The sequence below is a fragment of the Phyllobates terribilis genome, unplaced genomic scaffold (assembly GCF_046119375.1).
Source record: "Phyllobates terribilis strain yellow unplaced genomic scaffold, ASM4611937v1 Scaffold_1__5_contigs__length_1240528914, whole genome shotgun sequence".
In the NCBI taxonomy this organism is placed as follows: Eukaryota; Metazoa; Chordata; class Amphibia; order Anura; family Dendrobatidae; genus Phyllobates; species Phyllobates terribilis.
The window spans coordinates 813780969-813925147 of NW_027362761.1; the positions used below are offsets into that span (position 1 = coordinate 813780969).

The 144179-nt window shown below is 44.9% G+C and overlaps 1 protein-coding gene across 1 annotated transcript; it reads right to left on the reverse strand.

The window, feature by feature from the left end:
- Nucleotides 1-10741: 10741 nt before the first annotated feature.
- Nucleotides 10742-90048, reverse strand: LOC141171528 (N-acylethanolamine-hydrolyzing acid amidase-like). Its single transcript, XM_073655216.1, has 11 exons — nucleotides 89779-90048; nucleotides 86969-87133; nucleotides 82577-82703; nucleotides 63599-63689; nucleotides 50904-50980; nucleotides 46911-47083; nucleotides 45654-45716; nucleotides 40170-40236; nucleotides 35373-35401; nucleotides 28486-28565; nucleotides 10742-10979 (listed from the first exon to the last, which is right to left on the reverse strand). The coding sequence occupies exons 1-11, from the start codon at nucleotides 90000-90002 to the stop codon at nucleotides 10972-10974; spliced, it is 1104 nt and encodes a 367-aa protein (XP_073511317.1). The 5' UTR covers nucleotides 90003-90048; the 3' UTR covers nucleotides 10742-10971.
- Nucleotides 90049-144179: the final 54131 nt, after the last annotated feature.

Consider the following 144179-nt stretch of genomic DNA (forward strand, 5'->3'; position numbering starts at 1 on the left):
CAAGGATGGAGCGAGACTGCCATCTTCTGGCCAGAGACAGTCAAGCGGAACCAAAATATACAAAGGAAGTTGCAGGGAGGGCAGATTCAGAGGCTGGACCCGATCAGGTGACTTCCAGGAAGGAGTTCAGAGAGATAAGAGGCCAGCGCGCCAAACCTGAGGGGTCTTTGGCGCCAAGCAGCAGAGAGGAGCAGACGTGCTCCCTGCGTCCTGAGAAACCCCGCGTGACAGGCCAAATCCAGAGGCCTGAGAGGTGCTCCAGCCGGGCACCGGTAAAAGAGCTCCGGATCCCTCACAGTTGTGACTCGAGTGCTGTGCCTGCTGAGGATACTAGGAACCTGATCGCGTTGCTGAGTGAGTTCGCGGAACCCGACGTCGGCCGCCGACAGACGAGGCCTGGACCCCCCTATCCAAGGCTCGAGAGACTGCCCCCAACAGCCAAGCAGAGAGGAGCTGCATACGTGAGCAGGGCCGTCACTTCCACTGCTCACCCACGGTACCGGGGACAATTGGGTTTAAGTACTCAGGTTGGGAGGGAGATGGTTGGGGCTAAAGTAGCACAACAGGATTTAATTGAATTCATCCGGAAAGAGACTCACGGCCTAGCGGGAATAACCGGTGACCCCTGCTAGGGCCAAATTCACGGTTAAAGAACTTGTGTGGTGCTTCTCATGCTTGAGGGCATCACCTTACTTTAAGAGACTGCGCCTTATTTTAAGAGACTGCGCCTAACTTTGAGAAATTTCGTATTTTTCTGATATTTCAAACCACTGTTCATTACCCTTGTTGCTAATCCCTTGTTTCAGTATACCTGTTGTATAAAACTGTTTACAAACATCTCTGACTGTTCTCGCCTTGTGTCTCTGTGTGTTGCATTCCGGTACCTGCATTACATTACAACAAGACAACGACCCTAAACACACCAGTAAACGAGCAAAATCTTGGTTCCAGTCCAACAAAATTGAGATTATGGAGTGGCCAGCCCAATCCCCGGACCTTAATCCTATAGAACACTTGTGGGATGACATCAAAAATGCAGAAACAACACGACAATGGTAGTCTCACTATTAGGTAATGTGTACACGTTGACACAGTGGCATAAATAGAGTCCGATAGGCCCCAGAGCAAAATTTGGACCTGGGCCCCCACCTGCATGTTGGACAGATGTATGGGCCCTCGAAGTATTCTAGATCCTATAATGAAATGTGTGTTTGCGCCCCATGTAATAATGTGCTGTTATGTTCTGCAACTAAGAACTCAGGAATAGGAGGGAAAAGCTGTCCCTGCACTGAGACTCAGCTTAAACCCTACTCTGGGGTTGGTGCCCTATTCCTTGTGAATAGCCCCACCGACGATCCTGCACTGAACTCAAGAGAAGACCTGAAGGAAGGGGAAAGGGTGTCCCTAAAAGATCTAAGGACTGGGAGCAAAAACAGGTGACCTTCTAAAAGAAAAGTTAATTGCAGAAACGAAGATTAAAGGAAACAAAACTGGTGGAACAAGAAGTCCCAGGATATCAATTGTCCTAAGCACAAAGAACTAACAAGGCAACTTAGCCAGAGCACAAGCATAACAACACTGATGTCAAGTATAGATTGGGAAGAGAAAGAAGGAAAAGATGTGAATGGAAAGTAAAATATAATGTTTATTGAAAATTGATATTAAAATAGTTAAATTTGTGCAAAACGTGCATTAATAAATGCATACAGGGTTACCATCTATCAAATGGCGACCCACAAAACCCGGTCCGTAGTTAGGTGGAAAAATATTACTAGAAATGTCTAACCCAGTCCCTTATTTATTGGGTTATGGCTGTATATTGTACACCTAAATTAGCCCAATGAAAATTAATTACCAGTTATCTATTGAACAATTGACATAGATTGCTCATGTAAATGTGAGCTGTATTCTGCACCCAATATCCAGTTCATATAGTCTGACACTGCCTGTTGTGATATTCAATTATGGATCATGCTTTATTATATGTATAAGTGTGCTCATGATCCTATCTAAGGTGTTGGGCTCTGTAAATGCCGGTAAATGCTTAGACAGTTTACACCTTAAAGCCATAGACCGCACATGAATAGCTGGGCTGATAGCTGCACGTGCTTGCTCATAAATCTCCGGAGTGGCTCACATATGAGATAGCGAGGTCAGCATGCTGTATTTTGCCAGAACCAAAGGACAATCGATCACTGTACAATACTGCAATGATCATAGGTAAACTAAATTTTGCAGTCTCTATGGTGCCGCACACATATGATTGCGTTCAAAGTGCTAACCAATCTAGAATCACAGAGCACCTGATCTTTGCACATGTGCTGTACAGATCACAGGCTAGCCAGAGGACCTTAAGTCAAAATTGCTCAAAATGTTACACTGTTATTCATTGGTATAATCAATTTCCCTATCCACCTCTACTATCAGAACACGGGACTCAGTCCCTGATGCGCGTTTCGCCGGCTTTTTCTAAGGGCAAGGTCGGCCCCTTGTCCTGGATATTTATACAATCCATCAGGATTGACAAGTGGATCAACCAATCAAATTATCACCATAAGAAAGATCCGATTTCTGATGAATTTCAGCATTAGATCGGAGATGCTACATACCAGACATATATTACTAAGTCTTATATGTCCATAGATTAATTATATGCCAATATTATACCACATTTCTGATTAGTTTCAGCATCAGATCAAAGATACTACATATCAAGCATCTATCACCAATACTATTTATCCATAAGTTGATTACAATCTATAATCAATTGAATATATATAATGTCACTCATGGCCACATCATGCTTACTCCACATCATACTGTATGTATTCTTACATGTCATATAGAGGGAAGAAAGGGATTTTGTATTAATCAAATTGTCTACAATGGTCATATCCCAAATATAGGCAATTGTCAGATGTGAAGTTTATTCCACTCAATATAGATAGATGGAGAGATTCATCAAGAGAAAGCAAGTGTAACGAATAGTTTAAACCAGGTTCTTCATAATTATACTCTAATGATAGACCCACTATTATGCAGTATTTCATCATCTATTTATCATTCTGTTCCATTTCATCCGTAAGAAGAGGGTTTACCAAATCGTATCAGGATTAGTCCACCCTCTCCAATGTTCACACCATTTATCCCTTTAACCCAGTATTGGCGTATCAAATTGCCAGGGGGTGGTTTTGAAAGTCCGTCACCTGATTCTTCCAGGGATTCAAGAAGGAAATAATATCCACAAGGTAAAGGATTTCAGGTGTACTTGTTCTTATTCAGGTGTTATAAGATTTCACAACCAACATCCAAAATTGAAGTTTTCATTCATCCCATATAGACTTACCGAATTACACGTAAAATAGATAACTGGTAATTAATTTTCATTGGACTAATTTAGGTGTACAATATACAGCCATAACCCAATAAATAAGGGACTGGGTTAGACATTTCTAGTAATATTTTTCCACCTTACTATGGACCGGGTTTTGTGGGTCACCATTTGATAGATGGTGACCCTGTATGCATTTATTAATGCACGTTTTGCACAAATTGAACTATTTTAATATCAATTTTCAATAAACGTTATATTTTACTTTCCATTCACATCTTTTCCTCCTTTCTCTTCCCAATCTATACTCGATATACAGTACAGACCAAAAGTTTGGACACACCTTCTCATTTAAAGATTTTTCTGTATTTTCATGACTATGAAAATTGTACATTCACACTGAAGGCATCAAAACTATGAATTAACACATGTGGAATTACATACTTAACAAAAAAGTGTGAAACAACTGAAAATATGTCTTATATTCAAGGTTCTTCAAAGTAGCCACCTTTTGCTTTGATGACTGCTTTGCACACTCTTGGCATTCTCTTGATGAGCTTCAAGAGGTAGTCACCGGAAATGGTTTTCACTTCACAGGTGTGCCCTTTCAGGTTTAATAAGTGGGATTTCTTGCCTTATAAATGGGGTTGGGACCATCAGTTGAGTTGTGCAGAAGTCAGGTGGATACACAGCTGATAGTCCTACTGAATAGACTGTTAGAATTTGTATTATGGCAAGAAAAAAGCAGCTAAGTAAAGAAAAATGAGTGGCCATCATTACTTTAAGAAATGAAGGTCAGTCAGTCCGAAAAATTAGGCAAACTTTGAAAGTGTCCCCAAGTGCAGTTGCAAAAACCATCAAGCGCTACAAAGAAACTGGCTCACATGAGGACCGCCCCTGGAAAGAGAGACCAAGAGTCACCTCTGCTTCTGAGGATAAGTTTATCCGAGTCACCAGCCTCAGAAATCGCAGGTTAACAGCAGCTCAGATTAGAGACCAGGTCAATGCCACACAGAGTTCTAGCAGTAGACACATCTCTACAACAACTGTTAAGAGGAGACTTTGTGCAGTAGGCCTTCATGGTAAAATAGCTGCTAGGAAACCACTGCTAAGGACAGGCAACAAGCAGAAGAGACTTGTTTGGGCTAAAGAACACAAGGAATGGACATTAGACCAGTGGAAATCTGTGTGCTTTGGTCTGATGCGTCCAAATTTGAGATCTTTGGTTCCAACAACCGTGTCTTTGTGCGACGCAGAAAAGGTGAACGGATGAACTCTACATGCCTGGTTCCCACCGTGAAGCATGGAGGAGGAGGTGTGATGTTGTGGGGGTGCTTTGCTGGTGACACTGTTGGGGATTTATTCAAAATTGAAGGCATACTGAACCAGCATGGCTACCACAGCATCTTGCAGCGGCATGCTATTCCATCCGGTTTGCGTTTAGTTGGGCCATCATTTATTTTTCAACAGGACAATGACCCCAAACACACCTCCAGGCTGTGTAAGGGCTATTTGACCAAGAAGGAAAGTGATGGGGTGCTACGCCAGATGACCTGGCCTCCACAGTCACCAGACCTGAACCCAATCGAGATGGTTTGGGGTGAGCTGGACCGCAGAGTGAAGGCAAAAGGGCCAACAAGTGCTAAGCATCTCTGGGAACTCCTTCAAGATTTTTGGAAGACCATTTCCAGTGACTACCTCTTAAAGCTCATCAAGAGAATGCCAAGAGTGTGCAAAGCAGTCATCAAAGCGAAAGGTGGCTACTTTGAAGAACCTAGAATATAAGACATATTTTCTGTTGTTTCACACTTTTTTGTTAAGTATAAGCCAGTGGATCTTTAGATTGGGGGTATTAACCCCAAATGGTCTTAACGAACAACAAAATTACTGCTGTTTCATTTAATTAATAGGGTTGCACTATAATCAGATGTCCATGGTTTTGCCTATTTTGGTTATTGGCTATCATGTATAAGTATTGTATATCTTATCATATGTTTATCATTAGTATCATTACTACTCGAATACTATATATTGACTCCTCCAAATTTATAACTCTTGTCCATGTGTACTATGCTCTCTTGAGTGTGTTCTCTCATACTTACCATCATATATTGAGCTTGGTGAGATTATTATAACTTCTAGCCTGATATGATATTTGAACCAGCCTATGGAGTTCATACGCTTATCATATTCCAGACTATACCGGGCTGCATAGGTTACTCTGAGTGAATAAAATGCGCTGTAACCTATTTGTCTCCTTAATGGAGGCAGGATAGGGGCACGTGCTCTGCTTCGTAATTGATCGTGGCTAAATTCAACATGTATATTTATGAAGGGGCGGTACTGTACTTGCCTCACTCGCACCCGCACTGTGTATTCTATTTTTATGTTTACCTGCAGGGATGCGATGTTAGGGGCTGTATTGCTCCGTTACCAACCAACAAAAAGGCCCCCACGCATGCTCAGTCAGTATCCATGGCCTCTAGTGGATGTTACCAACCAACAAAATGGCCCCCACGCATGCTCAGTCAGTATCCACGGCCTCTAATGGATGTTACCAACCAACAAAATGGCCCCCACACATGCTCAGTCAGTATCCATGGCCTCTAGTGGATGTTACCAACCAACAAAATGGCCCCCACTCATGCTCAGTAAGTATCCAAGGCCTCTAATGGATGTTACCAACCAACAAAATGGCCCCCACACATGCTCAGTCAGTATCCATGGCCTCTAGTGGATGTTACCAACCAACAAAATGGCCCCCACGCATGCTCAGTCAGTATCCATGGCCTCTAGTGGATGTTACCAACCAACAAAATGGCCCCCACGCATGCTCAGTCAGTATCCATGGCCTCTAGTAGATGTTACCAACCAACAAAATGGCCCCCACACATGCTCAGTCAGTATCCATGGCCTCTAGTGGATGTTTCTGACTGAGCATGTTCAGTACAGCCTCTGGAGACAAGCTGGTACACATGGACAATAGCTCAGTACCTCTGTGAACAGGGAAGTGAGCTTAGTTGAATCACACATGATGTGATATATAAGAGAGGAGCAGTAAGGCTGCGTTCACACATTGCGTATTTCCCTATGTTTTTTTACGCTGCGTATTTTCCTGCTTTTTTTACCTGCGTTTTTTTAAGCAGGTAAAAAAAGCACCTCCATTCACACACTGCGTAAAAAAGCGCAGCAAAAAACGCAGTGTGAAAATGAAGGGTGACATGTGTAATGTCTGTGTCTGTATGTCGTGTGTGTACTGTCTGTGTCCATGTGTCCTGTGTGTCTATGTGTCGTGTGTGTGTCCCTAGCAGTGTATTGTACAGACTATGGATACTCACCTACCCGATGGATGAGAGACGCGTCTGTTCCGTCCCGCGCTTGCAGCATCTGCCGTGAAGCGATCAGACTGTCAGCTGACCGGCTTGTAATCAGCTGACCGGCCGGTTACAAGCCGGTTAGCTAACAGCTGATCGGCTCACCGGCAGATGCTGGAAGCGCAGGATTGGAGCGGACCGGACCGGACGCCTCTCCCCTGACATCGGGTAGGTGAGTATCCATCCTGCGCCTCCGTAAAAAAGCGATGGAATTACGCAGTGTGTGAACACCGCTGCGTAATTCCATCGCTTATAATGGGCACAATAGAGAGAAAGCGCAGGACGCAGCAGCGTAAAGAATTGACATGCCAATTCTTTACGCAGCTGCGCTTTCCCGCTGCGTAAAATTACACAGTGTCTGAACGGCAAAGTGAATTTCCCATTCACTTTGCCGGCAGACACAAAGCACATTGCGTATTTTCAAAAAGCGCGCGCAAAAAAGTGCTCGAAAATACGCAATGTGTGAACGCAGCCTTACACGATTTAGACTGCATTTTATCAGCAGGACATCGTATCAGTGTTTATCATGCTGAAGCAAACACTTTTCTCCTGATGAACCTTTGACTGAACGGGGAAAGGCGTTGAGAAAATATAGAGAGAATTTAAACATCCCTGATCTGACTAAACACTTGGAAGCCTTTACCTGATGGGGAAACAGAGATCCACGTCATTAAGAGAAGTTGTTTCCTCATCTATTGTTTTTTGGATTTAAATCATGTCATGAACTAATGAATAGTGATTTGAATACCGGGAAGGTCTATGTATGGTCTTGGCTCATTGTGAAGGCTACATAGGTATTGCTGTGGGGAATATTACTGCAGGGGGTTAATTATCCCTGATAAAATGCTGCTATAAGGGAATTTGCAATGCACTTTATTGTCAGGCCCCCAAATTGGGGAGGCCTGTGAGGCCCTATATGCTGTGTCCTGGAGATATATCCTTTAAAATACCAATTAAGATTATTAGTTCCTCTGAGTGAGGTGGATGTATCAACTTAAATAGGGGATCTATGGTGCCCCATTGTTATTATAGAGTGTCTTTTTCTATGCTTTGAGGACAAAAGTGTACTATTCCCTTTATGTATTGTGCTATGGTGATCCTGTCTGGATACGTCCAATCTTCTGTTATTAGATGTTCCTGGGTTGTATTAATGGATTTTCAAGACACCCTCACAGAGTAAATAATAGATTGGGGTGATTTATATAAATAGGTTCGGATCACATGCCTATATTTTAGGTCTTTTTCTTGTTACTAAGTATTTGTTGTGAGACTCTTAATAGTTTTAAACGCCAATATTAAAGGTTATTTTTTAATGGGTATTTATTGTAAAAAGGAACCTAGAATATAAGACATATTTTCAGTTGTTTCACACTGTTTGGTTAAGTATATATTTCCTGTAGCATCGGCGTCTCTGCCCCCTGCTAGGCAGAGACGCCGTCCCTCTCACCTTCCCGCTCCTGGCGCGGCGTCCTCCAGCACTCCTCTCCCCGCTGCTGCCGGCGCGCGCTCCTTCCCCGGCACTGTGCTTAGGGCGCGCGCGCGCTCCCCCTCTCTTAAAGGGACCGCGCGCGCCGTCCTAAGGAGTCCCCGGCCAATAGCCGGATGACCTCCCATATATAAGGCACCTCCTCCAAAATGGAGGTGCCCGAGCAAAGTTGTTGCACAGTTACTTATCTCTGCTTCAGCCCTCAGGTTCCGCTGCTAGCCTGACTCCTCGTCCTGCCTGCCAGCCTGTTATCTGCCCGTTACCGGCCGAGCCTGCTAGCCTGCTCACCAGGAGCGCTCACCTGTCACCTGCCTGTTACCTGCCTTGTCTGACAGTCCGCTCACCTGGGAGCGCTCACCTGTTACCGGTCTGTTACCTGCCTGGCCTGTGAGCCCGCTCACCTGGGAGCACCCGTCTGTTACCTGCTTGCCTACCTTGAGGCTCCGCTGTCACTTGCTGTGACCACCTGCCTGGTAAACCTAGAGACTACTACTTGCTCTGCTGTCACGTACCGTGATCACCTGCCAGCTAACCAGAGACTTCTGCCTGCTTGCTGTGTCCATCCGTTATACCGGTCAGTCCCAGCCATCTGACCCGTGGGAGCCACCTGCTCTCTTACAAGGTCATCCCCAGAGTAGCACCTGGTCTCTCTGCCTGGATCCTCCCTGGTCACGGAGTCGTTAGCCGCCGTCCGATCAGGGTCGGTTCGGGTTGATACTTAGTCACGCCCCTCTGGGTCCCTCCTTGCACCACGGCACAGAGGTTCCACCACCCGGACCCATAACTTTTCCACATGTGTTAATTCATAGTTTTGATGCCTTCAGTGTGAATGCACAATTTTCATAGTCATGAAAATACAAAAAAATCTTTAAATGAGAAGGTGTGTCCAAACTTTTGGTCTGTACTGTAATTATGGAGGTGTACACCAGTGAATGGTAGTCTAGTGAGATATGGTCCTCTTTTCTTTAACAACACTGATGTCCAGCGAGGAATGGGAGACAGGTGCTGAGTAATAAAGAGTGAGGAGATCACATGACCAAGACACCCAGCACCAGAGGCAAAGACTAGAAGCCAGTAAACCACAAAAAGATGGCCGAAAAGTAAAACAACATAGATTCTAACATGTGCCCCATCCTGGCTGTTTCCTGTAATAATCACCTCATCGAGGCCCCCATCCGATAATAATGTCTCATCCTAGGCCCCTTCCTGATATAATGTCCCCCATCCTAGCGGTTATAATATTCCCTGTCCTGATCCTCTTCTTGTTATAATGTCCCCCTTCCTGGGACCCTTTCTGGTATAATGACACCCATCCTGGATGACATACTGATATAATGCCCCCCATCCTGGGCACCTTCTCTGTATAATGCCCTCTATCCTAGGCCCCTGCCTTTTACAATGCGCCCCTTACTTGCTTAATTGCTCCCCCATTTTGGGCCCCTTCCTTGTATAATGACCCCCATCCTGGGCCACTTCCTTGTATAATCCTCCCCATCCTGGGTCCCTTCCTCATATAATGCTCCCTATCCTGGGCTCCTTCTTTGTATAATGCTCCCCATCCTGTCCCGCTTCCTTGAATAATGCTCCCTATCCTGTCCCCTTCCTTGTATAATGCTCCCCATCCCATGTCCTGGTATAATGTTCTGCTACTCTTTTCCAATACATTCACTGCCATGCGCCATTAGTGGCCTCTGATAGGCTGGCGGCGTGTATTGCAGTGCAGGGTCCCAGCGGTTCCCTGTGCAGCAATACACTTAAGTTGAATGTGCATCCTCGGATGCATATTCAGCTGAAATAGCCACTGGCGTCGGCGGGCCCCCCTCCCTCATGGGCCTGGTCACGGTTGCACCCTCTGCGACTGCGATCATTACACCACTGACGTTGAATATATGTACCAGATTTTCCTGCAGCACAAACCAGAGTGTTGGCAGGAAAAACACTGTGTAAAATATTTGCGTTTTGATATGTTTTTACTTGCGTTTTTTTCTCATTTATTTGAATGGGTGAAAAATGGTGCAAAAATGCTGAAAGAATTGACGTGCTGCAGATTTGAAAAAATTCTTTGCAAATCTGGAAGGAAAAAGTGAGCAGCATGTTCATGAAATTTCAGAAATCTCACTTTATTGGTACTGTAAAACGCTGTATTTTTTCGTGCAGCAAAAGCGCAGCGTTTAAACAAAGCGGCATCTATAAACAGTTTAATGAAGTTGGCCAAATTTGAATGGGCACAAAATTCAACTTGACAGATCAGAAGTCTAAAGAGTTGAGAATCTTCTGTAAAGTGTCGTGGTGGTACTCTATAGATCACCCTTCCTCCTTTCTTACATGTGGCCATTTGACCTTGTGCTTTTTTTAGATTGCATCACTATAAGTTTTGTAAAAAAAAAAAAAAAAAATTTCAGAAAACAATTTTCCAGATGGTTTAAGATCATGGAAGTTTAAGATACTGTGCTGGAGGTGAGGATGTCAGACTTTCAATGTTTATATTTAGTAGGCTTTGGTAAAATATGCTTTATAATGTAGTAGTTTTACAATAAAACTTCATACAGAAAAATGTAAAGTGGCTGGTTTATTTGCAAAGTATAACATTATTTGTTATGGATAGCATTTTATACAGCATAATTATAATATGTAAAATTGTAAGGATGATTAACATTCCGTAGCCACCTTGGTATACCAAAGCCTATTTGATTAAAGAAGTACTAGAAAATTAATTAAAGGTATAATAAATCCATTCCATCATAGTTCTTCCAAGCCAGATAAGGAGGTGTAATGCCTTTTCACCAACCTGCAAAAAAAGCCATAAATCATGATTCAAAATTAAATAATTGTTCAGAATTCTGCTGCTTGCTTCTAGAAAGTGATAGTAGGTTAAGCACTGGAAAGATGCCCAAATGGAGAAACTCAGAGTCAGGTAGATGACCTCGCCACAAGTTTTTTATGTGCATTGTAACAAGCGTCCATTTTGTCAGTATAAGAAAAGCTTTCTTGCTATTGTATATCTCCACGGAGCTTCATCATTGGGATGACATGTCCACATCTGGCCGTATTGCGGAGGCCCTGCACGCTCCGTGCGTGCGTCCCAATGCGTTTCATCAAAACAGAATCCTCAGGGGATCTATGGCACATGCGGGGTTCATCATAATAGTGCAGAGTAAAATAGGGCAACTCCTAAGTTCTTCCTGTTTAGCAGAGACAGGAAGCACCTATTGGCTAAGATCTTATATAGTGGACAAATAGTAAACATCTGAAAGCAATCTAGACTTAATTGGCCAGTCATATCAATAGAAGCCACATAACATATGAGAACTCACATTTACTTCCATTGGAACGCACATCAGCAGGTTCGTAGGTGTGTGGAACGCATCGCTCTTCACCATACACCTACTTCTACTTTCGGTGTTTTTGCCCTCATGTGACGTCAACGCCGGTCTTTGGAAACAAGCTAGCCCACATGTGTGTGGAACTCATCGCGCTCCACCATACACCTACTTCCGGTACTTGGCCCGCAGACTGACTTTACATGCGGTCGTTGGAACACAAATGGCGTCATTTCCGGTGTCTGAACCGCATATCAGCTCTAATTAAAGATTTCTTGTGTTGGCACATCTCACAAATAGACTAAACAGTATTTAAGGCACAAAACCCACGAGTATACCTATGAGATACAGGGTATCTAAAGATGTTCCGAGAATTGACCTTTGGAGAATAATCCTTATTTAGTAATTTAAAGGTACCGAGACATAATTTGCAATGTATACAGAAATCAACCCTAATTACCAATTTAAAGATGCAGTGGCATCAAAAACTCCAATATAGCCAAATATAAATGTAAAATTAAATACGTTAAATACGGAGATTAAAGATACCCTAATAGAAGATATTTGTGGCAATACAAAAGGTAGAGCAGAACCATAAGAAGTTGCATTACCAAAGTATAAAAAAATATAATTTTATTAATACATCATGATAAAAATTATTTAAAATACATACAGAGGGGAAAAGACTATACACAAAGGGAATTTCACAGTGAAACATATAGAGTGGGTATAATTTAATTACAATGTTAATTTCCCCAAGCGAAATTACAGATCTGTATAAAGATATACTGTAGCAACCAGGGCAATAAATATACACATGAAAAGAAGTTCGGCAATCCAAGTGGACTTGTATGTTATAAATATTAAAGAACCTCAGCAAATGTAAAAAACAGACATACCACAAGCAGGGGATAACAAAATACAAACACCCCAGGACTCCAACGTACGTTTCGCCAGGTGGATTTCTCAAGGTGCATATGTTATATCTCTCTGGAGCCTGTCTACACTGTGACCCCGGCTGTACCAATTTTAACAATATTATCACCCCCGACCTGTAATATGTTATATCGCCCCAGAGCCTATGTACACTGTGACCCCGGCTGTACCGATATAACGTTATCTCCCCACCCAACCTTTTTTGGCATGTGTCCAGTTTTCCGTGTGTGAATACAGCCTTATCCCTTTTTAATAAACTATTTTAATAAACTGTTGATATTTTGTCCTTGTGGACAATTTTCCTTGTGGGCAATTTTCCTGTGGGCATTCGTGGCTGTGGGCTTTTTTCTGTGGGCATTTTTCTGGTGAGCATTTTTCTTTTGGGCACTTTTCTGGTCACCATTATTGCATACACTAGTTATCTGTTTGCCATATCATCTGTTGCAAAATATCTTTATTTTTATAAGCGTGGCAAAGATTTTTAATAGTGATGAGCGAGCATGCTCGCTACTGCTCGGTGCTCGTTCGAGCCTCTTACTACTCAAGATGCTCGGCGCTCGCCGAGTATTTCCGGGTTGCTCGGCGGGAGCTCGGGTCCCCTCCCTGCAAGTTTGGTGCTCTTTAGATCGCCAATCAACATGCAGGGATTGCCTGCCATGCACTGTGATGCCGTAGCCATGTTGGTTGTGGCATTACAGTGATTGGCTGGCCGCATAGCGTCATCAGGTCTATATCAGACCTGGCGCTGCCATGTTCGTCACAGTCACTCCGGAATTAGACAGTGTAGGGATAGGTGCTGCTGCGTCAGGGAGAGATTTGCTTGTGTATTAGGTAGTGTAGGGAGAAAAACCATACATTACACATATCCATCTTAACAAACAGTCCTTTTGAGGACTAACTAATCCATCTGCAGAGATATCAGGCAGGCAATGTATATAGGCAGGCAGTGTATACAGCAGACTGCAGTGCACATAACACAAGAGACTCCATTCCAGTTCTGTTGGCTGCTGCTGTTAGATATTTCTATACAAAGGCTCAGGTCTCAGGGGCCAGGAATACTTTTCTTTAGATCTTAATCCTCATTATTTGCTTAAAAAGCAATCCAAAGAACACAGTTTTTCTGCGCCATTTGCTTGTTGGCACTGCAGAATACAGCCAGGTCCTTTCCATATTACAGCGTAGAAATCCAGCTATTTAAAACTGTGTTTTCTCCGTCAAACGGATCACATATACGTTGTCAGAAAATACTGCCATTTCTGGCCTCCATTAAAAATTTCCTTTAGTGTGTCAGTGAAGCAATTCACAGAAGTTTGCTGTGTTTCATGCACTATAGACGGTACTACCTGCACAGCTGTCATACCGTCTGTTCAGCCTGGATGGCCAGAGGACAGAGAGGAGGAGGAGGAGAGCATGGTCAGTCATCCTCTTGGTGAGGACACGGAAGTCTTGCCTGTTAGTAGTCTGGCACGCATGGCTGAGTTTATGTTACGCTGCCTTTCCCATGACCCTCTCGTTCTCAAAATTTTGGGTGACAGTCATTACTGGTTGGTGACACTTCTAGACCCACGCTACAAGGAGAACTTTATATCTCTTATTCCTAAGGCGGACAGGTCTACATAAATGGGGCTGTACCAGAAGGCCCTTGTTCCGGAACTATTAAAAAAATTCCCATCTGAAAACGCTGGCGGCAGAGGGCACACTTCGTTGGACAACCAAGGAGTATAGGCGAGAGAGACACAACTCCAATCCAGCAGAGGCAGGGGAACACTGTTAAAGTTCTGGGAGAGTTTTCTCAGACCCTCCCATCGCACAGGCCCTGAGGCGCGGGGTACTCTCACAAGGAGTGTAAAGTTTTGGAAGATGCTGAGGGAGTACCTTGCCGACCGTACCAACGTCCTCCGTGATTCCTCTGTGCCTTATAATTATTGGGTATCCAAGCTGTACACGTGGAATGAACTGGCTTTCTATGCCTTGGAGGTCCTGGCCTGCCCTGCCGCCAGCGTTTTATCAGAGCGGGTTTTTAGTGCCGCTGGTGGAATTATAACTGATAAGCGCATCCGCCTGTCAACTGAAAATGCTGACAGGCTGAGTCTTATAAAAATGAACAAGGGATGGATTGGGCAAGACTTCTCAACACCACCGAATGATAGCAGCGTAACATAAACTCAAATCCAGTGTCTTTTCTTGGGTGGTGTATTCCCATGCACCTTTTCACACCCAGACATGGGTATACGCTTCCTGATTTTGGCTATTTGTTATTGTCCTCCTCCATCTCCTCATCCTCTACCACTATATCACCTGGGTGACCGTGGTCCGTGATGCAACACCCACATAATTTTTTAAAGGGTGTTTATGATGCCCGTAAAAAATTTTTTTTATACAGTATGTTCATGTATACCCCCCAGGGGTAAATGTTTGTCAGCCCATACACTTAGTGCATGGGCGTTACAAGTATAGGAGGCCCGCTCCTTTGTAATGGGAACATTTTTTTATGAGGCCCTCCTCCACGTCTCTTCCAAGGGGCACTGAAGTGCCTCCAAATTTTTGGCAGCCCTTGCATTCACTGCATAGGCCAACATTATGGGAGACTATCTCCTTTCTAATGGGAATTTGTCGTTACTGTGGCCCTGCTCTATGTGTCTTTAAATTCTTAATGGGGTTTTTCCTAAAATTGGTCAGCCGTTGGACTCACTGCATACCCTATAACTGTATAGCAGACTCTGTCCTTTCTAATGGGAATTTGTCGTTACTGTGGCCCTGCTCTATGTGTCTTTAAATTCTTAGTGGGGTTTTTCCTAAAATTGGTCAGCCTTTGGACTCACTGCATACCCTATAACTGTATAGCAGACTCTCTCCTTTCTAACGGGAATTTGTCGTTACTGTGGCCCTGCTCTATGTGTCTTAAAATTCTTAGTGGTGTTTTTCCTAAAATTGGTCAGCCGTTGGACTCACTGCATACCCTATAACTGTATAGCAGACTCTCTCCTTTCTAAAGGGAATTTGTCTCGTTACTCTGGCCCTGCTCTATGTGTCTTTAAATTCTTAGTGGGGTTTTTCCTAAAATTGGTCAGCCGTTGGACTCACTGCATAACCTATAACTGTATAGCAGACTCTGTCCTTTCTAATGGGAATTTGTCGTTACTGTGGCCCTGCTCTATGTGTCTTTAAATTCTTAGTAGGGCTTTTCCTAAAATTGTTTAGCCGTTGGACTCACTGCATACCCTATAACTGTATAGCAGACCCTCTCCTTTCTAATGGGAACATGTTGTACTTGTTACTGTGGCCCTGCTCTGTGTGTCTTTAAATTCTTAGTGGGGTTTTTCGTAAAATTGGTCAGCCTTTGGACTCACTGCATACCCTATAACTGTATAGCAGACTCTCTCCTTTCTAATGGGAATTTGTCATTACTGTGGCCCTGCTCTATGTGTCTTAAAATTCTTAGTGGTGTTTTTCCTAAAATTGGTCAGCCGTTGGACTCACTGCATACCCTATAACTGTATAGCAGACTCTCTCCTTTCTAAAGGGAATTTGTCTCGTTACTCTGGCCCTGCTCTATGTGTCTTTAAATTCTTAGTGGGGTTTTTCCTAAAATTGGTCAGCCGTTGGACTCACTGCATAACCTATAACTGTATAGCAGACTCTGTCCTTTCTAATGGGAATTTGTCGTTACTGTGGCCCTGCTCTATGTGTCTTTAAATTCTTAGTGGGGCTTTTCCTAAAATTGTTTAGCCATTGGACTCACTGCATACCCTATAACTGTATAGCAGACCCTCTCCTTTCTAATGGGAACATGTTGTACTTGTTACTGTGGCCCTGCTCTGTGTGTCTTTAAATTCTTAGTGGGGTTTTTCCTAAAATTGGTCAGCCTTTGGACTCGCTGCATACCCTATAACTGTATAGTAGACTCTCTCCTTTCTTATGGGAATTTGTCGTTACTGTGGCCCTGCTCTGTGTCTTTAAATTCTTAGTGGCATTTTTCCTAAAATTGGTCAGCCTTTGGACTCACTGCATACCCTATAACTATACAGCAGACTCTCTCCTTTCTAATGGGAATTTGTCGTTACTGTGGCCTGCTCTATGTGTCTTTAAATTCTTAGTTGTGTTTTTCCTAAAATTGGTCAGCCGTTGGACTCACTGCATACCCTATAACTGTATAGCAGACTCTCTCCTTTCTAATGGGAATTTGTCGTTACTGTGGCCCTGCTCTATGTGTCTTAAAATTCTTAGTGGTGTTTTTCCTAAAATTGGTAAGCCGTTGGACTCACTGCATACCCTATAACTTTATAGCAGACTCTGTCCTTTCTAAAGGGAATTTGTCTCGTTACTCTGGCCCTGCTCTATGTGTCTTTAAATTCTTAGTGGGGTTTTTCCTAAAATTGGTCAGCCGTTGGACTCACTGCATACCCTATAACTGTATAGCAGACTCTGTCCTTTTTAATGGGAACATGTTGTACTTGTTACTGTGGCCCTGCTCTGTGTCTTTAAATTCTTAGTGGGGTTTTTCCTAAAATTGGACAGCCTTTGGACTCACTGCATACCCTATAATTGTATAGTAGACTCTCTCCTTTCTTATGAGAATTTGTCGTTACTGTGGCCCTGCTCTGTGTCTTTAAATTCTTAGTGGCATTTTTCCTAAAATTGGTCAGCCTTTGGACTCACTGCATACCCTATAACTATACAGCAGACTCTCTCCTTTCTAATGGGAATTTGTCGTTACTGTGGCCCTGCTCTATGTGTCTTTAAATTCTTAGTGGTGTTTTTCCTAAAATTGGTCAGCCGTTGGACTCACTGCATACCCTATAACTGTATAGCAGACTCTCTCCTTTCTAATGGGAATTTGTCGTTACTGTGGCCCTGCTCTATGTGTCTTAAAATTCTTAGTGGTGTTTTTCCTAAAATTGGTCAGCCGTTGGACTCACTGCATACCCTATAACTTTATAGCAGACTCTCTCCTTTCTAAAGGGAATTTGTCTCGTTACTCTGGCCCTGCTCTATGTGTCTTTAAATTCTTAGTGGGGTTTTTCCTAAAATTGGTCAGCCGTTGGACTCACTGCATACCCTATAACTGTATAGCAGACTCTGTCCTTTCTAATGGGAATTTGTCGTTACTGTGGCCCTGCTCTATGTGTCTTTAAATTCTTAGTGGGGCTTTTCCTAAAATTGTTTAGCCATTGAACTCACTGCATACCCTATAACTGTATAGCAGACCCTCTCCTTTCTAATGGGAACATGTTGTACTTGTTACTGTGGCCCTGCTCTGTGTGTCTTTAAATTCTTAGTGGGGTTTTTCCTAAAATTGGTCAGCCTTTGGACTCACTGCATACCCTATAACTGTATAGTAGACTCTCACCTTTCTTATGGGAATTTGTCATTACTGTGGCCCTGCTCTGTGTCTTTAAATTCTTAGTGGCATTTTTCCTAAAATTGGTCAGCCTTTGGACTCACTGCATAACCTATAACTATACAGCAGACTCTCTCCTTTCTAATGGGAAATTGTCGTTACTGTGGCCTGCTCTATGTGTCTTAAAATTCTTAGTGGTGTTTTTCCTAAAATTGGTCAGTCGTTGGGCTCACTGCATACCCTATAACTGTATAGCAGACTCTCTCCTTTCTAAAGGGAATTTGTCTCGTTACTGTGGCCCTGCTCTATGTGTCTTTAAATTCTTAGTGGGGTTTTTCCTAAAATTGGTCAGCCGTTGGACTCACTGCATACCCTATAACTGTATAGTAGACTCTCTCCTTTCTTATGGGAATTTGTTGTTACTGTGGCCCTGCTCTGTGTCTTTAAATTCTTAGTGGCATTTTTCCTAAAACTGGTCAGCCTTTGGACTCACTGCATACCCTATAACTGTATAGCAGACTCTGTCCTTTCTAATGGGAATTTGTCGTTACTGTGGCCCTGCTCTATGTGTCTTTAAATTCTTAGTGGGGCTTTTCCTAAAATTGTTTAGCCGTTGGACTCACTGCATACCCTATAACTGTATAGCAGACTCTCTCCTTTCTAATGGGAATTTGTCGTTACTGTGGCCCTGCTCTATGTGTCTTAAAATTCTTAGTGGTGTTTTTCCTAAAATTGGTCAGCCGTTGGACTCACTGCATACCCTATAACTGTATAGCAGACTCTCTCCTTTCTAAAGGGAATTTGTCTCGTTACTCTGGCCCTGCTCTATGTGTCTTTAAATTCTTAGTGGGGTTTTTCCCAAATTTTGGCAGCCCTTGCAGTCACAGCATGGGCATTACCACTATAGGAGACACGCTCCTTTATAATGGGAACATTTTTTAACTGAGACCCTCCTCTATGTCTCTTCAAAGGCCTATTGGGTTGCGTTCAGATTTTTGGCAGCTCTTGCAGTCACTGGATACGCAATAACAGTATAGGAGACCCACTTGTTAATAATGGAAACAACAAAGCATAGCCGGCTGATGGCTCTCTAACAATAGCGAGGGCCGACTGCTGGCCTTTTAAGAATAGTAAGGGCCGTCTGATGGCCCTATAAAAATAGGCTTTATGACTTTCAGAGTCCCTCCATCATAAATAAAACAAGATGTGTCTGATGATGTGTCACACACCACATTGCCAGATCCGGTTGTAAAATGTTAAAATGACATTTCCCGGTGAATGCATTTGTCTTAAAAAATAACGTATAAAAACTAAAAACAATAGGATCTTTCTTTAGTATAAAAAAACAGCGTCACCAATTTAACCTCAATGTAATCACATTGTTCAGCTCCTGCACCTCCTCCTCCATCTCCGAAATGACCACATCAGTCACAAGCTGACAGCACTCCAGCACTGCCTTGGCTAAGCACCAACAGGCTGTGCTGAAGATAACATGCTTAATGCTTAATTGACAAACCGCCCAGCGCTGCAGAGTTGTTGAAAGCTGTAACACAGCAGCCTGATCTGTGGCTCTCACCGCTGAACATACAACCAGGCATGGTCGTGTGTGACAATGGGCGGAACCTGGTGACGGAGGAATGACACCCAGAGTAGATACGGTTTCCCTCTATGCCAGTCCTTTTACCGAGCTAAATACAACTCTCATCAAAAAAAAGCTGTGGACTGGCTCCGTACCGTCCCTGGCCACATTCACCTGTCCATGTGTTTGTGGGTAGGCGGTCCTTCCCAGTAAGTGCACTGCGGAGGGCACGGGTTCTGTTGTGGGACCCGTGCTTGTGGAAGGCGGAGACGATAACGGGAAAAATAATGGCAGATGGGGACCGAGTATGGATACCCGGCCGCAGCCGGCATGAGGTTGTGAAAAGCTTCCGTCTCCACGAGCCTAAAAGGCCATATTTCAAGTGCAAGCAGCTGCCCAGAAATCTGGCAGTTTAGTGTTGAGGCCTGTGGGTGGGTTGGGTGGCTGACTGCGCACTTGCGCTTGCATTCCAAGTAACAGAAAACTAAGCAGATGGTGGCCTCTATCATTATCATGGCCTCGCCTCGGCACTATGAACTCTCCTGAAGGAGATGGCAGGGCCCACCGGAGGAGTCTCCGGTTCTCTGGTGGGCCCGTCCAACCCTGCTGAAAAGCAACCCTGGCTAAGAAAAGTGTGGGGGAAAGTTCCCGGACACTCTATGGCTGCTTTTTTAATGTGGATCGGACATGCTTATGCATGTTATTTCTTAAACCGCATTGCAGATCAGGCCATTGTCCAACTCTGTATTCATGAAATTAAATGCGCAAAGAAAGATGTTTGTGTGTCAAAGCACCACAGACAAGTGCGAGTTGATGTTGGACAGGCTGCCATTGCTTCTGCAACAAGCTGCATTAGAGTACTTCCTGGGAGAAATGACACCCAGGGTAGATGCGGTTTCCCTCTATGCCAGTCCTTTCACCGAGCTAAATACAACTCTCATCAAAAAAAGCTGTGGACTGGCTCCGTACTATCCCTGGCCACATTCACCTGTTCACGTGTTTGTGGTTAGGCGGTCCTTCCCAGTAAGTGCACTGGGGAGGGCACGGGTAATGTTGTGGGACCCGTGCTTGTGGAAGGCGGAGATGATACCAGGAGAAATAGTGGCGACTGGGGACCAAGTATGAACACCCGGCCGCCGCCGGCATGAGGTTATGAAAAGCTTCCGCCTCCACGAGCCTAAAAAGCCACATTTCAAGTGAAAGCTGCTTTAGAGGACTTCCTGGGAGAAATGGCAGCTGGGTAGATATGGTTTCCTAAGTCCTTTCACAAAGCTAAAGAATATGGCTGTGGTGAAATACAACTGAGCAAAAAAAGCTGTGGACTGGCTCCGTACCGTCCCTGGCCACGTTCACCTGTTCATGTGTTTGTGGTTAGGCGGTTCTTCCCAGTAAGTGCACTGGGGAGGGCATGGGTAATGTTGTGGGACCCGTGCTTGTGGAAGGTGGAGACGACACCGGGAGAAACAGTGGTGGCTGGGGACCGAGTATGGACACCCGGCCGCCGCCGGCATGAGGTTATGAAAAGCTTCCGCCTCCACGAGCCTAAAAGGCCACATTTCAAGTGCAAGCAGCTGTAAAAAAATTGGCAGTATAGTATTGCAGCCTGTGGGTGGGTGGCTGGCTGGCTGCATACTTGCGCTTGCATTCCAAGGAATGGGGTAGGGACAACTGAACGCTGCAATGGGACAAGGACGTGGACGGTGATTGTTGCAAGTCTGCAACGACAGGTGCATGGTGGGAGGCATCTTCGCATGCGCCAAGGATCACTTATGATGGGCACACTTTTAGGCAGTGACCTGGGAGTCAGAAATGCTTCCAGAGGTCTTCCCCATGCTGTACCCATGTCTTTTCAGCACTGTATGCATGTGTCTGATGATGTGTCACACACCACATGGCCATATAAGGTTGTAAAATGTTAAAATGACATTTCCCAGTGAATGCATTTGTCACGGTTGAAAGCAATGCAAAGTGAAAAATGCATCAAAAACGCTACGTGTGAACATAGCCCAAGGTGTGGAGGAGTATTTTTGTTTTTGGTTATTTATTTTGCCTTATATACAAGTCATTACCCTGGAAATGATGTTCCTTAACATATTTCCTAGGAAAATCCATTTTGGTTTCGTTTTTGTATGCTTTATTGTGAGTCCGTAAAAGTGACGTAATACTCTGACAACGTTGTTGACAGCAGTGATCTTGGAGTCAGAGATGCTTCCAGGGGTCTTCCCCATGCTGTTCCCATGTCATTTGAGCACTGTTCCCATCGATTTGGGCAATTTTTAGGCTCTCTGCAGACCGCCAGGGGGAGCCGCCTGAAAAATTCTCGAGTTTCCCATAGACTTACACTGGGTTCGTTGCTCGGGTCGAGCACCCGAGTATTCCAATTTGCTCGACCCGAGCAATGAGTACCCGAGCAATTTAGTGCTCGCTCATCACTAATTTTTAACTACCGTAATTAGACTAAAGGTTAAATTTTATAATTATTTTCTCATATCCCCTTCTGTACTGTTTACCTAAGATAAGTAAGAACAGATTTTGTAAGATTATACACATAAATTTTGCGATATCGGTATTAAATTGCAGTTCTGACTAGCAGGCACTTACAGCATCTTCTTTGTGGACCAGAAGTTGCTTTTTCAATGTAAGCCTATGAGAGCCTTGATGTGTCTCATCAGACTTGGATTGAGAAAGTAATTTATAGTCCTCACAGAAGACGTTAGTCTGTACTGCAGAGGAGAACTGGAACAACACTATAAACAGGAGAAGACTGTGACCAGTATTTTAATTCATATACTGTACACATAATAAGAAGGGCTAAAAGATATTAAAAAATGCCACTGGGCTACTTTAACAATCATTTAATTGCAGGAACACAACTTTGGACTGTGATCAATACTTTTCTTCCACTGATGCAAGCCCAGTCTCTGCCTATCTCTGACAGAATGGGACTCATATAGTCTCTCTTCTGGGGCATCAGACACAACATTGGACATCAAAAGGGATTTTCCACTTTTAGAAGAGTGGACCCCAACTGATTCCTGTTATGTAAAATAACAAAGACAGATTTTGCTCACCCTCCCATGCTTAAGTGCCGGCTCCACACCGCTGCCCTGTTGTCTGTGTTTTAGCTGCAGTGGTGATGTAATGTCGACAGTGCACATCAGTGCTGCAGTCAATCAATGAGCTCCACAGCTCAAGGCAATAGAGTTGTTTCAGATGATTGGGACCGTTGCAGAACTTTCCCACCACCAATCTGCAAAGTGTGAACATGTTCAAAGGCAACAAAGAAAATCAGCTATGTAGTGTAACATTGGGAAGCCTAACAGTATGTCATATACACTTTCACTGTCCTTGACCAGCCACAGAAATACACATACATTCACAAGTCAACACAAACACAATAGTGTATTTCTCTTGGCTTAACAAATCTAGACGTCTGGCTGATTAAGATAAGAAGTTTCGTCACATTGCTCCCCCATCTTAATTAGCCAGATATGATAGAATCCCAATCATCCTTCTCCACTTATTGGGGACAGTCCATCAACATGTCTTTAAGCACAGACACGAATGCAACAGGTCTCACCTTCATGAGAACAAAACGTGGCATCATCCAGTTTCCTCAGAGCATATTCCATGTCTTCCTTGCAATTAAACTCCACACATAATTGACAAGAACAGACTCGTATTCATTTCGTCAACACATGCTGTACTGTGGTTCCTGAATTAAATCCGATGAGTGTCGGTGGCCTATTACTCAATCTGTTGAAGCCAGCACAGCTCCTTTAGTTGCAGTTTCTTGTTGCTGCTGTATATCCTCCACGGCCCTCCTCCCAAAGCTGGGCTGGTGGGATTGGACATGGTAGCATCCAAAACCCACTGTGCATACCTCACCGATAGTCTGCTGGGTCTGTCTATATGCCTCACGGGTTGTGGAGCCCTTTAGACGGTGTGTGCTAACACCAGTCCCCTTGCAGCTCCCCCAGATCTACTGGGCTGAGTACTATGCCTCTGTTGCCACCAAAATGTGATACTACTCAGACAACACAGGGTGAGAGTAAAACAGTGTGGCAATACTTTATTGAAGCACAAAGCGGACAATAAACACATAGAACAGTCCCAGCAAATACCCAAGATGGTATAACATTACACAATCTCTCCGTTCCGCTGGCCTGCCTGGGAATAGAACAGCTGTGACTTTGGGACTTCCAGAGCCAACTACCTCAGCCAGTGGCGCCCCCGCTTTTGGCGGGCCCCCACAGAGAGGAGGTAGAGGCAAGCTTAGGAAGCTGACAGTCCATTGAGGTACAAGGACAGTAGACCTGAAGGTCCCACCATGACCACTTCGAGAGTTTCCATGGGGCCAGATGACCGGCTGGTCCCAATCTGGTTTCTCCGAATGTCTCCATGGGTTCCAGGCGACTGGGGGGTCCCACCTGGCAACCCCAAACAACATATCCATGGGGCCAGGTGACTTCATTGTCTCAACCTGGTATCCCCAAATGTATCCATGGGATCTCTGATGGTCAGTGGAGCAGATCTGTATCTTCCCAGTCAGGGCCGTATACCCTTAGGCCGGAATCATGTAGAATCCAAATGTGTGTCTCTCTGGATCGAGCCATGCTACAAGCTACTCTCCTGAAGTGTCGCTCTGATCTTTGATTCTCCTTGTAAAGTCTGCCTGCCACAGACGCCTTGTTCCTTAAATAGTTTACATTTGTTCTTTCAAGTGCACATCCACAGGACAAGGATTAGCGAGGGAATTATTCCACAGGTCTCAGGTCTCAATGTTTGTGCATTTAATCAATTTACATAGTTGGTATTGCAGGGGGGACTCTTTAAATCAACATCTAGCTGGCTTTAGTACAAAATGCAATTAGCATAGTAGCAAACATCTTTGTTTCACCTGGAGTCATTGTTCTTGACTAGCCACAGAAATACTCATACATTCACAAGTCAACATAAACACAATAGTGTATTTCAGTTGGCTTAACAAATCTAGACATCTGACTGATTAAGATAAGAAGCTGTTTCATCACACTGGCCAAGACTGGCGTGAAAATGTCAAAAGTCACCATATTTATGCTCAACTGTGAAGTTGCCCAAAAACATTGCAACTTATTAAGATGATTTATGCCAGAGTTTTGACGTAAATACCTTAAAGAATTGTCCCCATATATTGAAAAAAGTATTAAAAACAAAGAAGCTTTATTTAAAGAATGACATACCAAAAGCAGACCAATAACGGAGCTTAAATAATCTGCTAAAAACAGATTTAAAAAAACGCATTGAAAATGCAATGTAAAAAAAAAAACATGAGTAACCTAATTTACCTGATAGGTGCAGAAAATCTGCAACATCAAAAATGAATCGCGGGAATGTAGCCTATACTTTACTATATAACAATTCAATTTTCCTAACCCCTTAACGGTAGCTCCCTCTGCCTTCAGATCGGCGCCCCCGCGACTTCATCGCGGGGGCCCGACTGTTGCCATGGTGACCTGGGGTCATCATGACGACCCCCAGGTCACCAAGCTACGGAAAACTCCTGAGACCAATGCACAGCATGGTCTCAGGAGCTTTCACTATAGGTATAATGTACTGCAATGCTAGTGCATTGCAGCACATTATACCTATGGAAAAAGTGAAAAAAGTGAAAGTCCCATAGAGGGACTAAGTAAAAAAGTTTAAAAAAGTAAAAAAAAAAGTACACATATTTGGTATTGCCACATTCAGAATGACCCGATCTATAAACGTGTCACACTAGTTAACCCCTTCAGTGAACAGCGTAAAAAAAAAGCACATGAGAAACTATGCCTTTTCACCATTCCGCTGGAAAAAAGTGGAATAAAACGCGATCAAAAAGACAGATGTAAATAAAAATGGTACTGCTGAAAACGTCATCTTGTCTCGCAAAAATCAAGCCGCCATACATCCATCCACCATCCTCCATCAGCCGAAAAATTAAAAAGTTACAGCTCTTAGCATACAGTGATGCAAAGATAATTATTTTTTCTATAAAAGTGTTTATTATGTAAAAGCTCAAAAACATAACAAAAATTACATAAATGTGGTACCGTTGTAAACGTACTGATCCGAAGAATAAAGCTGCCTTATCAATTTTACCACACAAGTAACAAAAAAAAATCCTGAATTGTTGGTTTTTATTCATTCTGCCTCCCAAAATCAGAATAGAAAGTGATCAAAAAAACATTAGTTTTTGCAAAAAAAGCATCTTTTAGTGTGTGACAGCTGTCAATCATAAGAACCCAATATGAATCTGGTATCGCTGTAATCGCACCGACCTGAAGAATAAAGTCGTCTAATCACTTATACTGCACGAGGAACGGCGTAAAAGATAAATAAAACCAATTCTTCACCTGCTGCTGATTTGTTCATTCTGCCTCCCAAAGATCGCAGTAAGGCTTGGCTCACATTTATCCTGTGCTCTGCGCTGAGTGCCTGCGCTGGGGTTTCTGTGTAAATCTCTGAAATACGTGATTCAGACAGAAACCCTGGGGGGAAGATACCCTGTAGTGAGGCAGATGGAGGCACTGTGGATGCCGTCTGACCTATGATCCGACGGTGTCCATCTTTTTAGGCGTAGATAAAAGCGCAGTTGGCCACAGTTTTGTGCACCTCTGAAAAGAAGGACAATGCTGAACAGAAGCCAGACGGAGTCCAGAGTAACTCTGCTGCCTCATTATAGTGAATGGATCCCTCGGGAGTTTCATCTGAATCACGTCACTTGGAGATTTAGATGAAAACCCCAAAGTAAGTGCTCAGCATAGAGCGCCGAATAAATGTGATCCCAAATGTTATCTAAAATGTTCCCAATAAAAGCTTCACATAAAAGCCCCCACTCAGGTCAGTCATGTGTTAATGGAAATATAGGGGGGCTTTCACGTTACTGGTAGTACAAAGGCTCTGGAAAAGCGAAATGGATCCTCACGCCCCAAAAGAAATTCAGCAAATTCTGCGCTCCCAAACCCAAATTCCCCCTCCCTTCTGAGCACCACAGTGTGCCTAAACAACATTTAGCGTCCACATGTTTTGGAAGGGGTATCATTTCCAAAATGAGGTCACTTGAGGGGGGGTTCTGCTCTTCTAGCACTTAGGAGCTCTGTATATGGAGTCCGCAAACTATTCTAGGAAAATCTGCACTCCAGGAGGCAAATAGCGCTCTGTCCCTCCCGAGTCTCACCGTATGGCTAAGCAGTACTGTACAGCCAGATATGAGGTATTGCCACATTCAGCAGAAATTGTGGGATAAATTTTGGTGCAATTTTTATCCATTATCCCAGTATGAAAATGTAAAATCTGGGGCTAAAACAAAATTTATGCGGTAAAAATGTAATTATTTTTTCCTCACTGCCCAATGGTGTAAAATTCTGTGACACACCCTTGGTGTTAGTATAATCACTGCACCACTAGATGAGTTCATTGAGAGGTGTAGTTTGTAAAATGGGGTCACTTATGGGGAATTCTGCTGTTATGGCACCTCAGAGGCTCTTCCAGTGGTTCATGCCACCTGCAAACCACAACAGTAAAATCTGCACTATAATATGGTGCTCCTTCCATTCTGACCTTTGCACTGTGCCTCAAAAGTAGCTCCCAATTACATGTAGGGTATTGGAGTACTCAGGAGAAATCGCACAGCAAAATGAGAGGTCCATTTTCTCCTGTTACCCTTGTGAAACCCTTGTGTGTACCCTTTTGTGATTTTTTTTATTTTCATGGCTCTACGTTATAAACTTCTGTGAAGCACCTGGGGGTTCAAAGTGCTCACCACACATCTAGATAAGTTCATTGAGGGATCTAGTTTTCAAGATGGTGCCACTTGTGGGGGGTTTCTGCTGTTTAGGAACATCAGGGGCTCTCCAAATGCGACATGGCGTCCGCTAATTATTCCAGCAAATTTTGAATTCAAAAAGTCAAATGGCGCTCTTTCCCTTCCGAACCCTGCCGTGCACCCAAACAGTGGTTTTCATACACATATAGAGTATCGGTGTGCTCAGGATAAATTGTACAACAACTTTTGGGGTCCATTTTCTCCTGTTGCCCTTGTGAGAATAAAAAAATTGGGGCTAAATTAAATTTTTTGTGAAAAAAAGTTAAATGCTAATTTTTTTCTTCCTCACTGCGTCAGTTCCTGTGAAGCACCTGAAGGGTTAATAAACTTCTTGAATGTGGTTTTGAGCACCTTGAGGGGTGCAGTTTTTGGAATGGTGTCACTTTTGGGTATTTTCTGTCATATAGACCCCTCAAAGTCACTTCAAATGTGATGTGGCCCCTAAAAAAAATGGTTTTGTAAATTTTGTTGGAAAAATGAGAAATCGCTGGTCAACTTTTAACCCTTATAACTTCCTAGCAATTTTTTTTTCCAAAATTGTGCTGATATAAAGTAGACATGTGGGAAATGTTATTTATTAAGTATTTTGTGTGACATGTCTCTCTGATTTCAGGGCATAACAATTCTAAGTTTGAAAATTGCAAAATTTTCAAAATTTTTGCCAAATTTCCGTTTTTTATTTACAAATAAACGCAAGTGATATCGAAGAAATTTTTCCACTATCATGAAGTACAATATGTCACGAAAAAACAGTCTCAGAATCAGGGGGATCCGTTGCAACGGTCCAGAGTTAGTACCTCATAAAGTGACAGTGGTCAGAATTGAAAAAATTGGCCCGGTCTTTAACCTACAAAGTGGCTCGGGCCTTAAGGGGTTAATGGTAAGGGGTTGCAACTATCCTCTTTCCATACTGACCACAGTCAGATAGTTTATATATTTTTCTCTACTAGGTGACACTATACACTTGCTGAGGGAAGAGCAGATAGAGGAAACAACACAGGCTTAAAATTTCACAGCAGCCCTGGTGAGTCAGTGCTAGTATGTGGTCTGACAAACAGCTCCTCACAGAGAACTCTGATGCTGGCCCGTGTCAGGATCCTGTGTGCTTCACAACCATATGTGTCCAGGATAGGTCAGATTGTCAGTTCAGGACTGAATGTATTGTAGATATGGTCCAGTGCAATCTACTGTACATTTTATGCATATATGTCACATGTTAAAAATAGAAAAATGAATTCATTTGCATTTATTTATACAAATCAGTTTATTTACCTTGCTTGTCTAAGACCCTAATTATGGAAACATAGACTTCAGGAGAAGCAGCACTCATCTTTGTGGTATGAACTGTCCCTCTGAAGTGAAAGAAAATATACCATTAAAAAAACAAATTGTATAGTTCAAATAGACAATCTTACTGCAATTCTATATTCCAGCTCTAAGTCTCTGCCTTTGGCCATGGCCCCACTATCAGTATTTGGTCAGTATTCGGTCAGTATTTTTTCTCAGGAGTGGGAGCCAAAACCAGGAGTGGGTGATAAATGCAGAATTGGTGTCTTGTTTCTATTATACCTTTTCTCCGATTGTTCCTCACCTGGTTTTGGCTCCCACTCCTGAGAAAAAATACTGACCTAATACTGACCAAATACTGATAGTGGGGCCGTGGCATTTTCCCCGGTCTCCATTGTTTGGCTGCAGAGGTAAACTGATAACTGAAACTGATAGTGTCTCTGTTAGGGCTCATACCCATATGTGAGAAAAAAAATATCCCGATATCTGAACCGAAAAAAAGGACGAGTGCCATGCGATTTTTATGCGAGTACTATGCAATTTTCTCACCTAGCATCCGTATGACATCCGTATGCAATGCAATTTTAACATGGGAATTGTCTAGGTCATTTACACATAGTTTTCTATGGAAATATTCACTACATATAAAAATATGTATATATATATATATATATATATATATATATATATATATATATATATATACAGTACAGACCAAAAGTTTGGACACACCTTCTCATTTAAAGATTTTTCTGTATTTTCATGACTATGAAAATTGTACATTCACACTGAAGGCATCAAAACTATGAATTGACACATGTGGAATTATATACTTAACAAAAAAGTGTGAAACAACTGAAAATATGTCTTATATTCTAGGTTCTTCAAAGTAGCCACCTTTTGCTTTGATGACTGCTTTGCACACTCTTGGCATTCTCTTGATGAGCTTCAAGAGGTAGTCACCGGAAATGGTTTTCACTTCATAGGTATGCCCTGTCTGGTTTAATAAATGGGATTTCTTGCCTTATGAATGGGGTTGGGACCATCAGTTGTGTTGTGCAGAAGTCTGGTGGATACACAGCTGATAGTCCTACTGAATAGACTGTTAGAATTTGTATTATGGCAAGAAAAAAGCAGCTAAGTAAAGAAAAACGAGTGGCCATCATTACTTTAAGAAATGAAGGTCAGTCAGTGCGAAAAATTGGAAAAACTTTGAAAGTGTCCCCAAATGCAGTTGCAAAAACCATCAAGCGCTACAAAGAAATTGGCTCACATGAGGACCGCCCCAGGAAAGGAAGACCAAGAGTCACCTCTGCTTCTGTGGATAAGTTTATCCGAGTCACCAGCCTCAGAAATCGCGGGTTAACAGCAGCTCATATTAGAGACCAGGTCAATGCCACACAGAGTTCTAGCAGCAGACACATCTCTACAACAACTGTTAAGAGGAGACTTTGTGCAGCAGGCCTTCATGGTAAAATAGCTGCTAGGAAACCACTGCTAAGGACAGGCAACAAGCAGAAGAGACTTGTTTGGGCTAATGAACACAAGGAATGGACATTAGACCAATGGAAATCTGTGCTTTGGTGTGATGAGTCCAAATTTGAGATCTTTGGTTCCAACCACCGTGTCTTTGTGCGACGCAGAAAAGGTGAACGGATGGACTCTACATGCCTGGTTCCCACCGTGAAGCATGGAGGAGGAGGTGTGATGGTGTGGGGATGCTTTGCTGGTGACACTGTTGGGGATTTAGTCAAAATTGAAAGCATACTGAACCAGCATGGCTACCACAGCATGTTGCAGCGGCATGCTATTCCATCCGGTTTGCGTTTAGTTGGACCATCATTTATTTTTCAACAGGACAATGACCCCAAACACACCTCCAGGCTGTGTAAGGGCTATTTGACCAAGAAGGAGAGTGATGGGGTGCTACGCCAGATGACCTGGCCTCCACAGTCACCAGACCTGAACCCAATCGAGATGGTTTGGGGTGAGCTGGACCGCAGACTGAAGGCAAAAGGGCCAACAAGTGCTAAACAGCTCTGGGAACTCCTTCAAGATTGTTGGAAGACCATTTCCGGTAACTACCTCTTGAAACTCATCAAGAGAATGCCAAGAGTGTGCAAAGCAGTCATCAAAGCAAAAGGTGGCTACTTTGAAGAGCCTAGAATATAAGACATATTTTCAGTTGTTTCACACTTTTTTGTTAAGTATATAATTCCAAAAAAAAGTTAATTCATAGCTTTGATGCCTTCAGTGTGAATGTACAATTTTCATAGTCATGAAAATACAGAAAAATCTTTAAATGAGAAGGTGTGTCCAAACTTTTGGTCTGTACTGTATATATATAGATATATACAGATTGATAGTTACATACACAAATTCAGATATATATATATATATATATATATAAATATATATATATATATATTATATATATATATATATATATATATATATATATATATATATATATATATATATACAGAATTAAAGAACATTTGGCAGCACTACCAAAAGAAACTGGGTGCAATAAAACCTGTTGAGGTGATGTCCAAACCCTCCACAAATAGAAAATTTAAAAAAAACAGGCAGCACTCCAAAACTTAAAGTGAAAAAAACGTGGCATTACTGATCTATTAGCACCAACGTTTCAGCAGATTTCTCTGCCTTTCTCAAGCCAAGCTGCCGAAACGTTGCTGCTAATAGATCAGTAAAGCCACTTTTTTTTCACTTTAAGTTATGGAGTGCTGCCTGTTTTTTTTAATTCTCTCTCTCTCTCTCTCTCTATATATATTTATATATATATACACACAGTGGGTACGGAAAGTATTCAGACCTCTCAAAATTTTTCACTCTTTGTTTCATTGCAGCCATTTGGTAAATTCTACAAAGTTCTTTTTTTTCTCATTAAAGTACACTCTGCACCCCATCTTGACTGACAAAAAAAAAAGAAATGGAGAAATTTTTGCAAATTTATTAAAAAAGAAAAACTGAAATATCATATAAGTAGGGTTTAATTTAGAACTATTAAAGGAGTCTGTGTGGTTATTTCAAATAAAATATTTCATTCTGGGTATGGGTGTTTTTATTTAACATTTCACTTTCACTATGGGGTTAGTAAAGGGGGCGTCTTATAGACGCCTCTCTATTACTAACCTGGGCTTGATGTCAGCTGGCATTATAAGCTGACATCAACCCCCAACCCTATAACCTCACTTGCCAACACCACAGGGCAATGGCCAGAGCGGAGGCTAAGTGCCAGAATTGGAGCATCTTATGGAAGCGCCATTTCTGGGGCAGCTGAGGGCTGGTGTTTGTAGTCTGGGAGGGGGGCAATTCATTGCCCCTTCCTAGGCTATTAATATCAGCCCCCAGCTTTATGCCTAGCCTTTGCTGGCTGACAAAATAGGGGGACCCCAAGTCAATTTTTTTTGTATACATCTGGGGGCTGATATTAGTAGCCTGGGAAGCTCCACGGGTATTACCCACTTCCCAGGCTAAAAACATCTGCCCCAGCTGTCTGCTTAACCTTTGCTAGAGAATAAAATTACGGGGAATCCCACGCCATTTTTGAAAAAAATTCTTTAGTGTAATAATAAATGACAAGTACAGTAACCAAATCAGTCAATGTACTAAATATATATGTCACTGACATCTTTATAACTATTCTATGTGTGTATATCAATTCTCTCTATTCTAAATTGTCGGGTACTGCTGTGTTTTTACTGTACGCGGCTGATGAATTGTCGGGTTTCAGAGAGATGGGTGCGTGAAAATCGGACGGCACTCGCATGGTCCGAGTGCCATGCGATTTTTTTTCACGCACCCATTGACTTGCATTGGCGAGTCTCGTCTGAGATACGCGGCAATACGCAGCATGCTGCAATTTTTTTATCAGTTCGATTTCAGCTGAGAAAAAAAATTGCAGATGAGATATCACTCATAGATTAACATAGGTTCGAGTGCAATCCGATATTTTATTGGATTTCACTCGCCTGTTTTCCTTGCATATGAGTATGAGCCCTTAGGGATAACATCATCCTGCTTTGACTTGAGGTGACTGATGTCCCATAACGCCCTATGCTTTTTTTCTCCACTAATATATTGGCAGGAGCCAAAAGAGGCCAATGGTGGCTTGCATTTCATAATAATACTTCCTGACTGCTGGTGCCCATGGTGGTAATGATGCTTCTGTTACTGCTAGGGGTGCCCATATTATTAGCCGTGGTATGTTTTTTTTCTTTTACACTACCCTGTTTCTTGCTACTTTTTAATTCACCATACATTTTGTACAACACTATAATTAACTTTTTACAATCTTTTCAGTCCCAATTATTCAACTCTTACATGCAAAATGTAGCAGCAGGCTGCAGTAGAGTTGTGGCATGAATGGTTCCCAAATTGGACTAGTAAAAAAGTGTGCCCAATCAGAAATGCACAGTTAAATGTATACATTTTTTAAAATTATTTATCTGTTTTTTTCAACAATATTCAACCCCTTTCTGAAAAATGATAAAATAAGAAATGCTAGGAAGGTGCGCAATCAAAAATCCAGCACCTACATTAGGGCACTCTATTGATGTGGCATGTATGGATATAAAATTTGATTAGTATAACAAATGTGCTAAATTTTTTGTGAGACATACTTTGTGAGATTCGCAATTATATGTATGATTTTAGGGAATTTTCTTTTGTATTTTTTAAAAAACAATTATTACACACTTTACAAAAAAGTACTGCATAAAAAATGAAAATCTCAATACGGTCTCTTGTAACAAGCAGGCACATTATTTGACACTGGTTTCGGGTTTTTTTTCTGTAAAACTATTGTGTTGTCTTGCCTCTGCTTTTTAGTGCATTAAGAAGGAAGAAACAAATGTGTAATTGTATATAAAATCAGCAAGACAAATGCTATGATATGGTGTTGCCTGTATCTGCTGTTGCTAGTGTGGCGCCCCTGAGGGTTCAGTCGCCACAGAGGTACTGCACCTCACCCTGAGGTGTGGTGTCTCCCTTCTCCCAGGTAAGGTGGGAGTGCTGCACGGAACCCCAAACACCTGCATCCAACACTACACTGCTCCAGGCAAGCAGGAGGGGCAAGACGCAATGTATATTTCTGCTGAGCCCTGACCCTGGCTGGAGTGGAGGGAACCCAAAGGTAGGGGGAACCAGTAGTGGGTGTGGGTGGAGGAAGTAGATAGAGGAAGCACTTTTCATAGGAGTATAAATAGGGAAGCCATCTTAGGGTGGCAGTTCAGAATGTAGGCTAGTTCTAGGGAGCAGTTCAGAAGAACAGCTCGGGACAGTTCAGAAGAACAGTCCGGGAGCAGAGTCTCATTAGGAGATCTGCTCCACCAGTAGGGCCAGGTCAGAAGGCCCCGGAGGGGAGCAGGGAGTAGGCTCCGGTTTACAGAAAGGATCCCAGGGGGTACGACGCGTGCAGGATGGCACCCGTACGCCCTGCATCTGTCAGAAGACAGAGGGATCGCTGCGGCATTCTAATCCCCAGGAGGGTCAAGTAGGTCCCGGATCCGACGTACAGGAAGGACTACAGAGCACCCGCGCGGGATTGAGAGTGGGCAGCACAGAGCAGGAGGGAGAAGGACCAGAGTAAAGACGGTCAAAATAGGAACACGAGAAAGTGGGGTTCTGCCAGGTATTCCCGAGTTGCCTGAGGAAGGATTGAACCTCTGCCCGGTGAACGCAGAGCGACGCGGGAGGCCTTTACCTGTATAGTGCACCTGTGAAGTGTCTAAAGAACTGTGAGTAAAATCCTGGATGACTGCACTGCACTGCCTCTGTCCATTCTTCATCCGCGCTATCATTCCCCCTGCACTACAACGCCCAGCGCAACCCACTCTCCCTCTTCACTGCCCTGAGGCCTGCTCCACCTGTGGGGAGCCGTCCCATCACAAGCTGCCCTAACATCTGCCTCAGAGGACTGTTGCAGCGCTGGTGATCCTCACCAGACACCACAGGTGGCGTCACGAATAATCCCAAAAATCCCATATAAAAATATCCCCTTTTTCACTGACCGCCATGGGTCACGGACCGGGCCAGCCACCGTGATATCCCCCAGCAGCGACAAGAGGCCCGACTGCCGAGTACCCCATGGCCCTGGGGGCGCGTCACTAGCACCTCTCCTATCTGTCCCTCCCCTGTCAATTTAATCTCTGTATAATTTGCAGACTAGTACTCTCATCTTCTTCATTACTGCCGTTATTCAATATATTACTGCCTGGAATATTTTCCAATGCTTCATGGGTTTCTCTTCATTTTTTTTTGAGCTTTGAGCTCTGAAGAAATCTCACTATCCTAAAATCACCCTAAAATAGCTGCTGTGTTAACTTCTTAGACTTTTTTTTAACACTGTAGAAACTGACATGTGGTGCGATTTTAAAATCTGCAACATGTCAATTCCTTCTGTGGTAAATATACAGTATGTTTTACTTACACATTATCCTTAAAATGTGTTTTTAGTGCATTTCTGCAGCAGAAAAACAATAAAAACGCATATAAACCACACATGACTTTATCAATAAAGTGTTATCAAATTTAAGTAATAGGAAGTTTCAAAAACAAATCAATTTTACTTAAAACATGATCTACCAAAAAGGCACAAAATCTGCAGTTGAAAAAACACACCATAAAAACATAAGTAAAATAACGCACTAAAATACGCAATGAAAAAACATAAGAGACATAATTTAGCTAATTGGTACAGAAATGCTGCAGAATATTAGGAAATTAGCTTGAAGATTTTTTTGAGACAGCAGACATTGGACATTATACCAATACAAAATGCATCACATAGAATTTACAATATACTGAGGAGAATTGAGTAATCAATATATTTGAGGTTCCTTCCTTACCGATTAAAAACTGGATGATTTGATAAAACCTTCAAAGGTAAAGAGAAATTTAATCTTAGTTTTACAGTAGATGAGGATGTATGGAATCGGTACAAAATCCAGTCATAATTAACAGGAACAGTTTTACTAGGATTAAAGGGAACCTGACAGATCCCCTATGACCCTCACACCGCCAACATGTGTTTATTCTTATGTTAACACCCTGGCTAATAAGCCCTTTGTACAGTAAAAATGAATGTAAAAATCTGCTTCCAATATGATAATTAGTTTCAGACTAGTTGAGGGGATATTGTTTCCCAAAACTTGTGTTCCTTGTAACCATATCACCGTGTCCCTGATGACATGATGTGCAAGAACTGTCAGTCTGCGAGTCTCACGCATGCGTGCGTCTTTCATCATTTCATCTTTGTGCGCAGTGAAGCCGGGTGAACACTCCCTGGCTTCATGGGGGACCTATCAGGTTTCCTTTAATTAAAAACTTATCATCTTGTCATCTTTTAGGACAAATAATGGCATTTACAGTACAATGCCAAAACCAAATCAATTTGTCTTTGGACAGCCTGAAAAAAGCAGGTGTACAGTCATGGACAAAAGTTTTGAGAATGACACCAAAATTATATTTTCACATGATCTGCTGGCCTCTGGTTTTTATTAGTGTTTGTCTGATGTTTATATCACATACAGAAATATAATTGCAATCATATTATGAGTACCAATAGGTTATATTGACAGTTAGAATGAGTTAATGCAGCAAGTCAATATTTGCAGTGTTGCCCCTTCTTCTTCAAGACCTCTGTAATTCTCCCTGGCATGCTCTCAATCAACTTTTGGACCAAATCCTGACTGATAGCAGTCCATTCTTGCATAATCAATGCTTGCATTTTGCCAGAATTTGTTGGTTTTTGTTTGTCCACCCGTCTCTTGATGAGTGACCACAAGTTCTCAATGGGATTAAGATCTGGGGAGTTTCCAGGCCATGGACCCAAAATCTCTATATTTTGTTCCTGAGCCATTTAGTTATCACCTTTGCTTTATGGCAAGGTGCTCCATCATGCTGGAAAAGGCATTGTTGGGCGCCAAACTGCTCTTGGACGGTTGGGAGAAGTTGCTATTGGAGGACATTCTGGTACCATTCTTTATTCATGGCTGTGTTTTTAGGCAAGACTGTGAGTGAGCCGATTCCCTTGGCTGAGAAGCAACCCCACACATGAATGGTTTCAGGATGCTTTACAGTTGGCATGAGACAAGACTGGTGGTAGCGCTCACCTCTTCTTCTCCGAATAAGCTGTTTTCCAGATGTCCCAAACAATCGAAAAGGGGATTCATCAGAGAAAATGACTTTGCCCCAGTCCTCAGCAGTCCACTCCCTGTACCTTTTGCAGAATATCAGTCGGTCCCTGATGTTTTTTCTGGAGAGAAGTGGCTTCTTTGCTGCCCTCCTTGAAACCAGCCCTTGCTCAAAGAGTCTCCGCCTCACAGTGCGTGCAGAAGCACTCACACCAGCCTGCTGCCATTCCTGAGCAAGCTCGGCACTGCTGGTAGTCCGATCCCGCAGCTGAAACAGTTTTAAGATACGGTCCTGGCGCTTGCTGGTCTTTCTTGGGCGCCCTGGAGCCTTTTTGACAACAATGGAAGCTCTCTCCTTGAAGTTCTTGATGATGCGATAGATTGTTGACTGAGGTGCAATCTTTGTAGCTGCGATACTCTTCCCTGTTAGGCCATTTTTGTGCAGTGCAATGATGGCTGCACGTGTTTCTTTAGAGATAACCATGGTTAACTGAAGAGAAACAATGATACCAAGAACCAGCCTCCTTTTAAAGTGTCCAGTGATGTCATTCTTACTTAATCATGACTGATTGATCGCCTGCCCTGTCCTCATCAACACCCACACCTGTGTTAATGGATCAATCACTAAAACGATGTTAGCTGCTCCTTTTAAGGCAGGACTGCAATGATGTTGAAATGTGTTTTGGGGGTTAAAGTTCATTTTCTGGGCAAATATTGACTTTGCAAGTACAGTAATTGCTGTTAAGCTGATCACTCTTTGACATTCAGGAGTATATGCAAATTGCCATTACAAAAAATGAAGCAGTAAACTTTGGAAAAATTACTATTTGTCTCATTCTCAATACTTTTGGCCATGACTGTAAGCTATCTTCACACATTGCATCCTGTAAAAAAATGGAATGAAACAGATACAGTGGGGAGAATAAGTATTTGATACACTGCAGATTTTGCACGTTTTCCCACTTAAAAAGAACGGAGAGGTCTGTAATTTTTATTGTAGGTACACTTCAACTGTGAGAGACAGAATCTTAAAAAAATCCAGAAAATCACATTGTATGATTTTTACATAACTAATTTGCATTTTATTGCATGAAAGAAGTATTTGATACAATAGAAAAACAGAACTTAATATTTGGTACAGAAACCTTTGTTTGCAATTACAGAGGTCAGAAATTTCCTGTAGCTCTTGACCAAGTTTGCAGCCACTACAGCAGGGATTTTGGCCCACTCCTCCATACAGATCTTCTCCAGATCTTTCAGGTTTCAGGACTGTTGCTCGGCAACATTAAGTTTCAGCTCCCTCCAAAAATTTTCTATTGGGTTTAAGTCTGGAGACTGGCTATGCCACTCTAGGACCTTGAAATGCTTCTTACGGAGCCCCTCCTTAGTTGGCCTGGCTGTGTGTTTTGGGTCATTGTCATGCTGGAAGACCCAACCACAACCCATCTTCAATGTTCTTACTGAGGGAACGAGGTTGTTGGCAAAATTCTCGCAATACATGACTCCATCCATCCTCCATTCAATACGGTCCAGTCGTCCTGTCCCCTTTGCAGAAAATCACCCTCAAAGTATGATTATTCCAGCACCATTCTTCATGGTTGGGACGCTGTTCTTGGGGTTGTACTCGTTCTTCTTCCTCCAAACTCGGCAAGTGGAGTTGATAACTAAAAGTTCTATTTTGGTCTCATCTGACCACACGACCTTCTCCTATACCTCCTCTAGATTTTCCAGATGGTCATTGGCGAACTTCAAACAGGCCTAGACATGTGCTGGCGTGAGCAGGGGGACTTTGCTTGCCCTGCAGGATTTTAATCCATGGTGGCGTAGTGTGTTACTAACAGTAATGTTTGAGACTTTGGTACCAGCTCTCTTCAGGTTATTGACCAGGTCCTCCCATATAGTTCTGGGCTGATTCCTGACCTTTCTCAGAATCATCCTTACCCCACGAGGTGAGTACTTGCATGGAGCCCCTGGCCAAAGAAGACTGACAGTCATTTTGTGTTTCTTCCATTTTCTAATAATTGTGCCAACAATTGTTGCCTCACCAAGCAGCTTGCCTATTGTCCTGTAGCCTATCTCAGCCTTGTGCAGGTCTACAATTTGTGTCCCTGGTGTCATTAGACAGCTCTTTGGTCTTGGCCATGATGGAGAGGTTGAAGTGTGATTGATTGAGTGTGTGGACACGTGTCTTTTTTATACAGGTAACTTGTTCAAACAGGTGCAAATAATACAGGTAATGAGTGCAGAGAAGGAGGGCTTCTCAAAGTAAACCAAAAAGGTCTGTGAGAGACAGAATTCTTGTTGGTTGGTAGGTGATCAAATACTTATGTCATGCAATAAAATGCAAATTAATTCTGTAAAAATCATACAATGTGATTTTCTGGTTTTTATTTTGAGATTCTGTCTCTCACAGTTGAAGTATACCTACGATAAAAATTACAGACCTCTCCAGTTTTTGTAGTTGGGAAAACTTGCAAAATCGGCAGTGTATCAAATACTTATTTTCCCCACTGTATGTGCACAAAAGTATCTCAAATTATTATCCATTTGACATTACATTCTATGTAAATACAAACATATCCACTTTTAAAAATCTTCTTTACAGTACAAATGGATGTCAAGTACACCAAAAAAATGTGGTGTGAATCAGGCCAAATTGCAGTCCATTGCAGGCCGACGCAAACAAATTGTCATACATTTGCATTTGTTTTTTAAATCCATTTTTTTTCATGTTTGGCTTTTGCTTATCAGAAATCTAGTCACATGATCTCCTGACACTCCCCCACTATGTGATTTAAAAAAAACATCCGTTTTTTTTTTTTTAAACAACCTGTCAGCACATTTTGTAAAGTAAAGTAAAGACATGGCTGTAATGGTGCTATAATACAGAATAAATTGATACATTTTATGAAGAAATCTGATTTGTTCTTCTTTAATCACCATTTGAATTTGCTAATTAGATTTTGGTGCGCAAGGGCCGGACTGTGCACAGGGTTATTCCTCCCTGTGTGTGATCCTACGGCCCCGCTGCCTGCCTCAAGTATATGAATGACAGGTTGCTGATTAGATTTCAAACAGAGGAAGCATGTTATTTGCAGACCGGAGGCGGGTGGAGGGGCCGGGAAATCACTGACAGGGAGGAGAAGACCCAGTGTACAGTCATTTCCCTGTGCAACAAAATCTAATTAGCAGAAAACTTCAAATGGTGATTAAAGAAGAACAACAAATCGGTTTTCTTTACCAAAGGTATCAAATTAATCTGAATTGCAGCGCCATTACAGCCAAGTCTTTACTTCATATTACTAAATCGTGCTGACAGGTTCTCTTTAAGTAAATGGATAATTTTTTTTTAGAATATGTAAATGTAAAGCTCTTAACAATGTCAAAAAAGTGGTGTAAAACAGGCCTGTGCCCCAATTTTTTTGTCCATATAATATATACCTATACATTTATGTATAGATAAGTATATAGATATACATAGAAATAAGGTAGATTTAAAATTATACAAACCTTATATAATGTATCTGTATTTATGTTTTCCTGCCCAGTTGCATTTAAGTCTTGGTTTGCAGTATACCTTTAGGGTATAAAACATAGTAAATATTCTAACATTTGCACTTTAGTTTGCCTAATCATTTTTAGACTCTAGTTAAAGGGGTATTCTGATGGAAAATGTATCACTTCTCCACACGATTGGTGATGAAACCCCCACTAACTGCCAGAAGGAGCACTTTTTTTTTCTCTTTAGAATAAAGCGACAACACACATGCTCAGATTTCTCTGGCAGTCCCATAGAGAAGGAATGGAATGGTGGTCAAGCACATGCACAGCTCTTCCCTTCTTAATGGGGATAAAAGTGCCCTATTCTGGTGATCAGTATGGATCCCAGCAGTCTGAGTGACAGAGGTATCCAAGTATGCACAGTTGTTTATCGCCATAGGCTCTTCTGTGTAAGTTCGTATGCTCGGCTGCATATATCTGTAAGGGCAGAGACACACTGCCGTATTTCTCGTGCGAGGATCACATCGTAAACCTCTTACTAGCTGGCACCTCTCCTGACTTGAGCTTGACAGCTGCATAGAAATCCATCATGCTGTCAGGCTCCGGTCAGGAGAGGTGCTGGGCAGTCCTTTCAGTGTGATGTGATCATCTCACGAGTTATACGGCAGTCTGTCTCTGCCCTTAGCAGTGTAATTCCACTCAAGTTGCCAACTCTCACTTGATATAGCAAACCTGAGATTTCATTTACAGTATATACACTAATAAGAGTGTTACATTTTTCTACATTTTTGTGCACATTATTTATTAGATGATATAAATATATCTTTGTGCACAAAGAACGCTAAAAACTCACCACATGGGAACATATTGTGAAAAAGAGAGAGCTAGCTTTATCCTGCAAAGGTTGCTATTTAATCTGTGATGTTTAAATTTTATATATTTTTTTTCCCTCCCAATTAAAGAATGAAATTATGCTTGTAAAGAAGATGAGTGCTATTGAGGTTTTTAGGCAGTGAAAATACTATAATGCATAACAGCACTGTTACAACAGGTCCTGGGTTTAAGTCCTGGTGGGAATGAAGTACAAGAGGCTGAGAAATAAAGGGCAAAAGGGGTGGTTCAGGCAAATGTAAAAACTTTGCCCAAAGGATGGGATATAAAAAGTAACCTACCGACACCCAACTGAATACATTAACCGGGTAAGTTTAGGATATAAAATATTTAACCCCTTCGCGACCTTGGTTTTTTTAATTTTTGCATTTTTGTTTTTTGCTCCGTCTTCCCAGAGCCTTAACTTTTTTATTTTTCGGTCAATCTGCCCATGTGAGGGCTTGTTTTTGCGGAATGAGTTGTATTTTTGAATTACACCATTGGTTTTACCATATTGTGTACTGAAAAATGGGAAAAAAATTCAAAGTGCAGTGTGTTCAGTAAATGCTAAGACTGACCTTCCATTATGATTCCCCAGGTCATTACAAGTTCGTCGATACCAAACATGTATAGGTTCTTTTTTATTTAAGTGGTGAAAAAAAATCCAAAGTTTGCAAAAAAAAAAAAAAATGGCGCCATTTCCGAGACCCGTAGTGTCTCCACTTTTTGGGATCTGGGGCCGGGTGAGAGCTTATTTTTTGAGCGCCAAGCTGGCATTTTTATTGATACTATTTCGGGGTAGATACGATCTTTTATTGCAATTGTGCGTCGACCCAAAAAAGTAATTCTGGCATTTTTTTATATATATATAAATTTGGTATTGTAACTTAAAGGACCCTAAAGCAAATTTCAGCACCATATACCTAAATGTATATACAAATGTTTCTCACTAAATTGGAATATCATCAAAAAGTTAATTTATTTCAGTTCTTCAATACAAAAAGTGAAACTCATATATTACAGTTATATGAAAAAGTTTGGGCACCCCTATTAATCTTAAGCTTAATGTTTTATAAAAATTGGTGTTTTTGCAACAGCTATTTCAGTTTGATATATGTAATAACTGTTGGACACAGTAATGTTTCTGCCTTGAAATGAGGTTTATTGTACTAACAGAAAATGTGCAATCTGCATTCAAACAAAATTTGACAGGTGCATAAGTATGGGCACCCTTATCATTTTCTTGTTTTAAATACTCCTACCTACTTTTTACGGACTTACTAAAGCACTATTTTTGGTTTTGTAACCTCATTGAGCTTTGAACTTCATAGCCAGGTGTATGCAATCATGAGAAAAGCTACTTAAAGTGGCCACTTGCAAGTTGTGCTCCTGTTTGAATCTCCTCTGAAGAGTGGCATCATGGACTCCTCAAAACAACTGTCAAATGATCTGAAAACAAAGATTATTCAACATAGTTGTTCAGGGGAAGGATACAAAAAGCTGTCTCAGAGATTTAACCTGTCAGTTTCCACTGTGAGGAACATAGTAAGGAAATGGAAGAACACAGGGACAGTTCTTGTTAAGGCCAGAAGTGGCAGGCCAAGAAAAACATCAGAAAGGCAGAGAAGAAGAATGGTGAGATCAGTCAAGGACAATCCTCAGACCACCTCCAGAGAGCTGCAGCATCAACTTGCTGCAGATGGTGTCACTGTGCATCAGTCAACTATACAACGCACTTTGCACAAGGAGAAGCTGTATGGGAGAGTGATGCGAAAGAAGCCGTTTCTGCAAGCACGCCACAAACAGAGTCGGCTGAGGTATGCAAAAGCACATTTGGAGAAGCCAATTTCTTTTTGGAAGAAGGTCCTGTGGACTGATATAACCAATATTGAGTTGTTTGGTCATACAAAAAGGCGTTATGCATGGCGGCAAAAAAACACAGCATTCCAAGAAAAACACTTGCTACCCACAGTAAAATTTGGTGGAGGTTCCATCATGCTTTGGGGCTGTGTGGCCAATGCCGGCACCGGGAATCTTGTTAAAGTTGAGGGACGCATGGATTCCACTCAGTATCAACAGATTCTTGACAATAATGTTCAAGAATCAGTGACAAAGTTGAAGTTACACAGGGGATGGATCTTTCAGCAAGACAATGATCCAAAACACCGCTCCAAATCTACTCAGGCATTCATGCAGAGGAACAATTACAATGTTCTTGAATGGCCATCCCAGTCCCCAGACCTGAATATCATTGAACATCTGTGGGATCATTTGAAGAGGGCTGTCCATGCTCGGCGACCATCAAACTTAACTGAACTGGAATTGTTTTGTAAAGAGGAATGGTCAAAAATACCTTCATCCAGCATCCAGGAAATCATTAAAAGCTATAGGAAGCGACTAGAGGCTGTTATTTTTGCAAAAGGAGGATCTACTAAATATTAATGTCACTTTTCTGGTGAGGTGCCCATACTTATGCACCTGTCAAATTTTGTTTGAATGCAGATTGCACATTTTCTGTTAATACAATAAACCTCATTTCAAGGCAGAAACATTACTGTGTCCAACAGTTATTACATATATCAAACTGAAATAGCTGTTGCAAAAACACCAATTTTTATAAAACATTAAGCTTAAGATTAATAGGGGTGCCCAAACTTTTTCATATAACTGTATATAGTTATTACAAACAGAGTGATCTATTTCAAGTGTTTATTTCTGTTAATGTTGATGATTATGGCTTACAGACAATGAAAACACAAAAGTCATTATCTCAGTAAATTAGAATACTTTATAGTACCAGCTTGAAAAATGTTTTTAAAATCCGAAATGTTGGCCTACTGAAATGTATGTTCAGTAAATGCACTCAATACTTGGTCGGGGCTCCTTTTGCATCACGTACTGCATGAATGCGGCGTGACATGGAGGCGCTCAGCCTGTGGCACTGCTGAGGTGTTATGGAAGCCCAGGTTGCTTTGATAGCAGCCTTCAGCTCATCTGCATTGTTGAGTCTGGTGTCTCTCCTCTTCCTCTTGACAATACCCAATAGATTCTCTATAGGGTTAAGGTCAGGCGAGTTTGCTGGCCAATCAAGCACAGTGATACTGTTGTTTTTAAACCAGGTATTGGTCCTTTTGACAGTGTGGACAGGTGTCAAGTCCTGCTGGAGAATGAAATTTCCATCTCCAAAAAGCTTGTCGGCAGAGGGAAGCATGAAGTGCTCTAAAATTTCTGGGTAGACGGCTGTGCTGATTTTGGTCTTGATAAAACACAGTGGACCTACACCAGCAGATGACAAGGCTCCCCAAACCATCACTGATTGTGGAAACTTCACACTAGACCTCAAGCAGCTTGGATTGTGTGCCTCTCCACTCTTCCTCCAGACTCTGGGACCTTGATTTCCAAATGAAATGCAAAATTTACTTTAATCTAAACACAACACATTGGACCACTGAGCATCAGTCCAGGTAAGACGCTTCTGGCGTTGTCTATTGGTCATGAGTGGCTTGAGACAAGGAATGCGACACTTGTAGCCCATGTCCTAGATACATCTGTGTGTGGTGGCTCTTGAAGCAATGACTCCAGCAGCGGTCCACTCCTTGTGAATCTCGCCCAAATTTCTGAATGGCCTTTTCTTAACAATCCTTTCAAAGCTGCGGTTATCCCGGTTGCTTGTGCACCTTTTTCTACCACACTTTTTCCTTCCACTCAACTTCCCATTAATATGCTTGGATACAGCACTCTGTGAACAGCCAGCTTCTTGAGCAATGACCTTTTGTGGCTTACCCTCCTTGTGGAGTATGTCAATGACTGCCTTCTGGACATCTGTCAAGTCTGCAGTCTTCCTCATGATTGTGGAGCCTACTGAAACAGACTAAGGGACCTTTTTAAAAGCGTAGGAAGCCTTTGCAGGTGTCTTTTGTTAATTATTCTAATTTACTGAGATAATGACTTTTGTGTTTTCATTGGCTGTAAGCTATAATCATCAACATTAACAGATATAAACACTTGAAATAGATCACTCTGTAATGACTCTATATAATACAAGTATATGAGTTTCACTTTTTGTATTGAGGAACTGAAATAAATTAACTTTTTGATGATATTCTAATTTAGTGAGAAGCTCTTGTAGCTTATAACTTGTGAAGAGTTGAACAAACAAATTAATTGTCGCCTGAAAAAATTGCTGTTGTTGAGTAATATACCTGCTTTCTGTGAGGAGGCAATTATATATATTTACAGATATGTTGCAGTAATTCAGGTTGCAGTTTTCATACAAATTGACAAAAACAAAGCTTTTTATCATGACAGTTCCTGTACATTTCAAAGAAGTAAATGGTAAGAGCTGTGCACATGTGTGGCCATGTCTCTAGTCTCTGTCTGAATTCAGAAGAGGGTGGGAACCACATCAAACAGTTTTGGGACCAAGAAACTTCTGTTCTTTACATCAATGCAGGTCCCATATTTGAGACCTACATCTATGGAACATATCTGGGGAAATCTTATGAATATACAATAATATATATGTATGAATATACAATAAATGTGCTTGATGGGAATGCACCTTTAAGAGTTTGAAATGCAATTCATTATTAGTATTGTGAGTTTATCATAACATTTACATACCATCTTCGATCATATGAAGGTGGGCTCAGCCATGTGTCATGGTTATTTTGTAATAGGAACCATCTGTATTCAAGAAAAGGGAGAAAAATGTAAATGAGTAACAGGTGATTGCAGGATCTAAATACACATGGAGATAAAAGTCTGCAAAGGATTTGTAGACATTAAACTTTAGTTGTATTGGAGCAATACAAAAAGATTGCTTTACAAAATCACTTGCCTCAAAACAAAAAATATTGCCTCAAAAAGTTAGTAATATGAATAGTAATTCCGTACTAAGGTGTTGTAAAATGCAAGGATTATATTTTGTTTAGCCAACCAAGTTAGAGATAACCTCTTAGCAGGTTTTCAGTCCATGCCTCTGTTTTATAGAAATCCACCTGCGAATTATCACTCAAATGAGCCACAGTTCAGGGGGCTTGGCCTTTCTCCCTCTTTCCCCACATGCCTTCTGTCAATGACTGTCACTCCTCTCTGTGACCTGATTCCCTGCCCAAGATCTCGCGCAAGCGCTATGACACATGTGCAGTTAGGTCCTGATGATGTTCAAGAGCTGGACAAACGATTTGTGCATGCGCCGCCCCTGGGAATGATGACACTTGTACGAGATCTTGGGTGAGGGAGCAGGTCACAGCTTTTTAAAGCTTTCTCAATTGGCCGAGTGTGCATAGTGAAAATATACCTAATACACTGGTGCCACTGCTTCGTTCTGATAGCACCATTCTCTGCTGGGTTCCTTGCTTCCTCTTCTAGCGAGGAATGTCATGTGATTACTGCAACCAATCAGCAGCCACTATTCGGCTGCAGCCTTAACAATCCTTTTTTGTCTGGTAATGGAAGCCAGAATTCCAGTGGGAGGCCGTTAGCAGCAAAACAGAACAATATTGCCAATTATTGCCAGTCTAGTAGGGGAATATTGACTTTTATTATTTTTGAAGCACTCTGGACCCATTGAGAAAGCTTTTAAAAGTAGTAGACTCCCCCTTTAAAGTGCATCCACCAGCAGAATATGCCACCCTGTGTAAGGGAAACAGATTACAGTTATTGATCTGCAATCCTTGTAGCCAAAATGTGTCACTTAGATTCTAGGTGCCCTGAAAGAATGAAGTGGACTCCTTAGTGAGGTGAGGGCTCCTTCTGCCCTTCCCATGCCCCTCAGGATAAGTTCAGAGCGCCCATCAGAAGTCTCCAGATATTTAACAGGAAAAACATGGCTGCATACAGAAGCATTCCTGGTAGTCATCAGTATGTGCAACTTACGTTCCATATGAGGCATTTAGATGTTCGACATTAGCGACACCACGTCTGTCTCTAGTAATACTTGCACCTTCTCCAGAATTTACTCCAGCAACAGTTAAGTACATCTCAGCAATTATTGGTGTGTTTGATAGCTGTAAAACTGCTGATTGATAGTCTGGTGCTTCATTCAATGTCTGGGGAAGTGAGAAAACATTGGAACAAAGAAAATGTAAATTATCTCCAATTTCCAATATTTCTGATCATTTACGGCTGGTCATTAATGCACAGCACAAGAGCACCAACTGGAGAAAATACCGTAAACTCTGAATGGACAAGTAAATGGAAATGAATGTAGTAAGCAACAATGGAAATAAAAAACTATCTCAATGACTAGGACATTTGGCTAGCCTGACCCCAGCCCACGTCAAATTTCGACATGACTCATTTCCTCAATATTTCCCAATATATGTTCATAAGAGATTAGAATATCACGTGCAATGTTTTCTTTATTATATAGACACATTCATGTATTCTTAACAACATGTGGTAATCGCTGCGATATGCCATCCTATTCCAGTTGGTGGGGATTTAACTGCCAAGATCTTCACCAATCCTGAAAATGAAGGGGTTGAAAAGATGGTGTTTTATAAGGGGATTTTTACACATAGGTTTTGTGAGGAAGAGATACAGTATCCTACTTGGTTTTCAAGAGAAATTATGTCAGAAATGCATGCGATTTATTTATTATTTTTTTGCAGCCGTTTGACCACAATGTAAGATTTAGTATAAATTTCATCAAAGAACTAACATGCCACTTATCGGAAAGAGACTCGCAGGATAGATAGCAGCGTGATTTTTCCATTAAAATCAATTAGAAGTTTATTTTTTTAGAAAAATCCATGTTACAAAACTCCATGTACACATTCCCTATGGTCATGTGTGGCACCCCAGGGGTCTGGTTACCACAGTAATAGAAATATTACGTCTGAGAGCAAGTGGGAGGTTTCCTGGTCAGGAGCCCTTAAGCATGCAACACCTCCTGCCCGGACCTGGGAGGGGAGGAATCTGCCCTATATAAACTGGGTCTGGGGCGGGGTTAGACAGTCAGAGCCTGGAGTGAAGTTCCAGACACAGGGCGAGAAACAGCAGGAGCTCTGTAGGAGCAGGAGCTGAGTGCCAGGGACTGGAAGCAGATATATTGCTCGTCCTGGCTGAAGAGACTACTACCGGACAAGGGAGTCCGAGGCTGTGGGAACCTCTAAGTCCAGCAGCCGAAACCATCCGGCAGGGGATTCCAGGTCCTCTGGCCATAGAAGCCCGGAGGCTCAGTCACTAGGAAGGGACCAGCACCGCCATCGAGGAGCGGAGGCTATCAGAAGGCCCCAAGTCACCAACCATACGGGTGAGCACCACACGGTATACTCAGGGACGTGGGCTACTTCCACTCGCTTACAGCAAAGTAGCCAGGAAGAGTGCAGATAGACGGGGAGGCCTACAACTCCACCTGGCCAGGGGAACTCCTGCTTGCTCGCAGACTGACCAGGCCCCTTATGCTAGCCAGTACTCCCGGGAGGGTCTGCCTTAATATCATCAGTAAAAACCCTGAACTGCACTGCAAAGACTCTGAGTCGTTCCTGCTTTCTCACCGCATACTGCACTACTAGTACTGGGACGCCCGTGCACCATCACTCCCATCATCCACATTCCCTGCCCTGAGGCCATACTCTTCCCGTGGAGAGTTATCCCATCTTTAGCTGCGCACACCACACCAGCCTCAGCGGACTGCCTTGCAGCGGCGGTACACCCTGACCGCCATCCACGAGTGGCGTAGTCGGACATTAAACCACAAAAACCCTATAAAGACAGCCACTGGTTTGACCACCCTGAGCCACGGGACCGGGTCGCCGCCACGGAGACTACAATCCCCAGAGACTCGGCTCCGGGTAACCCACACACGCGCACACACGGCCCAGGGGGCGCGTCACATGCTCATGTAGAGTTTTTTTAAGGTGAAAATCCAACCTGTTTTTTTAAGAGAAATTAACACCCCGGCGGTCTAAAAGACAGTCAAGGAAATGCCGGCAGTAGTTTCCTGAAGTGGCTTAGCTTCGGGGAAATGCAGCAGTGTTTTTCTTAAAGCATAATTCTTTGTCGTCTTTATAGTCATTTTTGTGCCGGCTTTGCTGCCATTATCTTTACATATAGAACAGTGGCAGCTTCCAAGCGGAAGCTGCCAGTAGAATAGTCAGGTCATTCCTTTTAGCTGCTTCATGGCTTTTGAAGACTGAACATATGCACAGTAAATCGCTTTGACATTTCTGTACCATTGTTCATTATTTTTAATGCTTATTTAGCACTTTTTCAGGCGGAATCCACCTGAAAAAGAAACACTGCTTTCTGTTTTTATTTTTGGAGGCCTTTTTTTCCTGGAGTGGATCTGTGGCGCCCCTGTGGGTCCAGTTGCCACAGAGGTACTGCATCTCACCCAGAGGTGTGGTACCCCACTCTCAGGTAAGGACGGAGTACTACCCGGGACCCACACACCCACATCCAATACACTCCACTTCAGTAGGGAAGGGCGAGATTGCTCCCTGGTCCCTAGCTGGAGGGTGGAACTAGGTAGAGGAGGTGGGTGAAGGAAGTAGATCAGGGGAGCACAGACAGAAAGAGTATTAAAGACAGAGAGAAACATCTAGAAGGGTCCAGTCCTGCTCAGGAGAGCAGTGGAGAAGGGTCCATGCTCCTGGCTCCAGTGCTTGGAGCAGGAGTACAGTGGAGAGAGAGAGGAGTCGGGCCTAGTGAGAGAGGCCCAGGAGGAGAGTGAGAGAAGACGGGAGGAGAGGGAAAGGCTCCAGAGACAGAGGGCATCCCAGGGGCACGGTGAGTGCAGGAAGCCACCCGTGCACCCGAATTCACACTGACGTGGAGGGATCAGGCCGCAGAAGGGGACCGGCCCCAGAATAGTGGAGAACAACCAGGCTCAGCTAGCAAACCAGAGGCTGCAGCATTTGCAAGGTGTTGCAGCCAAAACCCACAATTATATCGCTGAAAAGGTGGCCACATAGGGTCCAGGGGATTTCAAGTCGCCCGACAAGGCCCGAGGCCACTGGCTTGGGACACTGATTGTGAGGTGCAGGGCAGGAGGGTGAGAGTTTGCTGGATCACTACCCCGGAGGACACAGGAAAGTGTAACCTGAGGAACTTAACAACTGTGAATAAAACCTGAAGATTGCACCCCACTGTTTCCTTGAATAATTGCTGTGCCATTCCCTGCATTACACCTCACCAACATCTACCTCATAAAATCACCATCTACTGCCCTGAAGCTAAGCTCTGCCTGTGGAGAGCTGAACCAACTCTGCTGCATCACCATCAGCTCCAGAGGATCTGCACCGCAGCGGCGGCCCCATATAGCAGCATACCACAGGTGGCATCAAGAACATTATCTCTAAAAACTTTATTCCCCTTTGACTTTTCCTTTAATTAATTGACCGCCCAGGGCCACGGATCGGGTCACTGCCACCGTGACATCCCCAGCACCGACCGGCCCGGCTACCAAGTACCCCACGGCCCCAGGGGGCGCGTCAGATCCCTCTTTAAAAATCTTCTGATTTTTTTGCCTACAAAAAACTCTGTGTGAACATACCTTCCCTTTTTTTCTGCAGCATGATATTCAAAATCTTATCAGGAGAAAATTTGATGTATAAACAGTGTATTGTCAATGCAATTCATAGGAAGCTTATTCAAAGAGCACTTAAAGCAGCTCTTTTGATGTGTATTTTGGAGCAAAAGCAGCATTAATTCAGTGGCAAAAACTGCTGCCAGTACTCTTTCTCATTTTAATCAATTTGAGCATTTTACACAGTCTCTTGTTTAACGTGTTTTTTCTCCTGACAAAGGTGCTTTCAATGGTTCTGAGTTCATTTGCACATTATATCCAAATGAACATTACAGCCTTCAAACTGAACATATATTTAGGAACTGTGTATAGCGTTAATTAGCATATGTGCTTACATTTCGTATGAGCCAGCTGACAGGACTTCCACTGAATATTAGAGAGAAGATGTTCTTCAACAGGGACATGTTGTTCTCTGTGTAGGAAAATAATTTAATTGCGTTAGGTAATTATTTCTATATTTCTATATTTGTAGACACATACATCAGATCATTCAAAACTGATAAAATCTAATATATTAAAGGGAACCTGTCAGTTCACCTTACTATGCCCATCTGCTAATATAGCAGTATGTACAGTATGTGGGATTCTCTAACCTGATAATGTCTGTTATATGTCTTACTAACGCTGCAGTATTTGTAAGGGAGGAACTTTAATGCAGAAGTGCCGCATGTGCATTTCTTCCCCAGACTAGTCCTGCCTCGGATCTTCCAATCATACCTCCCTGGTCGTGATTGACAGCCTGCATACCATAATGGGGAGTGTATGCAAACTATCAATCATGCAGACTATTAATCACGCAGGCTTAGGCCTGCATCATATACATATATGAAGCTGCAGGATTAAAGTCCATTTTTCAAACATTGCAGCCAGTGGCGTAACTAGAGTCCGATGGGCCCCAGGGCAAAATTCCCTTCCCTGTTGGTCAGATGTACAGTACAGACCAAAAATTTGGACACACCTTCTCATTTAAAGATTTTTCTGTAAAGATTTTTCTGTATTTTCATGACTTTGAAAATTGTGCATTCACACTGAAGGCATCAAAACTATGAGTTAACACATGTGGAATTATATACTTAACAAAAAAGTGTGAAACAACTGAAAATATGTCTTATAGTCTAGGTTTTTCAAAGTAGCCACCTTTTGCTTTGATGACTGCTTTGCACACTCTTGGCATTCTCTTGATGAACTTCAAGAGGTAGTCACCGGAAATGGTTTTCACTTCACAGGTGTGCCTTGTCAGGTTTAATAAGTGGGATTTCTTGGCTTATAAATGGGGTTGGGACCATCAGTTGTGTTGTGCAGAAGTCAGGTGGATACACAGCTGATAGTCCTACTGAATAGACTGTTAGAATTTGTATTATGGCAAGAAAAAAGCAGCTAAGTAAAGAAAAACAAGTGGCCATCATTACTTTAAGAAATGAAGGTCAGTCAGTCCGAAAAATTGGGCAAACTTTGAAAGTGTCCCCAAGTGCAGTTGCAAAAATCATCAAGTGCTACAAAGAAACTGGCTCACATGAGGACCGCCCCAGGAAAGGAAGACTAAGAGTCACCTCTGCTTCTGAGAATAAGTTTATCTGAGTCACCAGCCTCAGAAATCGCAGGTTAACAGCAGCTCAGATTAGAGACCAGGTCAATGCCACACAGAGTTCTAGCAGCAGACACATATCTTCAACAACTAATAAGAGGAGACTTTGTGCAGCAGGCCTTCATGGTAAATTAGCGGCTAGGAAACCACTGGTAAGGACAGGCAACAAGCAGAAGAGACTTGTTTGGGCTAAAGAACACAAGGAATGGACATTAGACCAGTGAAAATCTGTGCTTTGGTCTGATGAGTCCAAATTTGAGATCATTGGTTCCAACCACCGTGTCTTTGTGCGACGCAGAAAAGGTGAACGGATGGATTCTACATGCCTGATTCCAACCGTGAAGCATGGAGGAGGAGGTGTGATGGTGTGGGGGTGCTTTGCTGGTGACACTGTTGGGGATTTATTCAAAATTGAAGGCATACTGAACCAGCATGGCTACCACAGCATTTTGCAGCGGCATGCTATTCCATCCAGTTTGCGTTTAGTTGGACCATCATTTATTTTTCATCAGGACAATGACCCCATACACACCTCCAGGCTGTGTAAGGGCTATTTGACCAAGAAGGAGAGTGATGGGGTGCTATTCCAGATGACCTGGCCTCCACAGTCACCAGACCTGAACCCAATCGAGATTGTTTGGGGTGAGCTGGACCGCAGAGTGAAGGCAAAAGGGCCAACAAGTGCTAAGCATCTCTGGGAATTCCTTCAAGATTGTTGGAAGACCATTTCCGGTGACTACCTCTTGAAGCTCATCAAGAGAATGCCAAGAGTGTGCAAAGCAGTCATCAAAGCAAAAGGTGGCTACTTTGAAGAACCTAGAATATAAGACATATTTTCAGTTGTTTCACACTTTTTTGTTAAGTATATAATTCCACATGTGTTAATTCATAGTTTTGATGCCTTCAGTGAGAATGTACAATTTTCATAGTCATGAAAAGACAGAAAAATCTTTAAATGAGAAGGTGTGTCCAAACTTTTGGTCTGTACTGTATGGGCCCATGTAGTGTTCTAATTGATATAAAGACATATGAGTTGCCCCTCCCCCCCCCATTATGTAGTAATGTCATTCTGGACCCCTTCCAGGTATATATGCTCCCCATCATGGTCCCCTTCCTGGTATATATGTCCCCCATCATGGTATATGTTCCCTATCCTGGTATATGTCCCCCATCCTGGTATATGTCCCCTATTCTGGGCCCCATTCTGGTATATGTCCCCCATCCTGGTATATGTCCCCCATCCTGGTATATGTTCCCCAATCCTGTTATTGGTTCCCCCATTCTGGTATGTGTTCCCCATTCTGGGATATGTTCCCTCATCCTGGTATATGTCCCTCGTCCTGGTATATGTCTCCCTTCCTGGTATATGTCCCCCATCCTGGTATATGTTCCCCATCCGTGTGCAGTCCGTAAACAATGCGTTTTTTTACTTAGTACCTATTAATCATTTACAAGACCATTTATAGTTTCCTATGTTACCGAATTACAATGTATCCGTAAAATATGGCATATGGCATCTTATTTTTTCTCATCCAATTTTTGTAGGAAAATTATGCATGCTGCAATTTTTATCACATGCAGATTCAGGCAGTGAAAAAAATTGTTTATTTGCACTGCCCCATTGAATAACATTGGTCTGAATGTGATCTTTTTTATTCACACGGTTATTTCCTTTTCGTGTATTGGAACACAACAAAAAAAACAAGGAGAAAATAAGGCATAATTTCACAAAAAAAAATGGGCTGGACAAAATTGTTGGCAGTTTTCCAAAAATGTGGGTAAGCAACTTGGCAAGTAACAGGTATGGGCAATATGAAAGTCACACCTGAAACCAAATAAAAAGGGGAGAAGTTGACACAATCTTTGCATTCTGTGTCTGTGTGTGCCACACTAAGCATGGAGAACAGAAAGGAGAGAAGAGAACTGTCTAAGGATTTGAGAACCAAAATTATTGAACAGTATCAACAATCTCAAGGTTACAAGTCCATCTCCAGAGATCTTTATGTTCCTTTGTCCACAGTGCGCAACATAATCAAAAAGTTTACAACGCACGGCACTGTAGCTAATCTCCCTGGATGTGGGCGGCAGGGAAAAATTGATGAAAGGTTGCAACGTAGGATAGTCCGAATGGTGGATAAGCAGGCTCAATCAAGTTCCAAAGAAATTCAAGCTGTCTTGCAGGCTCAGGATGCATTAGTGTCAGTTCGAACTATCCGCCGACATATGAATCAAATTAAACGCTATAGCAGGAGACACAGGAGGAACCCACTGCTGACACAGAGACATAAAAAAGACAGACTGCAGTTTGCCAAAATGTACATGAGTAAGCCAAAATCCTTCTGGTAAAGCATCTTGTCGACAGATGAAAACAAGATAGAGCTTTTTGGTAAAGCACATCATTCTACTGCTTACCAAAAATGGAATGAGGCTTATAAAGAAAAGAACACAGCACCTACAGTCAAAAATGGTGGAGGTTGAAAGATGTTTTTTTTTTTTGCTGCCTCTGGCACTGGGTGCTTTCACTGTGTGCAATGCATCATGAAATCTGAAGATTCCCAAAGGATTTGGGGTTTTAACCCCTTTCCGACCATGTCAGTAATAGTACGTAGCCGGGCCCTGGGCCTTATGGACCAGCTACGTATCGCGCCCGCACACAAGCTGTGACAATCAGCTGACACCTGGTGCTATGTGGTGGGAGCGGTCCCGCACCGCTCCTGGCACATTAACCCCCGCAATGCTGCGATCGAAGTCGATCGCAGCATTGCGGTGGCAAGGGGGAGGTGATCGGTATACTCACCTCTCCTGCCGGCGTCCAGCGATGTCTGCGGCTTCTGGATGTTGCCATGATGACCCGATGTCGTCATGGCAACATCCGGGTCACCGGGAGGCAGGACGTTCCTTTGGTCATGCGCAGTGCGCGACCAAAGTAATGTCTCCACTGTGTGCAGCGCTGACAGGCTGCATGACAAAGGGAGCTGCTGCTCTCTATGCCATGCAGCCGATCAGGCTGCAAAAAGTGAAAGTCTCATAGTGGGGCAATGTGTAAAAGTAAAAAAAAAAGTAGAAAAGTGAAAAAAATAAATAAAAACAAATTGTAAAAATATTTAAAAAAAAAGAAAAAAATAATCCCCCAAAAATAAAAATATATTGAACCCATAATATTTATTTATTATGAAAAAAAAAAAACAACAATAAAACTACACATATTTGGTATCGCCGCGTCCGGAACGACCTGACCTATAAAACTGTTCCACTAGTTAACCCCTTTAGTGAACACGGTAAAAAATAAAAATAAAAAACGAAGCAAAAAACAATGCTTTATCATCATACCGCCAAACAAAAAATGGAATAACATGCGATCAAACAGACGAATGTAAATAAAATGGTACTGCTGAAAACGTCATCTTGTCCTGCAAAAAACAAGCCACCACACAGCTCCATTGTCTGAAAAAAAAAGTTATAGCTCTCAGAATAAAGCGATACAAAAAAATTATTTGTTCTAGAAAATCGTTTTTATTGTTTAAAAGCGGCAAAACATAAATAAAACTATATAAATGTGGTACCGCAGTAAACGTACTGACCCGAAGAATAATCATGCATTATCAATTTTACCACACGCGGAACGGCATAAAAAAAACGCAAAAAAACAATTCCTGAATTGTTGGTTTTTGTTTATTCTGCCTCCCAAAAATCAGAATAGAATAGAATAGAAAGCGATCAAAAAATGTCACGTGCCCGAAAATGGTACCAATAGAAACATCAACTTGTCCCTCAAAAAACAAGCCATCACATGACTCTGTCGGCCAAAATATGGAAAAATTATAGCTCTCAAAATATGGTGATGCAAACACTAGTCTTTGCAAAAAAAGCGTATTTTAGTGTGTGACAGCTGTCAGTCATAAAAACCCGATATGAATCTGGTATTGCTGTAATCACACCGACCCGAAGAATAAAGTAGTCTAATCACTTATACCACGTGAGGAATGGTGTAAAAAAATAAACTCTAGGGTTATGGTTGTGCTAGGGTTAGGGTTGGGATTGTATTAGGGTTGGGGCTAGGGTTGGGGTTTTTTCAAAAGTAAAGAAAAAAAAAATGATGACAATATGGGGACCAGTGTTGAGCGCAAGTGCTCGCTACTTGAGTTTGCATCGGGTACTCGGGTATGCACTGAGTATCGCGGGTGCTCGAGTGACATGCTCGAGTCTCTGCCCCATATGCTTCACGACCAAAAAAACGTTGCTGGGATCACCTGCCATGCACGAGCGATCCCCGCATGTTTTTTTTCTGGGTGTCTAACAACCGTGAAACATGCGGGACGGGGACTCAAGCATGTCATTCGAGTACCCGCGATACTTGATGCATACCCGAGTACCCGATGCAAATTCAAGTAGCGAGCACTTGCGCTCAAGACTAATGACAACTTATTCAATATGTTGACCTAATGTTATCAAATTCTGTGGTACCTTTGGGTTCAAAATGTACACTATACCCCTTGATAAAATTCTTGAGGGGTCTAGTTCCCAAAATGGGGTCACTTGTGGGGGGTTTCCACTGTTTAGGCACATCAGGGGCTCTCCAAACGCAACATGGCGTCCACTAATTATTCAAGCAAATTTTACATTCAGAAAGTCAAATGGCGCTCCTTCCCTTCTGAACCCTGCCGTACGCCCAAACAGTGGTTTTCCCCCACATATGGGGTATCGGCTTACTCAGGAGAGATTGCACAATTAGCTGCATGGAGCAATTTCTCCTCTTACCCTTATGAAAATGCAAAACTTGGGGCTGAAAAACATTTTTGTGGGAAAAATGTGAAAATTTTATTTTCACGGCTCCATGTTATAAACTTCTGTGAAGCACCTGGGGGTTCAAGATGCTCACCACACATCTAGATAAGTTCCCTGAGGGGTCTAGTTTCCAAAATGGTGTCCCTTGAGGGGGGTTTCCACTGTTTAGGCACATCAGGGGCTCTCCAAACGCAACATGGCATCCGCTAATTATTCAAGCAAATTTTACATTCAAAAAGTCAAATGGCGCTCCTTCCCTTCCGAACCCTGCTGTGCCTCCAAACAGTGGTTTTCCCCCACATATGGGGTACCGGCTTACTCAGGAGAGATTGCACAACAAGTTGCATGGTGCAATTTCTCCTGTTACCCTTATGAAAATGCAAAACTGGGGGCTGAAAAACATGGCTCCATGTTATAAACTTCTGTGAAACACCTTGGGGTTCAAGATGCTTACCACACATCTAGGCACATCAGGGGCTCTCCAAACGCAACATGGCGTCCGCTAATTATTCAAGCAAATTATACATTCAAAAAGTCAAATGGCAATCCTTCCCTTCTGAGCCCTCCTGTGCGCCCAAACAGTGTTTTTTCCCCACGTATGGGGTATCTGTGTACTCAGGGGAAATTGCACAACAAATTTTGGGGTCCATTTTTTCCTCTTACCCCTGCAAAAATAAAAAATTGGGGTCTAAAGTAACATTTTTGTGAAAAAAGTTAAATGTTTATTTTTTTCTTCCCCATTCCAAAAATTCCTGTGAAGCACGTGAAGGGTTAATAAACTTCTTGAATGTGGTTTTGAGCACCTTGAGGGGTGCAGTTTTTAGAATGGTGTCACTTTTGGGTATTTTCTGTCATAAAGGCCCCTCAAAGTCACTTCAAATGTGATGTGGTCCCTAAAAATATGGTTTTGTAAATTTTGTTGAAAAAATGAGAAATCGCTGATCAACTTTTAACCCTTATAGCGCACTAATAAAAAAAATTTTGGTTCCAAAATTGTGCTGATGTAAAGTAGACATGTGGGAAATGTTATTTATTAACTATTTTTTGTAACATATCTCTCTGATTTAACGTATTAAAAATTACAATTTTGAAAATTGTGAAATTTTCTAAATTTTTGCCAAATTTCCAATTTTTTCACAAATAAACGCAAGTGATATCGAAGAAATTTTACCACTATCATGAAGTACAATATGTCACGAAAAAACAGTCTCAGAATCAGTGGGATCCGTTGAAGCGTCCCAGAGTAATTACCTCATAAAGTGACAGTGGTCAGAATTGTAAAAATTGGCCCGGTCATTAACGTGCAAACCACCCTCGGGGGTAAAGGGGTTAATGTAGTGCGAAGTGCCAGAAAGCTGGGTTTGTGTCCTAGGTCATGGGTCTTCCAGCAGGACAATAACCCCAAACATACTTCAAGAAGCACCCAGAAATGGAAGTAAACAAAGTGCTGGAGAGTTCTGAAGTGACCAGCAATGAGTCTGGATCTAAATCTCATTGAACACCTGTGGAAAGATCTTAAAATTGTTGATGGGAGAAGGCAGCCTTCAAATATGAGAGACCTGGAGCAGTTTGCAAAAGAAGAGTGGTCCAAAATTCCAGTTGAGAGGAGAAAGAAGCTTGTTGATGTTTATAGGAAGCAATTGATTGCAGTTATTTATTCCAAAGGGTGTGCAACTGAATACTAAGTTGAGGGTGCCAACAATTTTGTCCAGCCCATTTTGGGGGTTTTGTGTGAAATTATGTCCAATTTGCCTTTTTTTCTCAGTTTTTTTGTGTTGTTCCAATACACACAAAGGAAATAAACATGTGTATAACAAAACGTGTAATTGCAATAATTTTCTGGGAGAAATACGTAATTTTCTGGAACAATTTTAAGGGTTCCAACACTTTTGGCCATGACTGTATATAGCTGCAGCAATGTTGGCAAAAAACTGTGGAGAGATTTAACAGGATAAGAGGTATATTGTAAAGGATAGTGTATCTTATTTATACCAGATTTTTTCATTCCTAATACCATTAGTATATATGGGTTACATAGAAACATTAGTCCTAGGTAACAATAGAATCTTGGTTAAAAAGTAGAATAAGCTAACTTCAGCTAGAAATATTTGCCTTTTAAGTAAACTGAACTTCAGTGCATTTTTCAAATCCATAACATGTCAATTTCTCTTACAGATATGCTGAGTTTTATGTGTGGATTTTTCTCTTAAACTTGCATTATAAGCAAAAAATTTGCAGGTAAAAAACGCATATGTATTTTTAGTGCGTTTTTGCTGCAGAAACCCACTAAGAATGCATGTAATCTGCAGATGACTGTAACAATAACATTTTCTCAATGAAAAATATCAAGAAATATCAAAAATAAAACTTGACATACCAAAAAGAGGCAAAACTGCAGCGTAAAAACCACATTAAAAAATAAAATGAATAAAACGAAACTGACCTAATTTAGCTAATTTAGGTGCAGAAATGCTGCAGAAAATCTGCAACATCAAAAACTCATCATGGGAACTTAACTTAACTTTTTTATTTTTCCGTTAAATGAGGTGTGTGAGGGTTGGTTTTTTAAGCTTATGTTTTTGTTGATACCATTTTTGGCACATGTGATGTTTTGATGATTTTTTACATGATAATTTTGCAGAGGTCCAGTGCCAAAAAACAACAATTCTGGCATTTGTATTTTTTTGCTTTACAGCACTTACCATACATTTTATACTTTGATAGACTGGGCTTTTATGGCTGTGAGGATACCAAATATGTTTTTTATGTCTTTTTTTTTATGGGGAAAAAGACGGTGATTCAATTTTTTTTTCAGATTTTTTAAAAATATATATTTTTTATTTTATTTTTTTATACAGCATTTAAGGGGCTAACAGCAGCTATCAGAGTTCAGCTCCAATTGCTGCTGTCACGGGCAGATGCTGGCTGGATAACACAGCTGGCGTCTGCTGGGTATGGTGTTAGATCATCTCTTGAGCTTGCTTTTATACACCTACACCTAACATGCGTCCTACATGTATGGCAGATGACAGGAAGGGGTTAGAGCTAGAAAATGGCAGACATAAATACAATTTTTTGCCTTTAAAGACAAATAATATTCATCAAACTTTAAATTAAGATTCAACCTATATAGAGCCAAAATTGTGTAAGGCACTTCCATTAATAATCAAAACCTACAAACGGACGGAAGTCAAAGAGCCATAAACATCTATAAAATTATTTAAATCTTTATTAGCATCAAAAGAAGTGAAATCACTTAAAAAGGGGTAATAACTAATAAACAGAAAAAATTTAGATGCTGGTCATATCACATTACTCCACTGGGGGGAGGGGGGACCACTATGACATCCCATAGGATAAGGGATTCAAAATCCTCAATCAGATAAATATATGCATATAACAAAGTTGATCTAACCTGGTAATATGTGTAAAATGCTGATGTGCTAAAGGTCACAAAGAAAGCATACAGTATACCGAGTGGACAGAGATAAGTATATTGCACACATCCTTTTAGGCCTAATAAAATATACAAGGCGCCGCTGTAACTATGCTTATAAATTCACCAGCAAGCCATAGGTTAATGCATATCCAAATTCTATTGGGTGTCATACCTCATCAGAAGGTTTGTAATTTTTCTCCAACACAATTGACACGTATACCATGTACTCATATGTACCAGCCCGCAGCCCCATAAAAAGGCAGCACATGTCAAAAGAAAGAAGTGCAATGCAAATATCTGAGAAATAAACAGACTGTATTAGTAGAGACAACACAAGATCACAAGAATACAAGATGATGGGAAAACACTAGGGTTCAGCGAGTATGTTCTGTCCGAGTATGCTCGGGCCGAGCTCCGAGTATTTACAGCTGCTCGGTGATATGGTTGAATCGCTCCCGTGTGCATGATTTGCAACTGTTTGACAGCTTTATTACATGTGAGGAATGTGTAAGAAATAGACATTCCTCCCATGTAATAAAACTGTCAAACAGTTGCAAATCATGCACACGGCAGCGATTTAACCTTATTACCGAGCAGTTGTAAATACTCGGAGCTCGGCCCGAGCATACTCGGCGAAAGGGTTAATAGAACATACTCGCTCAACCCTAGAAAACACTTGCAAAATGTACACCTTACAATTTAAATGTCTACCATAAGATGGCAATATATAACCACTAGTACAAAAAAAACAAACACATTTGCTGTCAAGGGGAAACAATATAGCAGATAATCGATTCCACAAATGTGTGAGGTTCCAAAGTAAGGCTATGTGCAGAAATGCTCTGGATTTTTTCCTGAGCGTTTCTGCATCTCCCTGGCAGAAAAAAACGCATGCGGATTGTACATGCGGATTGTACATGCGGATTGTACATGCGGATTGTACATGTGTTTTTCCTGCCAGGGACATGCGGATGTGAACCGTTCTTCACTTGCATTTCCGCATGCCGGTTGACAATCGCTTTCCAAGCGATTTTAGCATCACTTAGAAAGTGCTTGACAACTTGGTCACACTATATAAATCCATGCAACCGGCATGGATTTATATAGAGTGACCCCAAAGAATGGTAAAAAATAAAAAAATAAATCTATACTTACCTTCCGATGGCCCCCGCAGTCTCGCTTCGCTCCGTCCTGGCTGCCGGCAGCTCGCGGTACACTACACTGAAGGACCTGCAGTCACATGACTAAATGACGTCAGCGCAGGTCCTTGAGTCCACCGCGATCTGCCGGCAAGCGAAGACAAGCACACCGGGGGCCATCAGAAGGTAAATATAATATTTATTTTTTATTTTATTCTTTTTTTTACAGGTTCTATGGTACCCGGGTCCGGAGGAGAGTTTCCTCTTCTCCAGACCCGGGTACCATCCTCACATTAGAACGCATGATATCCGCATGTACAGATGCAGTGATGCGGATTCCATGCGTTCCAATGCAAGTCAATGGCGGCGAAAACGCAGCGCTCCCGCAAAATAATTGGTAGTGCTGCGTTTTTTTCCGAAATGATAATTCGCAGCGGAAATTTCCGCAGCCACAGCACAAGCGGATTATCATTGGGGAACATGGCAGGCCTTCTACCAAGCGTTTTGTAAGCGTTTCTGCAGCGTTTTTGCCGCTGCGGAAACGCTTAAAAAACGCATCGTGGGCACACAGCCGAAGCCCACCAGAAGGGCTGATAACACTAGAAAAAGATAGTAAACACCCTTTTGAGCAGGCCCATAAAGAGTTATCACATTAATACAGTCAATGTGACATAAGGTAGAACAGCACCCCACAACAGGTAGAAAGAGCACCCCACAAATGTTTCACTTGGAAAGCTTCATCCAGGGGGGCTTACTTTGGGAACCCACACATGTTTGTTGAGTCAGTTAGTGCCTTATATCCCCTGGCTCTACTTTGTCTGCTATATTATTTCTCCTTCACAGCATGAATATGTTTATCTTTTGCACTCAGTGGTTATATACATTGAAATTGAGAGGATGTACATATTTGCACAGGTGTTTTACCATCCTGTTTGTCTATATTCTTGTGATCCTGTGTTGTCTCGATAATAATAATGTCTGTGCATTTAACTTTGCATGTATTATTGAAGATGTGGTTTTAGCTCAGATATTTGTCTTGCATTTCTTTATTTTACACTGAAGAAATGTATTGGGAATCAGAAATCATACATGCAAAATAAGAGCTAGGGGTTCTACAAGTAACCATGCAAAAGAGCAATTATAAGTTTGAAGAAAAAAGCTGCACAGAATAACAGTGCACACCCCAAAAAATAAAGTAACAAGAAATGGCTTTATTCAACATACCAGTGCTGAGACAAATTTAAAAACATATAGGACACAAAAGCAAAGCACAAGGGGTGACTTAATAGTTACAGAAAATGCCAATATATAATATACAATAAATGTAGACTTTGTAATAAGGGAGCCTGTTGTCATTGCATGCTGTCTGTGGTAAGGTCAACATGTACCTGCTGACAGGTTCCCTTTAATACAGCCAATCAAGAAAGATTGAAGCATTCCATTAATAGACTGTTTCTGTTTGAATGGAGGGAAGAGTTCCACAGCTATCATAAAAAAGGTTATACCGTATTCTGCGGATTATAAGACGCACTTTTTTCCCCCCAAATTTGGGAGAAAAAAAGGGTGTGCGTCTTATAATGCGAACTTTCGGTTTTACCTGGGGGGTGCAGCATCGGATTGGGGTCCCAGAGGTTGGTGGCAGCTACGGCGGTAGCGGGGCGATGCTGCGGGCACCACCACTGGGGCCCGCAGCATCGCCCCGCTACCGCCGCAGCCGCCACCAACCTCCACTGACCGCCAGCTTCTGAGGACAGGGCCGCAGCATTGCCCCGCCATCACCACCACTGGGGCCCGCAGCATCGCCCCACCACCACCGGGGCTCGCATCGCCCCACCACCGCCGGGGCTCGCAACATCGCCCCTACCAACCTCCGCTCACCGCCGGCTTCTGAGGACGGGCCCCGCAGCATTGCCCGGTTCCTGCCTCCGCCATCAATCTCCAGTATGTGTGACCCTCTCTCCACCGCCGCTGCCCCCCAGGTGAAAAGGATTATAAGGCACACCATTTTATTTATTATTTGGGGTGCGTATTATAATCCGCAAAATACGCTATATACAAACAACCCAAATAAAAAGTACGTACCTCTTGCATTTGCTGATATAGTAAATTTGTATGGCCTTTGTCCAGTATAAAGCCCAACAAAACCCACAAAAGTCGTTCCTGTGTATACAACCTGAAATTTAAGGGACAGTGTAGCTAGTCATTTAAGAACTTTCAAAAGAACATAAACAGTCGAAAAGGATAAATACATGCAAACTTCCGTCATGACTTCCCTTTAAAGGGAATCTGTTAGCAGGTTTTTTGCTATGTAAGCTGACAGCAGCTTGAGGTAGAGACAGAGACCCTGATTCCAGAGATCTATCACTTAGTTTACTGGGTCTAGTAGTTATTGTAGAATCAGTTTCCTCTGCTGCAGTTGTAGCAGAGTTCAGTTGTTGAACTGTGTATAACCCCGACCATACCACAGCTTTCGGTGTACATTATGTAGTGACAAACATCTGCTCATCAGTGCTGAGGTCGTGGTTGGACTAGGACGCATGAGACCAATTGTCCTGTAATGATAATCTCCTGCCAATAAAATCTAACATGGCGCGGGGCGGTAGCCGTGGGCGAGATACTCGTCTCTTACGCCCTAGCACATTACATGAAGGTGGGGGTCCTGGCCAGGCGTGTGTGGACTTAGTGCATGTTACCGAGGGCTTGGGTTGGCCAGGTTCTAATGTTGAGTAGTTCAATGAGGGAGACCACCGGTCAAAAATAAACTTTTTACTGAATAATAACTTGATGGGAATTATGTACAACAGATAGTGGGTACACAGCTTGATGAAAGATTCCTTGACAATACAGAACAATTTCACACATAGTCTCAATTCCTTTCTCTTAATGCACTTGGTCTCTGTCTCCACTGTTTCACCTTCCTTTACAACAACCCTGCTCAGTACTACAGTCCGGTTAGTGAGAGTTCTATTCTCAACCTGCAGTTCCGTGTCTGCTTTCCGCTCAGGGGAACTATTTTGCCAATATGGCTGGTACTCAGCTTCGCTGCTACTGACACCTTGTAACTTCCGCCTGGGGCACTCTTTTCATCTCACGTTCTCTGTTCTGCCCTGGACCATTACCTCTCTGAGTTATAAACTGAGGGCCGTACTGCTAGGCGTCCTGTCTCAGGACCCGTGTCCAGTGCACCACTCCGTCCTGCTGTCACTTTTCCTCTCTCCACTCCGGATCTCGCTCTCCACCACCTCAGTCTCCACTGACGTCAGGGGCACCCACATCATGCAACTCTGCAGACTAGCCAGAGCTTAGGTCTGCTTCGGTTTCACACTATACAACTTCCTGCCAGGAAACTGTGTCTGTCCCACTTTAATCACCCCCCACACTGGGCTAGCCCCAAACATTAACCCTAGCTCTCCCTTATGTCGAACAGAATACAACACTATCACTATGGCGCATGTCACTATACACATTACACAGTAAAATACTTTTGCAAGAATACACGTGTCTTCAAGCTTTAAGGTGGAATGTGGTAGTATATCTTCTTACAAAAACACTTATTGTATTGAAACAGCAAAACACAGCCTAGTAAGCAGGGCTGTGGAGTCGGAGTCGGTGTCCATTTTGGTGGAGTCGGAGTCGGAGTTGGAGTCAGTATAAAATGGACCGACTCCGACTCCTAAAATATATAATAAATTGGGTACAGTAGTTCAATGCAGGATGTGCTGTAAATGTTTTCATAAGAATTTGGGAAAGTTATGAAATGTCCTATGAGGCTGCGTGTCCACGTTGCGTATTACAAGCTTATATGCTGCGGAATTTCCGCAGCGTAAACGCTTGTAAAACGCATGTATATCCGCACCCCATGGTCCCCAATGGCATTCCGCAATGTCAATGCCCATGCTGCGGATTTTTCCGCAGCGTATATGCTGCGGTCAAAAATCCACAGCATGTTCATTAATTTTGCGTTTCCGCATGCGGATGGTACCCAAGTCTGGATGAGAGGAGACTCTCATCCAGACCTGGGTACCAAAGAACCTGTAAAAAAAAGAATAAAATAAAGTTTATACTTATCTTCTGATGTCTTCCCGGTGTTTTCCCGCCGTCGCGAGGTGTGTGAAGGACCTGCCACGTCATTGAGTCATGTGACCCATCACATGACTCAATGACGTCACCGAAGGTCCTGCACACAACAGCGTGAGCCGCTCAAGACTCCGGACGGGGCAGACAATGCATCGGAAGGTGAGTATAAACTTAATTTTTTTTATTTTATACCATTCTGATTCTTATTTTTTAACTATTACTTGGTCACACTATATAAATCCATGCCGGTTGCATGGATTTATATAGTGTGAACAAGTTGTCAAGCACTTTTCCAAGTGATGCTTGAATCACTTGGAGAAGTGCTTGATAACCCGCATGTGGAAATGCATGCAAAGACGCTGCAAAGACGCCTCACATACGCTTCTACCTGGCGGGAAAACCGCATGTAAAATCCGCATGCGATTTTCCCGCCAGGGAGAAGCGTAAAAAATATGCTTCATTTCCGCAACGTGGGCACATAGCCTAAATGTATGTTCTATTCCTGATCTAAGGATTTAAAAGGGTTTTCCCACAAACAAAAGTTGATTTTAATCAATACATCTTGAAATAATAATAACTTTCACAATTTGATGTGTTTAACTAAAATGATCCTGTGCTGAGATAATCTTATAAATGTGCCCCTGCTGTGTACTGTGTAATGGCTGTGTCTGACTGTGCAGGAACATGGTCTGAATCATACCACATCTCCTATGATCCCCTGCTGTAATGTCTGTATACTCTTTTGCTTCCCCCCCCCTGCCCAGGAGATGTGGTATGATCAGACCATGTCCCTGTACAGTCAGACACAGCCATTACACAGTACACAGCAGGGGCACATTTATAAGATTATCTCAGTACAGGGACATTTTATTTAAACACATCCAATTGTGGAAGTTATTATTATTTCAAGATCTATTGATTAAAATCAACTTTTGTTGGTGGGAAAACCCCTTCAAGCTTTAACTTGAGATAAATCTGTGCTGCACTTTATGTACATGCTCAGTAGTGACCAGTGCTGTGGAGTTGGAGTCGGAAGTCAGGAAATTTGAGGAGTCAGTGGTTTGGATTATCAACTCCACAGCCCTGCTAGTAAGTGATACATTGCTGTTATTACGCACGTGCCTTTACTTGGCAGGGCTTTACCACTTTCCCCTATGGCTGTTACTCTCTGCTGTGCTTCATGTCTGGTTTACAAGTGGCTCTGCGAGCCCCCATAACATCATGTGCCAAGTCTTATTTAAGCCAACTAAGACACACCCCTGTGTCTGGTATTAATACTTTTAGTTATATGTTAGTTTGTTTTGTGTGCTCCACCTACTGTTCCTAGTCTGCGTCTACCTTGTTGACCCTTTATACCATCTGCCCTGATGGCTAACCTTCTGCAATCCTCCTCCTGGATTTACTGCTCTGTTTCAGTAAGCCATAATCATTTGTTGGACTCTGTTCCTTTTGAACGTTGGTTGCTGCACTTCGCCTGTCGTTCCTCTGTGAGCTGCTTTGAACTTGCTGTATCTCCCTTCAACTGTTATTGTCTTCCTATGGTGTCGAGTGTGCAAAGTCCTCACTCCACACGTGCCTTTTTGCCTGCTACACCAACACCTGGGGTCTGAATGCCCACTCTGACCTGAGGCTTAGTGGATTCACCAAGGGCCAGACAAAGACTTTTACAATCTAATAGCTCCTCATAATGCATAATTCCACCTGTTTTGGAGATAAAAGTGGGTCTCCTTACTTCTTGGGCCCCAATGGTATCTCCGCCTCTGGATCCACCTCACTAGGTTAGCCTAACAGCTGTAATCAGGCATTCTTCCACTATATCATGGTGCTCTCAGATTATATAGCAAAAACCTCCTGACAGATTCCTTTTAAAATGGAAACCACAATGCTTTACCAGATCCATTGTATGACAGTGGGTTGTCTTATGTCAATCATGAACTAGGACCGCCCTCTTGACTTCTAAGCCCATCAAAAAAGCAGGTTTTCAAATCAATAAGTTATACTGAATATTTTCCCATAAAATTGTACATCAGTTTGGCCAGTTCCCCATGCTCCATAACCTGCTGCCCACAGATGAGATTGCATGTTCAACGTGACAGGTTTCCTTTTTTATTTAGCCTTATTTATGAAGAATAATAAATAATCTTTTTATTTATATAGCGCCAACATATTCCACAGTGCTTTACAATTCAGACAATTTACAGGCACTATCCCCACTGGAGCTCACAATCTACATTCCCTATCAGTGTGTCTTTGGAGTGTGGGAGGAAACCGGAGAACAAGGAGGAAACCCACGCAAACACAGGGAGAACATGTACAAACTCAAATTTTAAGAAAGGAATCCGAGTTGATTTTTAGGATGCAATCTTTGGCCCCAAAGGGCCTAAATGAGCACCAGTCCTATGCCTCCCTTCTGTGATTCTCCCTCGTGGTCCCTCTTTATCCCTTTTTATATGTAACCCCCTTCGTTACACTGGTCTGTCTCCTCTACCCTTGACAGTGTTTTTATTATGTATTCTCCTGTGTTCATGCCATGCTTCATTGCCGTTGTATCCTTGGCCTGCCGATTATGGGTACACACACAAGAACTGTCTAGTGGGAATTATTGTGTCGTTTGACACTTAAAAACTGATGGTCTCTGTATATTTATTATAACACTTAATTTGGTGTCAGCTGTATCTGTGTCACACATAAAGCTCCCTCCCCTCCTTACCTGTTATGTCGCATCACTAATATTTGATACAATTATTATTTATATCCCATATATGTGGCTCTGCCTTGGTGATTAACCCCTTAAAAGCCCAAGACATACTAATACGTACCTGCGCCTTGGCAGGGGCGGACACAGACTGTAGTGGGCCCCTGTGCAAGAAATTTTTGGGGCCCCCCCTGCCCTTCATAGGGCAACAAAGTTATGTAAACATAACCCCCCCATGTGCATCTCTCACCCCCCCATGTACAGTTCTCATCCCCCCCATGTGCAACTCTTATCCCCCCCGTGCATCTCATATCCCCCCCATGTGCATCTCATCCCCCCCATGTGCAGCTCTCACCCCCCCATGTGCAGCTCTCATCCCCCCCATGTGCAGCTCTCATCCCCCCCGTGCATCTCACCCCCCCATGCATCTCATCCCCCCGTGCATCTCATCCCCCCGTGCATCTCATCCCCCCCGTGCATCTCACCCCCCCATGTGCATCTCATCCCCCCCGTGCATCTCTCATCCCCCATGCATCTCTGATTCCCCCCACTCCTAGTTAATTAATTTTATTTAAAAAAAAATAAAACTTGTTATACTTACCCCCATGCGATCCCTGCAGAATCCTGGTGCTTGTCCACGTTGCTGCCACCAGGTTCTCCTGACTTCCGGCCATGTGACGGCGCGGTCACATGACCGGAAGTCAGGGGAATCATGAGGGCGCAGCAGCGCTGCACTGCTACACAGAGGAAAGCAGCGCTGAGATGTCCCGGCACTTAGCGCTCAGCATGGGGCCGGGGGCCCAGGGCTGGCTCCAGGTTTTTGTGGGCCCCGGGCGAAAGAGTCTCAGTGGGCCCCTTTAACACATACCACGATTCATGATGCACAGATACCGAAGAGAAATATATATATATATATATATATATATACAGTATAGTACAATGCCAAAGATTTCACTTCTTACATTACATGAGTGATATCTATTGTAAATTCCACAATAGCTTAGAAACCAGTGAATCACTCCACACAGTATAATGGCCCCCATAAGATGCTCCATACAGGAGACTGGCCCCCATAAAATGCTCCATACAGAATACTGGCCCCCAGAAAAGGCTCCATACAGGATACTGGTCCCCATATATCGCTTCATACAGGATACTGGCTCCCATATAACGCTCCATACAGGATACTGGCTCCCATATAACGCTTCATACAGAATACTGGCTCCCATAAAATGCTCCATACAGGATACTGGCCCCCATATAACGCTCCATACAGGATACTGGCCCCCATATAACGCTCCATACAGAATACTGACCAGATATAATGCTCCATACAGAATACTGGCCCCCATAAAATGCTCCATACAGAATACTGGCCCCCATATAACCCTTCATACGGAATACTGGCCCCCATATAACACTCCATACAGGATACTGGCCCCCATATAACACTCCATACAGAATACTGGCCCCCATATAACGTTCCATTCAGGATACTGGTCCCCATATAACGCTCCATACAGAATACTGGCCCCCATATAACGCTCCATGCAGGATACTGGCCCCCATATAACGCTCCATGCAGGATACTGGCCCCCATATAACACTCCATACAGAATACTGGCCCCCATATAACGCTCCATGCAGGCTGTTCCCCACACATAATGCCCCACGCAGGCTGGTCCCACCACATAATGCCCCACGCAGGCTGTTCCCCCCACATAATGCCCCATGCAGGCTGTTCCCCCCCATAAAGGATGTCACCTCCCCTTATAGTGCCCCATGCAGGATGACACTCACCCCCCCTTCCTTATAATGCCCCATGCAGGATGTAACACCCCCCCCCCTGCCTTATAATGCCCCATGCAGGATGTCACCCCCCTCTCCCTTATAATGCCCATGCAGGATGTCACACACACCCCCTTATAATGCCCCATGCAGGATGTCACCCCCCCTCCGTTATAATGCCCCATGCAGGATGTCACCTCCCTCCCTTATAATGCCCCATGCAGGATGTCACATACACCCCCCTCCCTTATAATGCCCCATGCAGGATGTCACATACACCCCCCTCCCTTATAATGCCCCATGCAGGATGTTACACCCCCCCCTTATAATGCCCCATGCAAGATGTCACACACACCCCCTCCGTTATAATGCCCCATGCAGGATGTCACACCCCCCCCCTCCCTTATAATGCCCCATGCAGGATGTCACCCCCCCTCCCTTATAATGCCCCATACAGGATGTCACACACACCTCCTCCCTTATAATGCCCCATGCAGGGTGTCCAACCCCCCCTCGTCCCTTATAATGGCCCATGCAGGATGTCACCCCCCCTCATTTATAATGCCCCATGCAGGATGTCACACGCCCCCCTTATAATGCCCCATGCAGGATGTCACACACACCCCCCCCTTATAATGCCCCATGCAGGATGTCACCACCCCTCGTTTATAATGCCCCATGCAGGATGTCACCCCCCCTTATAATGCCCCATGCAGGATGTCACCCCCCCTTATAATGCCCCATGCAGGATGTCACCGCCCCTTATAATGCCCCATGCAGGATGTCACCCCCCCTTATAATGCCCCATGCAGGATGTCACCCCCCCTTGTAATGCCCCGTGCAGGATGTCACCCCCCCTTATAATGCCCCATGCAGGATGTCACCCCCCCTATAATGCCCCATGCAGGATGTCACCCCCCCCTTATAATGCCCCATGCAGGATGTCACCCCCCCTTATAATGCCCCATGCAGGATGTCACCCCCCTCCCTTATAATGCCCCATGCAGGATGTCACACCCCCCTTATAATGCCACATGCAGGATGTCACACACCCCCACCTCACCCCCCTCCCTTATACTGCCACAGGCCTCCATACAATAAAAAAAAAATCAAATACTCACCTCACGTCTCACCTGCTGCCGCTGCTCCGGACTGCAGCATCACCGGCCTCATACCGCTCTGCACTGTGACGGCTCAGGAGAGAGCGCGGTGTAAAAATGTCACCGCGCCCTCTGACCTGAGACGTCACAGTGCAGCAGCCGCGGAGGATGCAGGAGCTGCTGCGGAGGCAGGGGGAGGGGTAAGTATTGTGCCGGGGCACTGAGCAAGCGGGGAGAGCGGGCGCTGACACCGCTCTCCTCCGCTCACTGGTCCCATAGCGCGCAGGCTGCCCGACGGTGAGGGCCCCCCTCCGCCTGCTCAGGGCCCCGGCATTTGCCCGGGTGCTGACGCCGGCCCTGCGGGGGCCCTATGAGGAGACGCACAAGAGGGGGGCCCCGACCGGCCGGGCCCCATACTGGGAGTCAGGACAGTCATGCCCTGATGGCGGCCCTGCTGGAGGCTGGAGGGGCCCCCTCTCTCTCGGGGCCCCAGTTCAATGAACGGGCTGCACGGGCGGTAGGTCCGCCCCTGCGCCTTGGGACTTAAGAGCCAGGTACGGAATAGTACGTCATGGCGATCGCGACCGCACACAGGCTGTGCGGGCGCGATCGCGGCCGGGTGTCAGCTGATTATCACAGCTGACACCCGGTATTATGTGCAGGGAGCGGTCCCGCACCGCTCCTGGCACATTAACCCCCGCAATGCTGCGATCGAAGTCGATCGCAGCATTGCGGTGGCAAGGTGAGGTGATCGCGATACTCACCTCTGCTACCGGCGTCCAACGCTGTCTGCCGCGGCTTCCCGGATGTTGCCATGATGACCCAATGTCGTCATGACAACATCTGGGTCACCAGACAGCAGGAAGATACTTTGGTCATGCGCAGTGCATGACCAAAGTATCTTCTGCATCTGCAGCGCTGACAGCCTGGATAGCACAGGGATGGTGCTCCATCCCTATGCTATGCAGGCGATCAGAATAAAAAAAGTGAAAGTCCCATAGTGGGACAAAGAATAAAAGTAAAAAAAAGTGTTAAAAAATGAAGAAAAAAAAAATTGTAAACGTATATATATATGTATATATATATATATATATATATATATATATATATATATATAAAAAAAAAGAATCCACCAAAAATAAAAATATAATATACCCATCAATAAATATTATTTTGAAAAAAACAAAACAATAAAAGTACACATATTTGGTATCGCCGCGTCTGGAACGACCTGACCTATAAAACTGTCCCACTAGTTAACCCCTTTAAAGAACACGGTATAAAAAAAAACGAAGCAAAAAACAATGCTTTATCATCATACCGCCAAACAAAAAATGGAATAACACGCGATCAAAAAGACAAATGTAAATTAAAATGGTACCGCTGAAAACGTCATCTTATCGCGTAAAAAAAAAGCCACCATACAGCTCCATCAGCCGAAAAATAAAAAAGTTATAGCTCTCAGAATAAAGCGATGCAAAAAAAAAATTTTTTCTATAAAATAGCTTATATTGTGTAAAAGCGCCAAAACATAGAAAAACAATATAAATGTGGTACCGTTTTAAACGTACTGCCCCGAAGAATAAGGCTAACTTATCAATTTTACCACATACGGAACAGAATAAAAAAATAATAAAAAAAATCAATTCCTGAATTGTTGGTTTTTGTTTATTCTGCCTCCCAAAAATCGGAATAGAAAGCGATCAAAAAATGTCACATGCCTGAAAATGGCACCAATAAAAACGTCAACTTATCCCGCAAAAAACAAGCCGTCACATGACTCTGTCGGCCAAAATATGGAAAAATTATAGCTCTCAAAATATGGTGATACAAAAACTAGATTTTACAAAAAATGCGTCTTTTAGTGTGTGACAGCTGTCAATTAGTGATGAGCGAGCACTAACATGCTCGGGTACTCATTGCTCGGGTCGAGCAAATTGGAATACTCGGGTGCTCGACCCGAGCAACGAGCCCAATGTAAGTCTATGGGAAACTCGAGCATTTTTGCGGTCTGCAGAGGGCCTAAAAATTGCCCAAATTGATGGGAACAGTGCTCAAATGACATTCGGACCGCATGGGGAAGACCCTTGGAAGCATTTCTGACTCCCAGGTCACTTCTGTCAACAACGTTGTCAGAGGTATTACGCCACTTTTAAGGACTCACAATAAAACATACCAAAACGAAACCAAAATGGATTCTCCTGGCAAATATGTTAAGGAACATCCTTTCCATGACATGTACAATGTATATTAAGCAAAATAAATAACTTAAAACAAAAATACTCCTCCACACCTTGGGCTATGTTCACACGTAGCGTTTTTGATGCGTTTTTGCACTTTTGCATTGCTTTCAACCAAGACAAATGCATTCACCAGGAAATTTCATTTTAACATTTTACAACCTTATCTGGCCATGTGGTGTGTGACACATCATCAGACACATGCATAAAAGTGCTGAAAAGTCATGGGAACAGCATGGGGAAGACCTCTGGAAGCATCTCTGACTCCCAGGTCACTGCCTAAAAGTGTGCCCATCATAAGTGATCCTTGGCGCATGCGAAGATGCCTCCCGACATGAACCTGTTGTTGCAGACTTGCAACAATCACCGTCCACGTCCTTGTCCCACTGCAGTGTTCCGTTGTCCCTACCCCATTCCTTGGAATGCAAGCGCAAGTATGCAGGCAGCCAGCCACCTGCCCACCCACAGGCTGCAATACTATACTGCCAAATTTTTGACAGCTGCTTGCACTCGAAATGTGGCCTTTTAGGCTCGTGGAGGCGGAAGCTTTTCATAACCTTATGCCGGCGGCAGCCGGCTGTCCATACTCGGTCCCCAGCCGCCACTATATTTCCCGGTATCGCCTCTGCCTTCCACAAGCACGGGTCCCACAACATTACCCGTGCCCTCCCCAGTGCACTTACTGGGAAGGACAGCCTAACCACAAACATGTGGACAGGTGAATGTGGCCAGGGACGGTACGGAGCCAGTCCACAACTTTTTTTGCTGACAGTTGTATTTAGCTCGGTGAAAGGACTGGCATAGAGGGAAACCCTATCTACCCTGCATGTCATTTCTCACAGGAAGTCCTATAATGCAGCTTGTTGCAGAAGCAATGGCAGCCCGTCCAACATCAACTCGCCCTTGTCGGTGGTGCTTTGACACACACACATCTTTCTTTGCGCATTTAATTTCTTGAATACAGAGTTGAACAATGGCCTGATCTGTAATGCGGTTTGAGAAATAACATGCATAAGCATGGCCCATCCACATTAAAAAAGCAGCCATGGAATATCCGGGAACCTTCCCCCCACACTTTTCTTAGCCAGGGCTGCTTTTCGGCAGGGTTGGACGGGCCCACCAGAGAACCGGAGACTCCTCCGGCGGGGCCTGGCTTCTCCTTCAGGAGAGTTCATAGTGCCGAGGTGAGGCCATGATGATGATAGAGGCCACCATCTGCTTAGTTTTCTGTTACTTGGAATGCAAGTGCCAGTATGCAGCCAGCCACCCACCCACCCACAGGCTGCAACACTAAACTGCTAGATTTCTGGGCAGCATTTTGCCCTTGAAATATGGCCTTTTAAGCTCGTGGAGGCGGAAGCTTTTCACAACCTCATGCCGGTGGCGGCCGGGTGTCCATACTCGGTCCCCAGCCGCCACTATATTTCCCGGTATCGCCTCTGCCTTCCACAAGCACGGGTCCCACAACATTACCCGTGCCCTCCCCAGTGCACTTACTGGGAAGGACCGCCTAACCACAAACACGTGGACAGGTGAATGTGGCCAGGGACAGTACGGAGCCAGTCCACAACTTTTTTTGCTGACAGTTGTATTTAGCTCGGTGAAAGGACTGGCATAGAGGGAAACCCTATCTACCCTGCGTGTCATTTCTCACAGGAAGTCCTGTAAAGCTGCTTTCACTTGAAATGTGGCCTTTTAGGCTCATGGAGGCGGAAGCTTTTCACAACCACATGCCTCATGCCTCATGTCCATACTCGGTCCCCAGCCGTCACTATTTCTCCCGGTGTTGTCTCCGTCTTCTACAAGCGCGGGTCCCTGAACATTACTGCTGGCACTTTTCTGTGGGAGTTTGCTTGCCTCCTACCAGCCTGGAATATTTCCAGCAAACTATGGTACGACGCCATGGTATTAGCAGTGCCCCCAGTACCAGTAGCAAAGCCATCCCCAATTTCCTTCTCAGGAATTTTATTTGGTAGACTGAGTGGCTGCCCAAATACATTTTCTCACAAAGGAGCTGAAGATAGAGCGGCAGTAGGTGCAAGTTTCTCCAGCCTGTTAGATATTAGAGGGTGAACGGCAGCACATTGAATCAGTGGTTAGCACTGAAGACTTGCAGCGCTGGGATCCAGGGTTCAAATCCCAGCAAGGACAACATCTGCAAGGACTTTGTATGTTCTCCCCGTGTTTGCGTGTGTTTCCTCCTCAGTAAAAAAGCAGCCATAGAGTGTCCGGGAACCTTCCCACACACTTTTCTTAGCCAGGACTGCTTCTTGGCAGGGTTGGACGGTCCCACTAGAGAATCCTCTGGTGTGCCTTGGCTTCTACCTCAGGAGAGTTCATGATAGTGCTAACTTTGCAGCTGCTATGGGGCTCTTGAGCGGGGGAGAAAGGTTAGCCCTCAGAATCAAATCCTCTGGTGGGCACAATGTTTTTCAATCTGAAACAGCTTCTCAGTGGGAGTTGTATTTCACCACAGCCATATTCTTTAGCTCGGTGAAAGGACTGGCATAGAGGTAACCGTATCTACCCCGGCTGTCATTTCTCCGTCACCAGCTTCGGCCCATTGTCACACACGACCATGCCTGGCTGTATGTTCAGCGGTGAGAGCCACAGATCAGGCTGCTGTGTTACAGCTTTCAACAACTCTGCAGCGCTGGGCGGTTTGTCAATTAAGCATTAAGCATGTTATCTTCAGCATAGCCTGTTGCCGCTTGGCCAAGGCAGTGCTGCAGTGCTGTCAGCTTGTGACTGATGTGGTCATTTCGGAGATGGAGGAGGAGGTGCATGAGCTGAACAATGTGATTACATTGTTGTTAAATTGGTGACGCAGTTTTTTATACTAAAGAAAGATCCTATTGTTTTGTTTTTTTTATGTGATTTTTTAAGACAAATGCATTCACCGGGAAATGTCATTTTAACATTTTACAACCTTATCTGGCAATGTGGTGTGTGACACATCATCAGACACATCCTGTTTTATTTATGATGGAGGGACTCTGAAAGTCATAAAGCCTATTGTTATAGGGACATCAGACGGCCCTTACTATTCTTAAAAGGCCAGCAGTCGGCCCTAGCTATTGTTAGAGAGCCATTAGCTGGCTATGCTCTGTTGTTCCCATTATTAACAAGTGGGTCTCCTATACTGTTATTGCGTATCCAGTGACTGCAAGGGCTGCCAAAAATTTGGACGCAACCCAATACCCCTTTGAAGAGACATAGAGGAGGGTCTCAGTAAAAAAAATGTTCCCATTATAAAGGAGCGGGCCTCCTATCGTGGTAATGCCCATGCTGTGACTGCAAGGGCTGCCAAAATTTGGGAAAAACCACACTAAGAATATAAAGACACACAGAGCAGGGCCACAGTAACAAGGTACAACATGTTCCCATTAGAAAGGAGAGGGTCTGCTATACAGTTATAAGGTATGCAGTGAGTCCAACGGCTGACCAATATTAGTAAAAACACCACTAAGAATTTAAAGACACATGGAGCAGGGCCACAGTAACAAGGTACGACATGTTCCCATTAGAAAGGAGAGGGTCTGCTATACAGTTATAGGGTATGCAGTGAGTACAACGGCTGACAATTTTAGGAAAAACCCCACTAAGAACTTAAAGACACATGGAGCAGGGCCACAGTAACAAGTACGACATGTTCCCATTAGAAAGGAGAGAGTCTGCTATACAGTTATAGGGTATGCAGTGAGTCCAACGGCTGACAATTTTAGGAAAACCCCCACTAAGAATTTAAAGACACACAGAGCAGGGCCACAGTAACAAGGTACGACTTGTTCCCATTAGAAAGGAGAGAGTCGGCTATACAGTTATAGGGTATGCAGTGAGTCCAACGGCTGACAATTTTAGGAAAAACCCCACTAAGAATTTAAAGACACACAGAGCAGGGCCACAGTAACAAGGTACGACATGTTCCCATTAGAAAGGAGAGAGTCTGCTATACAGTTATAGGGTATGCAGTGAGTCCAACGGCTGACCAATTTTAGGAAAAACCCCACTAAGAATTTAAAGACACACAGAGCAGGGCCACAGTAACGACAAATTCCCATTAGAAAGGAGAGAGTCTCCCATAGTGTTGGCCTATGCAGTGAATGCAAGGGCTGCCAAAAATTTGGAGGCACTTCAATGCCCCTTGGAAGAGACGTGGAGGAGGGCCTCATAAAAAAATGAGTCTCCTATACTTGTAATGCCCATGCACTAAGTGTATGGGCTGACAAACATTTACCCCTGGGGGGATATACATGAACATACTGTATAAAAAAATTTTTTTACGGGCATCATAAACACCCTTTAAAAAAATTAGGTGGGTGTTGCATCACGGACCACGGTCACCCTGGTGATATGGTGGTGGAGGATGAGGAGAAGGAGGAGGACAAGAGCAAATAGCCACAATCAGGAAGCGTATACCCATGTGTGGGTGTGAAAAGGTGCATGGGAATACACCTCTCAAGAAAAGACACTGGATTGGAGTTTATGTTACGCTGCTATCATTCGGTGGTGTTGAGAAGTCTGGCCCAATACAGCCCATGTTCATTTTTATAAGACTCAGCCTGTCATCATTTTCAGTTGACAGGCGGATGCGCTTATCAGTTATGATTCCACCAGCGGCACTAAAAACCCGCTCTGATAAAACGCTGGCGGCAGGGCAGGCCAGGACCTCCCAGGCATAGAGAGCCAGTTCATCCCACGTATCCAGCTTGGATACCCAATAATTATAAGGCACAGCGGAATCACGGAGGACGTTGGTACGGTCGGCAAGGTACTCCCTCAGCATCTTCCCAAACTTTACACTCCTTGTGAGAGTACCCCCCGCCTCAGGGCCTGTCCGATGGGAGGGTCTGAGAAAACTCTCCCAGAACTTTGACAGTGTTCCCCTGCCTCTGCTGGATTGAAGTTGTGTCTCTCTCGCCTATACTCCTTGGTTGTCCAACGAAGTGTGCCCTGTGCCACCAGCGTTTTCAGATGGGAATTTTTTTAATAGTTCCGCAACAAGGGCCTTCTGGTACTGCCCCATTTTTGTAGACCTGTCCGCCTCAGGAATAAGAGATATAAAGTTCTCCTTGTAGCGTGGGTCTAGAAGTGTCACCAACCAGTAATGACTGTCACCCAAAATTTTGAGAACGCAAGGGTCATGGGAAAGGCAGCGTAACATAAACTTGACCATGCGTGCCAGACTACTAACAGGCAAGACTTCCGTGTCCTCACCAAGAGGATGACTGACCATGCTCTCCTCCTCCTCCTCTCTGTCCTCTGGCCATCCACGCTGAACAGACGGTATGACAGCTGTTCAGGTAATACCGTCTATAGTGCATGAAACTAGCTCCTGTCCTTCCTCCTCCTCCTACTCTTCCTCATTGTCACCCAATCCACGTTGGGATGAGATGAGGCTTGACTGTGTGTAATCACCCTGTATGGTTCCTTGCTCCATCTCATCATGCTCCGCCTGCAATGCATCCTCTTTGATTGTGAGCAGAGAGCGTTTCAGAAGACAGAGAAGCGGTATGGTGACGCTAATTATGGCATCATCGCCGCTCACCATCTTGGTGGAGTCCTCAAAGTTTTGGAGGATGGTACATATGTCTGACATCCATGTACACTCCTGAGGTCTTATGTGTGGAGTCTGAACTGAATACCGACGGCCTTGTTGATGCTGGTACTCAAAAACTGCCCTCTTCTGCTCACAAATCCTTCCCAACATCTGCAGTGTAGAGTTCCAACGCTTGGGGACATCACACACCAGTCTGTGAGCTGGAAGCTGCAAACGCTGCTGAAACACTGCAAGGGCGGCGGAAGCTCTAGCTGACTTTCTAAAATGGGCACACAGGCGGCGTACTTTAACAAGCAGATCCGGCAGCTCCGGGTAGGATTTGAGAAACCGCTGAACCACGAGGTTAAGCACATGGGCCAGGCATAGTACGTGTGTGAGCTCGCCTCGCCTCAGAGCCACCACCAGGTTTCGGCCATTGTCACACACGACCATGCCTGGATGTAGGTTCAATGGTGTGAGCCACAGATCTGCCTGCTCTTTCAGAGCTGTCCACAACTTTTCAGCATTGTGCGTTTTTTCACCTAAGCATATTAGCTTCAGCACAGCCTGTTGCCGCTTGGCCGAGGCAGTGCTGCAATGCTTCCAGCTTGTGACTGATGTGGTCATTTCGGAGATGGAGGCTGAAGAGGAGGAGGAAGCTGAGGAGGAGGAGGTGCAGGAGCTGTAGACCATGGTGGCAACCCTGATTGACCTAGGGCCCGCAATCCTTGGTGTCGGGAGGACGTGTTCCGTCCCAAGGTCCGACTGGGTCCCGGCTTCCACTATGTTAACCCAGTGTGCCGTCAGCAAGATGTACCGCCATGCTCGTCACAGTCACTCCGGACTCCTCTTACCCTTGTGAAAATTAAAAAATTGGGGCTAAAACATCATTTTTGTGGAAAAAGTTTGATTTTTTTATTTTCACGGCTCCATGTTATAAACTTCTGTGAAGCACCTTGGGGTTCAAGATGCATACCACACATCTAGATAAGTTCCCTGAGGGGTCTAGTTTCCAAAATGGTGTCACTTGTGTTTTTTTTTCGCTGTTTAGGCACATCAGGGGCTCTCCAAACGCAACATGGCATCCGCTAATTATTCAAGCAAATTTTACATTCAAAAAGTCAAATGGCACTCCTTCTGTTCTGAGCCCTGCCGTGCGCTCAAACAGTGGTTTTCCCCCACATATGGGGTATCGGCGTTCTCGGAAGGAATTGCACAACAAATTGAATGGTGCAATTTCTCCTGTTACCCTTATGAAAATGCAAAATTGGAGGCTGAAAAACATTTTTGTTGCAAAAATGTGAAAATTTTATTTTTACGGCTCAATGTTATAAACTTCTGAGAAGCACCTGGGGGTTCAAGGTGCTCACCACACATCTAGATAAGTTCCCTGAGGGATCTAGTTTCCAAAATGGTGTCACTTGTGGGGGGTTGCCACTGTTTAGGCACATCAGGGGCTCTCCAAACACAACATGGCGTCTGCTAATTATTCAAGCAAATTTTACAATCAAAATGTCAAATAGCGCTCCTTCCATTCCGAACCCTGCCGTGCGCCCAAACAGTGTTTTTTTCCCCACATATAGAGTATCTGCTTACTCAGGAGAAATTGCACAACAAACTGCATGGTGCAATTTCTCCTGTTACCCTTATGAAAATGCAAAATTGGAGGCTGAAAAACATTTTTGTTGCAAAAATGTGAAAATTTTATTTTTACGGCTCAATGTTATAAACTTCTGTGAAGCACCTGGGGGTTCAAGGTGGTCACCACACATGTAGATAAGTTCCCTGAGGGGTCTAGTTTCCAAAATGGTGTCACTTGTGGGGGGTTTCCACTGTTTAGGCACATCAGGGGCTCTCCAAACGCAACATGGCGTCCGCTAATTATTCAAGCAAATTTTACAATCAAAAAGTCAAATGGCGCTCCTTCCATTCCGAACCCTGCCGTGCGCCCAAACAGTGTTTTTTCCCCACATATGGGGTATCTGCCTCCTCAGGGGAAATTGCACAACAAATTTTGGGGTCCATTTTTTCCTGTTACCCCTGCGAAAATAAAAAAAATTGGGTTTAAATTAACATTTTTGTGAAAAAAGTTAAATGCTAATTTTTTCTTCCACATTCCAAAAATTCCTGTAAAGCACCTGGAGGGTTAATAAAGTTCTTGAATGTGGTTTTGAGCACATATAGGGGTGCAGTTTTTAGAATGGTGTCACTTTTGGGTATTTTCTGTCATAAAGACCCCTCAAAGTGACTTCAAATGTGATGTGGTCCCTAAAAAAATGGTTTTGTAAATTTTGTTGGAAAAATTAGAAATCGCTGGTCAACTTTTAACCCTTATAGCTCCCTGATAAAAAAAAAATTTGGTTCCAAAATTGTGCTGATGTAAAGTAGACATGTGGGAAATGTTATTTATTAACTATTTTGTGTGACATATCTCTCTTATTTAAGGGCATAAAAATTCAAATTTTGAAAATTGCTAAAATTTCAAAATTTTCGCCAAATTTCCGTTTTTTTCACAAATAGATGCAAGTAATATCGAAGAAATTTTACCACAATCATAAAGTACAATATGTCACGAAAAAACAATCTCAGAATCAGGGGGATCCGTTGAAGCGTTCCAGAGTAATTACCTCATAAAGTAACAGTGGTCAAAACTGTAAAAATTAACGTGCAAACCACCTTGGGGGGTAAAGGGGTTAATGGAATGAGATCTCATGAAATGTGTTACTCTTATTTTATAGTTTTTAAATCATAACATAGAGTAGAACTTTCTTATTGAAGTTAGGGACAGAGAGGGACAGCCACCACTGAGTGGGGACGCCAATCACGCTATTTTAGGGTTCCAACCCCCACGCTAGGCAGGAACAGACTAGTTATTTATCAGGGAGATTTAAGTCTATTTATCTCCCTTAGGGAGGTGTGTTGTCTCCCTATATAGGGAACTTAGTATTTTAATACACGGGAACTGGGTGTTTTTTTAATAATATGAAATAAAAAGATTGTTTTAGACGATTTACATGTTCATGCTATAGAATTCTTCTGCTATATTATACATATGTTTACATGAGAACATACAAACTCCTTGCAGATGTTGTCCTTGGTGGAATTTGAACCCAGGACCCCAGCGCTGCAAGGCTGCAGTGCTAAACACCAAGCCACCATGCTGCCCTATATGTGAAGAATAATTACTTGTAAGTTACTTTTTTTAAAACTCCTTCCCTAACTATGATGCTTTCTAGGATTGCAGGGATGCTCAGATTTGTACCTGCTATCCCTAGCTCTTCCTCAGTCTCTTTACAGTGTACTGAAAATAAAATATGTTCCTTTGGCCATGTGGCAAAATGTCAGTATGTGAAACAGCTTCAGGCAGTAAGCACATACTTATTGTGCAATGTACAATGTCCAATACAGTGCAGAAAGTAAAGGAAGAGGGCCTTGTACAGATCTGAATGCCCCAGTGATGACTATATGACATCACAGAGAGGATATTTTTCTTTAAATAAATAAAAAAAACAACAAGTATTTGGAAAGTTCAGCCCTGGTATTCTTCAGGACTAAGAGGATTCAATGAAAAACATACAACCCAGAGTCCCTTTTTTGAAAGTTATCTTATAGAGATTTTACCTTCCCATTCCTAATAAAATCCACATCTATTGTAATTTCTTTAAACAGGTCTGAATAGAATAAGTCCATGTTTCTCGCATGGTAAATATTTCCTTTTGGATCTTCAGCTATAATACTTGTGCAAGCCCTAAAAAAAATGTACAAATATTTGTTACTACCAACAGTTAAAGTGGATGTTCCAATATTATAGTTGAAATCAGTATGGCATCCTTCTATATATTTGCTGCTGTGTTACAATGTTACATATATTGACAATGTCATTGTGAAATTGGGATTATGCTTAGAGTCCCATCCCAACAAACTATGGGCTGCAGGTGTAGGCCTCACTGACAAGCTAGTCTTTTTTCTCTTATTTTATAAAATTGACTGATTTTCATCAGTATGTTGTATCCAATCTTCATCTGTATTCAGTCCATGGCCCAGATTCATCACTTTTTTATTTGATGAGGGGACATGTACTGAATGAATCAGAAGCTCGCCTCTTCATGAATCAGGAGCATCTGACTAGTGGCATGCGCCTCAGTGCGCCACGCCAGAAATCTTACTCCAGTCCCCGATTGGTGTAAGATTTTTAGAGTAAGAAACACCACACCTCGTCATGAATTAGATGAGCTGTGGCACCATGCCCTTGCCATGCCCCTGTCCTGCCCTTCCCGTGCCCCTGTCCTTCCCAAGCTTTGCATAGTTATGTCCGGTTTTCTAAATATTAACTAGAATTATTGTGAAATATGATCTATTTATGACTGCCTAGGTTATCCAGGCTTTATTTTTTAACTCTCTGACTTCTATTATATTTTATTGCAAAATGCATATAAAAATTACAGTTAATAAAATAAAAATGCTAGAATCTCAGTTTTTATGGTTACGTTGTCTCTCTGAAAAAAAAAGGGTGCCAGATTTCCATAAAAATATCCTCATGATACATACCCTAATGGGATATTGGAGTAACAAGATGTAATAACCTATCCACAAAATAAGAGATAACTGTTAGACTGGTGGGGGTCCAACTGTTGCGACCCCAAATGATCACTTGAATGTGACACATTTATTCCCTGCCAAATGGAGCATCCGACCAGGCTTGGGGATCAAGTCTGCAGTCACTCTATGCTGTGGTTTCCAGAATCCAAACTGACTGTCCACAGCCTCCTGTATGTCTCCTATTTGTCTGCGGCTTGCGGTAGCTTTACTACCTGTCTGCGGACTCCAGGACATCTCCTGTCTGCTTGCGGCTTCCAGTAACTCTGCTACCTGTCTGCAGTCTCCTGGACATTTCTGGGACACCTGTGGCTTCCAGTAACTCTGCTACCTGTTTCCCGTGTGCAACACTTGCCTGCTGCACGGGCGCCTGTGGCCCGTGTGCGTACCTGGTCCTTGGGCTTGGAGTATCCAAGTCACCTTGTGAGCCTAACATAGTTGATGTAAAAATGATTACACCCCATATCAAAAACTTCTACATCTAGCATTTTGTATGACCTCCATGATTTTTATGTACAACACCAAGTCTTCTAGGCATGGACTGAACAAGTTGGTGACATATTGCAACATCTATCCTTTTCTATTCTTCATGATTGACCTATTTTAGAGCCTGGATGCTGGATTGAGAGTGATGCTAAACTTGTCTCTTCAGAATTCCCCATAGATGTTCAATTGGGTTCAGATTAGGAGACATACTTAGCCACTGAATCACTTTCACCCTGTTCTTCAGAAATGCAGCAGTAGCCTTAGATGTTTCTTTTGGATTGTCATGTTGCAAAAGTGCACATCCACCAAGGGCTTGGAGTGATGATCGCATTTTCTCTTTCAAGACCAAAGGTTTGGAGACACCTTCTCATTTAAAGATTTTTCTGTATTTTCATGACTATGAAAATTGTACATTCACACTGAAGGCATCAAAACTATGAATTAACACATGTGGAATTATATACTTAACAAAAAAGTGTGAAACAACTGAAAATATGTCTTATATTCTAGGTTCTTCAAAGTAGCCACCTTTTGCTTTGATGACTGCTTTGCACACTCTTGGCATTCTCTTGATGAGCTTCAATAGGTAGTCACTGGAAATGGTTTTCACTTCACAGGTGTGATCTGTCAGGTTTAATAAGTGGGATTTCTTGCCTTATAAATGGGGTTGAGACCATCAGTTGTGTTGTGCAGAAGTCAGGTGGATACACAGCTGATAGTCCTATTGAATAGACTGATAAAATTTGTATTATGGAAAGAAAAATGCAGCTAAATAAAGAAAAACGAGTGGCCATCATTACTTTAAGAAATGAAGGTCAATCAGTCCAAAAAATTGGGCAAACTTTGAAAGTGTCCCCAAGTGCAGTTGCAAAAACCATCAAGCGCTACAAAGAAACTGGCTCACATGAGGACCGCCCGAGGAAAGGAAGACCAAGAGTCACCTCTGCTTCTGAGGATAAGTTTATCCGAGTCACCAGTCTCAGAAATCGCAGGTTAACATCAGCTCAGATTAGAGACCAGGTCAATGCCACACAGAGTTCTAGCAGCAGACACATCTCTACAACAACTGTTAAGAGGAGACTTTGTTCAGCAGGCCTTCATGGTAAAATAGCTGCTAGGAAACCACTGCTAAGGACAGGCAACAAGCAGAAGAGACTTGTTTGGGCTAAAGAACACAAGGAATGGACATTAGACCAGTGGAAATCTGTGCTTTGGTCTGATGAGTCCAAATTTGAGATCTTTGGTTCCAACCACCGTGTCTTTGTGCGACGCAGAAGAGGTGAACGGATGGACTCTACATGCCTGGTTCCCACCGTGAAGCATGGAGGAGGAGGTGTGATGGTGTGGGGGTGCTTTGCTGGTGACATTGATAGGGATTTATTCAAAATTGAAGGCATACTGAACCAGCATGGCTACCACAGCATCTTGCAGCGGCATGCTATTCCATCCGGTTTGCGTTTAGTTGGACCATCATTTATTTTTCAACAGGACAATGACCCCAAACACACCTCCAGGCTGTGTAAGGGCTATTTGACCAAGAAGGAGAGTGATGGGGTGCGCAACACAACTGATGGTCCCAACCTCATTTACTAGGCAAGAAATCCCACTTATTAAACCTGACAGGGCACACCTGTGAAGTGAAAACCATTTCCGGTGACTACCTCTTGAAGCTCATCAAGAGAATGCCAAGAGTGTGCAAAGCAATCATCAAAGCAAAAGGTGGCTACTTTGAAGAATCTAGAATATAAGACATATTTTCAGTTGTTTCACACTTTTTTGTTAAGTATATAATTCCACGTGTGTTAATTCATAGTTTTGATGCCTTCAGTGTGAATGTACAATTTTCATAGTCATGAAAATACAGAAAAATCTTTAAATGAGGTGTGTCCAAACTTTTGGTCTGTACTGTACTGTAGAGCAGTACATCTCTAAATCCATGATAACATCAATGAAATGTAACTCCCCGACCCCAGGAGCACTCATGGAGCCCCACATAAGGACACTGCCACCAACCTGTTTCAGTTTAGGCACCATACATTTTCCTTGTACTCCTTACCTCTGCAACACCATGCAGTTTTGAAGCCATCAGTACAAAAAACATTTATCTTGGTCTCATCATTCCAGAATATAGAGTCCCAGTAGTCTTCATATTTTTCCAGCATGGGCCTTGGCAAATAATAGCTGGATTTTTTTGTTAATCGGCTTTATGAAAGGCTTCTTTCGTTTTTATACACCCATGAATGTCATTCCTTAACTAACTGCAGTGAACTTGTATGTCGATTTTCTTTAACCCTTCACATCAGAAGATTCTCCTGCTTAGGGGTTGATGTCTGTGGTCAGCCTGAATGTCTCTGTGAGATTGTCGTAGTTTCATATTTGTTACATTTTTGCTACAGTATTCTGACAAGTAAAGCTTTGCTGATTTTCTTGTAGCCTTTACCTTTCTTGTGTGAATGGTCATGTAACATTACTCTTGCATGTGCTGCCATTGCTGACAGCATGAAATAGGAAAGGGTTTTCTTTGTTAAGTAATGCCCTTTTATAGGCAGTTATAGTCAACAGTGTGCTGACAAAATTAAACTCATCTGTGGTTCAATTCTTGTTAATTAGAATTATGTAGTCTAAAATTTAGTTAGGGTGTACTCATTTTTCAACATGGTGTTGGATGAATTTGTTAGGAAAATTACTTTGCAAAATAACAAAACTTGTTTGCAATCAATGGGCCATATTTGTGGGAGTACTTTGTAGTATGGTATCCCATAGAAAATGTTAATTCAGAAAGGAAACTAAAGGCTTTTGGACAAATCTATTGGGGTGTACTCAATTTTGCTGAGCACTTTATGTGATACCTTGATTTTGCTTCATAAACAATATAATTAAAATAACAAAAAAATCAGACAGATCAGACCTTATATACATCACTACACTTACATAGATTCGTAGAAAAGATTTAACACTACAGCTTCACTGGTAAGAATGTTCCCTGCTTTTGCTATGCCACGTATCTCTCCAGCGTATGGTTCTTCTGCAAAAAAATCTAAGTAAACATCTGCCAGACTAAACAAAACTGGCCTGGTCCAATTCGGTTCAAGCATGCTAGAAGACAAAAAGAAATCAGTAAACCTCTGGAGATTTAACTCACTGATCATGTAAGGATATGTACTTAGAATTGGATGAGCCAAAAACAATTTTCATTTCTGGTGAGGTCTTACAAGAAACTTAGCTTACACCTCTTTTAGCTTTAAAGGGGTATTTTCATCTCAGCCACTCATGCACTGGCCATAGGTAGTTGGGGCCATGGAGCTGAGAACAATTTGCTACACTATTTCATTAAGGCTAAGTACACGGGCATATGAAATATCATCCATTTTTCACCCAGAGACATTTTTTCATCCATATTGTCATACATATGCCATTTGTATGCAATTTGTACGCCATCCATATGTCAGTTTTTGACATTCATATAACATCCGTAAGATTTCACTTTTTATACATGAATTATAAAAAAATCATGTACAATTTCTTATGTTAATAATTGCATTACATCCATTAAAAACAGATGCCATTCTCTTTTTTTTGTGCAGTGATTGAAATATATAAGCGAGTCTTATCCGAAAAATGAAGCAGACTAGCACATGCTGATATTTTTCTCACAAAGACCGTTGGTACATGTGAGAAAACTGTTTGAATTCCATTTTATTACAAGGTCAGCACAAAGGCCAATAATACATTTGTGAGGACGTACCCATACTCTTCTTACTGAAAGAGTGCAGCAATATAATCGGTGCCAACATAATCCATGCACTGTCCCGAATACATTCAAATAAATGTCTGTTCTAAATGGTGCTCACAATCTAACTTTACTAAAGTGTACCCACAAAATGACAAATGCACACAGGAAAAAGATACAATGAGCATGCAGATACAACATTATTCTGAAATATGAAAATATATTCTCAGAACTGAACTATAGATGCCGTGTTCATAACACATTTGACCTAGAATCCTCTCTCCATTGAATTGAACCAACTTGCAGTAAAGGCTACGGGCAATAACTTTTTGTCTAGTAAGGCTGGAAACGCATATGCAGTTTTTGATTTGTAACATATGGAGGCCCTGCTTCACCTGCAGTGCATATAAAATCCTGATGCAGCATGCAAGTTTTGTGCCCTGTGGTGCCTAAATGATGCAGAGACATTTCTACAATATACTGTACATGTTTGGTGTATCTTCATTGCCCAGGAGTTGGGGCTCACAGCAATGATTAAGAGACCGGTAAGGAAGGAACTCCAAAAGTGGTTAGGGGAAACTCCTGAGGAAGCTGCAGCAGCAGGGATGCGTGTGGAGCTACAGCAGTGGTCCCCAACCTTTCTTATCTTGAGAGACAAATTCAGCTTTGAGAAATGGTCATGAGCCACATTCTACGGCCATGGCTCCACTATCAGTATTTGGTCAGTATTTTTTCTCAGGAGTGGGAGCCAAAATCAGGAGTGGGTGATAAATGCAGAATTGGTGACTTGTTTCTATTATACCTTTTCTCTGATTATTCCTTACCTGGTTTTGGCTCCCACTCCTTAGAAAAAATACTGACCGAATACTGACCAAATACTGATATTGGGGCCGAGGCCTTAAAGAAGAAATCTTAACAGCAGTATAAAAATAGAATAAAAGGAAACAAATGAAACAAGAGGTCGGAGGGCGGTCCCTGACTAATTTTTCAGCTTCGCTATTGACTTTGATATTTATGTGGTTAAGCTGTCAGGATTGGAGTTATCGCAGGTCCTGGATGCGGACATGCTTGGCACCTGCTGTTTATAGAGAGCACAGAGTTTCTGAACGCTTTTCACACAGAAGAATGCTATTAATGATTGATATATGTCATTGGACATTAAAGGTAGATTAATGTTTAAAGGATTATTTGGGCTCTGCAACACTTCCATTTGGGAAGGTGAGTGGTGCCAGTGACGTCATAGCTACAGATACTTGCCAGGAAGAATGCGCCATAGGCACCAGTCCTAATAATTCGTATACGTGCACATTGCCTGATGATCACATAAGCAACCTGGCAGGTATCTGTAGACAGGAAACAACACTCACATCCCGATATGAAAGTGAGTCAAAGATAATAGCAGGTTTTTTTTTATTTAGTTTCTAATGGATTTTGCAAATATTAATTTGCTTGTGATCGCAGCCAAATCACTCCTTTGAATAGCCGTGCAACTCCAATGCAACAGCAAGTCACAAACAAATTGCACAATTTAATGTCATGCGACCAAAGTCACTATGAACCCAAATCGATGTGATTCAATTGAGCTGTTGAGATGACAGATTTTTCACACCGGCCGACTGTCCATGTGAAAGAAATTGCAGCATCCACCAGTTTTTTACCGTTTTTCAAATGAGACTCACTTATTCAAGTCTACGGGTGCACAAAAATAATAGAAATCCATAATGATCATTTGTTTAACGTCTGATTTTTATGGATACATTGCATTTATTAACTTAGGTAACTATTTTGGTTTTGTAAGTTGTATTAAATGCTAATGTATGAAAACAAATGCTATATGGATGTAAAAGCCGGACATACGGATAGCAAACGGATGGCATATGGATGACAGTACAGATGACAAATCATAGTTTTCCTCTGGATCTAAATCAGATGATATTTTATATGTTGGTACTTAGCCTATAGAGGTATATGATTGCTAAAATGTTAAACAATGGACATTTGTAAAACTTACCTGAAGAAAATATCTATATATGTTTTGATCTTGGTTATGTTGTAATTCTGCAAAATATGCTCCCAACGCTGCTCAGCATTGAGATCCAAGCTGATATTATATCGTGGTGCTGCATAGTCCTTGACTTCAGAGGCCAATGATGGAGAGCAAATAAGTAATGGAAGCAAAAAACACATCCAAAGCATGGTAGAGATTATCAACGTGATCAATGACACAACTGGCATGGTGAAAGCTCTTACCGGACTGTCACAGGGTCTGCTATATATATTAGGCACAATTGTGTGGGAGGTCACTGTTTGCATGAGCAGAGTCCAAGCATACAGACGGTGCAGCTAAGGTGCACAGTGCAAAGTTGCCAACATGGTACATGGGGGCTTTGTAAATGATGTAGTACTGCATTCCTAGGTTCATAGTGCAAAGATTGGCCAAATAATCTTGTGAAAATGGCCTACTCAGAATGACCTCTAATGTCACATGAAAACAATACATGTCAGCAGGGACTGTCATAGTAAGAAGATCCAAAAGCCAAAAAAATCCAGCGTAAAAAACTTCTTAAAAATGAATTTTAATGAAAAATCTGTAGCATCGGCGTCTCTGCCTCCTGCCAGGCAGACACGCCGTCCCTCTCACCTCCTCACTCCCTGCGCACTGTGCTTAGGGCGTGCGTGCGCGCGCTCCCTCTCTCTTAAAGGGGCTGCGCGCGCCGTCCTAAGGAGTCCCCGGCCAATAGCCGGAGGACCTCCCATATTTAAAGCACCTCCTTCAAAATGGAGGTGCCCGAGCAAAAGTTGTTGCACAGTTACTTATCTCTGCTTCAGCCCTCAGGTTCCGCTGCTAGCCTGACTCCTCGTCCTGCCTGCCAGCCTGTTATCTGCCTGTTACCTGCCGAGCCTGCCAGCCCGCTTACCTGGAGCGCTCACCTGTTACCTGCCTGTCACCTGCCTTGGCTGTCAGTCCGCTCACCTGGGAGCACCCGCCTGTTACCTGCTGTGTCTGTCAGCCTGCTCACCTGGGAGCACCCGCCTGTTACCTGCTGTGTCCGTCAGCCCGCTCACCTGGGAGCGCTCACCTGTTACCTGCCTGTTACCTGCCTTGTCTGTCAGCCCGCTCACCTGGGAGCACCCGTCTGTTTCCTGCTAGCCTACCTGGAGGCTCTGCCGTCACTTGCTGTGACCACCTGCCTGGTAAACCTAGAGACTACTACTTGCTCTGCTGTCACGTACCGTGACCACCTGTCAGTTAACCAGAGACTTCTGCCTGCTTGCTGTGTCCATCCGTCATACCGGTCAGTCCCAGCCATCTGACCCGTGGGAGCCACCTGCTCTCTTACAAGGTCATCCCCAGAGTAGCACCTGGTCCCTCTGCCCAGATCCTCCCTGGTCACGGAGTCGTTAGCCGCCGTCCGACCAGGGTCGGTTCGGGTTGATACTTAGTTACGCCCCTCTGGGTCCCTACTTGCACCGCGGCACAGAGGTTCCACCACCCGGACCCGTAACAAAATCTTTAAAAAGGACTTATGTCCTGAGACAAAATGGTTGTAACACAGAGAGAATAATCTAGCCACAGACGCGTTTCGGAATGCCTTCCTTAGTCATTGGCAATTCTTGCTGGAGCACTACTGGATCCGTGCGTTTCTGACTTCCTATGGTGAGTGGAACTGACTTTTTCTTTGCTTTTTGGACTATCATAGTGCCACTTCTATGTTCATTCGCTCTGTTTCTGATTCTGTCACTAGGCTATGCCACACCTTCATTACAGGCACCAATAGGTAAAATAGCAGCAGTTTTGGCTGTTATTCTGGAACTAGTGATGTTGCACAGACAGGGAGCTTGGGGGGAGGTGGGGATGGTAACTCCAAACTGTATCATCTAATCAGAAACCTTCTGTGGGCCACTATTTAATCCCTGACTTTCCACTATCAGTTTCCAGTTACTTAGCTTAGCTTGACCTGTTTTCTTGCTATCTACAGCATTTACTCTTCTTATCTGACTCATGTCCTTTGATCTTGGACCATATTTTGACACTCGTTTACCTGACGTTTTTGTTACTGTTCTGGACCTTCTGATTTTGACAGAGCCTCCCAACCAGCCTACCCCTCTGGCCATTAGCATGTCTTTTGAAGGGGATTTAAGAACTGCCAGGCTACCCGGCACACAGTCCTAATACATATCCTGTATAAAAGCAGAGGCAGGGAATGCAGCTGCTATTATGTGGTGAATCTGGATAGTAAGAGAACATCACATCTCACAGATTAGCTATTGGGATATGGGGAGAGAAAGACATTGTTACGCTCGCGCCCGGACTGAATGGCGGGAACGTGATTAGTGATCCCACTGTACCATGAACCGAGGAGTGCCTGGAGGGGCATAACTAAGTATCAACCCGATCCGACCATGGTCGCACGGCGGCTTAGTCGACTCCGTGAACCAAGGAGGAACCGAGCAGAGGGACCAGGTGCTACTCCAGGTCAGACCCCGGTCACAATTGTTGACCCACACCGGGGAATGCAGGAACAGGCAGGTTAGACTGGCATACAGGCAGGTGGGTATTGGCAAGTATGGCTGGTATGCAGACAGGTGGGCACTGGCAAGCACGGCTGGTATGCAGACAGGTGGGCACTGGCAAGCACGCCTGGTATGCAGACAGGTGGGCACTGGCAAGCACGGCTGGAGTTCAGACAGGGAGATACTGGCAAGCACGGCTGGAGTGCAGACAGGGAGGTACTAGCAGGTTGGAGCGCAGGCTGGATAGGGTCCAGTACAGACTGGGAGACAGGTACAGAGCCGGTAGACAAGCAGAGTAAAGCGAAACCGCCGGAGCGGAGGACAAGGCAGAGCAGAGAGGAACTGCCGGTGCGATGAGCAAACAGTGCGGAGCAACAACCGCAGGTGCGGTGGGCAAGGCAGAGCAGAGCGGAACCGCCGGAGCGGTGGACAAGGCAGAGCAGAGAGGAACCGCCGGAGCGGTGGACAAGGCAGAGCAGAGCGAAACCGCAGGTGCGGTGGACAAGGCAGAGCAGAGCGAAACCTCCGGAGCGGTGGGCAAGGCAGAGCAGAGAGAAGCCGCCGGAGCGGTGGGTAAGGCAGAGCAGAGAGAAACCGCTGGCGCGGTAAGCAAGGCAGAGCAGAGAGAAACCGCCGGAGCGGTGGGCAAGTCAGAGCAGAGAGAAACCGCTGGTGTGGTGAGCAAGCAGAGCTGAAAAGGGTTGAAGGTGCAGGCAGAGAGGACAGGGCTCTGTTCACATGGAACAGACTGGAAAATACAGGAAGATGCCTAGAACACAGGAGGAAGATACGGAGGAAGGGAAAAGAGACAAGCAGAACCAGATGCACACAAGGTACTTACTCTGAAGTAGCGAGTGGACACAAAACTCACAAACAGAAGTACAGAGACAACGAGTTTGAGTTAGGTGCAGGTTCAGATACTGAAGGAAAAGGGAAGGTACGGACATAGAGACAAACAGGTAACAGGCTAGGATACAGTTCAGACAGGAACTGCTACTGCAATGAGATACAAGAACGAGCCTGGGTATACAGCCCCCAGAGTTGTGGAAACAGACTAGAAGTCACAGGTAACAGGCCTGGGTATACAGCCCCCAGAGTGGCGGAAACAGACTAGAAGTCAGAGATAACAGGTCTGGGTATGCAGCCCCCAGAGTGGCGGAAACAGACTTGAAGTCGGAGATAACAGGCCTGAGTATGCAGCCCCCAGAGTGGCGGAAACAGACTAGAAGTCAGAGATAACAGGCCTGGGTATGCAGCCCCCAGGGTGGCAGAAACAGACAAGATACAGGACAGGACCTGGCAATTCAGTTGCAAAGACAAACTGAGTGAAGGTGTTGCTCAGGCCCCTCCTTCTGGGTGGAGGGGGTTTAAATATCCAGTGACTCACAGCAATAGGCTGGGGACGCATTAGGAGCGCGCCCACAGCAGCTATAAGAATCAGGAAGTAACCGGGCCGCCGCCCTAAGCAATCAGACAAGAGACATGCACACAGCATGAACTGGAGCAAGGTTTGTAGGCTGGACTGATGGGTAAGATTGCGGTCTTGCATAGTGGGAGTGTTATGTTCTGCTACCAGAGCTAAGGAAAGAGAGGAGATCTGTCCCTACGATAGAACTCAGCTGAATCCCTACGATGTAACAGGGAACCTGATCCTGCGATCAGACCTGCTAAAGTCCTAAGCTAGTCTGTACGGAGACCTATAGATGTGGGGAAGGAATCCCTACAAGTACTAAGGACTGGGAGGAATATGGGACACCTCCTAACAGAAATAGTAGCAGACAGACGAACAAACAAAATATATAGAACATAGAGGTCCGTAGACCAAGCAAACTAACAGAGTAAGATACAGAGCACAGGCTAGCTAGAAAGTAGTTATACAATGAAGTCCAGCAAAGCCAGAAGGGCGGAGCAGGATTAAATAGGCCAACAAGGTCATGTGACCAGCAAAGGAAAAAAAACCTAAGAGCAAGGTTCTAACAGTACCCCCCCTTCTAAGAGGATCCTCCGGATCCCCTAGGACCAGGCTTATCAGTAAATCTCCTGTGAAACGCTCTGATAAGTCTGGACGCGGAAACATCATCCGACCTCACCCAAGAGTTATCCTCGGGTCCGAAACCTTTCCAGGCCACAAGATACTGCAAACTACCTCTATACCGTCTAGAGTTAAGGATGCGAGAAATTTCATATTCCCCGTCCTCCACCACCGGAGGAACAGAGGCAGAGGCGTCACAATCCGATACAACAGCTTTTTTCAACAGAGAGACATGAAATACCGGATTAATTCTCCAGGAGGTAGGAACCTCCAACCTAACAGCAGATTGGTTGACAACCTGAAGCACCTTAAAGGGCCCTACAAACTTGGGACTAGAGATGAGCGGTGTTCGACTAGAACTGTTCGCCAATCTCAAATTCGAGCTGTTTTGGGCGGTGTTCGAGTTGTTCGAGGAACCCGAACGATTTGCAAAAAATTCGGCTGTTCGAGGTTATGTTCGATAACTGTTCGTGCACCAAAAGCGTGTCCTGCATGTCTGGTGCTATTTAGAGCACCAATCATGCAGGGATTGTCTGCCACTCACTGTAATGCCACAGCCATGGTGGTTGTGGCATTACAGTGATTGCCCAAATCGATGGGAACAGTGCTCACAGTGAAACATGAAAAGCCGGCAATTCAGCAGCGGCATACACCGGTACCCGACAATTTAGAACCGAAAGAATAGAGCTTCACACATAGATTAGATAGATAGAAACATGTCAGTCACATGTATATGAAGTACAGTGACAGTGTTGCTTACTGTACTTGTCATTTAGTGTAAAGGATTTATCAAAAAAAATAATAGTGTTTTCATGCACCGTCTCTTTAAAAAAGCCGGCCGGCAATTCAGCATCTGTACCCGACAATTTATAACAGACAGAATAGAGCATCACACATAGATTAGATAGATAGAAACATGTCAGTCACATATATATGAAGTACAGTGACAGTGTTGCTTACTGTACTTGTCATTTAGTGTAAAGGATTTATTAAAAAAAATAATAGTATTTTCGTGCACCGTCTCTTTAAAAAAGCCGGCCGGCAATTCAGCATCTGTACCCGACAATTTATAACAGACAGAATAGAGCTTCACACATAGATTAGATAGATAGAAACATGTCAGTCACATATATAATAAGTACAGTGACAGTGTTGGTTACTGTAATTGTCATTTAGTATTAAAATAAAGGATTTATTATTAAAAAAAATTGGCGTGGGGTTCTCCGTAATTTTAGTCTCTAGCGGAGGTTAAGCAGACAGCTGGGGCAGATGTTTGAAGCCTGGGAAGGGGGTAATACCCACGGAGCTTCCCAGGCTACTAATATCAGCCCCCAGCTGAATACCTAGCCTCTACTAGCTATTAAAATGGAGGACCCCCCCAAAAAAATGACGTGGGGTCCCCCCTAATTTAATAGCTAGCAAAGGCTAGGCAGACAGCTGGGGGCTGATATTAATAGCCCAGGAAGGGTGCCATGAATATTGGCCCCCTCCCAGGCTAGAAACACCAGCCGTCAGCCGCCCCAGAAATGGCGCATCCATAGGATGCGCCAATTCTGGCACTTAGCCTCGCTCTTCCACGCTGCCCTGGTGCGGTGGCAGGGGGTAATAGGGTTGGGGTTGATGTCAGCTTATAATGCCAGCTGACATCAAGCCCAGGTTAGTAATGGAGAGGCGTCTATAAGACCACCCCCATTACTAACCCCATAGTCAAAGTTAAAAGAAAACACAAACACCCAGAATAAAGTCCTTTAATTGAAATAAAGACACATTCCTTTATTGTTCTAAATTAAACCATACTTACCGTCACGCCCATTCCAGCTGAAGCCAACGATCTCCTGCAATAAAAGAAAAATAATAAAGCAACCTCATCCTTACCTTTCCATGGTTCCCACGACAGCTTCAGCTCTGCTACATCGAGATAACAGGCTGGACCGCAGCAGAACGCTGCCATCCAGCCTGTCATCCCGCAGACACTGAGAAGCGCAGGCATGCTTGCGCTCTGCAGTGTCTGGCTGTGACGGCATCCAGATGAGACGAGTTCATGTCCAATGAACTCGGCGCACCTCATGCACGTCACTGACAGCCTGGGAGAATTCTCACGCTGTAGCGCTGAGTGCAGGAGAATTTTCCCACGCTGTCAGTGACGTGCATGAGGTGAGCTGAGATCATTGGACATGAATGAGCTCACCTCATGCACGTCACTGACAGCGTGGGAAAATTCTCCTGCACTCAGCGCTTCAGCGTGAGAATTTTCCCACGCTGTCAGTGACGTGCATGAGGTGAGCTCATTCATGTCCAATGAACTCAGCTGACCTCATGTACGTCACTGACAGCGTGGGAAAATTCTCCTGCACTCAGCGCTTCAGCGTGAGAATTTTCCCACGCTGTCAGTGACGTGCATGAGGTGAGCTCATTCATGTCCAATGAACTCAGCTGACCTCATGTAAGTCACTGACAGCGTGGGAGAATTCTCACGCTGAAGCGCTGAGTGCAGGAGAATTTTCCCACGCTGTCAGTGACGTGCATGAGGTGAGCTGAGTTCATTGGACATGACCTCGGCTCATCTTTATGCCGTCACAGAGAGACACTGAGGAGCGCAAGCATGCCTGCCCTTCTCAGTGTCTGCGGGATGACAGGCTGGATGGCAGCGTTCTGCTGCGGTCCAGCCTGTCATCTCGATGTAGCAGAGCTGAAGCTGTCGTGGGAACCATGGAAAGGTAAGGATGATGTTGCTTTATTATTTTACTTTTATTGCAGGAGATCATTGGCTTCAGCTGGAATGGGCGTGGCGGTAAGTATGGTTTAATTTAGAACAATAAAGAATTGTGTGTTTATTTCAATTAAAGGACTTTATTCTGGGTGTTTGTGTTTTTTTTTTAACTTTGACTATGGGGTTAGACGCCTCTCCATTACTAACCTGGGCTTGATGTCAGCTGGCATTATAAGCTGACATCAACCCCAACCCTATTACCCCCTGCCACCGCACCAGGGCAGCGTGGAAGAGCGAGGCTAAGTGCCAGAATTGGCGCATCCTATGGATGCGCCATTTCTGGGGCGGCTGACGGCTGGTGTTTCTAGCCTGGGAGGGGGCCAATATTCATGGCTCCCTTCCTGGGCTATTAATATCAGCCCCCAGCTGTCTGCCTAGCCTTTGCTAGCTATTAAATTAGGGGGGACCCCACGTCATTTTTTTGGGGGGGGTCCTCCATTTTAATAGCTAGTAAAGGCTAGGTATTCAGCTGGGGGCTGATATTAGTAGCCTGGGAAGCTCCGTGGGTATTACCCCCTTCCCAGGCTTCAAACATCTGCCCCAGCTGTCTGCTTAACCTCCGCTAGAGACTAAAATTACGGGGAACCCCACGCCAATTTTTTTTAATAATAAATCCTTTATTTTAATACTAAATGACAAGTACAGTAACCAACACTGTCACTGTACTTATTATATATGTGACTGACATGTTTCTATCTATCTAATCTATGTGTGAAGGTCTATTCTGTCTGTTATAAATTGTCGGGTACAGATGCTGAATTGCCGGCCGGCTTTTTTAAAGAGACGGTGCATGAAAACACTATTATTTTTTTTAATAAATCCTTTGCAGTAAATGACAAGTACAGTAAGCAACACTGTCACAGTACTTCATATATATGTGACTGACATGTTTCTATCTATCTAATCTATGTGTGAAGCTCTATTCTGTCTGTTATAAATTGTCGGGTACCGCTGCTGAATTGCTGGCCGGCTTTTTTAAAGAGACGGTGCACGAAAACACTATTATATTTTTTAATAAATCCTTTACACTAAATGACAAGTACAGTAAGCAACACTGTCACTGTACTTCGTATATATGTGGCTGACATGTTTCTATCTATCTAATCTATGTGTGATTCTCTATTCCTTCTATTCTAAATTGTCGGGTACAGATGCTGAATTGCCAGCCGGCTTTTTTAAAGAGACGGTGCATGAAAACACTATTATTTTTTTTAATAAATCCTTTGCAGTAAATGACAAGTACAGTAAGCAACACTGTCACAGTACTTCATATATATGTGACTGACATGTTTCTATCTATCTAATCTATGTGTGAAGCTCTATTCTGTCTGTTATAAATTGTCGGGTACCACTGCTGAATTGCCGGCCGGCTTTTTTAAAGAGACGGTGCACGAAAACACTATTATATTTTTTAATAAATCCTTTACACTAAATGACAAGTACAGTAAGCAACACTGTCACTGTACTTCATATATATGTGACTGACATGTTTCTATCTATCTAATCTATGTGTGATGCTCTATTCCTTCATGTCTAAATTGTCGGGTACCGGTGTATGCCGCTGCTGAATTGCCGGCCGGCTTTTTTAAAGAAAGCGTCTTCTGAGCAGTTTGTCAGCTTTTGGACACCTTTGAAGGTGTTTTCTGTGTGTTCCTATGTGTTTTTGTTTGCCTGCCATTGGTTTTAACGGTGTTCGACGGTGTTCTAAGGTTTTCGACGAACAGTTCGACGAACAGTTCCTCGAACATCCCGGTGTTCGACGAACCGAACCCGAACACTACGGGAGTGGCTCAACACTACTTGGGACCCAATTTCTTAGAAGGAATCCTCAACCACAGATTCCTAGAGGACAACCAAACCATGTCACCAACAGCGAACAAAACCTCCTGTCGTTTCCTATCAAAGTAGTCTTTAGATTTTCTGTTGGCCTCCTGAAGATTACCACGCACATCCGTCCAAACTCTCTCCAAATCACCGGAAAAATTCTCCTCCTCAGGCACGGCAGATCCCAACTTGGAGAACGACCCAAACGACAGATGTCTCCCAGAACAACAAAAAAAAAGGCGAACAACCAGCAGAAGAAGATGTATGATTGTTCAGAGCAAATTCAGCAAGTGGCAGAAACTCAGACCACCCCTCTTGATTGTCTGCCACAAAACAACGCAAGAACTGCTCAACATCCTGGTTTTTCCTTTCTGTCTGGCCATTAGATTCAGGATGATATCCGGACGAGAACGACAAATGAACTCCCAACCTGTCACAAAAGGCACGCCAAAAACGAGCCACGAACTGAGGACCCCTATCAGAAACAATGTCAGTAGGAACGCCATGAAGTCTGACAATTTCCTTGACAAAGGCCTTAGCGAGAGTTTTAGCGCAGGGCAGTTTGATGAAGGGAACCAAGTGACACATCTTGCTAAAACGGTCCACGACCACCCAGATGACAGTAAAACCCTCAGAGGGGGGAAGGTCAGTTATAAAGTCCATAGCCAAATGTGTCCAAGGAGCACTGGGAACCTCCAAAGGACAAAGCAACCCCGCAGCAGGAGTATGTGAGGACTTAGATCTAGCACATATAGTACATTGACGCACCCACTTAATGACTTCCTTCTGCCATCCAGGCCACCAAAAACTGCGACCCACCAGTCTCTTGGTCTCAGAGATTCCGGGATGACCTGCCAACCGAGATTCGTGACACTCAACAAACAAATCTCTCCTAAAGGTCCCAGGCACAAACAACCTCCCATGAGGAGTGTTAGATGGGGCATTCTCCTGTGCTTTAAGAATCTCATCTTCCAAAACGGAGTCCAAAGCAGCTATCACAACACCTTCTTGTAAAATGTTCTCCTCTTTCTCAGCACCGACTATGGGAGAAAAACTGCGAGACAAGGCATCCGCCTTAACATTCTTAGTACCAGGGATGTAAGTAACGGAGAAATTAAACCGCGAGAAAAACAGTGCCCACCTAGCCTGACGGGCATTCAGGCGCTTGGCAGCATCAAGATATATCAGATTTTTATGATCCGTAAGAACCTGAACGGGAAATTCCGCACCTTCCAAGAAGTGGCGCCAGTGTTCAAATGCGAGTTTAATAGCCAATAATTCCCGATTACCAATATCGTAATTCAGTTCAGTCTCCGAAATTTTTTTTTAAAAAAAGGCACAGGGATGTAATCCATCCCCGTTATCCTGAGACAATACTGCGCCAACCCCCACAGAGGAAGCATCAACCTCAACCAAAAACGGCTTAGTCACATCAGGCTGCATAAGGATGGGAGCAGAGGTGAACCTCTCCTTGAGATACACAAAAGCTTCAATGGCCTCAGAAGACCACTGAACCGCATCAGCACCTTTCCTGGTGAGATCGGTCAGAGGTTTGACAATACTAGAAAAATTTTTTATGAATTTTCTGTAATAATTGGCGAAACCTAAAAACCTCTGTATCGATTTCAAACCAATAGGCCTAGGCCATTCCTGTACAGCTTGAACTTTAACCGGGTCCATCTCAAACCTTCGCTGGAGATAATGTAACCCAAAAAACTAATTCTCTGTACAGCGAACTCACATTTCTCCAGCTTAGCAAAAAGCGAATTGTCCATTAATAACTGTAATACCTCACGTACGCTCCGCCAATGAGACTCCAGATCCGGCGAATAAATCAAAATGTCATCCAAATACACAACCACATTTTTGCCGATCAAAGGTCTAAGGATGTCATTAATAAGATTCTGAAAAAATGCAGGAGCATTAGTAAGACCAAAAGGCATAACGAGATTCTCAAAATGACCCACAGGAGTGTTAAAAGCAGTCTTCCATTCGTCACCCTCCTTCATGCGCAACAGATTGTATGCCCCCTTAAGGTCAATTTTAGAGAACCACTTGGCCCCCATTAACTGGTTAAACAGATCAGGAATCAATGGCAGTGGGTAAGGATTGCGTACAGTAATTTTGTTAATCTCACGAAAATCCAGACAAGGACGTAAACCGCCGTCCTTTTTTTTTACAAAAAAAAATCCAACCGCCACAGGAAACTTAGAGGGCCTAATGTGACCGGCGGCCAAACTTGTCTGTATGTATTCCTCCAAAGCCTTCCTCTCAGGAATAGTAAGGTTAAATAAACGACTTTTAGGAAGAGTCGCTCCAGGGACAAATTCAATAGAACAATCATAGTCTCTATGGGGAGGCAAAACCTGCGATTCCTTCTCAGAAAAAACTCTCCAAAAATCCTGAATAGGAACAGGCAATTCTCCCCTATCCAAAGCTGCAATACGCCCGTTACAACACTTGTCATAACATTTATGGCTCCAGGATTTAATTTCACTGGTAGACCAATCCAGTACAGGATTGTGAAATTTTAACCAGGGCAATCCCAATATTACTGGAGAAGGCAAGTTATTCAAAACTACCAAATCCAATTTCTCATGGTGAACACCATTAATAGTGAGAGGAAATTCACAGACCTTGAGAGTAATATTCTTCAAAGGGGAACCATCCACAGAAACCACAGCAATGGGGGATGATAAAGGTTCGGGTTTTAAATTGAGTCTTTCCAAGAATCCCCCATCAATTACATTCAGAGTAGACCCACAATCAACAAACACCCGAAATTCCATTAATTTTTCCTGAGCAATCGTGGAAGCAGCTAAAAATACACCCTTGGAATTTAAACAGGCAATACGGGCATGACTGACCATTTTTTTTTCTTTCTTCATACGAAGCTCACAGCCTTTAATCAAATGACCAGATTTTCCGCAATAGAAACACAAGCCTTCAGAAAATCTACGATCTTTTTCTTGAGAGCGAGGTGCCACCGATCCAATCTCCATCGGTTCACCACTGTTAGTACACACATTCTCATAACCAGAAACTGACATAGCAGAGGATTTACTCTCATTAACCCTTGCACGCAGTCTCCTATCCACCCGTATAGCTAATTGCATAGCCTGTTGCAAATCTTCAGGTGTAGGATAAGCAATTAGCAGGTCTTTAACCCTTTCATTGAGCCAAGCAAGAAATAGACTTTTCAGAGCAGAATCGTTCCACCCTGTTTGAGTAGACCAACGACGGAAATGAGTATAATATTTTTCCACATTACCTGATCCCTGTTTCAAACGTCTCAACTCAGTCTCAGCTGATGCGACACGGTCAGGATCATCATATAATAGTCCCAAAGCAGAAAAAAAACTATCCACTGATCTGAAGCATGTATCACTAGGTTGCAAAGAAAAGGCCCACTCCTGAGGCTCTTTGCGCAAAAGTGACATTATGAACCCTATGCGCTGGGATTCATCCCCAGAGGACTTGGGTCTCAAACGAAAATACAATAAGCAAGCATTTTTAAATGAAAAAAATTCTCGGTGTTCACCAAAAAATAAATCCGGCAAACATACCTTAGGCTCCAAGAAATGTGCTCCAGGACAGTTACTCACGTGCTGACGGAGCTCGGCCACTTCCAGAGAGAGTCCCTGCAGGTGTTTAGCCAAATCCTGAACCGACACCATGATGGAACAGAAAAATCTTTCCTTAGAGAATTTGCGGGCTGGACTTACTGTTATGTTCTGCTACCAGAGCTAAGGAAAGAGAGGAGATCTGTCCCTACGATAGAACTCAGCTGAATCCCTACGATGTAACAGGGAACCTGATCCTGCGATCAGACCTGCTAAAGTCCTAAGCTAGTCTGTACGGAGACCTATAGATGTGGGGAAGGAATCCCTACAAGTACTAAGGACTGGGAGGAATATGGGACACCTCCTAACAGAAATAGTAGCAGACAGACGAACAAACAAAATATATAGAACATAGAGGTCCGTAGACCAAGCAAACTAACAGAGTTAGATACAGAGCACAGGCTAGCTAGAAAGTAGTTATACAATGAAGTCCAGCAAAGCCAGAAGGGCGGAGCAGGATTAAATAGGCCAACAAGGTCATGTGACCAGCAAAGGAAAAAAAACCTAAGAGCAAGGTTCTAACAGGGAGGTGGTGCACTATGCAAGCACACCGCCAGGGATGTTACAGCCATACAACACTTACAAATTATACAGATAGTTAGTGTGACAGCACAGCACAGTAAAGATGATTAGTGTGTGATGAAAAGAGAAAAATACTAATTTGTTAGTGAGTGGTTGCGTGCTTGATCAGTGTGGTTGTAGTGCTGCCACTGTACTTCAGTTACACATTGTTTTGCATTCATGCAGAAGCAAGCCACCAATATTGCTAAAAACATTTAACTCTGCGACTACCTCTCAAATTGTGTGTGTACTACTGATTTTTTGCACACCTGTTATAATAGTCTAATTTGACGAATGAATAAACAAGAGCAGGGGTGGGCAATTTATTTTCTCGAGGGGCCACATGAGATCCCATGACTGTTGTGGAGGGCCGAACCAATAGGCTGAAATTAACTCCCCTCAATATTAATATTAACTATAATTACTTTATATTAATTGTATCACTTAATATTGAGCAGAATTAAGTATGCTGACATCCCCCTATATACTGTTTGAGCACACACACACAGCCTCCTATATACCTTAAGAGCCTCCACACAGCCTCCCCATGTTCAGCAGGAGACCCCCATTGCCACCTTCCCCATGTCCAGCGGGAGATCCCCATGGCCACCTTCCTCATGTCCTGAGGGAGACCCCCATGGCCACCTTCCCCATGTCCAGCAGGAGACCCCCATGGCCACCTTCTCCATGTCCAGCGGGAGACCCTCATGGCCACCTTCCCCACGTCCAGAGGGAGACCTCCATGGCCACCTTCCCCATGTCCAGCGGGAGACCCCCATGGCCACCTTCCTCATGTCCTGCGGGAGACCCCCATGGCCACCTTCCCCATGTCCAGCGGGAGACCCCCATAGCCACTTTCCCCATAGGCATAAAAAAGACACCAGATACTCACCTCGCTCCCGCTCCCATTGCCCCGGCGCTGTGCCTCTCTCTGCTCCAGTCTCCAATCCCCAGTCATTGCATTGCACACGGTCCCCAGCCACGTGGGGGTGGCCGGGTGTCCATAAACGGTCCCCAGCCACCCCTATTTCTTCTGGGAACTTCCCACACACTTTTCTTAGCCTGGCCTGCTTTAGGGCGGCATTGGAGAAGCCCACCAGAGAACCAGACTCCTCCGGTGGGCCCTGGCTTCTCCATCAGGGGAGTTGAGAGTGCCAAGGTGAGGAGCATGATGATGATGATAGAAGTTAGCATCTGCTTTGTTTTCTTGGAATGCAAGCGTAAGTGTGCAACCTGCCACCCACCCTGTCCCAGGCTGCAATATCATACTGCTAGCTTGCTTGCACTTGAAATTGGGCCTTTTAGGCATGTGGAGGCAGACGCCGGCCACCATGTCATGGCTGCGTCGGCGGCCTGATATCCATACTCAGTCCCCAGCCGCCCGGCGGCCGGGTGTCCACGCTCGGTCCCCAGCCGCCAGGAGGCGGCCGGGTGTCCATACTCGGTCCCCAGCCGTCCCGCGGCCGGGTGCCCACACACGGTCCCCAGCCGCCTGGGGGCGGCCGGGTGTCCATAAACGGTCCCCAGCCGCCCCTATTTCTCCTGGGAACTTCCCCCACACTTTTCTTAGCCTGGCCTGCTTTAGGGCAGCATTGGACGAGCCCACCACAGAACCAGACTCCTCCGGTGGGCCCTGGCTTCTCCATCAGGGGAGTTGAGAGTGCCAAGGTGAGGAGCATGATGATGATGATAGAAGTTAGCATCTGCTTTGTTTTCTTGGAATGCAAGTGTAAGTGTTCAACCTGCCACCCACACACCCCCAGGCTGCAATACCATACTGCTAGCTTGCTTGCACTTGAAATTGGGCCTTTTAGGCATGTGGAGGCAGACGCCGGCCACCATGTCATGGCTACGTCGGCGGCCTGGTATCCATACTCAGTCCCCAGCCGCCCGGCGGCCAGGAGTCCACGCTCGGTCCCCAGCCGCCAGGGAACGGCCGGGTGTCCATATTCGGTCCCCAGCTGCCCTGCGGCCGGGTGTCCCCGCTCGGTCCCCAGACACCAGGAGGCGGCCGGGTGTCCATAAATGATCCCCAGCCGCTCCTATTTCTCCTGGGAACTTCCCCCACACTTTTCTTAGCCTGGCCTGCTTTAGGGCAGCATTGGACGAGCCCACCAGAGAACCAGACTCCTCCGGTGGGCCCTGGCATCTCCATCAGGGGAGTTGAGAGTGCCAAGGTGAGGAGCATGATGATGATGATAGAAGTTAGCATCTGCTTTGTTTTCTTGGAATGCAAGCGTAAGTGTGCAACCTGCCACCCACCCACCCCCAGGCTGCATTACCATACTGCTAGCTTGCTTGCACTTGAAATTGGGCCTTTTAGGCATGTGGAGGCAGACGCCGGCCACGATGTCATGGTTGCGTCGGCGGCCTGGTATCCATACTCAGTCCCCAGCCACCCGGCGGCTGGGTGTCCACGCTCGGTCCCCAGCCGCAAGGGGGAGGGCCGGGTGTCCATACTCGGTCCCCAGCCGCCCCGCGGCCGGGTGCCCACACACGGTCCCCAGCTGCCTTGGGGGCGGACGGGTGTCCATAAACGGTCCCCAGCCGCCCCTATTTGAAGGACAGCCTAACCACAAACACGTGGACAAGTGAATGTAGCCAGGGATGGTCCATCTGACTGACGCCTTCACACTGGGTTAATATTGTGGAAGCCGGGACACAGTTGGACACTGGGATTCAACACGTCCTGCAGACATAGAGGATTGCGGGTCCTGGGTCAATGAGGCTTCAACACAAAGTCCAGAAGGTAGGCAGCAGCAGTGGTCGGCCTCCTACACAACGAGTAAATTATTCATGATCATGAGGCCATCCATCTCCTTAGCTTTCTGTTCCTTGGAGTGCAAGCGCATGTATGTAGTAACGGCTAGGCCTGAGGTGGTCAGCGTTTTGGCGCATATCCTACCTCCTCCGAGGATTGCTGGATGTTTTCCTGCTACTATCCCAGTTCTATGACTCCCGTTAAAACAAAGCTTCAGGTGATGAATGATGGATGAGGTGGTGGCAAAGGAGAAAGAGCAGGAGGAACACGGACCATTCACATCAATATCAGGCCAGTCAATCACACATGTCTTGTAGGATATGTTTCTGTACCAAAAGGAGCGGTTCTGCTACACAGTTATAGGGCATACAGTGAGTGCAATGCCTACCAAAAATTTCGAGGCACTCCAATGCCCCTTGGAAGTGACATGGAGGTCAGAGGGCCTTAACTAAACCGTTTTTTCCATTTATAGCAACTGGGTCTCCTGTACACTGTTGGCCTAAGCAGTGAATGGAAGGCTTTCCAAAAATTATGAGGAACTGCAATGCCCCTTGAAACAGACGTGGATTACAGCATACTAAAAACCTTCTACCCATTATTGGGGAGTGGGTCTCCCTTAGTGTTCGCCTATGCATTGAAAAGCAAAAGCTGACTAAAATTAGGAGGAAATGCAATGCCCATTGGAAGAGCTGTGGAGTTCAGAGTGGTTTAACAAGACGGTTTTAATGCCCCTTGGAAAAGTGGTGGAGGTCGCAGTAGCTTAACAAGACGGTTTTAATGCCCCTTGGAAGAGACGTGGAGGTCGCAGCAGCTTAACAAGGCGGTTTAATGCCCCTTGGAAGAATGGTGGAGGTCGCAGTTGAATAAAAAGACAATATCAATGCCCCTTGGAAGAGTGGTGGAGGTCGCAGTAGCTTAACAAGACGGTTTTAATTCCCCTTGGAAGAGATGTGGAGGTCGCAGTAGCTTAACAAGATGGTTTTAATGCCCCTTGGAAGAGACGTGGAGGTCGCAGTAGCTTAACAAGATGGTTTTAATGCCCCTTGGAAAAGTGGTGGAGGTCGCAGTAGCTTAACAAGACGGTTTTAATGCCCCTTGGAAGAGACGTGGAGGTCGCAGTAGCTTAAGAAGACGGTTTTAATGCCCCTTGGAAAAGTGGTGGAGGTCGCAGTAGCTTAACAAGACGGTTTTAATGCCCCTTGGATGAGACGTGGAGGTCGCAGTAGCTTAACAAGACGGTTTTAATGCCCCTTGGAAAAGTGGTGGAGGTCGCAGTAACTTAACAAGACGGATTTAATGCCCCTTGGAAGAGACGTGGAGGGCGCAGTAGCTTAACAAGATGGTTTTAATGCCCCTTGGAAAAGTGGTGGAGGTCCCAGTAGCTTAACAAGACGGTTTTAATGCCCCTTGGAAAAGTGGTGGAGGTCGCAGTAGCTTAACAAGATGGTTTTAATGCCCCTTGGAAAAGTGGTGGAGGTCGCAGTAGCTTAACAAAACGGTTTTAATGCCCATTGGAAGAATGGTGGAGCTCGCAGTGGAATAAAAAGACAATATTAATGCCCCTTGGAAAAGTGGTGGAAGTCGCAGTAGCTTAACAAGACGGTTTTAATGCCCCTTGGAAAAGTGGTGGAGGTCGCAGTAGCTTAACAAGACGGTTTTAATGCCCCTTGGAAGAGACGTGGAGGTCGCAGCAGCTTAACAAGGCGGTTTAATGCCCCTTGGAAGAATGGTGGAGGTCGCAGTTGAATAAAAAGACAATATCAATGCCCCTTGGAAGAGTGGTGGAGGTCGCAGTAGCTTAACAAGACGGTTTTAATTCCCCTTGGAAGAGATGTGGAGGTCGCAGTAGCTTAACAAGATGGTTTTAATGCCCCTTGGAAGAGACGTGGAGGTCGCAGTAGCTTAACAAGATGGTTTTAATGCCCCTTGGAAAAGTGGTGGAGGTCGCAGTAGCTTAACAAGACGGTTTTAATGCCCCTTGGAAGAGACGTGGAGGTCGCAGTAGCTTAAGAAGACGGTTTTAATGCCCCTTGGAAAAGTGGTGGAGGTCGCAGTAGCTTAACAAGACGGTTTTAATGCCCCTTGGATGAGACGTGGAGGTCGCAGTAGCTTAACAAGACGGTTTTAATGCCCCTTGGAAAAGTGGTGGAGGTCGCAGTAACTTAACAAGACGGATTTAATGCCCCTTGGAAGAGACGTGGAGGGCGCAGTAGCTTAACAAGATGGTTTTAATGCCCCTTGGAAAAGTGGTGGAGGTCCCAGTAGCTTAACAAGACGGTTTTAATGCCCCTTGGAAAAGTGGTGGAGGTCGCAGTAGCTTAACAAGATGGTTTTAATGCCCCTTGGAAAAGTGGTGGAGGTCGCAGTAGCTTAACAAAACGGTTTTAATGCCCATTGGAAGAATGGTGGAGCTCGCAGTGGAATAAAAAGACAATATTAATGCCCCTTGGAAAAGTGGTGGAAGTCGCAGTAGCTTAACAAGACGGTTTTAATGCCCCTTGGAAAAGTGGTGGAGGTCGCAGTAGCTTAACAAGACTGTTTTAATGGCCCTTGGAAGAGACGTGGAAGTCGCAGTAGCTTAACAGGACTTTTTTAATGCCCCTTGGAAAAGTGGTGGAGGTCGCAGTAGCTTAACAAAACAGTTTTAATGCCCCTTGGAAAAGTGGTGGAGGTCGCAGTAGCTTAACAAGACGGTTTTAATGCCCCTTGGAGAAGTGTTGGAGGTCGCAGTAGCTTAACAAGACGGTTTTAATGCCCTTTGGAAGAATGGTGGAGGTCGCAGTAGAATAAAAAGACAATATCAATGCCCCTTGGAAAAGTGGTGGAGGTCGCAGTAGCTTAACAAGACGGTTTTAATGCCCCTTGGAAGAGACGGTGAGGTCGCAGTAGCTTAACAAGATGGTTTTAATGCCCCTTGGAAAAGTGGTGGAGGTCGCAGTAGCTTAACAAGACGGTTTTAATGCCCCTTGCAACAGACATGGAGGTCGCAGTAGCTTAACAAGACGGTTTTAATGCCCCTTGGAAAAGTGGTGGAGGTCACAGTAGCTTAACAAGACGGTTTTAATGCCCCTTGGAAAAGTGGTGGAGGTCGCAGTAGCTTAACAAGATGGTTTTAATGCCCCTTGGAAGAGACAAGGAGGACACAGTAGCTTAACAAGATGATTTTAATGCCCCTTACAAGAGCCATGCAGTACAGCATATTAAAAACATTATTCCCATTATTGGGGAGTGGGTCTCCCATAGTCTTTGCCTATGCCTTCCAAGCAAAAGCTGCCAAAAATTAGGACGGAGGAACTTGCAATGCTGGCAACACGGACCACCCTGGTGGTATAGTGGTGGTGGAGGATGAGGATAAGGAAAGAGCAAAAAACAGCCGAAATGAGGAAGCGTATACCCATGTGTGGGTGTGAAGTGGTGCATGGGAATACACCTCCCGAAATAACACAGTGGATTTGACTTTATGTTACTCTGCTGTCATTTGGTGGTGATGAGAAGTCTGGCCCAGTCCAGCCCTTGTTCATTTTGATAAGGGTCAGCTTGTCAGCATTGTCAGTTGACAGGCGAGTGCGCTTATCAGTTATAATTCCACCAGCGGCACTAAAAACACGCTCCAATAACACGCTAGCGGCAGGGCAGGCCAGGACCTTCAAGGCGTACAGAGCGAGTTCATTCCAAGTGTCCAGCCTGGATACCCAATAATTAAAAGGCACAGAGGAATCACGGAATCATGGTACGGTCGGCAAGGTACTCCCTCACCATCTTTTGAAACTTTCCACTCCTTGTGAGAGTACCCTGCGCCTCAGGGCCTGTAAGCTGGGCGGGTCTCAGAAAACTGTCCCAGAATGTTAACAATGTTCCCCTGCCTCTGCTGGATTGGAGTTGCGTCTCTCTCGCCTGTACGCCTTGGTTGGTCAACGAACTGTGACCTCTGCCGCTAGCGTGTTCAGATGGGAATTTTTTTAACAGTTCTGCAGCAAGGGCCTTCTGGTACTGCCACATTTTTGTAGACCTCTCCACCTAAGGAATAAGAGAATGAAAGTTCTCCTTGTAGCGGGGGTCTAAAAGTGTCACCAACCAGTAATGACTGTCACCCAACATTTTGACAACGCGAGGGTCACGGTTAAGGCAGCGTAACATAAAGTCAGCCATGCGTGCCAGACTGGTAACTGGCAAGACTTCCGTGTCCTCACCAAGATGACGACTAACCATGCTCTCCTCCTCCTCCTCCTCCCCCCTGCCCTCAGGCCACCCACGCTGAACCGACGGTATGACAGTTGTACAGGTACTACCATCTACAGCGCATGAAACCAGCTCCTGTTCTTCCTCCTCCTCCTCCTCCTCTCCCTCATTGTCCCCCAATGCACGTTGGGATGAGATGAGGCTGGGCTGTGTGTAATCGCCCATTACGGCTTCTTGATCCATCTCATCATACTCTGGCTGCAATGCCTCCTCTTTAATTCTCTGCAGAGAGCGTTGCAAAAGACAGACAAGTGGGATGCTGACGCTAATGATGGCGTCATTGCCACTCACCATCTTGGTGGACTCCTCAAAGTTTGTCAGGATGGTACATATGTCAGACATCCAGGTCCACTCCTGAGGTCTTATGTGTGGAGTCTGACCTGAATATCGACGGCCTTGTTGCAGCTGGTACTCCACAACTGCTCTCTTCTGCTTACAAATCCTTTGCAACATGTGGAGGGCAGAGTTCCAACGTGTGGGGACATCACACACCAGTCGGTGTGCCGGAAGCTGCAAACGCTGCTGCAACACAGCAAGGGCGGCGGAAGCTGTAGCCGACTTCCGAAAATGAGCTGACAGGCGGCGTACTTTGACGAGCAGATCTGGAAACTCGGGGTAAGATTTACCTGTGTGATCTCGCCTCGCCTCAGAGCCGCCACCAGGTTACGGCCATTGTCACCCACGACCATGCCTGGATGTAGGTTCAGCGGTCTCAGTCACAGATCTGCCCACAGATCTGCCTGCTCTTTCACAGCTGTCCACAACTCACAAGCAGTGTGAGGTTTATCACCTAAGCTTATGAGTTTCAGCACAGCCTGTTGCCGCTTGGCGGAGGCAGTACTGCAGTGCTTCCAGCTTGTAACTGATGTGGTGATATCTGAGATGGAGGCTGAACATGAGGAGGAGGAGGATGATGATGCGCAGGAGCTGTACACTGTGGGGTAAATCTGACTGACATAGGGCCCGCAATCCTCGGTGTGGGGAGAATGTGTTCCGTCCCAAGGTCCGACTGGGTCCCGGCTTCCACTATGTTTACCCAGTGTGCCGTCAGGGAGATGTCCCAGTAACTGCGTTGTTGAGGGCACGGCAGATGTTTTGGGACACGTGCTTGTGTAGTGCGGGGATGGCACACCGGGCAAAATAGTGTCGGCTGGGGACCGAGTACCGAGGGGCGGCCACCGCTATAAGGTTGCGGAAGGATTTCGTCTCCACCAGCCTAAAAGGCAGCATTTCCACCGCAAGCAGTCGTGAAATGTGCGAATTTAGGACTGTGGCCTGTGGGGCGTTGGCTGCGAATTTCCGCTTTTGTTCAAAGGTCTGGGATATGGACAATTGAACGCTGCGGAGGGATGTGGACATGGACGTTGATGCTGTTTCTTGAGAAACTGCCTTAACAAGTGAAGACTGAGAGGAGGGGGCATCTTTGCATGCAGTATGGACAGGGGATTGTCTTGCACACACAACAGAGGGTTCTATTGCACACACAACAGCGGAAGAAGCAGTGGTGACACCCGCTGACACTGGTCGTGGACCCTGGGGTTCACCCCACAAAGTCGGGTGCTTTGCTACCATGTGCCTGATCATGCTGGTGGTGGTCAGGCTGGTAGTTTTGTCACCCCTGCTGATGCTGGCATGGCAAGTGGTGCAAATGGCCTTTTTGGGGTTATCAGCAGAGTCTTTAAAAAAATTCCAGACTCTGGAAGACCTACAGGTTGTACTGGCAACGTCCCTCGTGTTGGTTTTACGGGGAACTGTTGCCTGCCTTCTGTGTGTGGCCACCACACTGCTTCTTCCTGCCTGTTGGGGTACTCTGCCTCCCTCACCCTGTGTGCTGCTGGCCTCGCTCTGCATGTCTTCCTGCCACGTTGGGTCAGTTACTAGATCATCCACCACCTCCTCCTCTTCCACTTGCGCACCACGATCCTGTCATGGTTGTGTCGCCACGAAGATCGTCACGATTGCACAGCCTGACTTCTCGCAGCTGAGTTTTTGGTGCTTTGTGCTTTTCGGCAGTGAGGGAGTTAACTCTCTCTCTCTCTCTGTGCTAGACAAGGTCCAGCCTCGCCCAGCTGCAATCAATTCTGCAGTAGTGAGATTCCTTCATATGTCTGCTGCTCTGTTAGGGAAGTGTCGGTGAAAGCATTTCATGCAGACTAACTGAGCGGATCGTGGTATTTGGAGTTTCAGAGATAAGTGTATTTGGAGTGTTTTTTCCCTTCCTCGCTTTATCATTTATCTCCTTTCCCGTTGGTGTTCCCTCTGTTGTAGTTGTGTAGTTTTTGTATGCAAGGTGGTTTTGGTTTTACCCTTGTACTGTCTCGTTCGTCTAAGTACTGAGTGTTGGCATATTATTACCTGTCCCCTTTTGTTGTGATCGGGGTCCTTCTCAGGACTAGATTACTTAGGTGCAGGGATCCTCAGGAGGTAGGGGTTACGCTGGCGGCCTGGACCTCTGTACCTTTAACAGTACCTCCAGGTAGAGGGATTAGTCAGGGCCCCAGCTTAGGGTCAGCTTAGGCCCCCTACCTCCAGTACACAGAGACAGCGTGACATTTTCACCGACCCCCTTAGATTTTCTCCAGCTACCATGGATCCAGTAGCCGGTCTAGCTCGGCAGTTGCAGAGTTTGTCCATGGAGCTGGCGGACGTTAGGTCCAAGGTTTTGTGTCCCCAGGAGCAAGCTGGACCAGAACCTAAGGTAGCTCTCCCTGACAGGTTCACTGGGGGGCGGGACAAGTTTTTTGTTTTCCGAGAGGCATGCAAGTTGTACTTTCGGCTGCGGCCTCGGTCATCGGGGAGTGAAGAACAAAGGGTGGGAATTGTCATCTCGCTCCTACAAGGGGACCCACAATCTTGGGCGTTCTCTCTTCCCCCGGGCTCCCCGGCTCTCCAGTCAGTGGATAGGTTTTTTGCTGCTCTGGGTCTTGTATATGATGACCCGGATCGGATCTCCCTTGCTGAATCTAAGTTATGTAGGATCCAGCAGGGAGATCGTCCGGCGGAGGAATTCTGTTCGGAGTTCCGTAGGTGGGCCACTGACACCCAGTGGAATGACCCGGCTCTTAGGAGCCAGTTTTGTCAAGTTTTGTCCGACAAATTAAAGGATGTGTTGGCACAGTATGACTCTCCCGCGTCACTGGAAGCCGCTATGGCCCTTGCTATTCGCATTGACAGACGGCTTCGGGAGAGGTGCGGGATAACTCCACCCCCTGTGATGACTCCACCTCCTACAAGGTCCCCTCATTTGGTGGTTCCCCTGGTCAGTCCAGAGGAGCCTATGCAATTAGGAGGGACATCATTTCGGGGGAGGGGACCAGTGGCACACCACAAGACTGGAAGGTGTTTCTTCTGCGGGAGAAAGGGACATTTTATTGGGGGGTGTCCATCCCGTCCTTTGCAGAGTAAAGAATCGTCGGAAAACTTTTAATCCCAGGTTGTGTGGTGGACGGCAATCTGGGAGTAGGCATTTCGTCCCTGGGGTCATCTCAGTTTCTCGTACCGGCGGAGGTGGTGGTGGGTATGAGAACTGAGAAGATATCTGTTCTTTTAGATAGTGGGGCCGGGGCTAATCTGGTGGACGCTCGGTTTGCCCGGGTTCAAGGTATGCATTTGAGTGAGTTGGCTAAACCCATCCCCATATTCTCGATCGATGCCAGGCCCCTCGGTCAGGGAAGTTTTTTGCATATTGTGCATAACGTAAAACTTCAAGTGGGGGCGATACATAATGAACTGTTGTCTTGCTACGTGTTGGAGGGTCTTCCCACTCCTATAGTGTTGGGCCTTCCTTGGTTAACTAAGCATAACCCGGTTATTAATTGGCAATCCAGGGAGATAAGCCAATGGAGTAATTTCTGTAATAAAAACTGCATGAATACGGTCATCGGTGCTGTCACTCCTAGGGTCTTGCCTCCATTTTTGGTGGACTTTGAGGATGTATTCTCGGAGAAGGGGTGTCGGGAACTACCTCATCATCGCGAGTATGACTGTTCTGTTAAACTGCTCCCTGAGGCCAAGTTACCTAAATCTAGGTTGTATAACCTTTCTGGTCCTGAGAGGCAGGCCATGAAGGATTATATTTCTGAAAGTCTGGCTAAGGGGCATATTAGACCTTCATCTTCCCCGGTGGCCGCGGGGTTCTTCTTTGTGAAGAAGGAGGATGGAGGCCTACGCCCTTGCCTGGATTTCCGTGAACTTAATCGGATTACGGTCCGAGATCCGTACCCGCTCCCACTTATTCCCGATCTCTTTAATCAGATCGTGGGCGCCAAATGGTTCTCTAAGTTGGATCTCAGGGGGGCGTACAATCTGATTAGAATGAAGGAGGGGGATGAGTGGAAGACGGCGTTTAACACTCCGGAGGGGCATTATGAGAACCTTGTCATGCCATTCGGTCTGACTAATGGCCCGGCGGTGTTCCAACACTTTGTTAATGACATTTTTCGCCGCCTGGTTGGACAGTTTGTTGTCATATATCTGGATGATATCTTAATTTACTCGCCTGATCTGGTGTCTCATCAGGAGCACGTTAGGCAGGTGTTACAGATCTTGCGGGATAATAAACTGTATGCTAAATGGGAAAAGTGTGTGTTCGCCGTACAGGAACTCCAGTTTTTAGGTTTCCTAGTTTCAGCGTCTGGTTTTCGTATGGACCCTGGGAAAGTGCGGGCAGTTCTTGAGTGGGATCTGCCTGAGAATCTTAAGGCACTACAACGTTTCCTGGGGTTTGCTAATTATTACCGGAAGTTCATTCGTAGTGTTGAGCATTCCGATACTGTAATATCGGGTATCGGCCGATATTCGCGGTATCGGAATTCCGATACTTAATTCCGATACTTTTACAATATCGGATACCGGAATCGGAAGTTCCCATAATGCCTGCGCTCTGCAGTGTCTGTGAAGGATGACAAGTTGGATGGCAGTGCGATCCAGCCTGTCATCAGAATGCCATCCCAGCGGGGGAGAATTCTCCTGATTGTTTAAAAGCCGGCGCGCGGTAAAAAGCCGCCGGCTTTTAAACAATCACACAGCCCCATACTGCTTCCCCGCAGCCTCCCACGCCGATCCTCCGCTCCCTTCGCCACCTCCCATCCCGATCGTAAGTTAGGACCGGGCGGGGAGCGCAGCACCAAGGAGCGGGGAGTGAAGGACCCGGGCGGGGAAGCCGGCAGTGAAAAGACTTCACCGCCGGCTTTCCCGTTCTGTGCTGCGCTTTCCCGCCGGTTATTTCAAATGAACAGCTGAGGTATCAGGTGATGCCGATCAGCTGTTCATTTGAAGTCGCCGCGTTGCCCTCAGAGGGTTCATGTGAGTTCATGCTTGACTGCATGAACTCACATGAACTTTCCCACGGCCGCACAGGTCAGCCTCACCTCCCAGACCCGTCATGATTAGTGTGTGCGCGGGTGTGTGTGTGCGGGGTGTGTGTGTGCGGGGTGTGTGTGCGGGGTGTGTGTGCGGGGTGTGTGTGCGGGTGTGCGCGGTGTCTGTGCGATGTGTGCGGGTGTGTGCGGTGTCTGTGCGGGTGTGTGCGTGCAGGCAGACATAGGCCGATGTGACACTACTACTCCCATCGGCCTATGTCTGTCCCCCGTCCACTCCTGCCAGCAGGATCAGCTCGATGGGAGCAGTAGTTCCCATCAGCCTGATCCTGCTATTTAAATTGCCCTACTGTGTCCCCAATAAATGTTAAATACACGTCATTGGTGGCCAGTGGTTACCTACAATAAATTAGTTCATACATTACCTGTCCCCGCCGATCGCCACCTAAAATAAAGTAAAAAATAAAAAACTACACCTATACTCACCTAGACACCTAATTCCCCGAAGCCATCGATCTCCTGTAATAAAATATAAAATAATAAACCACAACCTTATCCTTACCCCTCCGTAGCAGTCCACGAGTGTCCCACGAAGATCTCCAGTTCAGAGCAGCCACATAGAATGTGACCGCTCTGAACCGCTGCCGCCGCTAGAATGACGGGGCCGTAAGGGTTCACCGGAGTTCAGGCAGCGCTGCTCCGGATAGCTCCTTTACGGCCCTGCTGTATCGTGAGAAATTCCCACGGTACAGCAGTGCCGTAAAGGAGGTCTCCGGAGCTGCGCTGCCTGAATGCACTCCGGTGACCTCAGTCAGTGGCTCCCGCTGCCGGGAGCGGACGTGTTCCCGGCAGCGTGAGCTTACAGCAGCCATGCACAGCTGTCACCATCTCCAGATGTGACAGCTGTGCATGGGAGATCAGCGCAGGAACATGGACAGGTAACTATTATTTTTAGTAAACTAAGAATTAAATAAAATTGTGTGTTTTATTTCAAATAAATTATTTTTTTCTGGGTGTAGTGTGTTTTTTCTTTTTAACACTTTGTAGGTTAGTAATGGGGGTGTCTTATAGACGCCCATCATTACTAACCTGGGCTTCATGGCAGCTGGCGCTGACATGAACCCCACCACTATTACCCCCTGCCACCGCACCAGGGCAGCGTGGAAGAGCGAGGCTAAGTGCCAGAGTTGGCGCATCCTATGGATGCGCCATTTCTGGGGCGGCTGACGACTGGTGTTTCTAGCCTGGGAGGGGGCCAATATTCATGGCACCCTTCCTGGGCTATTAATATCAGCCCCCAGCTGTCTGCCTAGCCTTTGCTAGCTATTAAAATAGGGGGGACCCCACGTCATTTTTTTTGGGGGGGTCCCCCATTTTAATAGCTAGTAAAGGCTAGGTATTCAGCTGGGGGCTGATATTAGTAGCCTGGGAAGCTCCGTGGGTTTTACCCCCTTCCCAGGCTTCAAACATCTGCCCCAGCCGTCTGCTTAACCTCCGCTAGAGACTAAAATTATGGGGGATCCCACGCCATTTTTTTTTTAAATAAATCCTTTATTTTAACACTAAATGACATTTGAGGAGTTAATAAAGATGCAGTCCCTAAATCATTATTTATTTTTTAATTAATTTTTCCCAAAACTTTTGACGTGGGCTTCGCCATATTTTTGTATGCCAGCCAGGTACAGCATCCAGCTTCTATGAACGCGCCATTTTCCGGGGCGGCTGCGGACTGCAATTTTCAGCGGGGGGGGGCAGAAAGCTTGGGCCTCCCTGCACTGCAGATTCCATCCCCCAGCTGCCTAGTTGTACCTGGCTGGACACAAAAATAGGGAGAAGCTCCACGTTTTTTTTTTTTTAATTATTTCATGAAATTCATGGAATAATTAAGAAAAAAAGGGCTTCCCTATATTGTTGTGTCCAACCAGGTACAAATAGGCAGCTGGTGGTTGGGGGCAGCCCGTTCCTGCCTGCTGTACCTGGCTGGACCCAAATATAGTGCAAAGCCCCACGTCAATTTTTTTTAAATTATTTCAGGAAATTCATTAAATAATTAAAAAAAAATTATGTTGGGCTTCGCCCTATATTTGTGTCCAGTCAGGTACAGCAGGCAGGAACGGGCTGCCCCCAACCACCAGCTGCCTATTTGTACCTAGCCGGACACAACAATATAGGGAAGCCCTTTTTTTCTTAATTATTCCATGAATTTCATGAAATAATTAAAAAAAAATACGTGGGGCTTCGCCCTATTTTTGTGTCCAGCCAGGTACAACAAGGCAGCTGGGGGCTGGAATCCGCAGCGCAGGGAGGCCCAAGCTTTCTGGGCCCCACCCGCTGCAAATTGCAGTCCGCAGCCGCCCCGGAAAATGGTGCGTTCATAGAAGCGCCATCTTCTGGCGCTGTACCCAACTCATCCAGGGCCCTGGTGCGGTGGCTCACTGGGTAATAAAGGGGTTAAGGCCAGCTTGGCATTATCAGCTGGCCCTAAGCCCGAAATTCATGGGGTCACGCCAATATTAGACATGACCACCATGAATTTCTAGTAAAGTATTTAAAAAAAACACAAACACCCAGAAAAAAGTCCTTTAATTGAAATAAAGACACAATTCTTTATTGTTCTAAATTAAACCATACTTACAGTCACGCCCATTCCAGCTGAAGCCAACGATCTCCTGCAATAAAAGTAAAATAATAAAGCAACCTCATCCTTACCTTTCCATGGTTCCCAGGACAGCTTCAGCTCTGCTACATCGAGATGACAGGCTGGACCGCAGCAGAACGCTGCCATCCAGCCTGTCATCCCGCAGACACTGAGAAGCGCAGGCATGCTTGCGCTCCTCAGTGTCTCGCTGTGACGGCATAAAGATGAGCCGAGGTCATGTCCAATGAACTCAGCTCACCTCATGCACGTCACTGACAGCGTGGGAAAATTCTCCTGCACTCAGCGCTTCAGCGTGAGAATTCTCCCACGCTGTCAGTGACGTGCATGAGGTGCGCCGAGTTCATTGGACATGACCTCACCTCATGCACGTCACTGACAGCGTGGGAAAATTCTCACGCTGAAGCGCTGAGTGCAGGAGAATTCTCCCACGCTGTCAGTGACGTACATGAGGTGAGCCGAGTTCATTGTCGGCTCATCTGGATGCCGTCACAGCCAGACACTGAGGAGTGGAAGTATGCCTGCGCTTCTCAGTGTCTGCAGGATGACAGGCTGGATGGCAGCGTTCTGCTGCGGTCCAGCCTGTCATCTCGATGTAGCAGAGCTGGAGCCGTCATGGGAGCCATGGAAAGGTAAGGATGAGGTTGCTTTATTATTTTTCTTTTATTGCAGGAGATCGTTGGCTTCAGCTGGAATGGGCGTGATGGTAAGTATGGTTTAATTTAGAACAATAAAGAATTGTGTGTTTATTTCAATTAAAGGACTTTTTTCTGGGTGTTTGTGTTTTTTTTAAATACTTTACTAGAAATTCATGGTGGTCATGTCTAATATTGGCGTGACCCCATGAATTTCGGACTTAGGGCCAGCTGATAATGCCAAGCTGGCCTTAACCCCTTTATTACCCAGTGAGCCACCGCACCAGGGCCCTGGATGAGTTGGGTACAGCGCCAGAAGATGGCGCTTCTATGAACGCGCCATTTTCCGGGGCGGCTGCGGACTGCAATTTGCAGCGGGTGGGGCCCAGAAAGCTTGGGCCTCCCTGCGCTGCAGATTCCAGCCCCCAGCTGCCTAGTTGTACCTGGCTGGACACAAAAATAGGGCGAAGCTCCACGTTTTTTTTTTTTTTAAATTCATGAAATTCATGGAATAATTAAGAAAAAAAGGGCTTCCCTATATTGTTGTGTCCGGCTAGGTACAAATAGGCAGCTGGTGGTTGGGGGCAGCCCGTTCCTGCCTGCTGTACCTGACTGGACACAAATATAGGGCGAAGCCCCACGTCAATTTTTTTTAATTATTTCATGAATTTCCTGAAATGATTTAAAAAAAATTGACGTGGGGCTTCGCACTATATTTGTGTCCAGCCAGGTACAGCAGGCAGGAACGGGCTGCCCCGAAACACCAGCTGCCTATTTGTACCTGGTTGGACACAACAATATAGGGAAGCCCTTTTTTTCTTAATTATTTCATGAATTTCATGAAATAATTAAAAAAAAAAAATACGTGAAGCTTCTCCCTATTTTTGTGTCCAGCCAGGTACAACTAGGCAGCTGGGGGATGGAATCTGCAGCGCAGGGAGGCCCAAGCTTTCTGCCCCCCCCCCCCCCCCGCTGAAAATTGCAGTCCGCAGCCACCCCGGAAAATGGCGCGTTCATAGAAGCTGGATGCTGTACCTGGCTGGCATACAAAAATATGGCGAAGCCCACGTCAAAAGTTTTGGGAAAAATTAATTAAAAAATAAATAATAATTTAGGGACTGCATCTTTATTAACTCCTCAAATGTCATTTAGTGTTAAAATAAAGGATTTATTTTAAAAAAAATTGACGTGGGGCTTCGCCCTATATTTGTGTCCAGCCAGGTACAGCAGGCAGGAACAGGCTGCCCCCAACCACCAGCTGCCTATTTGTACCTGGCCGGACACAACAATATAGGGAAGCCCTTTTTTAAAAAAATTATTTCATGAAATAATTAAAAAAAAATTGACGTGGGGCTTCGCCCTATATTTGTGTCCAGCCAGGTACAGCAGGCAGGAACAGGCTGCCCCCAACCACCAGCTGCCTATTTGTACCTGGCCGGACACAACAATATAGGGAAGCCCTTTTTTAAAAAAATTATTTCATGAAATAATTAAAAAAAAATTGACGTGGGGCTTCGCCCTATATTTGTGTCCAGCCAGGTACAGCAGGCAGGAACAGGCTGCCCCCAACCACCAGCTGCCTATTTGTACCTGGCCAGACACCACAATATAGGGAAGCCCTTTTTTAAAAAAATTATTTCATGAAATAATTAAAAAAAAATTGACGTGGGGCTTCGCACTATATTTGTGTCCAGCCAGGTACAGCAGGCAGGGACGGGCTGCCCCCAACCACCAGCTGCCTATTTGTACCTGGCCAGACACAACAATATAGGGAAGCCCTTTTTTTCTTAATTATTCCATGAATTTCATGAAATAATTAAAAAAAAAAATGCGTGGGGCTTCGCCCTATTTTTGTGCCCAGCCAGATACAACTAGGCAGCTGGGGGCTGGAATCCGCAGCGCAGGGAGACCCAAGCTTTCTGGGCCACCCCCGCTGCAAATTGCAGTCCGCAGCCGCCCCAGAAAATGGCGCGTTCATAGAAGCGCCATCTTCTGGCGCTGTACCCAACTCATCCAGGGCCCTGGTGCGGTGGCTCACTGGGTAATAAAGGGGTTAAGGCCAGCTTGGCATTATCAGCTGGCCCTAAGCCCAAAATTCATGGGGTCACGCCAATATTAGACATGACCACCATGAATTTCTAGTAAAGTATTTAAAAAAACACAACACCCAGAATAAAGTCCTTTAATTGAAATAAACACACAATTCTTTATTGTTCTAAATTAAACCATACTTACCACCACGCCCATTCCAGCTGAAGCCAACGATCTCCTGCAATAAAAGTAAAATAATAAAGCAACATCATCCTTACCTTTCCATGGCTCCCACGACACATCAGCTCTGCTACATCGAGATGACAGGCTGGACCGCAGCAGAACGCTGCCATCCATCCTGTCATCCCGCAGACACTGAGAAGCGCAGGCATACTTCCACTCCTCAGTGTCTGGCTGTGACGGCATCCAGATGAGCCGAGGTCATGTCCAGTGAACTCAGCTCACCTCATGTACGTCACTGACAGCGTGGGAAAATTCTCCTGCACTCAGCACTTCAGCGTGAAAATTTTCCCACGCTGTCAGTGACGTGCATGAGGTGAGCTGAGTTCATTGGACATGAACTCGGCTCATCTGGATGAAGTCACAGAGAGACACTGAGGAGCGCAAGCATGCCTGCGCTTCTCAGTGTCTGCGGGATGACAGGCTGGATGGCAGCTTTCTGCTGTGGTCCAGCCTGTCATCTCGATGTAGCAGAGCTGAAGCTGTCCTGGGAACCATGGAAAGGTAAGGATGAGGTTGCTTTATTATTTTTCTTTTATTGCAGGAGATCGTTGGCTTCAGCTGGAATGGGCGTGATGGTAAGTATGGTTTAATTTAGAACAATAAAGAATTGTGTCTTTATTTCAATTAAAGGACTTTACTCTGGGTGTTTGTGTTTTCTTTTAACTTTGACTATGGGGTTAGTAATGGGGGTGTCTTATAGACGCCTCTCCATTACTAACCTGGGCTTGATGTCAGCTGGCATTATAAGCTGACATCAACCCCAACCCTATTACCCCCTGCCACCGCACCAGGGCAGCGTGGAAGAGCGAGGCTAAGTGCCAGAATTGGCGCATCCTATGGATGCGCCATTTCTGGGGCGGCTGACGGCTGGTGTTTCTAGCCTGGGAGGGGGCCAATATTCATGGCACCCTTCCTGGGCTATTAATATCAGCCCCCAGCTGTCTGCCTAGCCTGTGCTAGCTATTAAATTAGGGGGGACCCCACGTTATTTTTTTGGGGGGGTTCCCCCATTTTAATAGCTAGTAAAGGCTAGGTATTCAGCTGGGGGCTGATATTAGTAGCCTGGGAAGCTCCGTGGGTATTACCCCCTTCCCAGGCTTCAAACATTTGCCCCAGCTGTCTGCTTAACCTCCGCTAGAGCCTAAAATTAAGGGGAACCCCACGCCAATTTTTTTTTAAATAAATCCTTTATTTTAACACTAAATGACAAGTACAGTAATCAACACTGTCACTGTACTTCATATATATGTGACTGACATGTTTCTATCTATCTAATCTATGTGTGATTCTCTATTCTTTCTATTCTAAATTGTCGGGTACAGATGCTGAATTGCCGGCCGGCTTTCTTAAAGAGACGGTGCATGAAAACACTATTATTTTTTTAAATAAATCCTTTACACTAAATGACAAGTACAGTAAGCAACACTGTCACTGTACTTCATATATATGTGACTGACATGTTTCTATCTATCTAATCTATGTGTGAAGCTCTATTCTTTCTGTTATAAATTGTCGGGTACCGCTGCTGAATTGCCGGCCGGCTTTTTTAAAGAGACGGTGCACGAAAACACTAATATTTTTTTTAATAAATCCTTTACACTAAATGACAAGTACAGTAAGCAACACTGTCACTGTACTTCATATATATGTGACTGACATGTTTCTATCTATCTAATCTATGTGTGTAGCTCTATTCTGTCTGTTATAAACTGTCGGGTACAGATGCTGAATTGCCGGCCGGCTTTTTTAAAGAGACGGTGCACGAAAACACTAATATTTTTTTTAATAAATCCTTTACACTAAATGACAAGTTCTGTAAGCAACACTGTCACTGTACTTCTTATATATGTGACTGACATGTTTCTATCTATCTAATCTATGTGTGAAGCTCTATTCTGTCTGTTATAAATTGTCGGGTACCGCTGCTGAATTGCCGGCCGGCTTTTTTAAAGAGACGGTGCACGAAAACACTAATATTTTTTTTAATAAATCCTTTACACTAAATGACAAGTACAGTAAGCAACACTGTCACTGTACTTCATATATATGTGACTGACATGTTTCTATCTATCTAATCTATGTGTGAAGCTCTATTCTTTCTGTTGTAAATTGTCGGGTACCGGTGTATGCCGCTGATGAATTGCCGGCTTTTCATGTCATTCTACATTATTCTTACTTGTTTTACTTCATGTAGAATTAACCTACAAGGAAAGAAAGGGTTTATTTTCATTCCGATATTTGTGTCCCATTGACTTGCATTGGTTTCCGGTATCGGAATCGGCGATATCCGATACTTTTTGGGTATCGGCCCGATCCAATCCGATATGATATTTCCTGATATCGGAAGGTATCGCTCAACACTATTCATTCGTAATTTCTCGTCCATGGTTAAACCTCTCACTGACATGACAAAAAAGGGGACGGATTTTTCTAGGTGGTCTGACAAGGCTTGTCAAGCTTTCTCCTCCTTGAAAAAATGTTTTGCCTCAGCACCCATACTCATTCAACCTGATGCGTCACAGCCATTCATTGTAGAGGTAGACGCTTCCGAGGTAGGGGTGGGAGCAGTGTTGTCACAAGGTTCGTCCCCTGGTAAGTGGCATCCGTGCGCCTTTTTCTCTAAAAAATTGTCGTCCGCCGAGAGGAATTACGATGTCGGCAATAGGGAACTCTTGGCCATTAAGTTAGCTTTTGAGGAGTGGCGCCATTTTTTGGAGGGGGCAGTCCATCCGGTCACCGTCATCACCGATCACAAGAACCTGCTTTATCTGGAGTCTGCAAAACGTCTGAATCCCAGACAAGCCAGGTGGTCGTTGTTTTTTACCAGGTTTAATTTTGTCGTTACGTTTCGTCCTGGGTCAAAAAATGTGAAGGCGGATGCCTTGTCTCGTAGTTTCCCTGGGGCCGGGAATACGGATGACCCGGTTCCTATCCTTCAAGAGGGGGTGGTGGTGTCGGCAGTATGCTCTGAGCTTGAGGAGGAGGTATTGGAGGCTCAGGGGGACGCCCCTGTTGGACCTCCAGGGAGACTGTTTGTTCCAGATCAGCTACGACAAAAGGTGATCGAGGCACACCATAACTCAGCTTTAGCAGGACACCCAGGGAGTAAAGCAACTGTGGATCTCCTCTCGCGTCGATTTTGGTGGCCTAACTTACATAAGGAGGTGGTAACTTTTGTTGTGTCCTGTGGGGTTTGTGCGCGCTCTAAGACCCCACATACCCGTCCGTCTGGGGCCCTCTTACCTTTGAAGATCCCGGAGCGTCCTTGGACTCATCTGTCTATGGACTTTATTACGGACCTCCCGCCGTCTTCGGGTGAAACTGTCATTCTCGTTGTAGTAGACAGGTTCAGCAAGATGGCACATTTTATCGCTCTTCCTGCTCTTCCTAATGCTAAAACTCTTGCGCAGGTGTTCATTGGGGAGATTGTGAGGCTTCACGGGGTACCCTCCGATGTGGTGTCGGATCGGGGGTCTCAGTTTGTGTCCAAGTTCTGGAAGGCATTTTGTACTCGGCGGGGGATGCATTTGTCGTTCTCATCGGCTTTTCATCCCCAGACCAATGGTCAGACGGAACATCTGAACCAGAGTTTGGAGACATATCTCCGGTGTTTTGTGTCAGAGAACCAGGAGGACTGGGCTTCTTTCTTACCTCTGGCGGAGTTTGCTCTTAATAATAGGCGGAGCGAGTCCACTGGTAAGTCCCCGTTTTTTGGGGCATATGGTTTTCACCCCCAGTTTTGTACTTTCAGTAGAGGGGGCTCTTCGGGGGTTCCTGAGGAGGAACGATTTTCGTCATCACTCGCTTCTGTATGGAGAGGGGTACTGAATAATCTGAGTACTATGGGGAACCGTTACAAACGTATGGCTGACAGGAGGAGAGTGTCTGGTCCGGACCTAAGTGTGAACGATCTGGTATGGTTGTCTACTAAGAATATAAAACTTAAGGTTCCTTCCTGGAAACTGGGTCCCAGGTTCATCGGGCCGTACAGGATCAGTTCTATAATTAATCCGGTGGCATTCCGTCTTGATCTCCCCCCTACGTTTAAAATTCACAACGTGTTCCACAGATCGTTGCTTAAGAGGTATGTGGCGCCGGTGATACCGTCACCTTTACCTCCGCCTCCAGTGGTGGTCAATGGTAACTTGGAGTTCCAGGTATCGAAGGTCATCGATTCACGCTTTAATCGTCGGTCCCTTCAGTACCTGGTTCATTGGAAGGGGTATGGTCCTGAGGAGAGGATGTGGGTTCCTGCGTCAGATATTAACGCAGACCGGTTAATTCGGGCCTTCCACACGACTCACCCGGATAAACCTGGCCCTGAGGGTCCGGAGGCCCCTCGTAGAAGGGGGGGTACTGTCATGGTTGTGTCGCCACGAAGATCGTCACGATTGCACAGCCTGACTTCTCGCAGCTGAGTTTTTGGTGCTTTGTGCTTTTCGGCAGTGAGGGAGTTAACTCTCTCTCTCTCTCTGTGCTAGACAAGGTCCAGCCTCGCCCAGCTGCAATCAATTCTGCAGTAGTGAGATTCCTTCATATGTCTGCTGCTCTGTTAGGGAAGTGTCGGTGAAAGCATTTCATGCAGACTAACTGAGCGGATCGTGGTATTTGGAGTTTCAGAGATAAGTGTATTTGGAGTGTTTTTTCCCTTCCTCGCTTTATCATTTATCTCCTTTCCCGTTGGTGTTCCCTCTGTTGTAGTTGTGTAGTTTTTGTATGCAAGGTGGTTTTGGTTTTACCTTTGTACTGTCTCGTTCGTCTAAGTACTGAGTGTTGGCATATTATTACCTGTCCCCTTTTGTTGTGATCGGGGTCCTTTTCAGGACTAGATTACTTAGGTGCAGGGATCCTCAGGAGGTAGGGGTTACGCTGGCGGCCTGGACCTCTGTACCTTTAACAGTACCTCCAGGTAGAGGGATTAGTCAGGGCCCCAGCTTAGGGTCAGCTTAGGCCCCCTACCTCCAGTACACAGAGACAGCGTGACAGATCCTCATCCTCACTTCCTGGCAATTGTGTTTCGCCATCGTCCACCTCTTGTGACAAATTCCCAGCGTCGACTTCCTGTGGCTATGGCTATTCAAATATTTGGGCATCGCTACATGGGATCTCCTCTTCCACCACTTCAAACGGAGCAGTCGAGGGGCACAAATCTGGAAATGGACCAGTGAACAGCTCTTCAGAGTGTCCAAGTGTGGGATCAGTTGCTGTCTGACGACACTCGGCATGGTGGGAGGAAGGAGCATCAGGGTGAGGAGGAGTATGCGGTTGAGACTCATGGCTACTAAGATTTGACCGTGTGGAAGACAGACCAGAGGTGGTGGTGCCCAGGTAACTGAAAGTATTATCTGCTATCCAATTAATAACCTGTTCACACTGATCAGTTCGCAATACTGGTGTTGTTCTGTGCTTCCCTAGTAATTTGGTCAAGAAGTGGGAGCGAGAAGATGTGGCTGTTGGTTGTGGCACATTTTCACCTTGGCCACGGCCCCGTCCTCTGCACGCACCATCACCAGAACGTCCAGTTCCACGTCCCTTGCCACGCGCCTTGCCCATTGTAAAGGAAGTAAAATAGCTTACACTCGCACTATCAATGGAAAAAGGGTAACAAAAAGTAGATTAGAACCGTGGAAGAGGAAAACCACAGTTATATTTCTCTGGCCTACACCCGACTCTTTTAAACAATCTGAACAATCAGGGAGAAACTATTACTGTTTTCCTTTACGGAAAAAATACCAAAAGCTGAATAATAGAGATTTTTTACCGTGGAATGGCAAAACCACAGTTATTGTTTACTGCGGTATACCATACAATTTTAAATAGATATATTTGCTGCTGAACAGTGAGCGACACACTCAAACTGTTTTTTTTTTAGGTAAAAATGGCCCAAAAGTGGATAATACAGAGGTATGAACCGTGGAACTGCAAAACCACACTTCTATTTCTCTGGCTTACACCAGACTATTTTCAACAAATATATTTGTGTCTGAACAATCAGGGAGACACTATTAATTTTTTTTTTACGGCAAAAAATGGCAAAAGCAGGATAATAGAGATTTTTTACCGTGGAACGGCAAAACCACAGTTATAATTTACTAGTGTATACCAGACTCTTTTAAAAAGATATATTGGTGTCTGATCAATCAGGAGACACTATTACTGTTTTTCTTTACGGAAAAAATACCAAAAGCTGGATAATAGAGATTTTTTACCGTGGGACGGCAAAACCACAGTTATAATTTACTGGTGTATACCAGACTCTTTTAAACAGATATATTTGTGTCTGAACAATCAGGAGACACTATTACTGTTTTTCTGTACGGCAAAAAATGCCAAATGCAGGATAATACAGAGATTTGACCCGTGGAACTGCAAAACCACAGTTCTATTTCTCGGGCCTACCCCAGACTATTTTCAACAGATATATTTGTGTCTGAACAATCAGGAGACACTATTACAGTTTTTCTTTATGGCAAAAAATGCCAAAAGCAGGATAATAGAGATTTTTCACCGTGGAAGGAAAAACCACAGTTATAATTTACTGGTGTATACCAGACTCTTTTAAACAGATATATTTGCGGCTGAACAGTGAGCGACATACTCAAACTGTTTGTTTTTAGGTAAAAATGGCCCAAAAGTGGATAATACAGAGGTTTGAACCGTGGAACTGCAAACCACACTTCTATTTCTCTGGCCTACACCAGACTCTTTAAAAAAAATATGTTTGTGTCTGAACTGTCACAGACACACTTTTTTTTTTTTTTGGGGGGGGGGGGGGGGACACCAAAAAGTTAATAAGATGGGTATTTGTACAGTGTGAAGGAGGAAAAAAAAAAAAGAGGGTTTAGATGAAATAAAAGGATTTTTCCTGGCCCCGAGACCTGGAGCTAAGGCCTGCAATTTCAGCAGCAGGAGCACACAGGACTGTAATGCAGCGTTTGCTGGTATAACCACTGCATCTCTTATACAGCCTGCCTGCGTGCCTGATATCTGGGATGGATATTAGTCCTGAGAAGGACTGTTTGTTTGATATGGCAGCCTTTACAGACCCTACACTAACTATTTCGCAGTATATATCTCTCCCTAAATCAGCAGCGCTGTCCCTACACTGTCTGATCCCAGCCGTCTGTGTCCAAGATGGCGGCGCCTGGTTTTAAATACTCGAGGTGACGCTGTGCGGCCAGCCAATCAATGTAATGCCCACAACCAACATGGCTGCGGCATTACAGTGACTGGCTGGCAATCCCTGCATGTTCATTGGCTCTGTAAAGAGCGCCATACATGCAGGGCGGAGACCCGAGCTCCCGCCCGAGTAACCCGGAAATGCTCAGTGCTCACCGAACATCCCGAGTAGCGTGATGCTTGGGCGAGTACCGAGCAGTGTCGAGCATGTTCGCTCAACACTAATCTATACATATGAGAAAGTCCTAGAGAAAACTTGCACAAGTAAGGGCAGAAAATATCCCAAAGGAAAAAGGGGAAAAAAGAAAAAAAAAAACCTGCAGACAATAAATATGTGCATGAATACATTTTCAATAAACATTAACTGCAACACATGTTCCTTCCCTCACCGTGCGTGACACACCTCCAGTAAGGTGCTGCAATGGACCGAGGAACCGATGAGGAACCGCGCACACATGGTCAGATGTCATCGGTAATTGACATGATTCATCTGCTTATATCTTTTGTCCTATCACTATTGTATTTGCATCTCTGACCATTATATAAGTATAACCCTTGTGTATTTAGTGTATTGTCTAGTGTGCCCTTAAGGCGATTAAATATATAATTTAACCTTGGGCTGTTCTTTTATCCCAATCCACGAATCTACATGTACATTGTTCAGTTAACTCTCATGCTACAGGGGCTGGTTTCTGGTCAGATATAATTCCCGTTAACGGACCGAGGCTTATATCGAATAGGAACTGATGGCTGCACTGGTGGGTTGATAAGGTTCTGTTTCACTGGGATCAGGGAAGGGGGCCTCTCAGCCTGTCAGGGGTGTGAGCGAGTGTGTTGCCACATTAGTGACGGAGTGGGCCACCTCTTCTCATTCTCGGTACCTTCCTGAACCCGTGCGGACAGGTGTGTTGATGTAAAACTGTACCAATCTGACCTTACGTGTCCCCGAGGGGTGCGGAACATCACGTTGGTGTAAAGTGTGCACCTGTATCACATGATCCGTCTGATGTAATAGCGACATCAGGCGGGTGGAGAGGTGGGGATCCTTCACATGTGGTGGTAGTGCTGTGGGATCAAGATAGTAGTGTGTGTGAGTGTGGAACGTATACTCGCAGATCCTAAAGTAGCTTTTGCTGCTGGTGTCTTAAGATCAGCTCATTACTAGACAGTCTGAGTGCAAATACTGTAAGGTGTGTGGGTGCATCAGGTTGCAGCTCTGTGTCAGTGACCAAAGAGTGCAAAGATGACCAGTGGCAGAACCAGGGAGATGGCCAATGCTACAGATGTGGGGAGGAGGTGGAAGACGATGTTGCTCAAGGAGAGGGGGAGGTTCAGCCCAGGCTCCCCAAGGAGCCAGTCATCGTCAGTCGGTCCCTCAGTGGGCTCACCACCTGCCCACCCCCCCAGCCAGGCAGGCTCGGATGACCTCATGCAAGCTTCCCTGGTCAGTCTCAAGGATGGGATAAGGTCACCTACGAGACCATCATAGCAGAACGTCGCGAGCCAGCGGCAGTGGCGGAATGTCAGCGGGAGCGCGAGCACAAGCAAAAAATGCTTCAGTTCAAAATCCAGCTCCAGCTGCAAACCCCAGCAATTCGTGAGTTCCCTGAGATCCGAGTCCCAAAGCTACGGGCGGAGGACTTCCCCCTGCTGGACAGAGGAAAGGACTTTGACACTTTCTTGATTGCATTTGAAAAAACTTGACATCAGTACCATCTGCCTGAGGACCAGTGGGTCCGGTTCTTAACCCCTTGCCTCAGGGCTAAGGCTCTAGAAATATTTGGGTACCTGCTGTGACTGAGTCACTGGTGTAATATACGAGGGGAGGTATGTGTGAACTGAAACCTACAAAATTTCTGCCAGCATGTTATATGCTGGGGGTTAACTCTCTTAAAGGGTGTGGTTTTATGGGAATGGCAAAGTGGGTGGGAGGCCATTCCCCTACCTCCCCTCATGGTGTGGCTGAGCAAGGTTTAAATGCTTAGTCCTGTTTTTTTCTGTTGTTGGTGAGTCTGGGGAGACAAGTCTCCAGGTTATGTAACTTCAGCTCAGCGAGGAGTTGAAGGTGCTGCAAACTGGTGCAGGGCGAACCCGCACACATATGGACTGTGTTGCCATTTGTCTTTTGTTTTACCTTTATGCCAGCAAGGCTGAGTTTATTTTTGCTGAAGTCTGCAGTGCTTTATGCTGACATAATAAACCTGCAGACGAAACCGTTCCTGTGTGTCTACTTCCGACTGCAGCCGAGTGAGTCGTCTTGCCACAGTTGGTGGAGAATGCAGGTACGATTCCAGGAACACGTGTACCTGCCACAGAGATCGGTGGATGTCCTGGGTAGAGGCCGCCAGCCAGCTAGAGATGTCCGGCAACATGGAGGAGATCCTCAAGCACTTGCTTCAGAGCCAGCAAGAGCAACATGAACAGCACTTGCAGAGCCTACAACAGCAGCACCGGGAGCTTCTACACCAGCAAGGAGAGCAGCAGTTGCAGAGCCAGCAAGCACAGCAAGAGACCAATAAACTCCTCATGCAGCAGATCCAGCAGCAGCAATGGCAGATGGACCTCCTAGCAGGGGAGATCCGCAGCAAGGAGGCCGCCCCTCCCCTAAGTCCAGGTGATGTGTCATACGTCCGGAAGACGGTAAGGCATGCGTTGCAAAAGATGACCCCGGGGGATGATGTTGAGGTATTTCTGACGGTGTTTGAAAGGGTAGCAGAGCGGAAAAAACTGCTGCCGGAGCAGTGGGTGGAGGTGCTGGCCTCCTATTTAACGGGTGAACCCCAAAAGGCCTACTATGACCTGGCCCTACAGCATACACAGGAGTATGCCAAGTTAAAGACAGAGATACTGGCACGCTCGGGAGTGACTATGCCTGTCAAAGCACAAATGCTCCACCACTGGGCGTATACTGGCGACAAACCCCCTCGCTCCCAGATGTTTGACTTGCTACATCTAGTCCAGAAATGGCTGCAGCCAGAATCTTCCTCTCCTGCCCAGATGGTTGAACGAGTGGTAATGGACAGGTTCATCCATTCCCTACCCAGGCCGGCGCAGACCTGGGTTGCCCAAGGCGACCCTCGGAACGCGGACGACCTCGTGGGCCTGGTAGAGAGGTACCAAGTGGTAGAGAAATCCCTTGGGAAACCAGACATAGTCCATTACCAGTACTGGAGTACCCAAAGAGGGAGGGGCTCACCACGTAAGGGGTCTAGAGTCACAAAGGGGGGTCATCCCAATCCCACTGAGGACCCTGCAAGGACTGCTGTGAGGGATGTGGTATGTTGGCGGTGTCATAATCCTGGACACATAGCCGCCCAGTGTATATGTCCCCTGAACCAATGGACTTCAGCCTAGGATGGCGTTGTTCCTATTATGCCTATCCGGCCTGTAGCATGGATGATCAACCTGGTGAGGGGCTGCAGGCATGTGCCGTGTCCGTGGGGTGATGAGGCTTGGACTGTTGGATTCAGGGAGTCTAGTGACCCTAATTAGTGCCACCCTTCCCCACCAGCTGATCTCTGCCAAGCCTGTGGGCGTTCGCTGCATACATGGGGATGCCAAGGACTACCCTGTGGCCAGAGTGACAGTGGGAACAGACTGTGGTGCCCAATCCCACGAGGTCGGGGTGGTCAAGGACCTGATACATCCTGTCATATTGGGGCTCATATTGGGGCGCGATTTCCTATTGTTCTGGGACATGTGGGGGAAAGGAACCGGACTGAGTCGCATGGATAAAATCCAGGTCCCAAGGGAAATACCTCCGTCGACATCTGAAGGGGATGAGTTCCCATTGTGTGTCCTTGCCGGCGATGAGGACGAGACTGTGACCGAGGAGGCCGACCTCCCTGAGTTAGAGGTGCCTGCAGAGAACTTTGGGTCTGCTCAAGTTCGGGACTTGACCTTGAAGGGGGTGTGGGACTGAAAATTAGTTGATACAACTTGATTTAACATGTCCCTTTTGTCACATTATTTTCAGAGCTCAAAGAACACTGGATTTTGGCTGTTGGAGCTGAAAAGAGGACATCGGTAAACCAGGGGAGGAGTCCTGAGGAGATAATTTGCATATTTCCACTGCATTTTGGGGTAAGTGAAGAGTCTCCGCGAGCTCAAAGAACACTGGATTTTGGCTGTTGGAGCTGAAAAGAGGACATCGGTAAACCAGGGGAGGAGTCCTGAGGAGATAATTTGCATATTTCCACTGCATTTTGGGGTAAGTGAAGAGTCTCCGCGAGCTCAAAGAACACTGGATTTTGGCTGTTGGAGCTGAAAAGAGGACATCGGTAAACCGCGCGCCGTACGGCGCGCGCATTTTGAGGCGTTTTTCACTGTTTTCAGAACATTAACAGTGAGAACATGGAAGAGTCCAGGAGCCATTTGGTGAGCTGCATATCCTGCTACATGTTCACAGACTTGCCAGTGGAAAAGCCAAACTTCACATGCCAGAAATGCAAGCTTGTGTCCCTGTTGGAGGAAAAGTTGCGAAATCTAGAAGAGAGGTTAACTACCTTGAAAATCATTAAGGAAGGTGAAGAGTTCTTAGACAGAGCAGAATTATCTCTTCATGATTCAGAAAGAGAAGAAATTCGAACTGCACCTGACGAAACAGAGGAATGGAAGCATGTGACCCACAGAAGCAGGAGGATCGAGAGGCAGTCAGCACCCATACTGCTCAGGAACCAGTACCAGGCTCTCACGCAGGAGAACCTTGAAGAAATACAGCAAGATAAGACTTTGCCAGCAATGAATAACCTTGTAAGTCCTCAGAATCCTCCTGGATGGAGAAAGAAGAATGTTGTGAAGAAAAAACGAAGAGTGGTGGTCATGGGGGATTCCCTGTTAAGAGGAACAGAGGCCGCTATCTGCAGACCAGACATAACCTCAAGAGAAATGTGCTGTCTTCCTGGAGCAAAAATTAAAGATGTGTCTGACAGGATATCAAGACTCTTCAGACCTACAGATCACTACCCATTCCTGCTAATACATGTGGGGACAAATGACACCGCAAGAAAGGACCTGGAAACCATCTGCAGTGACTTTGAAGACTTAGGCAAGAAAGTGAAAGAATTGGGAGCGCAGGTGGTCTTCTCATCCATCCTCCCAGTGGATGACCATGGAACAATGAGGTGGAATAAGATTCTACAGGTGAACAACTGGCTACGTCGATGGTGCCGTCAACAAGGATTTGGATTTCTGGATCACGGGTTGAATTACCTATACGATGGACTACTTGCTAGAGATGGGGTGCACCTTACGAAGACTGGAAAACATGTATTTGGAAGTCGCCTTGCTACACTCATCAGGAGAGCTTTAAACTAGAACAATGTGGGAAGGGAAGCAAAAGGCCAGAAAAAGCCATACAGCTGACAAATACTATTGAGATCTCTGCTACTGGAAGTGGAAAGAAAGAACAAAGACAAAAAAATCTAAATAAAAATATGGGAGGAAGAGAAACCAATCACAAACTAAAATTTTTTTATACAAATGCACAAAGCATGGGCAACAAACAAGGAGAATTGGAACTACTAATGCAGGAAAAGAAATATGATGTCATTGGAATCACTGAAACTTGGTGGGACGATACACATGATTGGAATAAAAGGCTAAAAGGATACAACTTATTTGCAAGAAACAGAATTGATAAACGAGGAGGAGGTGTCGCATTGTATGTTAGAAAAGCGTATATCTGCACAGAGATTGAAGCTTCAGAGACTGGGAGTTCTGTGGAAACTGTTTGGGTAAGAATACAAGGAGAGAACAACGGAAAGGACACCATTGTAGGCATTTACTACAGGCCACCTGGGCAAGCTGAAGATATGGATGAACTCTTTATGTATCAAATGACCAAGTTCTCCAAAAAATATGACGTAGTGGTCATGGGAGATTTCAACTATCCAGACATTTGTTGGGAATCTCTCTCAAGTAAAACTAACAGGTCAAGCAAATTCTTATCCTCTCTTGCTGACAACTTTATCTTCCAAAAGGTAGGGGAGAAAACAAGGGGATCTGCTACTTTGGATCTAATCCTTATAAACAGGGAGGAAATGGTTGAGGAGGTAAAGGTGGCTGGGACCCTAGGAGGCAGCGATCATGCTATTATAGAATTTTGGATAACTAGAGGAGGAAGACATGTGAAGACTCAAACTTCAAGGTTAGATTTTAGAAAGGCAGATTTTAAGAGACTCAGAAAGAGAATAGGAGGGATCCAATGGCTGGATGTCCTTAAGGACAAAAATGTCCAGGAAGGATGGGAAATTTTTAAAAATGAGATTCTCAAAGCACAATCGTTAACAATCCCGAAAAGTAGGAAGAATGGGAAGCATTTAAGGAAACCAGGATGGATGAACACAGAACTTAAACACATGCTAAAAAGAAAGAAAGAAATGTTTATTAAATGGAAAGAGGGAGGCATATCTAAAGAAGATTATAATGCAGTCTGCAGATCCTGCAGGGCATGTATCAGGTTAGCTAAAGCTGACAATGAATTAAGGCTTGCAAGAGATGTCAAAAGCAATAAAAAAGGATTTTGGGGGTATGTCAAAAGTAAAAGAAAAGTCAAAGATGCTATAGGATTTTTACAGGATGAAAATGGAGAAATGGTAAGAGAGGATGTTGAGAAGGCCGAACTTTTTAATTCCTATTTTGCATCTGTTTTCTCTCAGAAAGAAAATGTAACATCAACTGATTTTCACTGTCCTTTTAAAGGAATAGAAGAATCCAAGTTATCTGTAAACAGAAAGATTGTGAGGGAATATTTAGCTAACATAAATGAGTTCAAGTCTCCAGGTCCAGATGAATTACACCCCAGAGTACTGAAGGAGATCGTAGAAGAAATTTTAGAACCACTCTCCATAATCTTTGAAAATTCTTGGAGAACAGGAGAAGTCCCAGACGACTGGAGAAGAGCAAATGTTGTTCCTATCTTCAAAAAGGGAAAGAAGGTGGACCCAGGGAACTATAGGCCGGTGAGTCTGACTTCTATACCAGGAAAGATCTTTGAACAAATTATTAAACATCATGTATGTAAGTACCTGGATAAGAATGAAGTGATTAACCAGAGTCAGCATGGGTTTGTAACTAACAAGTCATGTCAGACTAAATTAATTTCCTTCTATTACAGAATCACTGACTGGGTGGATCAGGGAAATGCTGTAGATATAGTATATCTTGACTTCAGCAAAGCATTTGACAAAGTAGCTCACACCATCCTTATTGAAAAAATGACCAAGTATGCAATGGACCAGGCAACTGTTAGGTGGATTCATAACTGGCTTAGTGATCGGACTCAAAGGGTGGTTGTAAATGGCTTCACATCCAGCTGGATGAATGTCTCAAGTGGGATACCACAGGGCTCTGTCCTGGGACCTGTATTGTTCAACATCTTCATCAATGATTTAGATGAAGGAATTGAGGGTAAACTGATTAAATTTGCTGATGACACAAAGCTAGGAGGGATAGCTAATACTAGAGAAGAGAGAGAGAGGATTCAAAAAGACCTAAATAAACTGGAGCAGTGGGCAGCAACCAACAGAATGGTTTTTAACAGGGAAAAATGCAAAGTACTACATCTGGGCAATAAAAATGAAAAAAGCATATACAGAATGGGAGGAATAGAGCTAAGCAACAGTACATGTGAAAAAGACTTAGGTATACTAATAGATCATAGACTGAACATGAGTCAACAGTGTGATGCAGCAGCAAAAAAGGCAAATACAATTCTGGGATGTATTAACAGAAGCATACAGTCTAGATCACGTGAAGTCATTATCGGTCTTTACTCCTCTTTGGTCAGACCTCATCTGGAATACTGTGTACAGTTTTGGGCACCACATTTTAAAAAAGACATAGACAAACTGGAACAAGTTCAGAGAAGAGCGACCAGAATGGTGACTGGTCTGCAAACCATGTCCTATGAGGAACGGTTGCAGGATTTGGGAATGTTTAGCTTGCAAAAAAGAAGACTGAGAGGAGACTTAATAGCTGTCTACAAATATGTCAAGGGCTGTCACATTGTAGAAGGATCATCTTTATTCTCATTTGCACAGGGAAAGACTAGAAGCAACGGGATGAAACTAAATGGGAAGAGACACAGATTAGATATTAGAAAAAACTTTTTGACAGTTAGGGTGATTAATGAGTGGAACAGGCTGCCACGAGAGGTGGTGAGTTCCCCTTCAATGGACGTCTTCAAACAGAGGCTGGACAGACATCTGTCTGAGATGATTTAGTGAATCCTGCTTTGAGCAGGGGGTTGGACCAGATGACCCAGGAGGTCCCTTCCAACTCTACCATTCTATGATTCTATGATTCTATGATTTCTGTCCAGGCCTATTTCATGAGTTAAATTTTTTTAAAAAATTCTGTGGAAGCAGGGTTGAAAAGCAATGATTGACTTACATTTGTTCATTTTCATAGATTTTTCATTTATTATTACTTTTGTCAGATTCAAGTTATTTCAGTGACCATTGTGGGTTTTTCTTTCATTAAACGAGGGGTACCAACAATTTTGACCACGTGTGTAAATGGGGAAGAGCATCCCATTCTTTATATGAGCCAGAAGCTCTCCTCCTGCAAGAAAAATTATGCCATTGTGGAGAAAGAACGCTTAGCCATAAAATGGGCCATAGACACGCTAAGATATTACCTACTTGGCCGAAAGTTTAAATTGGTGTCAGACCATGCCCCTTTGAGATGGTTGAGGGAAAAGAAGGGTAAGAATGCCTGGGTAACTAGGTGGTTCTTAGGTCTCCAAGACTTTAATTTTCATGTGGAGCATAGACCCGGGAAGTTAAACGCTAATGCTGATGCCCTTTCCAGAATTTCCTGCTTGGTGTCTGAATGTGCCCAAACCCCCGGCTTTGGGCAGAAGGGGGGAATATGTGACTGAGTCATTGTTGTGATATACAAGTAGAGGTATGTGTTACTCAGGTTGCTCTCCTGTGTGAACTGAAACCTACAAAATTTCTGCCAGCATGTTATATGCTGGGGGTTAACTCTCTTAAAAGGTATGGTTTTATGAGAATGGCAAAGAAGGTGGGAGGCCATTCCCCTACCTCCCCTCAGGGTGTGGCTGAGCAAGGTTTAAATGCTTAGTCCTGTTTTTTTTCTGTTGTTGGTGAGTCTGGAGAGACAAGTCTCCAGGTTGTGTAACTTCAGCTCAGAGAGGAGTTGAAGGTGCTGCAAACTGGTGAAGGGCGAACCCGCACACATATGGACTGTGTTACCATTTGTCTTTTGTTTTACCTTTATGCCAGCAAGGCTGAGTTTATTTTTGCTGAAGTCGGCAGTGCTTTATGCTGACATAATAAACCTGCAGACAAAACTGTTCCTGTGTCTATTTCCGACTGCAGCCGAGTGAGTCATCTTGCCACACTGCCCAGTGAGACCACCCTGAGCTATGAGGACATCACGAAGCAGGCTCTGGTCCGGTAGTCCACTTGACCCCTAAGACGTACCAGAAAAAGCTCCGGAGTATACAGCGGGGTCCTACAGACAGCTGGGCCGATCACATGTGGGCCCTACTGAGAGCGGTTGACCAATGAACCACGGGGCTGGAGCTCACCACCATCCAGCAGCTGAAGGAGCTCATCATGACCGAGCAGTTTTTGTGGAACTGCCTGGAGGACCTCCAGCAGTATCTCCGTGACCGGAAGCCAAAGGGGGCTTCCGCAAGATCGACACTTGCCGACGAGTACTCCAACAACAGGACTCCAGAGGCCAAGGAGCTTACTGGCTGGAGAGGGAGTAAGATGAACACGTGCCTGCTGTCCCTGCCTCCAAGCTGAAGGGGGAACCTACCCATGCTTTCCTCATCGGTAGGGGAACCCCGACTGTGTAATCTCTGCAGACAGCCAAAACACTTCAAAGCCAGGTGTTCCCAGCACCAGAAGGGCTTGTCCCCAAACTAGAAACTGTCCACTGTTTTGTGTGTGGGTAGTGGGAGGTCCCTTGATAACCTTCAGACTATCTCCACAGGCCAGGACATGGCAATGGGACAGAGAGACACCGGCGCTGAGATGACTCTTGTGCGACCCCCAATTTATTTATATGTGCATGTTACGTCTAGCAATACTTTTACATGGCCAGTTTGTTCCTTTGTTCCCGAGAAATTTGAATCTATATGTAAATGAGGCTGAAGAGCTATGGTAGATCTGAATCCTCTGTCACTGCAGCTCTATTCCCTGCGTAGCGCCTCCTCCTTCTGCTTGATTGATAATCTCTTCGCTGTGCAACATCAGGAACAGGAGTCCTCAATCAAGAATTAAAGGGATGGTCAAAAAGTCTAAATTACTTTTCATCCTAAATACCTGTTTACAATATTTAATGCCATAATATAAACTACTTTCTAATATACTTGAATTAAAAATTCCCTTTCCTTCCCTAACTACACTATCTTTTTTTTTAAACTGTGAACTGTGATTCTCTAACGAAGCGTCATGAAAAAGCAAGTAGAAAAAAGAAGAAAAGCAGTTAGATAGTTATTAGGGATTTAGGATGAAAATTAATTTGGACTTTGGACCACCCTATTTGAATCAGCGCTGAGTGGTGAATAGAGCTGGAGTGACCGAGGTTTCAGAAAACTCTTGTGTCTTATTTGCAGATCAATTCAAAGGCTGATTTTTCAGCAACAGAGAACAGACCTGGACATGTAAAGGTATTGCTGGAGTTGTCATTGAAAAAGTTACATACGCATATACATAGTTTGGGGTGTAATATCCTGCTGATAGATTCCCTTTAAGAGAGTCTGCCTTCAGGATTTGATAGCCCAAACTATCTGTATGTGCAGTGGCATGTAAAAGTTTTGCCACCCCTGGTCAAAATTACTGCTATTGTGAACAGTGAAGCAAGTTCCTCGGCATCACAGAAACCTGGCTCACCGCCACTGACACAGCTTCTCCAACTGCACTTTCCTATGGTGGATTCCATCTTTCCCACACACCCCACTCCAGCGGCAAGCATGTTGGAGGAGTTGGTATCCTCCTGTCGGATAACTGCTTCTTCTCCCCAATACCACTGCCGCCTCCTGTTACTTTCCCCTCTTTCGAGACACACTGTGTGCGCATCTACTCCCCCTCCAACCTCCAAATGGCTGTCATTTACTGCCCCCCAGGGCCAGCCACCACTTTCTTTGACCACTTCACCACCTGGCTGCTTTACTTCCTTTCTGCTGACATCCCCACTATCATCATGGGCAACTTCAACAGCCCCATTGACACTTCCCACTCATCTGTCTCTAAGCTTGTATCCCTCAGTTCCTCCTTCAGCCTTGCTCAATAGTCTTCCGCAGCCACTCACAAAGATGGCCACACACTGGACCTCATCTTCACCCGCCTCTGTTCCCTATCTAACCTCTCCAACTCACCTCTCCCTCTATCTGACCACAACCTACTCACATTCTCTTCCCTCTCCTCCCCAGGTGCACAATTCCCACTCCACAAACTTGCATACCCTCGCAGAAATCTCAAGCACCTCGACCTACACTCACTCTCTGAATTCCTTCTCCCTCTTACAGACATAAGCTCCTTACATGATACAGATGTTGCTGCCACTTTATATAACACCGCAACAGCTGCAGCCCTCAATCTGGTCCCCCCTCACAAATACCAAAGCTCGCACAATCAACAGGCAACCCTGACACACCAACCTGACTAAAGAACTGAGATGGACCTCCAGGGTTCCTGAGCGGAGATGGAAATAGTCCCACTCCACACTCACTGCAGCAAAACAAACCTACTTCTCATCTCTCATATCCTCCCTGTCACACAACCCTAAACAGCTATTCAACACTTTCAATTCTCTCCTCCATCCCCCAGCACCTCCTCCTTCTCCTCTCATCTCAGACGAGGACTTGGCCTCATTCTTCAAGCAGCAGATTGATACCATCAGACAAAGCTTTTGCCTAAAGTCCCCACAGCCCCTTCTCATATCTACTCAATCCTCCTCCTCCAAAACCAGCTCCTTCACCACTACGGAAGATCAACTTTCCTCCTTACTCTCCAAGTCACACGTCACGCACCTGTGAACTTGACCCTATCCCGTCCCACCTCATCCCTAACCTTACTATAGTCTTCATCCCAACCCTAACCCACCTCTTCAAGCTATCACTAACAACTGGTATCTTCCCCTCATGCTTCAAACATGCCTCAATCACACCCATCCTCAAAAAAAAAAACCCTTGACCCATCCTCTCTGACTAGCTATCACCCCATATCACTTCTCCCCTATGCCTCAAAACTACTCAAACAACACGTCCATTTTGAACTGTTCTCCCACCTCTCCTCCTGCTCCCTCTTTGACCGCTTACAATCTGCCTTCCGAAGTCACCATTCTACTGAAACTGCCCTGACTAAAGTCAGCAATGACCTACTAAACGCCAAATCCAAGTGACACTATTGTGTCCTTCTCTTCCTGGATCTGTCACCTGCCTTCGACACAGTGGACCATTCCCTCTTACTACAGATTCTCTCATCTCTTGGCATCAAAGACTTGGCCCTATCTTGGATCTCCTCATACTTAACGGAAAGGACCTTCAGTGTTTCTCACTCACACACCACCTCCTCATCTCGCCCCCTATCTGTCAGTGTCTCCCAAGGTTCAGTCCTAGGACCTCTGCTCTTCTCAATCTACACCCTCGGCCTGGGGTAGCTTATAGAGTTCCATGGCTTTCAGTATCATCTCTATGCTGACGACACACAGATTTACCTCTCTGGACCTGATATCACCTCCTTACTAACTCGAATCCCACAATGTCTGTCCGCTGTAATGCACACGCCCGGACTGACTGGCGTGTGCGGGTGTTGTGGTTCCACTGGACCATGGACCGGAGAGTGCCTGGAGGGGCGTGACTAAGTATCTGGCCGATCCGACCAAGGTGGCACGACGGCATACGACGCCAGTGCACCAGGGAGAAACCGGGCAGAGGGACCAGGTGCTACTCCAGGTCAAACTCCGGACACGGGGGTTGACCCACACTGGGATTACTGGAACAGGCAGGTTAGGCTGGCACAGACTGGTGGATGTAAGCAAACACGGCAGGTATGCAGATGGGTGGATACAGGCGAGTATGCAGGCAGGGAGGTACTGGCCGAAAGGACGGGCTGGAGCACAGAAAGGTTAAGACCCAGTACAGACAGGGTCACAGAACCGCAGATGCGGTAGACAACCACAGCAGAGGGAACGCCCGAAGCGGTGGGCAAGAACAGAGCAGGACGGGGCTGCAGGAGCAGCGAGCACAAGCAGGGCAGGACAGGACTGCCGGAGCAGCGGGCAGAAGCAGGGCAGGACAGGACTGCCGGAGCAGCGGGCAGAAGCAGGGCAGGACAGGACTGCCGGAGCAGCGGGCAGAAGCAGGGCAGGACAGGACTGCCGGAGCAGCGGGCAGAAGCAGGGCAGGACAGGACTGCCGGAGCAGCGGGCAGAAGCAGGGCAGGACAGGACTGCCGGAGCAGCGGGCAGAAGCAGGGCAGGACAGGACTGCCGGAGCAGCGGGCAGAAGCAGGGCAGGACAGGACTGCCGGAGCAGCGGGCAGAAGCAGGGCAGGACAGGACTGCCGGAGCAGTGAGCAAAAGGGTCAGAGCGGAGCAAGGCTGCCGGAGCAGTGAGCAAAAGGGTCAGAGCGGAGCAAGGCTGCCGGAGCAGTGAGCAAGGAGTCAGAGCAGGACGGACAGGGCTCTGTTCACACGGAACAGACAGGAAGGGAAAGGCAGAGCCAGATACCCACAGGGTATTTGCAGTGAAGTAGCAAGTGGACCACAAACTCACAAACGGGAGTACAGAGACAACAAGCAGGAGTTAGGTACGAGTACAGACTCTGCAGAAAAAGGAAAGGAACGGACATAGAGGCAAAACAGGTAAAGGATAGGAGAGAGTTCAGACTGGAACTGAGTGTACGGAAGAGACCGACACTGCAGCGGGATACAGGAGCGGGTCTGGGAATACGGCCCCCAGAGAGGCGGGACGAACAGGCAAGGAGCGTGTTCAGACAGGACAGACAAGATACAGGAACGGATCTAGGTAATCGGCCCCTAGAAGGCGGGAGGAACAGGCTAGGAGCGTGTTCAGACAGGCCTGGAAATACAGCCTCCAGGAAAGGCAGCAGGCAAGAGTACACAGACAGGACTCAGTTCAGACACGGGAACTGATACCGCAAGGCAGGAGACATAGACAGGACTCAGTTCAGACACGGGAACTGATACTGCAAGACAGGAGAAATAGACAGGACTCAGTTCAGACAGGAACAGATACCGCAAGGCAGGGACACAAACAGGACTCTGTTCAGACGGGAACAGATACCGCAAGGCAGAGACACAAACAGGACTCTGTTCAGACGGGAACAGATACCGCAAGGCACAGACAGGCAGATCTAGGAATACGGCCCCTAGAAGGCGAAAGAACAGGCAAGAAGCGTGTTCACAAGAACAGACCACAGTTCAGACACAGAACTGGAAAACAGGCAGGAAAACAGGATAGGACCTGGCATGTCAGAGACAAAAAGCCGACTGACAGGACACAATGCTCAGGCGCCATCTTGAGGAAGAAGGTGGTATAAATACCCAAAGATGGACAGCAATAGGCTGAAGGTGCAACAGGGGCGTGTCCGCAGCAGGTACAAGAAACAGGAAGTTCAGCGGGCGTCGCCCTATGCAGCCAAAACAGACAAACAGACAGCAAGGAGGGAAGCCAGAGAGACATTCTGGACTGGAGATCAAGTGCGCGCTCTTGCACAGTGGGAGATGGACCACCATGCAAGGACGCCGCCAGGTATGTTACAGTACCCCCCCCTTACGCCCCCTCTTCTTCAGGCCTGCCAGAATCTTCCGCAGGGAATTCGAGGACCAGTCGTTCACTTCAAGGAGATCACTTCCACTGTCCACAGGAAAAATTGATCTCATCTGGTTAGCTAGGATGCTACCTCCTATCCAGCCATCCTTAGCAACAGATGAAACGGGTGGAGTACCAGGAACAGCACACAAGGAAGTCTCTCTCCACATATTTTCAGGTGGCACCCCAGAGGGTACAGGAGACAACTGGAAGTCCTTCACCGGGTTGGAGGGGGACAGAGACTTGGGGGTAATCTCTGCTTCGAGGTACATCTTGTCAAGCTCACAGGAAGAAATAGACGGGTTATCAGGTACATAATGAGGAAAAGTCACTGTCTCTTTGTTATCTGGTGGTACCCCGGAGAATTCAGGAAACAACTGGAGGTCCTCCGCCGGGTCAGAAGAGTGCAGAGGTTCAGAGAAAACATCTGCTTCAGAGTACACTAGGTCGGACTCACTGGAGGAAGCAGGCGAGGTATCGGGTACCGAGTATAGGAAAGTCTCTGTCCATTCACCACCAGGTGGCACCCCGAAGGGTTCTGGAGACAACTGGAGGTCCTCCGCCTGGTCAGAGGGGTGTAGAGACTCAAGGGTAACCTCTGCTTCAGAGTACACAAGGTCGGACTCACTGGACGAAGCAAGCGAGGTATCAGATCCAGGATATAGGAAAGTCTCTGTCCATTCACCACCAGGTGGCACCCCGAAGGGTTCTGGAGACAACTGGAGGTCCTCCGCCTGGTCGGAGGGGTGTAGAGACTCGGGAGTAACCTCTGCTTCGGAGTACACTAGGTTGGACTCACTGGACGAAGCGAGCGAGGTATCAGGTACAGAGTAAAGGAGAGTCTCTGTCCTTTCGCTACCAGGTAGCACCCCGAAGGGTTCTGGAGACAACTGGAGGTCCTCCGCCTGGTCGGAGGGGTGTAGAGACTCGGAAGTAACCTCTGCTTCGGAGTACACTAGGTTGGACTCACTGGACGAAGCGAGCGAGGTATCAGGTACAGAGTATAGGAGAGTCTCTGTCCTTTCGCTACCAGGTAGCACCCCGAAGGGTTCTGGAGACAACTGGAGGTCCTCCGCCTGGTCGGAGGGGTGTAGAGACTCGGGGGTAACTACCACTTTGGGGTACCGATTGTCAGGCTCACAGGACGAAGCGGACAAAGTATCGAGTACCGAGTGTAGAGAAGTCTCTCTCCATTTGTCATCGAGTG

Coding starts and splice junctions, on each gene's coding strand:
- LOC141171528 (XM_073655216.1), bottom strand. CDS start 90,002: ATGCCAGTTGTGTCATTGATCACGTTGATAATCTCTACCATGCTTTGG. Junction 82,704..86,968: donor AATCTTTTCTACGAATCTAT/GTAAGTGTAGTG, acceptor CATTTTTTTTAG/GGCTTGCACAAGTATTATAG. Junction 47,084..50,903: donor TCAGCTGGCTCATACGAAAT/GTAAGCACATAT, acceptor TCACTTCCCCAG/ACATTGAATGAAGCACCAGA.